The sequence below is a fragment of the Bombina bombina genome, chromosome 2 (genome assembly GCF_027579735.1).
Source record: "Bombina bombina isolate aBomBom1 chromosome 2, aBomBom1.pri, whole genome shotgun sequence".
Lineage (NCBI taxonomy): Eukaryota > Metazoa > Chordata > Amphibia > Anura > Bombinatoridae > Bombina > Bombina bombina.
Window position 1 is genome coordinate 1,119,352,788 of NC_069500.1, and position 144,179 is coordinate 1,119,496,966.

Consider the following 144,179-nt stretch of genomic DNA (forward strand, 5'->3'; position numbering starts at 1 on the left):
CAAAGTGAGCGTTAGACCCTTTCCTGACTGACTCTAAATACCAGCGGTAGCCCAAAACCAGCGTAAGGAGCCTCTAACGCTGGTTTTGACGGCTAACGCTAAACTCTAAATCTAGCCGAATGTTAACTGTGAAGATTGTTGTGGAAACTATGAACAGGTTTACAGAAGAGTTTGTGGTCTCTTATAAATAAAGAACAGCGTAGTTTGGAATTTTGACAAAAGTGGCATTATTGTTATTATTAATAAGTGTGCTACCAGCAAGAAGCACAGTGCTAGTTATCAGATTAATTTACATATTTGGTTTGAAAACATCATCTCAGTATATTGTGTGATACATCTAAGGAGGAAGTGTATTAAGTATACTAGAACATTTGTGTGTGTTCTCCCTTCAGGTTTCTGAGTTCTATCATCTAGCAAAGTTCTCTAATAATTATTTATATTAACTAAGGAGGCCAATCATTGCAAGATAGTTTATTTAAATGAACCCTGGGGGAAAGGTTAGATTGTATTTTGTAACACTAGATATTATCTAGTTATATAATCCAGTAAGACCTTTTGATGTAGATGGTTTTTAGAAGTATCATCAATGTGTAATATTTGTGTATGTCTCAAATGTTGTTCCATAAAATGTTAAATCTCCAAAAATGTGGGTTTGCCACCTACCTATGCTAAATGTACCACTTTTTTCTGCATCCTTTATATGGATTGCTTGGGAATCCCAATATCCTTGAAAATATTAATTTCTTTAGAGATATTATTGTGTGAAAACCTCAAACGATCAATAAAGCAAAAATGTATTTGGAAGGGTATTGATGCATTAAACTTGGAAATGCATAAGTTATGTATTTAAAAGGCTAAGGCCTAGATTACGAGTTTTGCATTAGGGTTAAAAAGCATTGTTAAGAGGTCCTAACACTGCTTTTTAACACCCACTGGTATTACGAGTCTTGAAGGTACAGGTGTACCGCTCACTTTTTTGTCCAGACTCGGAAATACCGCAAATCCACTTACGTCAATTGCATATCCTATATTTTCAATGGGACTTGCATAGCGCCAGTATTACGAGTCTGACCAAAAGTAAGCGGTAGACCCTCTCCTGTCAAGGCTGGTACCGCATTTTAAAGTCAGTAGTTAAGAGTTTTACACTACAACCCTGTAGCATAACACTCTTAACTAAAGTGCTAAAAAGTACACTAACACCCATAAACTACCTATTAACCCCTAAACCGAGCACCCCCACATCGCAAACACTAAAATAAAATTTTTAACCCCTAATCTGCAGAACCGGACATCGCCGCCACTATAATAAACATATTAACCCTTAAACTGCTGCACTCCCGCATCGCAAACACTAGTTAAATATTATTAACCCCTAATCTGCTGTCCCTAACATCGCCGCCACCTACCTACATTTATTAACCCCTAATCTGTTGCACCCAACGTTGCCGCCACTATATTAAATGTATTAACCACTAAACCTAAGTCTAACCCTAACCCTAACCCCCTCTAACTTAAATATAATATATAAATCTAAATAAAATTATTATCATTAACTAAATAATTCCTATTTAAAACTAAATACTTACCTATAAAATAAACCTTAAACTAGCTACAATATAACTAATAGTTACATTGTAGCTAGCTTAGGGTTTATTATTATTTTACAGGCAACTTTGTATTTATTTTAACTAGGTACAATAGTTATTAAATAGTTATTAACTATTTAATAACTACCTAGTTAAAATAAAGACAAATTTACCTGTAAAATAAAACCTAACCTAAATTACAATTACGCCTAACACTACACTATAATTAAATTACGCCTAGATTTAGAGTTCTGCGTTAGCCGTCAAAACCAGCGTTAGGGGCTCCTAACGCTGGTTTTGGCCGCCCGCTGGTATTTAGAGTCAGTCAGGAAAGGGTCTAACGCTCACTTTGCAGCCGCGACTTTTCCATACCGCAGATCCCCCTACGCCATTTGCGTATCCTATCTTTTCAATGGGATCTTTCTAACGTCGGTACACTACGTTACACTAACACCTAACACTACACTATAATTAAATTAATTACCTAAATTAAATACAATTAATTACAATTAAATAAAATTATCTAAAGTACGAAAACCCCCCACTAAATTACAGAAAATAATAAAGAAATTACAATATTTTTAAACAAATTACACCTACTCTAATCAGCCTAACAAAATAAAAAAGCCCCCCAAAATCCCTACCCTACACTAAATTACAAATAGCCCTTAAAAGGGCCTTTTGCGGGGCATTGCCCCAAAGTAATCAGCTCTTTTACCTGTAAAAAAAAGTAAAAATACCCCCCAAAATTAAAAACAACCACCCACACAACCAACCCTACTCTAAAACCCACCCAATCCCCCCTTAAAAAAACCTAATACTAACCCCTTGAAGATCACCTTACCGGGAGACGTCTTCACCCAACCGAGCAGAAGTGGTCCTCCAGGTGGGCAGAAGTCTTCATCCAGACGGCATCTTCTATCTTCATCCATCCGGCGCAGAGCGGGTCCATATTCAAGACATCCGACACGGAGCATCCTCTTCTGTCCATGGCCAACGACTAAATGAAGGTTCCTTTAAATGATGTCATCCAAGACGGCGTCCCTTCAATTCCGATTGGCTGATAGAATTCTATCAGCCAATCGGAATTAAGGTAGAAAAAATCCTATTGACTGATGCAATCAGCCAATAGGATTGAACTTCAATCCTATTGGCTGATCCAATCAGCCAATAGAATTGAGCTGGCATTCTATTGACTGTTCCAATCAGCCAATAAAATGCCAGTTCAATCCTATTGGCTGATTACATCAGCCAATAGGATTTTTTCTACCTTTATTCCGATTGGCTGATAGAATTCTATCAGCAAATCGGAATTGAAGGGACACCATCTTGGATGACGTCATTCAAAGGAACCTTCATTCAGTCGTCGGCTGTGGACAGAAGTGGATGCTCCGCGTAGGATGTCTTGAAGATGGACCCGCACCGGAAGGATGAAGATAGAAGATGCCCGTCTGGAGGACCACTTCTGCCCGGTTGAGTGAAGATGTCTCCTGGTAAGGTGATCTTCAAGGAGTTAGTGTTAGTTTTTTTTAAGGGGGTATTGGGTGGGTTTTAGAGTAGGGTTGGTTGTGTGGGTGGTGGGTTTTAATGTTGGGGGGGAGTTATACTTTTCTTTACAGGTAAAATTGCTGGTTACTTTGGGGCAATGTCCCGCAAAAGGCCCGTTAAGGGCTATTTGTAATTTAGTGTAGGTAGGACTTTTTTATTTTGGGGGGCTTTTTTATTTTGTTAGGGGGATTAGAGTAGGTGTAATTAGTTTAAGAATCTTGTAATTTGTTTATTATTTTCTGTAATTTATTGAGGTTTTTTTCCGTACTTTAGATAATTTTATTTAATTGTAATTGATTGTATTTAATTTAGGTAATTAACGCCTAGATTTAGAGTTCTACGGCCAAAGGGGTGCGTTAGCTACGCATGCTTTATCCCCCCGCACCTTTTAAATACCGCTGGTATTTAGAGTTTACAGAAGGGCTGCGTTAGGCTCCAAAAAGGGAGCATAGAGCATAATTTACCACCACTGCAACTCTAAATACCAGCGGTGCTTACGGATTAGGCCAGCTTCAAAAACATGCTTGTGCACGATTCCCCCATAGGAAACAATGGGGAAACACTTCCTAAGTCTGCACCTAACATGTACCCCGAGTCTAAACACCCCTAGCCTTACACTTATTAACCCCTAATCTGCTGCCCCCGCTATTGCTGACCCCTGCATATTATTATTAACCCCTAATCTGCCGCTCCTTACACCGCCGCAACCTACGTTATCCCTATGTACCCCTAATCTGCTGCCCCTAACACAGCCGACCCCTATATTATATTTATTAACCCCTAATCTGCTGTCCCCAACGTCGCCGCCACCTACCTACAATTATTAACCCCTAATCTGCCGAACGGACCTCACCGCTACTATAATAAAGTTATTAACCCCTAATCCGACTCACTCCCGCCTCAATAACCCTATAATAAATAGTATTAACCCCTAATCTGCCCTCCCTAACATCACCGACACCTAACTTCAAGTATTAACCCCTAATCTGCTGACCGGACCTCGCTGCTACTCTAATAAATTTATTAACCCATAAAGCTAAGTATAACCCTAACACTAACACCCCCCTAAGTTAAATATAATTTTTATCTAACAAAATAAATTATTTCTTATTAAAAAAAATATTCCTATTTAAAGCTAAATACTTACCTGTAAAATAAACCCTAATATAGCTACAATATAAATTATAATTATATTGTAGCTATTTTAGGATTCATATTTATTTTACAGGCAACTTTGTATTTATTTTAACCAGGTACAATAGCTATTAAATAGTTAAGAACTATTTAATAGCTACCTAGTTAAAATAATTACAAAATTAACTGTAAAATAAATCCTAACCTAAGTTACAATTAAACCTAACACTACACTATCAATAAATTAATTAAATTAAATACCTACAATTATCTACAATTAAACCTAACACTACACTATCAATAAATTAATTACATACAAATACCTACAAATAAATACAATTAAATAAACTTACTAAAGTACAAAAAATAAAAAAAGAACCAAGTTACAAAAAATAAAAAAATAATTTACAAACATTATGAAAATATTACAACAATTTTAAGCTAATTACACCTACTCTAAGCCCCCTATAAAATAAAATAACAAAGACCCCCAAAATAAAAAAATGCCCTACACTATTCTAAAATAAAAATTGAAAAGCTCTTAAAAGGGCCTTTTGCGGGGCATGCCCCAAAGAATTCTGCTCTTTTGCCTGAAAAAAAAACATACAATACCCCCCCTACATTACAACCCACCACCCACATACCCCTAATCTAACCCAAACCTTTCTTAAATAATCCGAACACTAAGCCCCTGAAGATCTTCCTACCTTATCTTCACCACACCGGGTATCACCGATCCATCCAGAAGAGGCTCCGAAGTCTTCATCCGATCCAGGGCTGAAGAGGTCCATCATCCGGCTGAAGTCTTGATCCAAGCGGGGGCTGAAGAGATCCATCATCCGGCTGAAGTCTTGATCCAAGCGGGGGCTGAAGAGGTCCATCATCCGGCTGAATTCTTCTATCAAGCCGCATAGAATCAGCCAATCGGAATTCGAGGGACGTCGTCGGCCAGGATGGATGTTCCGCGTCGGAGGGATGAAGATGGAGCTGGAAGAAAGAAGATTGAAGATGCCGCTTGATAGAAGACTTCAGCCGGATGATGGACCTCTTCAGCCCCCGCTTGGATCAAGACTTCAGTCGGATGATGGACCTCTTCAGCCCGATGATGGACCTCTTCAGCTCCTGCTTGGGCTTGGATGAAGACTTCGGAGCTTCTTCTGGACGGATCAGTGATACCCGGCGTGGTGAAGATAAGGTAGGGAGATCTTCAGGGGCTTAGTGTTAGGTTTATTTAAGAGGGGTTTGGGTTAGATTAGGGGTATGTGGGTGGTGGGTTGTAATGTTGGGGGGGGTATTGTATGTTTTTTTTTTTTTACAAGAAAAAGAGCAGAATTCTTTGGGGCATGCCCCCCCAAAAGGCCCTTTTAAGGGCTGGTAAGGTAAAAGAGCTTTTCAATTTTTATTTTAGAATAGGGTAGGGCATTTTTTATTTTGGGGTGCTTTGTTATTTTATTAGGGGGCTTAGAGTAGGTGTAATTAGCTTAAAATTGTTGTAATATTTTTATAATGTTTAGGTTAGGATTTGTTTTACAGGTAATTTTGTAATTATTTTACTTAGGTAGATATTATATAGTTATTAACTATTTAATAGCTATTGTACCTGGTTAAAATAAATACAAAGTTGCCTGTAAAATAAATATTAATCCTAAAATAGCTACAATATAATTATAATTTATATTGTAGCTATATTAGGGTTTATTTTACAGGTAAGTATTTAGCTTTAAATAGGAATAATTAATTTAATAAGAAATAATTTATTTCATTAGATTTAAATTATATTTAACTTAGGGGGGTGTTGGTGTTAGGGTTAGACTTAGCTTTAGGGGTTAATAAATTTATTAGAGTAGCGGTGATGTCCGGTCGGCAGATTAGGGGTTAATACTTGAAGTTAGGTGTCGGTGATGTTAGGGATGGCAGATTAGGGGTTAATACTATTTATTATAGGGTTATTGAGGCAGGAGTGAGGCAGATTAGGGGTTAATAACTTTATTATAGTAGCGGTGAGCTACGGTCGGCAGATTAGGGGTTAATAATTGTAGGTAGGTGGCAGCGACGTTGGGGGCGGCAGATTAGGGGTTCATAAATATAATATAGGGGTCAGCGGTGTTAGGGGCAGCAGATTAGGGGTACATAGGGATAATATAGGTTGCGGTGGTGTGCGGCCGGCAGATTAGGGTTAAAAAAAATTATTAGAGTGGCGATGATGGTGGGGGCCTCGGTTTAGGGGTACATAGGTAGTTTATGGGTGTTAGTGTACTTTAGAGCACATTAGTTAAGAGCTTTATGAACCGCGTTAGCCCAGAAAGCTCTTAACTCCTGGCTTTTCTCTGCGGCTGGAGTCTTGTTGTTAGATTTCTAACGCTCACTTCAGCCAAGACTCTAAATACCGACGTTAGAAAGATCCCATTGAAAAGATAGGATACGCAAATGGCGTAGGGGGATCTGCGGTATGGAAAAGTCGCGGCTGCAAAGTGAGCGTTAGACCCTTTCCTGACTGACTCTAAATACCAGCGGGCGGCCAAAACCAGCGTTAGGAGCCCCTAACGCTGGTTTTGACGGCTAACGCAGAACTCTAAATCTAGGCGTAATTTAATTATAGTGTAGTGTTAGGCGTAATTGTAATTTAGGTTAGGTTTTATTTTACAGGTAAATTTGTCTTTATTTTAACTAGGTAGTTATTAAATAGTTAATAACTATTTAATAACTATTGTACCTTGTTAAAATAAATACAAAGTTGCCTGTAAAATAAAAATAAACCCTAAGATAGCTACAATATAACTATTAGTTATATTGTAGCTAGCTTATGGTTTATTTTATAGGTAAGTATTTAGTTTTAAATAGGAATTATTTAGTTAATTGTAGTAACTTTATATAGTTAATTATATTTAAGTTAGGGGGTGTTAGGCGTTAGGGTTAGACTTTATTATAGTGGCGGCGACATTGGGGTGGCAGATTAGATGTTAATAAATGTAGGTAGGTGGCGGCGACATAGGGGGCCACAGATTAGGGGTTAATAAATAAAATGTAGGTGTTGGCGAAGTTGGGGGCGGCAGATTAGGGGTTCATAAGTATAATGTAGGTGGCGGTGGTGTCCGGAGCGGCAGATTAGGGGTTAATAATATAATGCAGGTGTCTGCGATGTTGGGGGTGGCAGATCAGGGGTTAATAAGTGTAATATTAGGGGTGTTTAGACTCGGAGTTCATGTTAGGGTGTTAGGTGTAGACATAAATGTATTTCCCCATAGGAATCAATGGGGCTGCGTTAGGAGCTTTACGCTGCTTTTTTGCAGGTGTTAGGCTTTTTCAGCCGGCTCTCCCCCATTGATTCCTATGGGGAAATCGTCCACGAGCACGTTTTACCAGCTCACCGCTAACGTAAGCAGCGCTGGTATCGAGGTGAGATGTGGAGCTAAATTTTGCTCTACGCTCACTTTTTTGCGGCTAATGCCGGGTTTGTAAAAACACGGAATACCAGCGCTGTCTGCAAGTGAGCGGTGAGCATAAACTGCTCGTTAGCACCGCACAACCTCTAATGCAAAACTCGTAATCTAGGCGCTACTTAATGTGCTTGAGAAAAATGTTAGTGATGTTTTATGATTACTAATGTTAGAAGGTAAGGGGCTATGATGATTAATTCTAATATAATGCCAAATGCCCTGTTAAATCTTTAGGTACTAGGCGATAAGCCTTCCCAGAGGGCAGTCTATTGAAAATTACTGAAAAAAAGAAATAAAATTATAAAAAAAAAAAAATTAAACCTAATCTAATATCCCTATAAAAATAACGCCCCCCCCCCCAAAATAAAAACACAACCTAATCTAAACTAAACTATCAATAGCCCTTAAAGGGCCTTTTGTAGGGCATTGCCCTAAGTTAAACAGCTCTTTTACCTAAAGAAATTACCAATTTCCCCTAACAGTAAAACCCCCCACCCAACCAACTTCCCAAAATAAAAAACCTAAGTTACCCATTGCCCCTAAAGGGGCATTTGTATGGGCATTACCCTTAAAAAGGCAATCAGCGCTTTTACAAACAGCTCTTTTACGCCTATAAAAAAATCCCTAATCTATAAAAAAAAAACACCCCACAAAAAAATTTATACTGAATATTGAATGCAAGGTACGCTATTTACGTACCTTGCATTCCTATTGGCTGAAATTTTGAAATCAGTCAATAGGATAAGAACTACTGAAATCCTATTGGTTGTTCAAATAGGGCAATAGGATTTCAGTAGCTCTCATCCTATTGACTGATTTCAAAATTTTAGCCAATAGGAATGCAAGGTACCCCAATATAAATAGGGTACCTTGCATTTAATCTTCAGTGTGCGGCGACCGCATGAAGAGGAACCTCCATGCCAGTCCTGCTCCATGCCGGCCGGTCCTGCTCCACAGTCATCTCTGCTCCGTAATCACCTCCACTCCACGCCGCCTTCGCTCAGGATGAAGATAGAAGATGTCTCCACGCTGGATGAAGGACCTTCACTGCCTGGAAAAAGACCTTCACCGCCGGACGTCAGGAATGGTGAGTAACTATTTCCCTATTTCGGGGTTAGACTTAGGTTATTTTTGTTTTTTGGGGTTTTATTTTTTTAGATTAGGGATTTTTTTTATGGGTGCAAAAGGGCTGTTTGTAAAAGAGCTGATTGCCCTTTTAAGTGCAATGCCCATACAAATGCCCCTTTAGGGTCAATGGGTAGCTTAGGTTTTTATAGACTTTTTTTATTTTGGGGAATTGGTTGGGTGGGGATTTTACTGTTAGCGGGTAATTGGTAATTTTTTTAGGTAAAAGAGCTGTTTAATTTAGGGCAATGTCCTACAAAAGACCCCTTTAAGGGCTATTGGTAGTCTAGTTTAGATTAGGGGTTGTTTTTATTTTGGGGGGGCTTTTTATTTTCATAGGGGTATTAGATTAGGTTTATTTTTTTATTTTTTATTATTTTGTGTGTTTTTTTCTGTAATTTTAGATTTTTTTATATTTTGTAATTATACTGTAGATTTATTTAATTTAAGCTTAGGTTTTTTTTATTGTAATTTAGTATTTTTTTATTTTATGTAATTGGGGTTAATTTAGTGGGTGTTAGGTTAGGGGGCTTTATAATTAAATTAGTTATTTGCGTTGTGGGGAGTTGGCGGTTTATGGTGATGTGGGTGGTTAGCAGTTTAGGAGTTAATAGGTTAATTAGGTTTATTGCGATGTGGGGGGTTGACGGTTTAGGGTTTAATAGGTTAATTAGGTTTATGGTGATGTGGGTGGTTGGCAGTTTAGGCGTTAATAGGTTTATTGCGAAGTGGGGGGTTGGCGGTTAATAATTATTATTTTAATTATGTTATTTGTGTTTTTTAATTTGCGGATTAGGGGTTAATTAGTTTATTATTTTGCGATGTGGGGGTTGGTGGTTTAGGTGTTTGTTAATATTATTTTTGCAGACGCTTATGTGTTTTTTTTTTGTTAATACTTCGTATGGGTGCTTAGGTGTTTTTTTGTTAATACTTCGTATGGCTACGCTGCATCCAGTTGGATTTGTTTGGCTTATGCGTTAGATTTTTTTATTATTTCATGTGGGCGGTTAGGTGTTTTTTTCTTAATCCTTCGTTTGGCTATGCTGCATCCAGTTGGATTTGTTTGGCTTATGCTGCATGTAGGTGGATTCTTTTGGCTGCACGCGCAGCCAACATTTTCGTGGATGCGTGCACAACTGACGACGGCAACGGACGCATTACAAATGCGATTATAGTATAGATAGGATTAATGTGATCAAGTCAGTATTTGTTTTTACTAGGCATAGTTTGCAAATCAATAATGTATGTGTTCCTTCAAAAGAATGAAACTTTGATATCCATTCTTGAGCTAAGAAAGCTGCTTTATCTCCAAGTTATGTAAACTTAAAGTGAGAAACACTGGTTGAGGTATTCAGATGTGTTAGTTGCTTCTGTTTGATAATAGGTACTGAGTTTTATTCACCTAGGAGATTATATCATTATTTGAAAATTAAATGAACATAACAATATTATTATAAAATTTGTGTCAAATCTATTTTCTGGGCAAAACAATGGAAGCTTAGAAAGTGAGCAAGAGAGAAAGAGAGAGCAAGATTTAAAGGGCAATAAAATAAGGGCATTCCAAACACTGAGACCTAGATTTGGAGTTTGGCGTTAGCCGTGAAAACCAGCGTTAGAGGCTCCTAACGCTGGTTTTAGGCTACCGCCGGTATTTGGAGTCACTCAAAATAGGGTCTAACGCTCACTTTTCATCCGCGACTTTTCCATACCGCAGATCCCCTTACGTCAATTGCGTATCCTATCTTTTCAATGGGATCTTTCTAACTCCGGTATTTAGAGTCGTTTCTGAAGTGAGCGTTAGACATCTAACGACAAAACTCCAGCAGCAGGAAAAAAGTCAGTAGTTAAGAGCTTTCTGGGCTAACGCCGGTTTATAAAGCTCTTAACTACTGTACTCTAAAGTACACTAACACCCATAAACTACCTATGTACCCCTAAACCGAGGTCCCCCCACATCGCCGACACTCGAATAATTTTTTTTAACCCCTAATCTGCCGACCGCCACCTACGTTATCCTTATGTACCCCTAATCTGCTGCCCCTAACACCGCCGACCCCTGTATTATATTTATTAACCCCTAACCTGCCCCCCACAACGTCGCCTCCACCTACCTACACTTATTAACCCCTAATCTGCCGACCGCAAAGCGCCGCCAGCTACATTATCCTTATGTACCCCTAATCTGCTGCCCCTAACACCGCCGACCCCTATATTATATTTATTAACCCCTAATCTGCCCCCCACAACGTCGCAGCCAGCTACCTACAATAATTAACCCCTAATCTGCCGACCGCAAAGCGCCGCCACCTACGTTATCCTTATATACCCCTAATCTGCTGCCCCTAACACCGCCGACCCCTATATTATATTTATTAACCCCTAATCTGCCCCCCACAACGTCGTAGCCAGCTACCTACAATAATTAACCCCTAATCTGCCGACCGCAAAGCGCCGCCACCTACGTTATCCTTATATACCCCTAATCTGCTGCCCCTAACACCGCCGACCCCTATATTATATTTATTAACCCCTAATCTGCCCCCCACAACGTCGCAGCCAGCTACCTACAATAATTAACCCCTAATCTGCGACCGCAAAGCGCCGCCACCTACGTTATCCTTATATACCCCTAATCTGCTGCCCCTAACACCGCCGACCCCTATATTATATTTATTAACCCCTAATCTGCCCCCCACAACGTCGCCTCCACCTGCCTACACTTATTAACCCCTAATCTGCCGACCGGAGCTCACAGCTATTCTAATAAATGTATTAACCCCTAAAGCTAAGTCTAACCCTAACACTAACAACCCCCTAACTTAAATATAATTTACATCTAACGAAATTAATTAACTCTTATTAAATAAATTATTCCTATTTAAAGATAAATACTTACCTGTAAAATAAATCCTAATATAGCTACAATATAAATTATAATTATATTATAGCTATTTTAGGATTTATATTTATTTTACAGGCAACTTTGTATTTATTTTAACCAGGTACAATAGCTATTAAATAGTTAAGAACTATTTAATAGCTAAAATAGTTAAAATAATTACAAATTTACCTGTAAAATAAATCCTAACCTAAGTTACAATTAACCTAACACTACACTATCAATAAATTAATTAAATAAACTACCTACAATTACCTACAATTAACCTAACACTACACTATCAATAAATTAATTAAATACAATTCCTACAAATAAATACAATTAAATAAACTAGCTAAAGTACAAAAAATAAAAAAGAACTAAGTTACAAAAAATAAAAAAATATTTACAAACATAAGAAAAATATTACAACAATTTTAAACTAATTACACCTACTCTAAGCCCCCTAATAAAATAACAAAGCCCACCCAAAATAAAAAAATGCCCTACCCTATTCTAAATTACTAAAGTTCAAAGCTCTTTTACCTTACCAGCCCTGAACAGGGCCCTTTGCGGGGCATGCCCCAAGAAATTCAGCTCTTTTGCCTGAAAAAAAAAACATACAATTCCCCCCCCCAACATTATAAATAATGTTATAAATAATAAAGTAGCGGCGGTTTACAGAGCGGCAGATTAGGGGTTAATAATAATATGCAGGGGTCAGCGATAGTGGGGGCGGCAGATTAGAGGTTAATAAGTGTAAGGTTAGGGGTGTTTAGACTCGGGGTACATGTTAGAGTGTTAAGTGCATACGTAGGAAGGGTTACCGCATAGCAAACAATGGGGCTGCGTTAGGAGCTGAACGCAGCTTTTTTGCAGGTGTTTGTTTTTTTTTCAGCTCAAACAGCTCCATTGTTTCCTATGGGGGAATCGTGCACGAGCACGTTTTTGAGGCTGGCCGCTTGCGTAAGCAACTCTGGTATCGAGAGTTGAAGCTGCGTTAAAAATGCTCTACGCTCCTTTTTTGGAGCCTAACGCAGCCATTCTGTGGACTCTCAATACCAGAGTTATTTTTATGGTGCGGCCAGAAAAAAGCCGGCGTTACCGACAAAACTCCAAATCTAGCCGGGTATGTATTAAGCACTTTTTCCTTTGTCTGTTTTTTAAATCCATTAGAAACACTTCATTTGAATGTTTTAAGCAGTTGGAATTATGCACATAATATAAAGGAATTTAAGGTTTTCCAACACTCAATAGTTAACCACAAGGAAAAACTTTTTCTTAGGCTTGTTATATTTTCATTTCGTTTTCCTTAGAGTTTGATTATTATCATTATTGTTGTTATTATTATTACTATAATTTATTTGTATAGCACCACAAAATTCTGTAGCGCTACAACAGAATTTGCTTGACTAATGTAAAAGGCACAAACGACAGTTACTTGATAACATATTGAAGAAATGGGCAATTAACAACTTCTTATCGTACTTCACAATATATTTCACATTATTTAACATCCAGGGGTCCATTAAATCCTTTAGAAAAACAAGTCAAATGATTAATTTACACAAATTCCCATAGACTTTAATGATAATTTATTGTTGAAACTCATTAGATACAATTCTAATGGATTGTGATTGAACCCCCAGAAATGTATTTGCACCCATAAGTAAATCATCTGATGGTCAAATTATAGTTATGTAAACATTTCATAGTTTACATCTGTAACATGAGCTCATTTTTAACTTTAAGTATTTAAAAAAAGCTAAGATTTTAAATTTAAAATGGGTCAACAAAATGGGTAGTTTTAATGAATTACACAAATCCAAAATACTTGTGGAAATTTATGTGAAAATGATTTCTGGTGAAGGTTCTCAATGCAAAGTATCTGATGAATTTACACAGTATGTTAACAAAAAAAATACAAACTATATAAAATCTGTGTTGTCATGTGTAAGAATTGCCATTAATATGAAAACCTACATGAAGCATTTTGAATGGTTCTTCTACAGAATTGGAATAAACCCTTTAGTTTGAAAATAAAATCTTCTTGAAATCAAAATTGAATACTTATCTTAAACCTCTTGAAAGCACCAAAGGCACCTGTGCCTCCAGCATTTCCCTTTGTCATGTGAATGCCTTCAGACATGCTCACAGTCAATCCAGAGCTGAAACCTGAAGTAACACACTGTGAAAAGGTTAGTACACAACAGATGAATAATGTATATATATGTGGGTTCAATGTTTGTGATGCTCCTATGGCATTTAGGTTTGACCTCCAGGCATTTTATATTAGTGCCAAATATTTTCTGGTAGATCAGAATATTCAGTCACTCCAGTAAATATGAGTTATATTGACAACTTACACAGAGATTCCGAGTTTTGCAGCAACAGGAGTGTGTTGCTAACAAGTCTTTTTTTCTTACCGCTCCCTTAAGACAACGCTGGTATTACGAGCTTTCTGCAAGCCGGCGTTAGCCTCAGAAAAGTGAGCGTTGAGCAAAATTTAGCTCCACATCTCACCTCAATACCAGCATTGCTTAAGTCAGCGGTAAGCTGGCTAAACGTGCTTGTGCACGATTTCCCCATAGGAAACAATGGGGCTGAGCTGGCTGAAAAAAAAACTAAAACCTGCAAAAAAGAAGAGTTCAGCTCCTAACGCAGCCCCATTGTTTCCTATGGGGAAATGAATTTTATGTCTACACCTAACACCCTAACATGAACCCTGAGTCTAAACATCCCTAATATTACACTTATTAACCCCTAATCTGCTGCCCCCGCTATTGCTGATACCTACATTATATTATTAACCCCTAATCTGCCACTCCAGACACTGCCGCCACCTACATTATACTTATGAACCCCTAATCTGCCCCCCCAACGTCGCTGCAACTATATTAAATGTATTAACCCCTAATCTGCCACCGCCAACGTCGCTGCCACTATTATAAATTTATTAACCCCTAAACCTAAGTCTAACCCTAACACCCCCCTAACTTAAATATAATTTAAATACATCTAAATAAATTTACTACAATTAAATAAATTATTCCTATTTAAAACTAAATACTTACCTGTAAAATAAACCCTAAGATAGCTACAATATAACTAATAGTTACATTGTAGCTAGCTTAGGGTTTATATTTATTTTACAGGCAAGTTTGTATTTATTTTAACTAGGTAGAATAGTTATTAAATAGTTATTAACTATTTAATAACTACCTAGCTAAAATAAGTACAAAAGTACCTGGAAAATAAACCCTAACCTAAGTTACAATTACACCTAACACTACACTATAGTAAAACTAATTACCTAAACTACCTACAATTAATTACAATTAAATTAAATAAACTAAATTACGGAAAAACCCCCCACTAAATTACAGAAAAAAAAAAAAGAATTACAAGAATTTTAAAGTAATTACACCTAATCTAATCCCCCTAATAAAATAAAAAAGCCCCCAAAATAATAAAATTCCCTACCCTATACTAAATTACAAATAGCCCTTAAAAGGGCCTTTTGCGGGGCATTGCCCCAAAGTAATTAGCTCTTTCACCTGTAAAAAAATACAATACTCCCCCAACATTAAAACCCACCACCCACACACCCAACCCTACTCTAAAACCCACCCAATCCCCCCTTAAAAAAACCTAACACTACCCCCTTGAAGATCACCCTACCTTGAGCCGTTTTCACCCAGCCGGGCACAAGTGGTTCTCCAGAGAGTCCGAAGTCTTCATCCTATCCGTCCAGAAGAAGACATCTAGACCGGCAGAAGGCTTCATCCAGGCGGCATCTTCTATCTTCATCCTTCCAGAGCAGAGCGGGTCCATCTTCAAGACATCCGACGCGGAGCATCCTCTTCATCCGACGGCCGATGACTGAATGACTGGTCCTTTAAGTGACATCATCCAAGATGGTGTCCCTTGAATTCTAATTGGCAGATAGAATCCTTTCAGCCAATCGGAATTAAGGTAGGAAAATCCGATTGGTTGATCCCATCAGCCAATAGGATTGAGCTCGCATTCTATTGGCTGTTCCAATCAGCCAATAGAATGCGAGGTCAATCCTATTGGCTGATTGCATCAGCCAATAGGATTCTTCCTACCTTAATTCCGATTAGCTGATAGGATTCTATCAGCCAATCGAAATTCAAGGGGCGCCATCTTGGATGACGTCACTTAAAGGACCAGTCATTCAGTCGTCGGCCGTCGGATGAAGAGGATGCTCCATGTTGGATGTCTTGAAGATGGACCCGCTCCGCTCCGGATGGAAGAAGATAGAATATGCCGCCTGGATGAAGCCTTCTGCCGGTCTGGATGTCCTCTTCTGGCCGGATAGGATAAAGACTTCGGACCCTCTGGAGGACCACTTGTGCCCGGCTGGGTGAAGATGGCTCAAGGTAGGGTGATCTTCAAAGGGGTAGTGTTAGGTTTTTTTAAGGGGGGATTGGGTGGATTTTAGAGTAGGGTTGGGTGTGTGGGTGGTGAATTTTTTTGTTGGGGGGATTGTATTTTTTTTGCAGGTGAAAAAGCTGATTACTTTGGGGCAATGCCCCGCAAAAGGCTCTTTTAAGGGCTATTTGTAATTTAGTATAGGGTAGGGAATTTTTTATTTTATTAGGGGGATTAGATTAGGTGTAATTAATTTAAAATTCTTGTAATTTTTTTTTTTTTCTGTAATTTAGTGGGGGGTTTTCTTCATAATTTAGTTTATTTAATTTAATTGTAATTAATTGTAGGTAGTTTAGGTAATTAGTTTAATTATAGTGTTGTGTTAGGTGTAATTGTAACTTAGGTTAGGGTTTATTTTACAGGTACTTTTGTACTTATTTTATCTAGGTAGTTATTAAATAGTTAATAACTATTTAATAACTATTATACCTAGTTAAAATAAATACAAACTTGCCTGTAAAATAAATATAAACCGTAAGATAGATACAAATATAACTATTAGTTATATTGTAGCTAGCTTAGGGTTTATTTTATAGCTAAGTATTCAGTTTTAAATAGGATTAATTTATTTAATTATAGTAAATTTATTTTGTTTAATTTAAATTATATTTAAGTTAGGGGGTTAGACTTGGGTTTAGGGGTTAATAAATTTAATATAGTAGCAGCGACGCTGGGGTCAGAAGATTTAGGGGTTAATAAAAATGAACTAGTGTTTACGAGGCGGGAGTGCGGCGGTTCAGAGGTTAATACATTTATTAAAGTGGCGGCGATGTCCGGTCGGCAGATTAGGGGTTAAACATTTTAGTTAATGTTTCCGGTGTGGGGGGGGGGGGGCTCGGTTTAGGGGTTAATAGGCAGTTTATGGGTGTTAGTGTACTTTTTAGCAGTTTAGTTAAGAGCTTTATGTTCCGGCGTTAGCCCATAAAACTCTTAAATACTGACTTTTAAATGCGGTAGGAGTCTTGACAGGAGAGGGTCTACCGCTCACTTCTTCCAAGACTCGTAATACCGGTGTTAGGCAAATCCCATCAAAAAGATAGGATACACAATTTACGTAAGGGGATTTGTAGTAGGCTCGAGTCGCGGAAGAAAAGTGAGCGGTGCACCTGTACCTGCCAGACTCGTAATAACAGTGGGCGTTAAAAAGCAGCGTTGGGATCTCTCAACCCTGCTTTTTAGCAGTTAGATTCCACTTATTCTGGCTTTTTATTTGTGGTTATACTCTGTGACTACTGTCAGCTGAAAAATCTTGAATGAAAAAACAATTACATAAAGTGCACAAATGGTGCAGGCTAGTTAAAAAAGAACCAGTTGCTTGTGAGGGTATTAGTTAGCATTCACTGAGATCAAAAATATGTCCTCAGTATTTGTTATGCTTTGCAAGTTTACTGACTCGGATAGCATCAACCCCTTAACTATTTATCGTTATTTCTTATTGTGAAATGTAACCCCGGCATAGTCATAATGATATATAATATTAAAAGTAACATTTTTATTAATACATTTATGAGATCTTAATACATTTTCAAGTCAGCTATTGAACGCACAGTAAAATATATTATTTTATAAAGTGTATAACTTATTAAAGTACGTATTTAATTTCACCTTCATCTGCCCTGATCCAATATTCATATGCTAAATCACTTCAAAGTGATGTAGACTTAAAAAGTATTTATACCTTTATTTTCACATCAAAAATTGAGACGTTTCGGCCCCTCTGGCCTTAATTATGCATATAAAATGACTTAGCCCATATTCGCACTATATAGGCTGATCAATTAACAATTAATTACAAACAGATTTGTCAAGAACATTTCATGTATCTCAGTTACTCCACCTTGTGGTACATTTATTTTAGTGCTTTAATCATTTTAACCCTTTACCCCCTATAAAAACAAAACTAATGAAAAACTAACCTAACAGTGAACTATATATAGAAATAAACTAAATATATTAAAACCTAAGAACTTCAGATCCAGAATAATATTGCAGAGGACTGTTTGGAGAAAGGGAAAGATCCATACAGATTCTAGATAAACACTGAAAAATCTATTTCTCTATTTAACCATCTTAGGTACATACTGTCCAACTGATGGATCCAGTAAGTTTCTTTCTGTTTTAGGATCTTCTCCCTGTCTCCAAAATCTCTCAATATCCCTACGTGGACAATAATTTGCCACCTCATTTGTGAAATTTCATTTATAGTTTACCTTATGAATATGGGCTAAGTAATTTTATATGCATGAATAAGGCCAGAGGGGCCGAAACGTCACAATTTTTGATGTGAAAATAAAGGTATAAATACTTTCTAAGTCTATCTGGTGCTGTGGACTTTTTGGATATTATACAGGTTTGAGGGGAGCAGTAATTCCTTACCACGTGCACCAGTAAAGCAATCATTACTAAAGGGTGCTGGGCTCACCTATTGATCTTTTAAAAGTGATGTAGGATAACTGTAAAAAGCTGACATGAAAATATCACATGAACATTTCTTCAGCTCACTAGAGTAACTGCTCTGTGAACAATTATAATTATGTAAGTTTAACAACAACAACAAAAAAAAAACAATAGCCAATCAGTATCAACAGTGCTGGGCTTTGCTTTGCTGTGATCTCATGAGATTTTTCTGAACTAATGTAAGATTTCATAGTAAACTTCCTTAAACTGAATAGGAAAATGACATGTCTGTGGCTGCACATGCCGGATACACACTCCCTTGCAAGTACAAGGAGTAGCCTATCCTGATTGGCTGCTTAAAGTATATTTACAATGGGGTATGAATACTTAAGACATTTTAAGGTAAAATATCTTCCTTTTTTTACATAGAGATGCTCAGGTGATATTTTCTTATCAGCTTTTTACAGCTATGCTGCATCATTTCCAAGTGATTTAACATGTGGGTATCATGTCCCTTTACGTGAGATAAATATCACACAGTGAAAAGCACTGATTACTATAATATAGACAAGTGATGAATACTGTCACTAGTAAACTGATATAAACACAAGCATACAAATTGTGTGTGTAATAAGTTAATAGCATTGCTTTTAACCACTATTAAAGGGACAGTCTACCATAAAATTGTTATTGTTTTAAAAGATAGATAATCCCTTTATTACCCATTCCCCAGATTTGCATAATCAACACTGTTATATTAATATACTTTTTACCTCTGTGATTACCTTGTATCTAGGAACCTTCTTCCAGCCCCCTGATCACATGACTGTGACTGTTTATTATCTATTGTCTTAAATTTAGCATTGTTTTGTGCTAAATCTTAAATAACCCCATGTGCCTGAACACAGTGTTATCTATATGGCCCACGTGTACTTTATGTCTCTTTGTGCTGAAAAAAGATTTAAAAAGCATGTGATAAGAGGCAGCCCTCAAAGGCTTAGAAATTAGCATATGAGCCTACCTATGTTTACTTTAAACTAAGAATATAAAAATTAAAAGTCCTATCTGAATAAAACATATTTAATTTATACTAGACTGTCCCTTTAAACCTTTCTAGTATATGTACTGCATCACAATTCAAAAGGATAAAATAAACATTGCCTTACTTACTGGTACAGAATGTTGTCATCTAGACCTTGATATAAAGCCTACACACATTCCCAATTTTAATGAGCAGCTGACAAATAGAATTTAACGTTTCACAAGCAAAAAAACAGAGAGATTCATGCTCAGCATTGTATGAGAGATTTTATAGAACCATATTTTGTTCAGATTATATGAATTCACCTGCCCACATAATGGCAAACTCCATAGTGGACCCCTTTCATAATATATTGAAGCATGAGATACATCTAATACAGTGAAGTCCGAGGCTGGTGAGGCACTTGCTATGATATGTGGTGCTCAAGACACTAGGTATGCTGTTCAAAAAAGGATTAAAAGAGAATAAATTACATAATCATACAATTACATTAGAAAGTTTGTAATTTTTATCAGAATCATGGAAGTTTAATACTTTAGCCCTGCTACTCAGCATGCTAAGTTATGTAAAGTTTGTAAACAGTGCTACTGTTAAAAAAAAAATAATGCTATTCATTGGTAAATTGTGGGTTAACAGTAGCACTGTTTACACACCCAGTTAGACATTCTTGGGGCACACAAGAGAATGGCTGGTGGGCATATTGGCTACAAAATATAAGAATAATGAAAGCCCAAAATGTATCAAAGCAAACCACATGTTCACAACGTTCACTTTTAATGCCCAAAACAGGCTCAAACTAGATCTCACATCTATGAAAAGGAATTGTGACTAAAAAAGGGCACAACTTAGTAGGTTTTTAAGATCCCTTGTGCAGGCTCACAACTGCATATATATTGTGTGGTGTGCTGCATAAGGGAGAGAGCCAAGTGTACCTTTAAAGCTGAAAAAAGGGAGAACACCAGAATCAAATAAATTTTTATTGAAAATGTATAGTAAAATGAAGCTATGAGTATACCTTAGTAAATACATGGCTTTGAGTAGTAATAGTGGCTCATTAGTTGTTAAAGATGGCATAAACTGGCAGGAAGACAGATCACTGTAATCACACTCAGAAGGAATTTCATCTCATCACATGGCAAAACACTTTATAGAAGATATTTCAGCATAGTCTTCTCTCAACAGCTGCTTATTCTAATATTGTTCTGCTTAGAATGAGCACTGCTAACAAATCTGGCAAGTTTCTGTGTTCAGTTAAAATTCCTGTTCAATTTTTATTTGCATACATGTTTAATCAAGCCATGCACACAACCCATCAGCATCTAGACTATATAAATCTTGTTTTCAATCTGCTCTCAGTTCTGAACTAATCAACTGCTTCTCACCTCAGTACTTAAACTAATCCAACTCTCTGGCATCTATTTATCAAGCCGTCAACCGCAAATACGCTGGAATTCTGCAGCGTATTTGTGGCGAGCCTGATTCCCCTTAGTTATCAAACCCAACAGACTGGCAAAAGTAGAATTTTGTGATGTAACATACGATCCGCCGGACTCAGTCCGACACAGATCGATGCTTACGTCATTACAGATGTTCCGAATGCAAATTTGGCACAATCTGACTACTTTAGCTAGTTATCAATTTTCTACCAGGTATACTCGCCACTATTCCGGCCCAGCGTACCTGGTTTTCAATCCGCCGCCCTGGAGGCGGCGGATGCCATAGGAATCAATGGGAGTCTGAAAGTAGCGAAAGCTTATGTTCGCTACTGCCTGATATCCCATTGATTCCTATGGGAACATTTACACCTAACACCCTAACATGTACCCTGAGTTTAAACACCCCTAACCTGCCGCCCCCTACACCGCCGCCACTTACATTATACTTATTAACCCCTAATCTGCCCCCCCTACACCACCGCCACCTACATTATATTTATTAACCACTAATCTGCCGCCCCTTACGCCGCCGCCACTATATTAAATTTATTAACCCCTAAACCTAAGTCTAACCCTAACACCCACTAACTTAAATATAATTTAAATAAATCTAAATAAATATTCCTATTATTAAATAAATTATTCCTATTAAAAACTAAATACTTACCTATAAAATAAACCCTAAGTTAGCTACAATATAACTAATAGTTACATTGTAGCTATATTAGGGTTTATTTTTATTTTACAGGCAATTTTGTATTTATTTTAACTAGGTACAATAGTTATTAAATAGTTATTAACTATTTAATAACTTCCTAGTTAAAATAAATACAAATATACCTGTAAAATAAAACCTATCCTAAGTTACAATTACACCTAACACTACACTATAATTAAATAAATTCCCTAAACTAAATACAATTAAATAAAATTATCTAAAGCACAAACCCCCCCCCACTAAATTACAGAAAATAATAAACAAATTACACGATTTTTAAACTAATTACACCTAATCTAATCCCCCTAACAAATTAAAAAAGCCCCCCAAAATAAAAAAACCTACCCTACACTAAATTACAAATATCCCTTAAAAGGGGCTTTTTGCGGGGCATTGCCCCAAAGTAATCAGCTCTTTTACCTCTAAAATAAATTTACAAACCCCCCAACATTAAAACCCACCACCCACACAACCAACCCTACTCTAAAACCCACCCAATACCCCCTTAAAAAAACCTAACACTAACCCCTTGAAGATCACCTTACCGTGAGAAATCTTCACCCAACTGGGCCGAAGTCCTCAACAAATCCAGCAGAGGTCTTCATCCAAGCCGGGCGAAGTGGTCCTCCAGACAGGCAGAAGTCTTCATCCAGATGGCATCTTCTATCTTCATCCATCCAGCGCGGAGTGGGTCCATCTTCAAGACATCTGACGCGGAGCATCCTCTTCTGACTACGTCTTCTTGTTGAATGAAGGTACCTTTAAGTGACGTCATCCAAGATGGTATCCCTTCAATTCCGATTGGCCAATAGGATTTAAGTTCAATCCTATTGGCTGATCCAATCAGCCAATAGGATTGAGCTTGCATTCTATTGGCTGATTGGAACAGCCAATAGAATGCAAGCTCAATCTTATTGGCTGATTGGATCAGCCAATAAGATTGAACTTCAATCATATTGGCTGATTGCATCAGCCAATAGGATTTCTTCTACCTTAATTCCGATTGGCTGATAGGATTGAGCTTGCATTCTATTGGCTGATTGGAACAGCCAATAGAATGCAAGCTCAATCTTATTGGCTGATTGGATCAGCCAATAAGATTGAACTTCAATCCTATTGGATGATTGCATCAGCCAATAGGATTTCTTCTACCTTAATTCCGATTGGCTGATAGAATTCTATCAGCCAATCGGAATTGAAGGGATGCCATCTTGGATGACGTCAGTTAAAGGTACCTTCATTCAACAAGAAGACATCGTCAGAAGAGGATGCTCCATGTTGGATGTCTTGAAGATGGACCCGCTCTGCGCCGGATGGATGAAGAAAGTAATCAGCTCTTTTACAGGTAAAAGAGCTGATTACTTTGGGGCAATGCCCCACAAAAGGCCCTTTTAAGGGCTATTTGTAATTTAATGTAGGGTAGGGCTTTTTTTTTATTTTGGGCAGGGCTTTTTTATTTTGTTAGGGGGATTAGATTAGGTGTAATTAGTTTAAAAATCTTGTAATTTCTTTATTATTTTCGGTAATGTAGTGTTTTTTTTTGTACTTTAGATAATTTTATTTAATTGTATTTAGTTTAGGGAATTTAATTATCGTGTAGTGTTAGGTGTAATTGTAACTTAGGTTAGGTTTTATTTTACAGGTATATTTTTATTTATTTTAACTAGGAAGTTATTAAATAGTTAATAACTATTTAATAACTATTGTACCTAGTTAAAATAAATACAAACTTGCCTGTAAAATAAAAATAAACCCTAAGCTTGCTACAATATAACTATTAGTTATATTGTAGCTAGCTTGGGGTTTATTTTATAGGTAAGTATTTAGTTTTAAATAGGAATAATTTATTTAATAATAGGAATATTTATTTAGATTTATTTAAATTATATTTAAGTTAGTGGGTGTTAGGGTTAGACTTAGGTTTAGGGGTTAATACATTTAATATAGTGGCGGCGGTGTAGGGGGTGGCAGATTAGGGGTTAATAAGCGTAATGTAGGTGGCAGTGGTGTAGAGGGGCAGATTATGGGTTAATAACTTTATGTAGGTTGCGGCGGTGTCGGGGCTGCAGATTAGGGGTTTAATAAGTATAATGTAGGTGGCGGCAGTGTAGGGGGGGGCAGATTAGGGGTTAGTAAATATAATGTAGGTGGCGGCAGTGTAGGGGGGGCAGATTAGGGGTTAATAAATATAATGTAGGTGGTGGCGGTGTAGTGGGTGGCAGATTAGGGGTTAATAAGTATAATGTAGGTTGCGGTGGGCTCCGAGAGCGTCGGTTTAGGGGTTAAACACTTTATTTAGTTGCGGCGAGGTCCGTGAGCAGCGGTTTAGGTGTTAATACATTTATTAGAGTTGTGGTGGGCTCCGGGAGCGGCGGTATAGTGGGTAAACAGTATAGTATAGTGTGGGTGTTTAGTGACAGGGTACCAATAAAGCTGGGAAAAAGCAGAAGAGCAGCGAGATAGATGACTGTTAGTTAACAACAGTCCGCTGCTCATCGCCCCATACTTGGTGCGCGGCTTTTTGACAGATTTTTTTGGTAATTTTGGAGAACGTATTCAGGTCTGTGGCAGCGATGTTAGGCAATCTTCGGCGAGCGTATTGGTGCCGTCGAATGCAAGTAAGTTGACGGCTTGATAAATAGATGCCTATGTCTCTCTTGCTTCAGTTCTCTTAGCTGCCAGAGATCACAGCCCACAATTTCGTCTCCCCTTTTCTCTTTCTACAAACACAGCACTTGACACAAACAGTATATTAAACAAGCCGTGACATAGCCACTTTCACTGAACAGTGTGTTTATAGACATATGTTGATTAGTCATAATACAAGATAAATATGGGTTTGTTTTTGTCAGCTAGCCTGGTAACATGTGTATGTTTTTTGAGGGGTTTTATTCTGAAGGAAATGCAAAAGAACATATTTAATATTTTTACTGTTTGATTAATTATTTGTGCATGGAATCATGAAAAGTTTTTATTCCCTTACACATGGAAATGCCTAATGCCTCTATTGACATAAATAGAAATGCTGATTAGAGTGACTAGACATTCACAGTGGCGTTGACAGTAGGGCAATAGACCCCCCCAGGCATAAAGGGACACTGAACCCAAATTTTATTTCGTGATTCAGATAGAGCATGCAATTTTAAACAACTTTCTAATTTACTCCTATTATCAATTTGTCTTCATTCTCTTGCTTTCTTTATTTGAAAAAGAAGACATCTAAGCTATTTTTTTTGGTTCAGCACCATGGAAAGCACTTGTTTATTGGTAGGTGAATTTACCCACCAATCAGCAAGAACATCACAGTGTGTTCATCAAAAATGGGCCGGAATCTAAACTTACATTCTTGAATTTCAAATAAAGATACCAAGAGAATGAAAAGAATTTGATAATAGGAGTAAATTAGAAAGTTGCTTAAAATTGCATGCTCTATCTGAATCACGATAGAAATTTTTTGGGTTCAGTGTCCCTTAATGGTTGGTCCTCCCAACTGTAATCATCCATCATATCCCCCCCCCCCCCACTCTGTTCTGTCCAGACCCCAAACACCACCTGGTCCCACCCACTTCATTTTCAGTGTAAGTATAGAGGAATACTTTCAGCTTATTTACTGTCTTTAGTCACAGTTTTATAAAGGGACACTAAACACTTATTATTGAGGTTATTCCCTGCCTCACTCTAGTCATGCCTGCTGCCATATTTTCTGCAGGGGGAAATGTTATGTAAAAGTAATTTAAACTGAAATTTAAGTTAGAAGACTACATGACTGCTACTGTATTCTTTCTTATTGGATAATTAGAATGACTTCCACATCTATAATTGAGTATATGGAAAAAATGCTACAAATCATTACAGAAAATAGGTTTATTCAGCAGCAACTATGTAACTATGTACCTTTAACATCAATAGTAGCAATGAAAGATAAAAAAAATTGTGACAAATCCTTCAGTCAGTCCTACATTTTGTACAACATATCAAAATACATAGATGAAAAATCGAATACATCTTTTGCAGTCTATTCCTGGGGCAATGTTCTTATTTCTTTAGTAACTGAAAAAAAGCTGTTGAGAAACTCATAGTCATTTATTTGAACTCATCATTGAAGTCATCAGTATAGTTTAATAGCCACCTTGAAAGGTTTTTGGACATTGCAATAAATCAAATCCAGATGTTTCCTTAGATATTTGATTAATAGTAATCTGTTTTCCCAGATACCACTTTGACAGGTGTATTCCTTTAGCCTGAAGAAAGAACAAGCTGTTTCAGTTTACTACAAAAAAGCAAGATCTGATCAAGATGTTCTTTTTTACAAACAATGTTTATACTTCAACTTTTGTCATGAAAGTACAAGGTAGAGTTTGCTGGTGACAGAAATCTATATATTTTCTAACTAAATCAAGAGTATTCTCTTGACAACAATAATGGAGGATTATCCAGCACTTAAGAGAAATTGAACAGACATGTAGCAGGATAAATCTTAATCAGCTCACTTTGATCATCTGAGCAAAATAAAACCATAGATCAAAATTATAGCCTAAAATATTGTTTGAAAAATACTTTACTTTTGGGATTTAGACAATGCTTTGGGATTAGACTTTACTACATCAAATCAAGAATTTAGTATTTTCTGACAGGTTTAATTTCTTTGAGGTTCTGGAGAAAAGTAAGGTTAATTCAGTATTTTTTCAGCTAGTCTCAAAAAATACGGTTTTCTCAGTCAATGAATAATCAAACCCCTTTGAAGTCCTTCTGTCTTACATAACTATACTCTTATATTATTAAGAAAAAAAGTTTGTCCTATAATACAAGAAAAAATGCAATACTATTTTATTTACACATTCAAAAAATACGTTGATTTCTAAAAACTATATTGCTAAACATTCCTGAAAAGTATGATTACAAAAGGCATAATTATTTAATTGAGTATTTTAGTCAACTAAATAAATGCTGAGGGAGGTGGAGCTAACCACAGAGTTGAGTGGACGCAACACAGCAGAGCTCTCCTGATATTTCAGAGAAAAAGTGCCCAAGAACATGCAGAAATACCTAAAATTTAACTAACCCCTTTATTATTTTAAGTCTAACCTGACAAAAACTACAGATCATCTGTTCCGGTAACCCACTAAGGCAATTTTGGATAGCTGGGAGCTGTGTCATGAAACCTACAACACTATAACAACCCAGGAGAGGTGATTTTGTGCAATGACCTAAAGAGGTGGAAACCAACCATCTATCCCCCTACCGAGATTAAAGTCCGCTATCACATTGCGGAGTCCAACACTGCATCTGAATCTTTCTTCCTTACGCTCATTCGGGGAGTTTCTGGACTCCATTTCGGAAGTCTGGAACCTGAGACAGCGCTTAGCTTTTCACGGACAAGCCACCAGAATCTTCTGAGTACATCTACATGGTATGTCTGTCAGTTATCCCTTACATTAATGACTAAATAAAACTATGCTTGAAGACAGTCATACTGCATATTAGAAACTTGACCTGAGCTCTTATTTGACACACACCTACCAGAGAGACTTATTACTACTGCCTACATTCTACCCGAGACTGGACAATATTCTCATCCAGGAGGCGACTCCCGAGAGAAATTACACTCATATAAAGATATCCTGCTGCCACAATAAAAAAACATGATCTGGGGCAATGCAGCAAATAAGGGAGTTAGTGGTTAATTACTTAAGGACCCGGTGCTCCTCATGCAACACAGCTGGCATTGGAAGACACTATTTTATTAGGCAGATAGAACATTTGCACCTCTTCAGCTGCAGCATACAGCCTGATGCGGCCTTGTCTCTAAAGCAATTACTATAGCCTTACAGTACAAGAGGCTAAGAGCCAGTTCATCTCTCAACTCCTCATACTAGAAAACAGGTCCTGCTTTTGGTCCCCCCATCTAAGAGCACTCATTTAATATAAAAATTGAGGTTCTTCAGTGTACCTAATCCCATAGTCTCCCTTACAATACACTTAAATAAAACTTAATCTCTACACTTATATTCTCAGAACCGACCATAGTGTTCATACATATTCAGTGACTGTGAACACAAATAACTCTCACTGATACTTGCTGAAGTGAACATCTAATCCCAGCTTCAGTCAATCTACCTTCACTTAGTGTTAAACCCTCCTCCTTCCTTTCCTTTCCCGTTTACCTTTGTACCCACGGATCATACCTCTACTCCTTTTACCCACTTTGCCTATAGGGGGGACTTCCTCAGAAGGGGGGGGGGCGACACACCTAAGAAACCCCAGTTTCAAATTGTCTGAAGGCTTCAAGGGGATAACCTGCAGGTCTCCTCACCTATGATTTAACATAGCTGAAATCTAAACCACGCTGACTGAACCAGTCCAACTTCACTTCTGGATGACTAGACGGGTTATGCAGTGCTAACCATAGGGTTAGGTGTGCCGGACATACTCTCCCCAGTTCCCTTGCTCATTAGGAAAGCTATAATCTATCACTGTAACATATATACCTACCTAAACATAAAGGGACTGTACTCTGTCTATCGAGATGGCTCATGCCATGAGGGAAAAACAAAACATCAAGAAAATCCAAAAAGAACTTTGGCAGATCACTTCAAAAGTAAAAATCACTATGACCCAGAGGTCTCAGATGAAGACTCCAGAGAAGTCACAACCTCTCTTAACGGACTGCACAAAGCTGACAACTCAAACTGAGAAAAATCTACCTTCTCACAATCATCTATACTTGACTCTATTAAGGCCTTATCCGACAAAATGGATATTTACTAAATATCTCTTAAGCAAGATCTCAAACAATCAGTCAGCAAACTCAAAAGAGACATCTCAGCTCTTGGAGAGTGTACAGAGACTTTGGAAAGGAAGCATGAAGATCTCAATGTAGATCGTGCAAATCTCCTATCTTACACACAGAATTTGCAAGGAAAAGATTTCAGACCTGGAATTCAAACTGGCGGACCTGGAGGACAGGTCACACCGTAACAATATAATGATTAGGGGTATACCTGAAGACATCGGCACTCCAGACCATCTTGGCCCCATAGGGCCCTCTGCCCTAGAAACACTGAATTGGATATTCCAAGGGATGTTATCATTAGACTGCATTACTATACTTTCAAAGAAAAAATCCTTAGACTCCTTCACCAACAAAAACTTGAAGGAGCCCTATCACACCATCCAAATATACCCAGACCTTTCTCCTCACACACTAGCTAAGAGACAAACATTCCAACAGTTTACTCAAGCCTTATGCCAACACAATATGAAGTATAGATGGGGATTTCCAGTGAAGATTTTCCTTCAATTGCTTGGATTACACCAGCCATCAGACGCTAACAACAAATCTTCTGAGAACCTCAAAACATTCAACACCTCTGCCCCTGAATGACAACCTCTCTCTAGAAGATCAGCCTTACAATCTAAAAGAAAAGACACGATGCACCCCAGAGAACATACCTGAACCCACACCCATCCCTGTTTTCTAACTACAGAACTTGATCACCATTCAGGATTACTTAGTGCCTTCACATGATTATATATCCTGAATCTGGGTATATATATGTGTATATATATATATATATATATATATATATATATATATGATCAAATGTATACTTTACATAAAAAAATTTGGTTCATGGGGGACTATGACTTTGACCTTAAATGTTTTAAGTTTATTATCATTTAAAGTTTTGTATCCTTATTGGTTATATTTCAATGTACTCCTTACATGAAAAGATAGATCTAGCTGAACCTAATATTGATTGTTTTTAGTTTCCAGTCAAACAAGGGTTCATATAGTTAGGCTCACTCACTTAGTTTCCGATTACAGATAGACACCTAGACCGGGGCGTCCACGCACACTAACAAAATTCATGAGGTAGATCCGAGTCCGGAAGTATCCTATAGTTGAGAATCATGGGTACAATCAGGACTCTAGACTAGAACTCTAGACTAAAACTTAAATGTTCCAGGCTCATTACCATTTTAAAGTTTGTGTTTATATGGTATATATTCCATTGTAAAGGGAAACAGGGATCGGTACAGCGCCAGAAGGCCAAGGGACAAATATACAAAACTGCCGATACGTTTAAAAATGTGGATTTATTACAATCAGATAAAATAATAAATTGTACAATAAGATAAAACCAAGTGGTGTAGTGGCAAAAATTGCCAAACAAGTATTAAAAGATATATAAAACCATAGGACGGTAAGTGGATTTAAAAAACTTTAAAATCAGAAATAACTTGGCATTCATGTAATCAACGTAGAAGTCTAGGGTACATAAAAAGGTTGGTAGCGCTGTCTGAGAATTCAATGGGTGTGATGTGGTGTGTTCGTGGAGTAGGTTATGGATCCATATATAGTGTACACTGTGGTGAAGTGTGGGAGGTGCGTGCAAAGTTGTGCAAAATTATGAGAATAACCCTTTTCAGAGTAGACCTGGATGTGGATGCTTGAAAGCTACCAGAGAACGAATACAATGTAGCAAAATACAACACAGTAAAAATGGTTACAGGTGGAATGTGACAGAGTGCAACACAGTGAAAATAATAAAACTGGATGTAAAATCACAAGTAAAAAATACCGAATGGGAACTAGGACTCCGACATAAAAACAAAAGATATCCAATCAAAAATACAAATATGATGAAAATTGAAAGTCAAATAAATAGTCAATGAAAAATCCAAAAATTGATGCTCAACAAAGAGGGGATGTAGAACAAAGTCAGTGCAAAAATCGGTGGAAAAAGACGAAAAAAGCAGGCAAAAAAAGGTTAATCCATTTGTTATCCAAATTGTGACCAATAGGTGATCCAAATATATCGCAGTGGTGATAAAAAATTAAAAAATTAAAGTCTAATCACAACAAAGCCAGGTGAAAAAAAGAAATATAAAAAAGAAATATAAAACAAAGTATAATGGGTGAGACAAGATAAATTCCAGGGATCCCAATGAACTTTAGGCAATCAGCGGCTCAATATTGTCGTCCCTAGTAGATTCCAGTATATTTGTCCCCTGTAGAATCCTCTAGTGACTCTGCAGTGCTCTGCAGACCCTCTCCTATCTGAGACATCTATGAGCTCTGACACAACAGCACAAGAAAATGAGGTAACAGTTGCTTTCAGGTGATTCACCTGAAAGCAACTGTTACCTCATTTTCTTGTGCTGTTGTGTCAGAGCTCATAGATTCATGTCTCCCTCAGCTAATACACAGGAAGACCCTTCACTGGCAGACTAACTTGAGAGAGGCTAAAAATGGGCCAAAATCCACTTTGAAAATCCACTTTCTGTAGAGAATTGTGTTGAGCAACGTCTCTGGTGACTGCCTTGTTCATGCGCCATTTGTGTTTTGAATGGCGACCATCAATAAAGCATTGAGGTAATGTCTCAGATAGGAGAGGGTCTGCAGAGCACTGCAGAGTCACTAGAGGATTCTACAGGGGACAAATATACTGGAATCTACTAGGGACGACAATATTGAGCCGCTGATTGCCTAAAGTTCATTGGGATCCCTGGAATTTATCTTGTCTCACCCATTATACTTTGTTTTATATTTCTTTTTTATACTTCTTTTTTTCACCTGGCTTTTTTGTGATTAGACTTTAATTTTTTAATTTTTTATCACCACTGCGATATATTTGGATCACCTATTGGTCACAATTTGGATAACAAATGGATTAACCTTTTTTTGCCTGCTTTTTTCGTCTTTTTCCACCGATTTTTGCACTGACTTTGTTCTCCATCCCCTCTTTGTTGAGCATCAATTTTTGGATTTTTCATTGACTATTTATTTGACTTTCAATTTTCATCATATTTGTATTTTTGATTGGATATCTTTTGTTTTTATGTCGGAGTCCTAGTTCCCATTCGGTATTTTTTACTTGTGATTTTACATCCAGTTTTATTATTTTCACTGTGTTGCACTCTGTCACATTCCACCTGTAACCATTTTTACTGTGTTGTATTTTGCTACATTGTATTCGTTCTCTGGTAGCTTTCAAGCATCCACATCCAGGTCTACTCTGAAAAGGGTTATTCTCATAATTTTGCACAACTTTGCACGCACCTCCCACACTTCACCACAGTGTACACTATATATGGATCCATAACCTACTCCACGAACACACCACATCACACCCATTGAATTCTCAGACAGCGCTACCAACCTTTTTATGTACCCTAGACTTCTACGTTAATTACATGAATGCCAAGTTATTTCTGATTTTAAAGTTTTTTAAATCCACTTACCGTCCTATGGTTTTATATATGTTTTAATACTTGTTTGGCAATTTTTGCCACTACACCACTTGGTTTTATCTTATTGTACAATTTATTATTTTATCTGATTGTAATAAATCCACATTTTTAAACGTATCGGCAGTTTTGTATATTTGTCCCTTGGCCTTCTGGCGCTGTACCGATCCCTGTTTCTCAGTAATACTTTTTTCTGGGGGAGGTTAGACCCCATTTTTTGGTCACAGCTTAGGGCACTCTTAGCGCTAGAATACCACCATTATTATCTATATTCCATTGTAACTCTAGTTTGAAACTTCAGGCTGATCTTGGATTAATGGTATAACCTAAATACACTTATATCACTGTCATTTCAATGTTAATGCAACTACTCTTGCATATTAGGTTAAATTGCTGTTTAAAAGTTCCATAAATTGTATTATCTCTAGTCCATTGTATCCATTGTAACTCTAGTTTGCAATTTCAGGCTCACCTTGGATTAATGGTATAACCTAAGATACACTTATCTCACTGTCATTTCAATGTTAAAGCAACTACTCTTGCATATTAGGTTTAATTATGGTTTAAAAGTTCCATATTTGTATTTTCTCTATTCTATTGTATATCATGCTTGAACCCCCAGACTTACCTTCTTCTTGACTTGACACTCCTACCACCATGCTTGACTGTAGGCAAGACACACTTGTTATTAATTGTTTACATAATTTTTCTTACTCATTTAGGTCCTGGTTACATTAAGATATTCAGGTCTAGAGGCTCCCTCATAACAACAAGGCTTAGGTTCCAAACTTACACCTGAAACAATCTATTACTAAAGAAAACCGGGCACAACCAAGACTATACATTTATCCCAAACTGTACTAAGCCCGCAATAACTCAAAGTTATATATACCAGCTCTTAATGCTACATCTTATCCTTAGGATTGAAACCTAGACTTATTTTTAATTAATACTTCTACCTGATCTACACCTATCTCACTAGGGATCTACTAATAATCAACATAGTCCACCACACCCGCTTAGTTTTCCATACTAACAAGGTTTAGAAAAATGAACTATCTATAAGACTTTTCAGACTAGCCTACCTAACCCTACTGGACATATTTGAGTCCCTCTAACTCAGTCCCTCTCTTCGGACAGGTAATCCTATATCCCATATCCTGACCCAACTAGTATGATACTCTATCCACTGCCCCATCCCAATTCACTTTTTTTTCCGCAACCCTAGCATACATTCCATTACCTTCTTCAATCAGAAGGCCTTGGGTATATATTTTTCCCTACCCATCTGATCATTCAAACCATAACTGGGGAGACATTTCCCCTCCAGTATCCCCCCATAAAATTTCCACATTTATCTCACCTTCTCTTAGATAACACCATCTCTGGGACTCATATAATATCATGCCCCACATCATTCCATAAATGCTTCTTAAATCACCAAACTGACCCCTTGTCTCTGTCATACCAACGCCACCTAGTCCACTCACTCCATACCATCATAGTGTACATAGTCTCATAGAGGCCATGCAACCATATTCACCACCTCTCCTATCCCCTCCCCTCAATCTAAAGCGGCTCTTGACTGCTGATATACCCCAATTTTAACTATCTATCAGTGGTTTCAATATATTTACTCACAATCTTTACCCTCCTACAAATAGGTGTATTTATTTGCTAATTATTCACTAAATCACCGTCTAACTAAAAGTCGGAGCCTCTCATTTCCAAAAAGCGTGAATCTCAAATACTGACACCGATATTATATTAAACTACTATTCACCAAGATCTACAATCTCTATCTATAAGTTAATATATATAAAAAATTAGGTAATACTTCTCACTTACTTGATTCCTGGTTCAGATTAGTAGCACTTACTGCTTATTTTAGCATATTAACTATGTTTATTGTAAACTTCATTCTAATCTGTGACATCATTATATGACTGTGATCTGATATTTTTGTTATTTTGTTATGTCATTATATACCTCAATAAAAACTTGTTTAAAAAACTAAAAAACTAAATAAATGCTCTTTTCATCTGCATTTCTATTCTATTTAGATATACTATACCTTAGGCAGATCCAGCAGGCCAAATATGTTCGGCCTTCTTAAGGGCCAGATTATGAGTGGAGCACTGACATTTGCATGCAAGCGATAAGGGGTTTTGCGTACATCAAGTTTTCTGTGTGTATAACAACCTGAAAGTAAACACGATTGCTTGAGAGCAATTCTAGTTAACGCTCGTCGTGCATATGTATTTACAGTATCCCACAAAAGTGAGTACACCCCTCACATTTTTGTAAATATTTTATTATATATTTTCATGTGACAACACTGAAGAAAATACATTTTGCTACAATGTAAAGTAGTGAGTGTACAGCCTGTATAACAGTGTAAATTTGCTGTCCCCTCAAAATAACTCAACACACAGCCATTAATGTCTAAACCGTTGACAACAAAAGTTAATACACCCCTAATTGGAAATGTTCAAATTGGGCCCAAAGTGTCAATATTTTGTGTGGCCACCATTATTTTCCAGCACTGCCTTAAACCTCTTGGGCACAGAGTTCACCAGAGCTTTACAGGTTGCCACTTGAATCCTTTTCCACTCCTCCATGATGACATCATGGAGCTGGTGGATGTTAGAGACCTTGCGCTCCCCCACCTTTTGTTTGAGAATGCCCCACAGATGCTCAATAGGGTTTAGGTCTGGAGACATGCTTATCCAGTTCATCACCTTTACCCTCAGCTTCTTTAGCAAGGCAGTGGTCATCTTGGAGGTGTGTTTGGGGTCCTTATCATGTTGGAATACTGCCCTGCAGCCCATTTTCCAAAGAGAGGGGATCATACTCTGCTTCAGTAGGTCACAGTATATGTTGGCATTTATGGTTCCCTCAATGAACTGTAGCTCTCCAGTGCCAGCAGCACTCATGCAGGCCCAGACCATGACACTCCCACCACCATGCTTGACTGTAGGCAAGACACACTTGTCTTTGTACTCCTCACCTGGTTGCCGCCACACACGCTTGACAACTTCTGAACCAAATAAGTTTATCTTGGTCTCATCAGACCACAAGACATGGTTCCAGTAATCCATGACCTTAGTCTGCTTGTCCTCAGCAAACTTTTTGTGGGCTTTCTTGTGCATCATCTTTAGAAGAGGCTTCCTTCTGTGATGACAGCCATGCAGACCAATTTTTTGCAGAGTGCGGCGTATGGTCTGACCACTGACAGGCTAACCCCCCACCCCTTCAACCTCTGCAACAATGCTGTCAGCACTCATATGTCTATTTCCCAAAGACAACCTCTGGATATGACGCTGAGCATGTGCACTCAACTTCTTTGGTCGACCATGGCGAGGCCTGTTCTGAGTGGAACCTGTCTTGTGAAACCGCTGTATGGTCTTGCCCACCGTGCTGCAGCTCAGTTTCAGGGTCTTGGCAATCTTCTTATAGCCTAGGACATCTTTATGTAGAGCAACATTTTTTTTCAGATTCTCAGAGAGTTCTTTGCCATGTGGTGACATGTTTAACTTCCAGTTACCAGTATGAGAGAGTGTGAGAGTGATAATACCAACTTTAACACACCTGCTCCCCATTCACACCTACGACCTTGTAACACTAATGAGTCACATGACACCGGGGAGGGAAAATGGATAATTGAGCCCAATTTGGACATTTCCACTTAGGGGTTACTCACTTTTGTTGCCAACAGTTTAGACATTAATGACTGTGTTGAGTTATTTTAAGGGGGCAGCAAATTTACACTGTTATACAGGCTGTACACTCACTACTTTGCATTGTAACAAAGTGTCATTTCTTCAGTGTTGTCACATGAAAAGATATAATAAAATATTTACAAAAATGTGAGGGGTGTACTCACTTTTGTGGGATACTGTATATGTGTATATATGTATTTACAGACATATATACACATATAAACACATAACTACATATGTACACATATTTTGACATATATAGAAGAGTATTGGGGCCCTTTGCAGTTAAGTAGATAAAAACATGAAAAAATATATTTGTGCAATATTTATTTTAAAAAAGGTTTTAACTATTTATTTACACATTTTAATGTTCTACATATAGCAGAATACGTTGTATGAATATTCCTATATATATATATATATATATATATATATATATACAAGGTAAAGGAAGGCACTCACTGGTCTTTTCATCAAGTGTTTATTATCAAGTGTGACGTTTCGGGGACACACTCCCCTTCCTATATATGTCTGTAAATACATATATACACATATACAGTATCCCACTTGATGAAAAGACCAGTGAGTGCTTTCCTTTACCTCGCATATTTACCTGCTGGCACCCTGGCATGAAAGAACTTTGTTAGTGAGAGTGCTCTCTACACATTATATATATATATATATATATATAAACTGTATATATCTATATATATATATATATATATATATATAGGTATAGATATATTGCACCAAAATACCATCAGCTATATGTAGAAATAATTATTTATGAATAAATAGAACATATTCTGCTATGTGAAGAACAATGTAATATGATATATTCATATTTTCAAGTCGAGTTAGCGTACATGAGAATATGCAATTTGGTTTGCTCGCAAGTAGGGTCCACTTTTTTTTCTCCATTAATTTCTGCTCGTCGGGTTAGCACGCAAGCGAAAACAGTTCACTTTTAAATTATAATATGAGGGCAATCCGACACATGCAAAAAGCTCACTTCGCAGTTAACGCTCGAGCGGGAGCATTAAAAAGCACTCAACTAGCAATCTATCCCTTTTATTTAATTTTAAAGAGACAATTAACAAAACATGACACTCATAGAACTTAAGTAGTAGGAATTCCATATTGAAATATAGCCAAACTTGTGGCTTATAGCTTGAGCCTTTATCAAGAAATCTGGACAGAAATAAATAACTTTATTTAAAATTTGGTATTGATGCATATTTGTTTTTAATATGACATAAAAAATGAATCTTTTTATAAGTAAATTAAGTTCAAGGATTTGAAGTGAAATTCATTCAGTGGGCTGTTTAATATTAGTTCATCCTAAAAATTATATAGAGTCAAAGGGCTCCGTGAACTTAGCAGCATAAATTGCTTTTGAGCCTTTGCGGGCAGGTTCGCACCTGCTTCCCGCAATATAAGAAGCAGTGGTTCTTACACACTCACTCGGGTTTATTGACAGGTCCTTCTCTCATGTGACTGGTCACATGAGAGAAGAGGGCAGCATTACACACTCATGCTTCCCGTTCATTGCAAAGCCGTGTGGACAGGTTCTCAAGTTAAAAACCTTGTCCCCAAAGTGCTTAGTACAATGGGGCCAAAAAGGTTGGGTTGGGCAGCACACAGAAAAAATACTTTCTTTTGTAGTATGCCAGTAAATCTGAAAATGATAGAATAATCATGTGCTTACTTAGTTATACGTCAGATATATGAGGTATATATAGTGTGTTTCTGGAAACAATTTTTCTTGTTTTTTTTTCCTTTGGACAATAATGATTGATGATCCTGAATTTTGTCACAGTTATTAAATGTGAAATGAATTATGTACTAATATATTGTAGGCTTAAAGGGAATGTCAATTTAACATGACATCCTTATGGCATTCTATACACTTGTAAAAACTGGCATCAGTTTAATTCATTAAATTTTTAAAATCAATTTATTTTCTTAAATGTTGACCTTGTTACTGCACCCCTGATAAGCGCAGCTCTCCCATCCGCCATACTGTCTAATTAATTGATGACGATTCTTCAAACAACTAATCCTTGTTTCCCCCTCCCCGGGGCGTTGTTTGAAGAATCGACATCTGTCAATAAATTAGACCGTATGGCAGACGGGAGAGCTGTGCTTATCAATATAAAAACATTCATGAATTAAACTGATGCTAATTTTTACAAGTCTATACAATGTCGTAAGGATGTCATGTTAACTTGACATTCACTTTAATGAAAATGTTTAGCCACAGTTTAAGTGGATGAAGAAAACTTTTAGTCTGTATTGTAGCTATAGAAATAAAAGTAATTGGCACGAGAACAGCTAAAGAAAACATTATTTTTTTGTAATTAAAATACCATAATGCTTTTCATTTCAGCACATTGTGTTCATTTTTTGGGAGGGGTCAGACTTTAAGCTTCAAATTTCCATTAAAATACAGCTGAAAATATTTGTTTTTTTTCCGACTTTTATATTTTTTAGTAGGAAATCTGACATTTAAGTACACTGTGGGGCCGATTAATTATAGTGCGAGTGGATATGATTCGCTGTAGAGGATCATGTCCACCGCACATCGATAAATGCAGAGAGCCTACACTGTCGGCATTTATCATTGCACAAGCATTTCTCGTGAAATGCTTATGCAATGCTGCCCCCTGCACATTTGCGGCCAATCGGCCACTAGTAGGGGGTGTCAATAAACCCGATCGTATCTGATCAGGCTGATTGCTGTCCACCGCCTCAGAGGTGGCAGACAAGTTAAGAAGCAGCGGTCTTACGACCGTTCCTTCTTAACTTTTGCTTCAGGTGGATCTAAAGCGGAGTGGATCGGAAGCAGCATCCGCTGCTTCATAAATCGACCCCTATATGTCAAAAAGAATGTGTAGATCTGATCATTACACCTGTATGAGCTTTTTGAACATCCCTTTCCAAAACCATAGACATTAATATGGAGTTGGCCCCCACTTTGCGACTATAACAGCTGCTACTCTTCTAGGAAGGCTTTCCATACATTTGTGAAATCAGGCACTGATGTTGGACAAGAAGGTCTTGTTCGCATTTGGTGATCCAAGTCATACAAAAGGTGCTTAATGGGGTTGAGGCCACTCAAGTTTCGTCACGCCAAACTTGTCAAACCATCTCTTCATGGACCTCACTTTGTGCACAGGGTTACAGCTATGCTGGAATAGGAAACGGCCTCCCCAAACTGTTGCTACAAGGTTTTCAACCAGGCTGCCAGACAGTGAAGCTTAATTCATCACTCCAGAGAACATGTTGATATATAGTATCGAATGCAAATTCCTATAGTAGGAGGTTTTCAGAGGGCATAAATATAAATGGTTGTGTTATAACAACAACAAAACATTGCTTAAAATGTAATGGATGTGTATGAAACTTCGGTTTCAATTTTTGTGTTCTCCTTTAAATAATTTAGTTATTTATATGTGTGAATCAAAAAGATAGCAATAATGGAAAAATTTCCAATTATGTGCAATCAAGTGTATACAATATAATTGTTATAACATCAATAACTGTGAAAAATAAAAAATTAAAATTAAAATTAAAAATTGAATAAGAATTAAAGATGAAAATTATAATAAAGAAACAAGGAAGTTGTGTTTTAAAAGTTGCAAGAAGAATCTAAAAAAGATGTAAAGAAGAGCGCCTCATAGTGCAGATTATCCAAAATAAATTTTCAGTGGATACAAAGTTGCTAACAAGTGACTACTCACAAAGGTGTGTGCACTAATAAAGTACAATATGTGCAGGCTAGGCTTTGGAGTCTCCAGCTGACTGGTTGGGGCAATGTCTCCCTCAGATTTCAGTAGACTGGATACTGGGTATTCTAGCCTTTAAAATATAAAGGACACAGAACTTCTCCTAGTGCAGGTTAAACTTTTAACAGAATGATTCCAAGCAAATATACAAAATGGGTACTCACATTTCAGTTTGGACAATGAAATCGTGCAAACAAGGCAAGCTGGATTTTACAGACACCAGCTGTCTGAATCAGGTCTCCCTGGATTGTTCTTTCAAATGGTTTGAATAAGTGGTGTAAAGTGCTCCAAAGTGAAAAAGTAGTTAAAAGGCAGAATACTTAAAATCACACTTTTATTTTAAAACATATAAAACATGCAACGCGTTTCTCAGCTGATGACGCCTGCCTTGTTTGCATGATTTCATTGTGCAAACTGGAATGTGAGTAGCCATTTTGTATATTTTCTTGGAATCATTCTGTTAAAAGTTTAACCTGCACTAGGAGAAGTGTTATATTTTTAAAGGCTACAATACCCAGTCTACTGAAATCTGAGGGAGACCTTGCCCGAATCAGTCAGCTGGAGACTGCAAAGCCCAGCCTGTGCATGTTGCACTTTGTTAGTGCACACATCCTTGTGAGTAGTCACTTGTTAGCACCTTTGTATTCACTGAAAATTTATTTTGGATAAACTGCACTATGAGGTGCTCTTCTTTATATCTTTTTTAGATGTTAATATATAGTAGTCCATCCTCTGTTTTATTAATAAACTGTTCCATTTCCGATAAGATAAAGAGAGCCAAAGGCATTAAACAAGGATGTCCACTTTCCCCTCTCCTATTTAATATTTCTATAGAACCATTAGCAATAACACTCAGAAAAGATCTGGAAGGTATCCAAACAGGTAAAACTAGAAGTTTGAAAGTTTTGGTTTAAGGAGAATTACTGGTTGAATAAATTCTTAGATAGGCAAATAAGATTTAAACCTATGGATATAAGTTTTCCTCACCATAAATCTTACCCAAAGGAGAAAAATAATTTGATTAATTCAGCGATCTTGATAGGCAGGAATATGATCTTAAGCTCATGGAAATCCAAATATAGCCCAAGATTGAAATAATTCAAGAAGAGAGTCTTATTCCAGATAAACATAGAACAATATAAGCCAAATATTATACAAGAGACAGCAGTTAAAAGTTTTTTTTTTTTTTTAAATGGCTCAAGGAAATAGTGGCATACCCACTAAGCATTCAGAAACAAATAACTGTCACATTTAAAAGATCAGATTATTTTTATATGTCAGTATTAACAGGGGAATCTCCTGATTATTGGTTAGATTAGAGATGTGCATAGGATATATTACACTACAGATAGGATTTAAGATGGGAGTGGCATTGGAGGGAGGGATGGAGGAATTCTTTATCCCTTTTTTTGTTTTTCTCTTCTTGTTCTGTTCTCTCCTGTTCAATGATGTTGCCCATATTTAAATGAGGATTGTGTAAATCTGCTGTCCTCGCACAGTTCTTGTACTGATGTTGCTACCAGAGGCAGCTTGAAACTCTATAGAGTTTAATGCAACAGATGAAAGGAGATGTTTACATTCTTCAGCACTTGCCGGCACTGTTCTGGTAATGGCTTGGCAGTTGTTACTCCTAGACACTTCCCTTTCACAATAATAGCACTTACAGTTGACCAGTTTGACAAACTGACTAGTTGCATAGGGGACACTGCCACATTTAAAGTCACAAGCTCTTCAGTACGACCCATTTTACTGCCAATGTTTGTCTAAGGAGATTTCATGGCTATATGCTGTTTTTTTGCACCTGTTAGCAATGGATGTGGATTAAACATGTTAACTCAAGGATTGGTAGGGGTGTACTCATACTTCAAGCCATATGGTGTATGTCCGTAGGAAGCATATCAAAGAATATGAAGTCCTTTTAAAACTGTGATGACAGAAGTCATCTAAACAGCTGAAGGAAAAGTGATTATATATTATAAATATAAGGTACAAGACAAGCATCTGTAGAGTTTTTTCACTAAGCTTGATTAAAATATAGTTCCTGTAGAATAATTTGTAAGCACAAAGAGAATTATCTGTGAAAGAAAAAAAAAATTTACTAGAAGGAACAAAACAATCTAAAAATTCAAAGTTAAGGTCTTAATTTATCATACAAAAATCATTACTATTAGATATAGTAAATCATAAAAATAAATTATTTTTTTTCTCTGACAGCTTGTTATAAAATCAGAAAATCTATTCGCCAAATCATTTGTTCTTGAGCACAGAATAGATTCAATAATGTGTTGTACACTTCAGTATAATTGGGTTTGTTAGCATAGAAACAAGCTATTAAGGTGGATTATTGTAAATGCTGGCCAAATTATTTTTCGTCCTTATAAATATTTTTAATTGATGGTATGGTTGGCTCAGTGGTCTTTAAATGTGTGATTTGGCCATTAGTATGACAAAATATTTGAAAGCATAGCAATCAGGATTGCTAATACATGCACGTTATCTGATCTTGACTAATAATATCAGTAATAACTTCTATAATACCCTGGTCATGTTTTTGCCACAACACAATGTAAATAACTGTTTGTAATGGGCATTCCTGAGTAATTCCTGATATGAACACTGATCATTTGAAAATGGCACATAATGACTATGGGGCCTATCTATCAAGCTCTGAAAGGAGCTTGACGGCCCGTGTTTCTGGCGAGTCTTCTTCGATCGTACTTTGCCGCTGCTCAATAACCCTGTCCGCCTACTCTGAGCAGGTGGACAGGAATCGCAACAATTCAACCTGATCAAGTACGATCGGGTTGATTAACAACTCCCTGCTGGCGGCCCATTGGCCGCGAGTCTGCAGGGGGTGGTGTTGCACCAGCAGCTCTTGTGAGCTGCTGGTGCAATGTTAAATGCGGAGAGCGTATTGCTCTCCACATTCAGCGATGTCTTGTGGACCTGATCCGCACTGTCCTATCAGGTCCGCAAGATATTTCTTAAATATGCCTCTATGACTTGTTTACATTATTTATTAAAGGTTTGTTTGCCACAATTTAGTGAGTTGCACATAGAGCATTGTATAAATTCCTCACCTGAAAAGAATAGTCTACTTGGAGGTAGAGACATGGTTAACTGGGGTGAAGTGGAGTTGGCTACAAAATTGTTTATATTCTTCTAAGGAGCTGCAAAAAGGACAGTGGACAGAGTTTCCAAGTAGCAAAAATTTTGCAATATGCATGCTGTTGGGAGCACTGGTATATTCATACCAGTTATACAAAATATGGCTATAGTACAATACATTGTGGAGTTTCTTAAAGTTTGCAAAATAATTCTCCAAAAATACCAGTTTTTAGGTCTGTTTAGCACAGTTAGCAAATTACCAACTTATGCAATGAAGCCTCAAAAGACTTACTTCCATTGAGCCATAATTTGGTTTGTGTGCACTCACAAACCGATAAATATGCTGTAGGAAGCAATATTGTTCACTGATTATTCCAACGGCTCGTTATACCTCAATTTCAGCAACCAGATTCCAGCTGTCGAAAACATTTTCATTTCCCATAGAAAGTATCAGAAGCCGTTAATCTATAATTAATACCAGGTTTCCAATGACTTCGCAAACCATTAATACACTATAGGAGGCTGCCGATATATTAACAAAAATTACACCCAGCTCAACTAGGTGTAAAAGAGGAAAAAGGAGCTTTTTGAGACCTATTTCCCAAAAATAAACCTAACACATCAAAATCCCTCTATTCACCATCCCCTCACATTGCAAAGTACCTATTTAAACTATTAACTCCTAAACCACCATCCCACACTATGCAATCTTCATATTTAAACTATTAACTCTTAAATTGCCATCCCCCCACAATGCAAAGTACCTATTTAACATATTAACTCCTAATCTGCCATCCCCCTACAATGCAAAGTATTAATCTAATCACTAAACCCCCTAACCTAACACCTAACACCTGATTTGAACAGTCAATAGCATTTAAGAAGCTCTCATCATATTGACTGATTTGAATATTTCAGCCAATAGGAATGCAAAGTACCCCAAATATAAAACGCGTACCTTACATTCAAGCTTCAGTGTGCGGCGGACAATCGCATGAAGAGGAGCCTCCATGTCGGATGACTGTGCCATGGCCAAAAACCACTTTGTGCAGTGGAAGACCACTCTGCATCTCTGCAAAGAAGATAAAAGATGCCCCCACGATGGATAAAGATGTTGCCGCCTGGATGAAAACTTGTCGCAGCCTGGAGGAAGATGGATGTCCGGACTTCAGGAATAATGAGTACATTTTTTGGGGTTAGTGTTAGGTTTTTTTATTTTTGGAATGATTTTTTTTTTAGATTAGGAATTTTTTTAATGGGCAGCAAAAGAGCTGATTGCTCCTTTAAGGGCAATGCCCATACAAATGCCCCTTTTGGGGCAATGGGTATCTTAGGTGTTTTAGACTTTCTTTTATTTTGGGGTTTGCGTGGGTGGGGAGTTTACTGTTAGGGGTTAATTTGTATTTCTTTTTAGGTAAAAGAGCTGATTGCTTCAGGGCAATGCCCTACAAAAGGCCCTTTTAAGGGCTATTGGTAGTTTCTTATTAGATTAGGGGAGTTTTTATTTTGGGGTGGCTTTTTAGTTTTTTTTAGGAGTATTAGATTAGGTTTCAGTTTTATTATTTTGGATAATTTCCTTTCTGCTAGATTACGAATCTTGCATTAGGGTTTAAAAGCAGTGTTGAGAGGTCCCAATGCTGTTTTTTAACACCCGCTGGTATTAGGAGTCTGGCAGGTACAGGTGTACCGCTCCCTTTTCCTCCGTGACTCGAGCATACCGCAAATCCCCTTACGTCAATTGCGTATCCTATCTTTTCAATGGGATTTGCCTAATGCTGGTATTATGAGTCTTGGAAGAAGTGAGCGGTAGACCCTCTCCTGTCAAGACTCCTACCACATTTAAAAGTCAGTAGTTAAGAGTTTTATGGGCTAACGCGTAACATAAAACTCTTAACTAAAGTGCTAAAAAGTACACTAACACCCATAAACTACTAATTAACCCCTAAACCGAGCTCCCCCAAATAAAATTGCTACAATTAAATAAATTAATCCTATTTAAAACTAAATACTTACCTATAAAATAAACCCATATGCCTAGATTTAGAGTTTGGCGTTAGCCGTCAAAACCAGCATATATAGGGCTTCTAACGCTTGTTTTTACCGCCCTCCGGTATTTAGAGTTTAGTTACCGACACTCAAAAATCTCCCAACGCACACATCTCTACCGACAGCTCAGACCCAGTAGTTAACATCTACCGACAAAATAAACATCCACGAATCACAAAACAAATATTACACAAAGTACACTTACACTCATACAAACACTACACTATATTTATTTTTCAGATTTAATATTTTTTCTTCAAAATAGAAAGGATCAAAGTTGCGAGATCTCGGGTGTTAGAAAAAAAACAACACAAATCCATTTTGCCATTGACTTACATTGACAGACGGGAAAACACACTCATATAGCTTCATATAACTAATAATATTATGACAAACATACACTCATCGATGCATACAAACAATATACACCACATTACATACCCAAAAAAGTTATTTATTACAAAATGAACACGATTTAGCTACTTTTTCACACAAGCTCATGAAGTCACTCCCTTTACGCTCAAAACCAGTCTTGGATTTTATTTGCACACAAATTTTGAGCCTCCATTGACTTCTATGGGGAAGACGTGCTCGTGCACGTGACAGACAGATTTCCATAACGCACGCAAAAAGCGTAGACCAAAAAACTCCAAATACCAGTGCTAGAAATCAGGAAAAAAAAATGCTTTTCTGCGTTAGACCCAGCTATGACAAATAGATCAAGAAATGCCTATTTCCCTATGGTGGACTTATGGATTTTACTTATTGAATCTTCACAACAGCATTAAATTGTTTGATACTTTTACATTACATCAACTACAAATCAACATCACTAGTAACAAACATATTTTTAAAAATAAAAAAAAATTAAACGGACACAAAAATAATTAAAACATTTCAGGATTCACAAACAGTAGACAATGGGAAACACCTCTCATTTACCTTTATTATTACATTTCATTTCATGATCCTTCATGGATGCACATACATTACTTTTATCATTCACTCATACATGTGCATTCAAATGATGGGGGAAAACACATTACATTCTCTCTAGGAATCACAAAACAGAACATATGGATTTTACTGTACTTTTAACATCATGATTCGATCACAATAAACCATTAGGAATTACGTACAAGAATAACATCATTACAACAGATTACAGCTGTCACTTTATGGGAAGGAACAACAATGCCAGACCGCTATATAGAAGTCAGCATATGTGGGACACAATCACAACATATACGTATATGTACATAACACGCATCACGCAACCACAAAGCACACATTTATATTTTATTCAGCACACAATAACAATGTAGTACAATACAACAACACAATGAGGATTTCAGAACTACATAGGCAGGTTAATAATATGATGACATCATTAGAAGATTCAACCATACACATTACAGATTCACGACTGTACCGCCCCTTTCAGAAATTTACCACTCAATACTACAATACTACATATACGTAAACAACAGTTTTGAACAGCATTATTAGGGCGATTTGAATGGGACAATTAATAAATACAGGGAGTGCAGAATTATTAGGCAAGTTGTATTTTTGAGGATTAATTTTATTATTGAACAACAACCATGTTCTCAATGAACCCAAAAAACTCATTAATATCAAAGCTGAATAGTTTTGGAAGTAGTTTTTAGTTTGTTTTTAGTTATAGCTATTTTAGGGGGATATCTGTGTGTGCAGGTGACTATTACTGTGCATAATTATTAGGCAACTTAACAAAAAACAAATATATACCCATTTCAATTATTTATTTTTACCAGTGAAACCAATATAACATCTCAACATTCACAAATATACATTTCTGACATTCAAAAACAAAACAAAAACAAATCAGTGACAATATAGCCACCTTTCTTTGCAAGAACACTCAAAAGCCTGCCATCCATGGATTCTGTCAATGTTTTGATCTGTTCACCATCAACATTGCGTGCAGCAGCAACCACAGCCTCCCAGACACTGTTCAGAGAGGTGTACTGTTTTCCCTCCTTGTAAATCTCACATTTGATGATGGACCACAGGTTCTCAATGGGGTTAAAATCTACCTTTGGTAACTTCAGGGAATACGGTGTTACTGCTAAACACTGACCAAAGATTTCTTCAAACCTTAAGAAGTCTGAGGGAACCCAGATGAAAACAATATTTGGGCTATAAGAAGAAAGGAAAACAAAAAAAAGGATAACTACATCACCAGAACGGATCATCACCCCTGACCTCTGAATCAAAGAGAAGGTCAGGTGACTTATCAGAAGCACCAGGAACAAACAGTCTGTGAATCCCTCACAGTGAAGATAATCAGCGGTTGCAACCAGGACAGATTAAGGTACCTCTACACTAATTTGCACTACGTTTTTTAAAACACGCAAACTGAACTTTAAAGACATCAAGGTATTCATCTGTTAAATTAACCATTTCCATTAACCACGATTGCTTTGGCACCTAAATCAGAATATTGGCTGTTTTTTGCCTTTTTAACTATCCAGCACACCTGAGCCAATTATATGTCCAAGGAAAGTAACTGTGTAACTTTATAACTGAATTTGTTACTGAAGAACTGTAAAGCTATTAGGATTGATACATTTGTGCCTTTTAAATATTTAATTCACCATTTATCTTAGAAATTTGTTGCTTGCCATATGTTATCTATAGAATTAATTCCTTTATACCTGAAATTCTAGGATTATATGGTTCTAGTCTGTTTTTATAAGTGTTGTATAAGGGAGACGTCCCTTTATTAATTAGGAAAAGCATTTGCTGTTGTTTTTATGTGTTATAAGAATTTTTAAATAAAATAGATTGTATAAAACATAAATTAGATTGGTATCATCATTTCCTAGCTTTTTTTAGCGCTGCTAAATAAACCCCATTTTTTCTTCTTATCCACCATTTAGTTCTCTTTGAGGGAAGAACTTTTTTAGCAGCAGGAATCCACCTTTAGGCGCTCCTATCACACTACACTCAATGGGGTTCAGATCAGGTGAACAAGGAGGCCATGTCATTAGATTTTCTTCTTTTATACCCTTTCTTGCCAGCCACGCTGTGGAGTACTTGGACGCGTGTGATGGAGCATTGTCCTGCATGGAAATCATGTTTTTCTTGAAGGATGCAGACTTCTTCCTGTACCACTGCTTCAAGAAGGTGTCTTCCAGAAACTGGCAGTAGGACTGGGAGTTGAGCTTGACTCCATCCTCAACCCGAAAAGGCCCCACAAGCTCATCTTTGATGATACCAGCCCAAACCAGTACTCCACCTCCACCTTGCTGGCGTCTTAGTCGGACTGGAGCTCTCTGCCCTTTACCAATCCAGCCACGGGCCCATCCATCTGGCCCATCAAGACTCAGTCTCATTTCATCAGTCCATAAAACCTTAGAAAAATCAGTCTTGAGATATTTCTTGGCCCAGTCTTGACGTTTCAGCTTGTGTGTCTTGTTCAGTGGTGGTCGTCTTTCAGCCTTTCTTACCTTGGCCATGTCTCTGAGTATTGCACACCTTGTGCTTTTGGGCACTCCAGTGATGTTGCAGCTCTGAAATATGGCCAAACTGGTGGCAAGTGGCATCTTGGCAGCTGAACGCTTGACTTTTCTCAGTTCATGGGCAGTTATTTTGCGCCTTGGTTTTTCCACACGCTTCTTGCGACCCTGTTGACTATTTTGAATGAAACGCTTGATTGTTCGATGATCACGCTTCCGAAGCTTTGCAATTTTAAGAGTGCTGCATCCCTCTGCAAGATATCTCACTATTTTTGACTTTTCTGAGCCTGTCAAGTCCTTCTTTTGACCCATTTTGCCAAAGCAAAGGAAGTTGCCTAATAATTATGCACACCTGATATAGGGTGTTTATGTCATTAGACCACACCCCTTCTCATTACAGAGATGCACATCACCTAATATGCTTAATTGGTAGCAGGCTTTCGAGCCTATACAGCTTGGAGTAAGACAACATGCATAAAGAGGATGATGTGGTCAAAATACTCATTTGCCTAATAATTCTGCACACAGTGTATTGTCAGCTCGCAAATCACTTTTATATATAATACTACAGATGACAGCCGGAAGTTCTTCAGTATTAGTGCCATTTTAATGGGACGCATACAATATTGACAGCTCGGCAATCACTTATATATACACAATACTACAGATGGCAGACGGGAAGTTCTGAATTATTATTGCGATTTTAAAGGGACGCATACAATATTGACATCTCGGCAATCACTTATATATACAATACTACAGATGACAGCCGGAAGTTCAGAATTATTATGCCGATTTTAAAGGGACGCATACAATATTGATATCTTGGCAATCACTTATATATACAATACTACAGATGACAGCCGGAAGTTCTTCAGTAGTAGTGCGATTTTAATGGGACGCATACAATATTGACATCTCGGCAATCACTTATATACACAATACTACAGATGACAGCCGGAAGTTCTTCAGTATTAGTGAGATTTTAATGGGACGCCTACAATATTTACATCTCGGCAATCACTTATATATACAATACTACAGATGACAGACGGAAGTTCTTCAGTATTAGTGTGATTTTAATGGGACGCATACAATATTGACAGCTCGGCAATCACTTATATATACAATACTACAGATGACAGCTGGAAGTTCTTCAGTATTAGTGCCATTTTAATGGGACGCATACAATATTGACATCTCGGCAATCACTTATATATACACAATACTACAGATGGCAGATGGGAAGTTCTGAATTATTATTACGATTTTAAAGGGACGCATACAATATTGACATCTCGGCAATCACTTATATATACAATACTACAGATGACAGCCGGAAGTTCTTCAGTATTAGTGCGATTTTAATGGTACGCATACAATATTGACATCTCGGCAATCACTTATATATACAATACTACAGATGGCAGATGTTACTTTATCGTTTACAAACAATATTGCAGCAACATTGATCGATCACATTCGATGCACATTATACACAACTATGCACTTTCATTCATGTTAGCCTGGACGTGTGCTTTTTACTATAAGATCGCGTTTAATAAATATTGATTACGCATATGATCAAACATTACAAACATGCACTGTATGTGTGATATTTGATACTTTCACATTGAGATTCATTGGTGGAAAACAACATTTCAGCAAACACCTAAAAAAACGCCCACTATGAAAGCATTCGCGCCGCTCACATACAAACAAGTGAATACAATTAGCAATCATTTCAAACTCACTACCATTGGACTAATTGTACTATAAATCCCCCAAACAACATGGCCAAAGCATCCATGGTGATCAACATCATATAAATTTGCATACCCTGTTACTCCTTGCTCTGCTGTTTGGAAATATGGATGATGATGATATGGTAGACGCTGCTGGTGCTGCTATTGGTGAACTAGCTGTTGATAGAATCAGGCAGCCTCGGCGGCTCAGACTGAGACAAAGGGGTCGTCTGGTTCGAGGTCCTCGTGTCTACAGGGTGAGACCCACCTTGGAAAACATGAGCGACTTTGAGGTTTATGATAAGTATCGGCTCAATCGCGAACAGCTCATTGGCCTTTACGATCTTCTTAAACCTCATTTGGAGCCACGTATAAGAATAAGGACTGCTGTTCCCGGCATGAGTAAGATGCTAAGTTGTCTATACGTCCTGGCCTCCGGGAGTTTTCAATCAGGAGAAACGTACATGCATGGCCTGTCTCAAGGTACATTCTCTGTGGTGTTTGATAACTTTCTGGATGCCATGGTACGTATCAGTAAGCACTACATAGGATTCCCACAGAATGATGGTGATTGGAGGCGCCTGAAGCGGGAATTCTTTGATATTGCTGAATTGCCCAATGTCTTGGGAGCCATTGATTGTACCCACATTGCGCTGCGTGCTCCAATTGATGACTTGCCCTTCAGAAATCGCAAACATTTTCATAGCCTCAACGTGCAGTATGTTTGTGACGCACGGATGAGGATTATGCACGTGTGTGCGAATTTTGGAGGGGCTTGTCATGATGCCCGCATCCTCTCTCTGTCCACTCTGTGGCGGCAGTTTGAGGAAAGACAAATGCCCCCTGGTTATCTCGTTGGTGAGTATTTGTGCACAACATGGTTAATTAGTTAGACAATTGCCACTGTAGTCTTAAAATGTTAGCGTAATATTCAGCTATAGGATGCAATTTAACCATTTATATATCCGCAAATGTCTACTTTTAGTTCAATGCAGATATGTAGCATGTCTTACCTTAAATGCTCAGATAGAGAATGCAATGTAACCATTTAGTTGGTATTTTACACAAGGTCTGGTTTAGGCGAAATACGCATATGTAGCATGTCTCAGCTGAAATGGGAAGATAGAGAATAATATTGAACTAGATTATTCTTTTAAAAAATAAACATTTGTTAGTGGATTATCGTGTACACAAACTTTTTTTGGAATCGAAATACAATTTTGAGGATTCAGTTTGAATTATGTTCTGTTCATCATTTATAGGTGATTCTGGTTACATGAGCCGGCCTTGGCTTATTACTCCCTTACGTAGCCCTACTGATGTGGTTCAGGAGCGCTACAATAGGGCGCATAAGAGAACCAGGGCTGTGGTTGAAAGAATGTTCGGGCTCCTGAAAATGAGATTCAGGTGCCTTGACAGGTCGGGAGGAGCCCTCCAGTACAGCCCAAAGAAGGTGGCTAAGATCGTTATAGCCTGTAGTGTCCTGCATAATATTGCACAGCGGGCTGGGATGCTGCAGGCCGTCCAGGCGCCCTGAAACCTCCTCAGAGATGAGGAGGAGGATCCAGTTCTAGAGGGGCCATTCCGGGACGAGGGGCTCAATGTCAGAGCAGACATCATCAACCGCCACTTTAGACGGTAAATAATAGAAGTTAGATTGGAGTATTGTCAATAGATGTGAACTCTAGGGAAATTACAAGTAGAGAATTGTGCAAACATGTTAGGATTGTTCATCAAATGCTAAAAATGTGTTTCATTTATTAATATAGGTGATGATCTGGTCATTGGGTCCTGTATCGAGTCTTTGCCATCTGGTTTTTAAAGAGAACATCAGCTGGTAAGTATAAATGTATGGACTGTTGCTGGCATGAATTGTACACAAATACATCATATGGCATACATTTTCAAAACTAGTATTTAGTTTACACATTACTTAAAATGTAAATACTCAGAAAGGGATCCTCTAGCATAACTATCCTCTAGCATGACTATGGTTCAAAGTCACACATTAGAGGTTCGTTCTGCTCAATATGACTCATCTTCACACTTGATTGATAGAACATAACACAAGATGCTACACACGCTTATTAAGCTAGTGACAGAAATTGATTCAGAAATGGGGGGTGGGAGAAGGGTACAGAACTTATTCACACACTTGTAGTAATAATTTTTATAAAACTTTTTCTGCCATTAAGGAGATGACTTCATCTAAAGACTGAAAGGGAAGAATTCGAATACTGACAGTGAAGAATTCCCAGACTGACAGTGGAAAAAGCCAAGATTGAAATTGAAGAATACCAATGGGATCATGTCTGGCATTATCTTTCAAATCTGCTGACCTTGAAAACCATACAAAGACATGTTCACATGGTAAGTGCCAACTATTTGATGGAATAAGGCTGTGGAGGCATCCTATTGGAGATGCTTAGATTATTTTTTAATTTTTAGATGGTATTTCAGTCCTCTATTTTTGAAATGATGAATAAGACACCTATTGAAGATCAACTGTTTTCTCCAGAATTGACATTCAAAGACCATGCATTATCCAGGTTGGTTTACCAATGCATGCTAGTTGAGAATCACAGGAAGAATGTAGAATATTTGTAGCTTACATACATTAGCCATACTTTGTTCATAATTAGATATTTATGTATCACAATCAGACACTTAGATTATTTTTAAATTTTTAGATGGTATTTCAGTCCTCTATTTTTGAAATGATGAATAAGACACCTATTGAAGATCAACTGTTTTCTCCAGAATTGACTTTCAAAGACCATGCATTATCCAGGTTGGTTTACCAATGCATGCTAGTTGAGAATCACAGGAAGAATGTAGAATATTTGTAGCTTACATACATTAGCCATACTTTGTTCATAATTAGATATTTATGTATCACAATCAGACACTTAGATTATTTTTAACCCCTTAATAACAACTGACGTACCAGGTACGTCATGCATTAACAAGTAGTTAATGACAATGGACGTACCTGGTACGTCAGTTGTCTAGGAGAGTGCTGGAAGCGATCGCAATCGCTTCCAGCAGCTCTCAGGGTATTGCAGTGATGCCTCCATATGGAGGCATCCTGCAATACCTTTTTAGAAGACTCTGATGCAGAGAGGGCCACTCTGTGGCCCTCTCTGCACCGGTAGTTCGTTGGTGGGTGGGAGCGCAACAGGGAGGTGGGTGGGCGGCCCATCGCTACCCGGCATCCGGTTCCTAGAAGTGCAATGTGCACGCCAGGTGCCGGGAGCGTGCGGGGGCGTGCGTGCGCGTGTGCGCGCATTAGCTGGCCACTGACACCAATGAGGGAAGAGGGGGGGGAAATATTATTTTTTTTAAATCATATAAAAGGATCTGGGAGGGGGAGGGGGGTAGGGGTATTGTGGGGGGCTGCTACACTACAGAAAACTCCCCAAAAAAGCAAAAAAGCAAAAAATACTTTTGTTTTTGTGCAAATTGGGTACTGGCAGACAGCTGCCAGTACCCAAGATGGCCGCAATTAGATAGGGGAGAGGGTTAGAGAGCTGGGGGTGGATCATGGAGGTTGGGGCTAAGGCAGGAGTCCATCACAGCTAAAATATTTTATTTTTTTTATAAAAAAAAAAAAAACTCCTTTTATTTAGTACTGGCAGACTTTCTGCCAGTACTTAAGATGGCGGGGACATTTGTGGGGTGGGGGAGGGAAGAGAGCTGTTTGGGAGGGATCAGGGGGTGGGATGTGTCAGGTGGGAGGCTGATCTCTACCCTAAAGCTAAAATTAACCCTGCAAGCTCCCTACAACCTACCTAATTAACCCCTTCACTGCTGGGCATAATTTATGTGTGGTGCGCAGCAGCATTTAGCGGCCTTCTAATTACAAAAAAGCAATGCCAAAGCCATATAAGTCTGCTATTTCTGAACAAAGGGGATCCCAAAGAAGCTTTTACAACAATTTGTGCCATAATAGCACAAGCTGTTTGTAAATAATTTCAGTGAGAAACCTAAAATTGTGAAAAATGTAAAGTTTTTTTTTTATTTGCTCACATTTGGCGGTGAAATGGTGGAATAAAATATACCAAAATTTTTAAATTTTTAGATAGTATTTCAGTCCTCTATTTTTGAAATGATGAATAAGACACCTATTGAAGATCAACTGTTTTCTCCAGAATTGACTTTCAAAGACCATGCATTATCCAGGTTGGTTTACCAATGCATGCTAGTTGAGAATCACAGGAAGAATGTAGAATATTTGTAGCTTACATACATTAGCCATACTTTGTTCATAATTAGATATTTATGTATCACAATCAGACACTTAGATTATGTTTAACCCCTTAATAACAACTGACGTACCAGGTACGTCATGCATTAACAAGTAGTTAATGACAATGGACGTACCTGGTACGTCAGTTGTCTAGGAGAGTGCTGGAAGCGATCGCAATCGCTTCCAGCAGCTCTCAGGGTATTGCAGTGATGCCTCCATATGGAGGCATCCTGCAATACCTTTTTAGAAGACTCCGATGCAGAGAGGGCCACTCTGTGGCCCTCTCTGCACCGGTAGTTCGTTGGTGGGTGGGAGCGCAACAGGGAGGTGGGTGGGTGGGCGGCCCATCGCTACCCGGCATCCGGTTCCTAGAAGTGCAATGTGCACGCCGGATGCCGGGAGCGTGCGGGGGCGCGCGTGCGCGTGCGCGCGCATTAGCTGGCCACTGACACCAATGAGGGAAGAGGGGGGGGAAATATTTTTTTTTTTAAATCATATAAAAGGATCTGGGAGGGGGAGGGGGGTAGGGGTATTGTGGGGGGCTGCTACACTACAGAAAATTCCCCAAAAAAGCAAAAAAGCAAAAAAAAATTGGGCCAGTACCCAAGATGGCCGCAATTAGATAGGGGAGAGGGTTAGAGAGCTGGGGGGGGGGGGTCATGGAGGTTGGGGCTAAGGCAGGAGTCCATCACAGCTAAAATATTTTATTTTTTTTATTAAAAAAAAAAAAACTCCTTTTATTTAGTACTGGCAGACTTTATGCCAGTACTTAAGATGGCGGGGACATTTGTGGGGTGGGGGAGGGAAGAGAGCTGTTTGGGAGGGATCAGGGGGTGGGATGTGTCAGGTGGGAGGCTGATCTCTACCCTAAAGCTAAAATTAACCCTGCAAGCTCCCTACAACCTACCTAATTAACCCCTTCACTGCTGGGCATAATTTACGTGTGGTGCGCAGCAGCATTTAGCGGCCTTCTAATTACAAAAAAGCAATGCCAAAGCCATATAAGTCTGCTATTTCTGAACAAAGGGGATCCCAAAGAAGCTTTTACAACAATTTGTGCCATAATAGCACAAGCTGTTTGTAAATAATTTCAGTGAGAAACCTAAAATTGTGAAAAATGTAAAGTTTTTTTTTTATTTGCTCGCATTTGGCGGTGAAATGGTGGAATAAAATATACCAAAATGTGCCTAGATCAATACTTTGGGTTGTCTTCTAACAAAAAATATATACATGTCAAGGGATATTCAGGTATTCCTGACAGATATCAGGGTTCCAATGTAACTAGCGCTAATTTTGAAAAAAAGTGGTTTGGAAATAGCGAAGTGCTACTTGTATTTATGGCCCTATAACTTGCAAAAAAAGCTAAGAACATGTAAACATTGGGTATTTCTAAACTCAGGACAAAATTTAGAAACTATTTAGCATGGGTGTTTTTTGGTGATTGTAGATGTGTAACAGATTTTGGGGGTCAAAGTTAGAAAAAGTGTGTTTTTTTCCATTTTTTCCTCATATTTTATTATTTTTTTTAGTAAATTATAAGATATGATGAAAATAATGGTATCTTTAGAAAGTCCATTTAATGGCGAGAAAAACGGTATATAATATGTGTGGGTACAGTAAATGAGTAAGAGGAAAATTACAGCTAAACACAAACACTGCAGAAATGTAAAAATAGCCATTGTCATTAAGGGTAAGAAAAATTAAAAATGGTCCGGTCATTAAGGGGTTAAATTTTTAGATGGTATTTCAGTCCTCTATTTTTTGAAATGATGAATAAGACACCTATTGAAGATCAACTGTTTTCTCCAGAATTGACTTTCAAAGACCATGCATTATCCAGGTTGGTTTACCAATGCATGCTAGTTGAGAATCACAGGAAGAGTGTAGAATATTTGTAGCTTACATACATTAGCCATACTTTGTTCATAATTAGATATTTATGTATCACAATCAGACAAAGGAATACATATTATAGTTGATATAGAGGTATTTGAATGGACATTAAATATTACATTTATGTTCAGCATACATATATGTTTTTTGGATTATTTAAATGTGATATACATTATTATGTATAATTAGAAATGCTGATATTTAAATGTAATTTTGATTACACAATATAATGGTGTATGTTTTTTGGTTTTTAATCCCAAAATTTAATTAATAAATATCTTGATAAAATGTTGCACAAAGTTAGAGCATAGACACAAGATGATTGTAAATGTATTTTATGAATATTTTACAACGTGTGTATTAACTTTGTAAAATATTTTTTATTTTTTACAGATTTTCATCTGATGATTTTTTTAAAAAAATGGTAATAATCAACATTTTATTATTAAATACCCTCTTTTGAACAGATTATAATAAATATCCATATAATCTGTCAATTAAAAACAATTTGACTCCCATGACTGGTAGTTGTCTATTTGACAAGCACATGCATAAGATCAAATTAGGCATCATGTATTGCATTAATTTTAGAAAATCCACTGATTCAGAGAATATTAAAGTCAACTATCTTTTTTTAATTAATTGGGGAGTGAAATCCATCGATGCTTTTATTGTGTAATTTTTAGATGTTAATTTGTAAAAATATTTTCGGATATGTAGTCAGAATTTACCATAACTTTCTTCTTTTCACTTTTAAGAAGGGAAAGTGGTTCACTTACATTAAAGTGACAGTGTTGTTGAATGTAAAATTTCTTTTATAAGATCTTGTATCTTCCTTAGGTATCTAAAAACATTATTTTTCTAAATTTATATTTTTAAAATTTAAAAATGGTAGGTCAGTTAACTTCATATTTTGCACAAGCTAGTTATTGGATGCCATGTTAATTGATTTTATGTTCTAGTGGAGTCATTTAAAGGGTCATTTAACTATAGTTATTAATATTATGTAATTTTTAAAATCTTACCTCTTGGGTTAGACATCACATATCTATATATAATTTTCATTCCCCTTTAGTTTATTTCGACAATGTTAAATCAACATTCCGAATGTTTTGGTCCTTAAAGGGACATTCACAAAATATATTGTGTATTGAATTTTAAACAATCATAAAAGAATTTTTACATATTTCTAATGTACTATTGAATTACATTCAGTCTTTAAATATACTTAGAAAAAGATACATCAATGCACATATCTTAGACAATTACATAAGGCATCTATGTGCAACCAACAATCAGCATCAAAATAGCCTATGTAGATATGTATTTAATCCAAGAATATATATAATTAAAATCTAATGATCAAATAACAAAACATATTAAGTTGTTCCAATATTATAATCTTCTCCAAAATGCATAAATAACATATATCTTAATGTCCCTCTAAGCTGAAGACTGCGAAATACATCCATTCCAATATCTATTTCATTCAGTATGTAAAACAATCCAGAAGTTAATCTAAATATGCTTTACTCATATGTTATACTAATTTTGCCAAAGGAAGGTGCCTAGGCTTATGATATTTCAAGCATTATTGCGAAATGTCTCCTTAAAGGGACATGAACTCAAAATATACTTAAAGGAAGACTGTTAAAAAATTAATTATTTATACATTATGAACGAGTATTCAATTTTAAGCAACTTTATAAATTGACTCATATTATCAATGTTCCTTGTGATGTTGCTATCATTACTTGAAAAATAAGGCATTAAATTGATAATTTATTTTCTTCAGTACTCTGGACCGAACTTTTTTTTGGGTGGATTAATTTATCCAACAATCATCAAGGACAACCCAGGTTTTTCGCCAAAAATTGTCCGTAATATAAAATATCATTTTTGATTTGCAAAGAAAGGTAACAAGATAATTATTAGCATTTGAGAATCGGATTAAATTATAAAGTTGCTTAACATCTCATGCTCAATCTGAATCACGAACCCTACATTTTTTGGGACAGTGTCCCTTTAAGAGATTTAAAGAGTGTATTTACTTCTCTTCTCTTATTATCTTGACATACTTTGCTTGAAAAGCATATCGAGATAGGCTCAGTAGATGAAGATTGGTGGATGCACAGAGATGCCTTATGTGATTGGCTCAACCATATGCATTTAAATCTCTTCTGTTGAGGATATCTAAATACAAAGATTAATTGAGTTGCATTTTAAAGTCTAAACATATTTGATCTCTACAGATCATTTGATACAATTGTTTGGTTGTAATGTCTATTTAAAAATAAAGACGCCATTGCACAATAACATATATGAGCAGTTCAGACAAATACAAGCTCGAGGTTTATTTACTAATAACAAACAAACCTGTAGTTTAACATCTATAAACAGATTATCCAAGTTACTGACATTATAACCTGAATTTGAACATTCAGAAATGATGCGTGGGAAACGTATCTTGAAACACCAGACTTGCATCTTTAAACATTAGAGTCTAATGTCACGCAATAGCACACAATCAATGTGCATTATAAATACATTTAATAGAGCAATGTCAATACTTCACAATAAGTCAACAAATTGATTTTATGAACAATAAAGACATACAATATTAAATGTGTATTAATCCAACGTATTTGTATTAAAGAAACAGACCGTTATTAAACCGAGAAATGTCTACAACATTTAATAATGTGACAGTATTAGATTTTAAAGAGAATTTAAACATTAATATTTAACGGATCACGGATATTAAATTTGTGTCACACATATCCGCCTGACAGGCCCATGAGTTACAAATAAGTCTACATGAAAAATGAAGTAACAGCACCACCAGGAGGTATGTGTATGGAAGTTGCTAAGATATGAAACATTAAGGAACGGCCAATCAGAGTTCATCACACAAAAACAACTTGAGTCAGGATGGTCTCACAGACATTCTAACAATATTTCAAACTTTTATCCAATCAGATGTACAGATAACTTGTCCTATGGTGCATCTCATGTTTACTTCACCATATAAAAGTCCATTACACGTTGCCATCTTTGTCAGTTCTCTAATGCCTGCAGGCGTACTGTATATATAATTTATATAAATCATATCAGAAAACCCAGCAGGCATGTCACCTCCCAGGTTTACCAAGCAGGAGAGCGCTGCACTGGTCCACGCCATCCAGGACTTTTATCCCCAGCTGTTTGGGAACAAGAGGAGGTCGACAGATGCGCCTGTTAAGAAGGCCCTCTGGGAGTCTATCACCAATGCGGTTCAATTGGTGTCTGGCGTCCAGAGGAGCCAGGATCAGATCATGCGGAGATTCAGAGATATGAGGTTGCGCTTGACAAACAAAGTCGACCTCATAAGGGAGTGGGTACAAGCCCGTAAAAGAGGGGGCCAAAGAAAGGCCCCGCTGAAACTCTACCTACTCCCTTATGAGGTGACTTTATGCGAGCTCCTCACTCTCCGGGTCCCCAAAAGATTTCGATCCTCTCCATCGTCGGCCTCCTCTTCTTCCCTCTCAGCTGCTGGATCTGAAAGTCCTGACCCGGGGGCCAGGGCAGCTGCTTCTCCGTCCGGTGGCCTGGGAGGAGCGGAAAGAGAATCTGAACCAGGTAACTATCCAACTTCATATAATATATTAATATTTGTTTAGATTTTTAAGAAATGTGTATATAGTCAGATACCAAAAGTTATATAGATCTCACAACATACGAAACATATGATGTTTAGATATCTGATTTTAGATTAGTGACACATGAAATAGGAATGATGTTTCTTGCGCTCTACAGAATATGCGTCACAGAGCGAAAATGGAATTGCGCATACACGTTAACATGGGTTTGCTGTAAGTGGCATTGCTTTACACATGTTGGTCAAATGACGGATGCATAATTCCGCTTGGAATCATTGCGCAATGAAAATTAGAATTGCGCATACACGTTAACATGGGCTTGCTGTAAGTGGCATTGCTTTACACATGTTGGTCAAATGACGGATGCGTAATTTCGAATTTAAGATATCCCATCTATTCTTGATATCTTCATTTTAATGTTAGATTCTTTGAATGTCCAATTTATATTCTTCCCCTGTGTATTGCTTAATCTTATTTGGATACATTTTGACAAAATTCACACACTTTTGCATATGTTTTGATTTTTAAAATATAGATTCAATTTTTGAAATTGATCACCTCATTTAAGGGACATGCCAACTAAATTTTACATTGAATGATTTTGAAACGTGATTTTATTGTTTTGTATAAACATTTTATGAGCTAAATTGGTTCAGTCTATTGTTTTAGTTCTTCTAAAAACATATTGATTTTGGTTTAGGTTAAACAATGCATTACTGGTATTATCCGGCTGTTTTTTTATGCATAAATTGGCATTTTTAAAAAAATTTAAATCATGTGTTCAGATAACAGTAGTACATAGTTTCAAAAAGTATACAATTACACATTTTGAGCTTCATGTCCCTTTAAGAGAGGATAATTAAATATTTTTTAGGATATCCTTAACTAACATATTAGATTGTAATTGCATGCTCCATCCCATTCATTACATCAACATATGGAGTAGAGAATTCATTAACAGCAACATTGTCAAATCAATATATTTTTATATTAAAGGGATACTGAGATAAAATTATTACTGTTGTCATTCAGATAGAGCATGCAATATTAATCAACATTTAAATATAATACTATAATCATATTTTAAATATTCTATTGATAAATGTATTTTAAAATCAAGAATGTACGTTTATCTGCAGCTCCATTTTGGTTGACCAACCTGGGTTTTTATTGATGATTGGTGGATACCTTCAACAAACAATATTTATTGAATCCAATATTGCTTATCGGCCTTTAAGATTAAAATGTAGCAAAATTAAAATTATAATAGGAGTCAATGTTAAATAATTTTGAACAGTTTGAACAGTGAAATCACTGATTGAAATAAATCATGTCAGTGTCCCTTTGATAAACAATAGATTCATTAATGCTTACATTCTTTGGATTAAACAATATTGATATATAATTCACATATTCACTGTTTGAGTTACTTTCTAGATATAAGCATACTCTAACAGCACCATGATTACATATTTGTACAAATCAATTTGGTTTGGTATTGTGATCAATATGTGTTGTGTCCTAAACAAGATTACTGTACATTGCACAAATGGCTCAATGTGCCACATGTCTTTGTTTATATTTGTCAACAGCTGTTATTCGAAATGTGGTTTGTGTGTATTCTTTTAAGAACATTTATCAATGGGTATATTTAGATATGCAATAGCATCGTATGAGATGAGTTTGATGTCTAATATAGTCCGAAATTAAACATTTGTTAAATACATCATTTTTTACAGAATCCCCTTGATTCAATCAAGCATTTTTTATTCTAATGACTGCTCTATTCTTCACATTTTCAAGTTGATTATTCTTATAAATCGATACAGATGTGATTTAGTGCTATCCCAAATGTGTTCACTAATATATATCTATATCATTCATAGAGAGAGTTGTTGTGGGGAGCCCAGAGGGATCCAGCACCGACACAGAGCTGCCTTTGCGGTCTTCTGGTAAGTCCATTTACTCATTTATATGTCATTGAAGGTGTATTGGTAATCAATATTATGAGCATGATTCTGATGAAGCATAACATTTGAAACAAACATATAATTTACTCCTCTGATTATATATCAATTTTATTTTAATATTGAAAGATTAAGAATTACAATTTTCTTAGTCTACACCTTTGTTATTCAGAAGATGTATAGCATATGTTTGTTTCCATGTTCAATTTTGACAACAATCATCAAGTGATACACACATGAGAAATCTTAAATGTTCAATGTACTATGCTTTTATGATTTTTAAATTAATACAAACAATAAATCGAAAATCTGAATCATTGAGAATAACAAATCTAATGTCATTTGTATGCTCCATCAAAATGATGTAAATCATAACTTTGGGTGTGTATATCTTTAATGCAACATTGATGTGTGTCTTTGAGCAACAGTAACATATGTTATAATATCTGATCTTAACGTGTACACAACATGTTATGTTATACAGAGATTGATTTAACATGTGGGATGGCGGAGGAAGAGGCTCCCTTGAAGTCTGATGGTATGTGAAATATATCTAACATGTATCCAACATGTTTCTTTATTGGAAATCATTTTATTGAAGACATTCAAAGTCTACAGCTTTTGCACTTTAAAAAGGAATATTATTTGTCTGTTCAAATACACTACTGCCCCCTTTCTATATCAGGCAGCATGAAAATATGGTTGGATTTTTTTTGTTTTTTTTTTATTTCTAATTCATGCCATCATGATGTCACATGCATATTCCAGGCCAAACCACAATAATAATTTTATAATTGTACAGACAGTCATTGCTATTCATCTGAGTGCCTATATGCATACCATATCCTCATGCCATCATTGTTTAGAAATTCAAACACACTTCTAATATATTGAAAACATAATCAAGTTGAAATGCGTTGATTTGATTTCATGATGTATGAGATGTTAATATATTTTTATTATTTATTTCAGATGGATCCTCCTGTTCTGGTCATCAGTTTTCCGCCCCTGCCCAATCCCCTGCCCAATCCCCTGCCCAGTCCCCTGCCCCTTCACAGACCACAGACCCTCCCGGCCCTTCCCATTTTTCCTATCCTGTCCCTCCCAAAAAACGCCCCTTCTTCCCCCTTCGCCGCTCTCCCCGTCTTTTGGCCCGTACAGCTACCCCAGCTGCCCAGCCCCCAACTCACCGCTCCCCAGCTGTACGGGCTACCCCAGAGCAGCAGCCCATCCCCCCCCAACCCAATCCAATCCCTCCCCCCTGTCTCAACCTTCATTGTCCTGGGTGTCGGATTGTCCTTCCCAGGCACAGCTGTAAGTATCATTCAAAATCAACATTATAAGATACTTAAAGGTACACTGAAGGCAAATTGTTTCTATTGTGATTCAAATAGAGCATGCAATGTTAATCAAATTTATAATTTACTACTCTTATCAATTATTCTTCATTCTCTTGCTATCTTTATTGAAACAAAGAAATGCCTCTAATTATTTTTAAATAAAACAAAATCTGGACATCATTTCTTTATTGTTGGATGAATGTATCCATCTATCAGCAGGGACAACTAAAGTTGATAACCAAAAATGGCCTGCCCTATAAACTTACATTCTTGCATTTAAAATATAGCTATAGAATTCTAACATTTAAAGAATAGGAGTAAATTAATAGATATTTTTAAATGTCATGCTCTATCTGAATCAGTAAATAAAATATTTTGGTTTAGTGTCCCTTTAATTTGATATCACTACATATACCAATCACCACTACTTGGATCCAACAATTTATGTACAAATGTTCATACATTATCTCTTGTATAACCCAGTGGGAATGTAATTTCTTCTGGTTGCTATGTTTACACAGCTTGTCCTCAACGCCAAAATGTTTAAGTATAGGTGTCCCTACCACAGTATAACTAAAATATTTAAATTGCTAATGTAAGTACAATGTAAATCCTTTTACAAGATTTTATACACTCAAGCTGTAAAAGTGGATCATCGAAAACCAATTAAAGGGGACAACATGTTTGAGTAAACTGTCCCTTTAATGGTTTAGGTCTGTCTGAATAACATATTTCATGTGTAAATTATCAATTTCAACAAATTGATTTAAAGAATGATTTGTCTTTATGATGACAATGTATCTTTGCTTATTTTTTATTCTTTTGTGTAATTATCATTAATATTTTATTTATTCTTTATTTTAGGCTGTGACTCAACATGGCTGACGCTAGAAGGTCTAGCATGCATAGAGCAGGCCGTGTTGAAGAATGCAGCTGTCCTGAGAGGGACGAACGACACCATGCAGGCCCAGCTACAGGTTCAGCATTTGAGTCTGCGTCAGATTATGCGATTCAATTCAATGCTTGAATCTCTAGCTGGACAGGCACAGGATGATGAAGGGGATGACCAGTAAGTGGAGGATCTGGAGATGCTCCAAGGGCGCAGATAAGAATCTTCCATCCACATGTTGATTTTGTTTTTTATGGTTGCCATTTGGCCTTTTTGTTATTCTTGTTGTGCCTGTTGCACTCTTTTACCTTGTCATATGGCTCCAATGGGGCTATGCTGGCCCTTGGCTACTCTCTTCATGGACTGTGATGCACTCTGTTACCTTGTCATATGGCTCCAATGGGGCTATGCTGGCCCTTGGCTACTCTCTTCATGGACTGTGATGCACTCTGTTACCTTGTCATATGGCTCCAATGGGGCTATGCTGGCCCTTGGCTACTCTCTTCATGGACTGTGATGCACTCTGTTACCTTGTCATATGGCTCCAATGGGGCTATGCTGGCCCTTGGCTACTCTCTTCATGGACTGTTATGCACTCTGTTACCTTGTCATATGGCTCCAATGGGGCTATGCTGGCCCTTGGCTACTCTCTTCATGGACTGTGATGCACTCTGTTACCTTGTCATATGGCTCCAATGGGGCTATGCTGGCCCTTGGCTACTCTCTTCATGGACTGTGATGCACTCTGTTACCTTGTCATATGGCTCCAATGGGGCTATGCTGGCCCTTTGGCCACTCTCTTCATGGACTGTGATGCACTCTGTTACCTTCTCATATGGCTCCAATGGGGCTATGCTGGCCCTTGGCTACTCTCTTCATGGACTGTGATGCACTCTGTTACCTTGTCATATGGCTCCAAAAGGGCTATACTGGCCCTTGGCTACTCTCTTCATGGACTGTGATGCACTCTGTTACCTTGTCATATGGCTCCAATGGGGCTATGCTGGCCCTTGGCAACTCTCTTCATGGGCTGTGATGCACTCTGTTACCTTGTCATATGGCTCCAATGGGGCTATGCTGGCCCTTGGCAACTCTCTTCATGGACTGTGATGCACTCTGTTACCTTGTCATACAAGGAGAAAAGGGATGACGATGGCACTACTGGAATTGTTGCCCTAATAATTATAATCAATCCCACATAGTAGGGGGAACCATAATCAATAACTAGAGGGCGGGTGCTGTACATATGTGGAGAGAGATATACGGAACAGATTCAGTACAGGACTGAACAAGCAATGTACATGGATAGCACTCAACAATTAGATAAGCTTCTGTCAATATTGGATACTGGATAGAAAGGATCCATGCAAGAACATTCTGTCTGCTCAGAGACGTTTAAAACTTAACTTTTATTTCAAAATAAAAACCAATTGAAATGATACACACAATTAAAAACACTGTAACAAGAAGGGCCCCCCAAGGTGAGAGAATAAGGTACTGCTCCAGGTAGCAGTGGGGCAAGAAAGTGTAGGTACTCGGTACAATATAGTAACCTCTTAACAATATAAACAATATTACCTGCCCACTGAGTGTGTGTATCTATTGGCAATATTCAAATCACACAGTGCCCAGATACTAGAACAAGGTATATATCTTGGTAATTGATATTGCAGATCTCCAACCATCTAAGTATGATCCTATTGATTGAATAGCACATCTGATGGGGTATAATAGTAGGGTACAATGGCTACACCCAAAAGGAGGTGGATTTAATATTATTAAAATCAATATATATGGTACCTCATAAATTGGGTTAGTATGTATTAATATATAAACCCTGGATAGAGGAGGTGCAGTAAAGATAAGACCAATCCCTTACCCTCGTACCTAAAGTAAGAATATAACTTATAGCTGTTATCTATGAAAGTCACCGCTAAGAGGTAGTTGTGTTATTCTGTAGGTGCAATACCATAGATAACTCAATAGGTATACTGTAGTTTTGGACGACAAACTACCCTCTCCCAATTAGTTTAGGGGGATAACTAGTAGTCAAAATTTTTTCTTATAGTAGAGATTTACCCGTGGCTATTAGCTGTACATATAGTTACTTGGAGGTGATGGTATATCACTGTGGGTATTACACCAGAGAAAGTTGAGTAGGTATATTATTAATATTTATATGCCCGTTTTTTCTATAGTGAATAGGCGATTTAAGAAACAATATATTTTATTTTAACTTAACAACAATCAGGTGTGTTTGGTGTGACTGTATTTATTAGAAAGTACAAATCCCACTCCCAATTGGTTTTGGGGGGATCATTAATATTCAGAAGATCCAGCTGTATTTGCACATGTGCAATTTAACTTCTATCTGGTGTTAACCATAAATACAATATCTATATATATATTGAGAGAGGAATGCAGTGTCAAATAAATCAATTTAACAGTCTGCCACAGTTGTCATGTGACTTTAGGAATCAGTGTAATTAAACACCGCCTAGTTCTCCCCACTCTAAAGTGCTACCACTGAGTATCTTCATGTATATTTCTCTTAATTATCTAAGATTGTATAGTTCAAAAATTGTAACCTATAGTTCCGTAAAATTATTTTGACTTGTTACTATTAGGTAGTCCCTCTAAATACAATTCAGTTCAGCTCCGGTATCTTTGGTACTTGCTATTTTGTAATATTTCCTGTCAATGACAGGACGGTATAATAGGTAATATTATCTTTAATCTTGTTTGGTAAAAATCTCGCAGCCATTACTCCTTTGGGAGTACCATTAGAAACTTTATTTGCTAATTATAAGGTGTAACCTTTACGCTCCCACACTGTCTAGTGTCTAAATAATTAATTACAATTTTTGAACTATACAATCTTAGATAATTAAGAGAAATATACATGAAGATACTCAGTGGTAGCACTTTAGAGTGGGGAGAACTAGGCGGTGTTTAATTACACTGATTCCTAAAGTCACATGACAACTGTGGCAGACTGTTAAATTGATTTATTTGACACTGCATTCCTCTCTCAATATATATATAGATATTGTATTTATGGTTAACACCAGATAGAAGTTAAATTGCACATGTGCAAATACAGCTGGATCTTCTGAATATTAATGATCCCCCCAAAACCAATTGGGAGTGGGATTTGTACTTTCTAATAAATACAGTCACACCAAACACACCTGATTGTTGTTAAGTTAAAATAAAATATATTGTTTCTTAAATCGCCTATTCACTATAGAAAAAACGGGCATATAAATATTAATAATATACCTACTCAACTTTCTCTGGTGTAATACCCACAGTGATATACCATCACCTCCAAGTAACTATATGTACAGCTAATAGCCACGGGTAAATCTCTACTATAAGAAAAATTTTTGACTACTAGTTATCCCCTAAACTAATTGGGAGAGGGTAGTTTGTCGTCCAAAACTACAGTATACCTATTGAGTTATCTATGGTATTGCACCTACAGAATAACACAACTACCTCTTAGCGGTGACTTTCATAGATAACAGCTATAAGTTATATTCTTACTTTAGGTACGAGGGTAAGGGATTGGTCTTATCTTTACTGCACCTCCTCTATCCAGGGTTTATATATTAATACATACTAACCCAATTTATGAGGTACCATATATATTGATTTTAATGATATTAAATCCACCTCCTTTTGGGTGTAGCCATTGTACCCTACTATTATACCCCATCAGATGTGCTATTCAATCAATAGGATCATACTTAGATGGTTGGAGATCTGCAATATCAATTACCAAGATATATACCTTGTTCTAGTATCTGGGCACTGTGTGATTTGAATATTGCCAATAGATACACACACTCAGTGGGCAGGTAATATTGTTTATATTGTTAAGAGGTTACTATATTGTACCGAGTACCTACACTTTCTTGCCCCACTGCTACCTGGAGCAGTACCTTATTCTCTCACCTTGGGGGGCCCTTCTTGTTACAGTGTTTTTAATTGTGTGTATCATTTCAATTGGTTTTTATTTTGAAATAAAAGTTAAGTTTTAAACGTCTCTAAGCAGACAGAATGTTCTTGCATGGATCCTTTCTATCCAGTATCCAATATTGACAGAAGCTTATCACTCTGTTACCTTGTCATATGGCTCCAATGGGGCTATGCTGGCTCATGGCTACTCTCTTCATGGACTGTGATACACTCTGTTACCTTGTCATATGGCTCCAATGGGGCTATGCTGGCCCTTGGCTACTCTCTTCATGGACTGTGATGCACTCTGTTACCTTGTCATATGGCTCCAATTTTCTGGATCTTTAAAAGATTATTTATAAACGTTGTTGATGTTTTCTGACATACTAATAAAAGATATGTCATTCCACGATTCTTTGTCCTCTTTATTCATGTCATTGATTGAAATCTCTAGTTTATCTGGTTAATCCTTAAAGGGACCTTAGCAAAAATAATGGTGTTTCCTGAATCATATATGTAATCCAATTGTAAATGACTTTAAGATTAACATCTCCAATGTAATTTTAATATTTGTCTTTATATATTTTTCGTAAAGCTTTTTCATTGCATGATTATGATTAGCATAGTAATTCTTTTATATATGTATATATAGATTGTTATTTTTGTATATATATATGTATATTGCAAATTTCACATCCATGTGTTTATTTATAAACTCTGCGTGAATTGATGCACCTTTAACAAATGATTGATACAATGATATAATCCCTGTAAAGTGTTCATTTTATTGAAATAGTATTCTCTCTGTGTATCCTCTTTTTTTTAAAAAAAATTCATGTCCCTTTAAGTGATGATGACCACAATTGTTAATGAATGGATTTCCATTTCTAAAGCATTTTTGTCCTTTTTACATGAACAAGGACATATAATCTTATTCATAAACAATCTTATTGTAATGTTGACAGCACATGTATTTCAATTTCAATTCTATCTTATTGTAGTAGTGTAACCAAATCAATATCTGTGTGTAATGTGCATATTTTAGATGAGGAATATGTTTTTCAAAATATTAGTAAAAAATACTTCTCCTCCCATATATGGCTATAGGTAGGCTGACCATATTTCAACTTGAATAAATGACACGTTTGATCAATACATGTGTCATTATTGTTATTTCAAAACAATCTAAACATATCTTAAAACATCAATGGCATATGTATTTCTCATGTGTATCTTTTAAATGTTAAAGATATACACCATAGCTATAGTTAAAGGGACAGTCAAGTCCGAAAAGATGATTCATGATTTAAATAGGGCATGCGAGTTTAACCAACTTCCTAATTAGCTTTTATTCAACATTTAGCTTTGTTCTCTTGTTATAGTTATTTGAAAGGTAAACAGAGGAGGTTCATATGCTAAGTTCTTCGACCTTGAAGACTGCCTCTAATGTTTTTAAAATATTGACTACTATAAGGCATTAGTTCACATGTTACATAAAGATAACATTGAGATCATGTACGTAAAGTGACCTAGGAGTGAGCATTGATTGGCTAAACTGCATGTCTGTCAAAAGAACCTAAATAATGGGGCAGTCATTAGAAGCTTAGATACAAGATAATAACAGAAGTAAAATGTATATTAATATATAACTGTGTTTGTTGTTCAAAAATGAGTAATGTGTAATAAAGGGATTAGCTATATTTTTGAAAATTCAATTTCTGGGGTTGACTGTCCCTTTAACATATAATATCTAACAGATCCCTATTTTACTAATGCATCTCCTAGCATTAATTTTCTTTTAAAGGGACAGGAAACAAAAAAATCCAAATATTTACATTTATTGTAACAATATATTTCAAATTGCAATCTCATACATAATCGTGTAACCAATATTGATTTAATTTGTACTTAAAACATGCTGCTTGCTAAATATTTTAGTTATAAATCCTCTTCTTCTAATGAAATATCTCCTTATTTTCGATAATGTATTATATTTTATAGATCACAGTATTTCGTTATCTATCGTGACATTCCTAGATAGCAATATAGACACATACTAGTTACTAAAATATAAATACGTTTCTTATTGATATGCCAAGCTATCAACTGAGTCCTTGTATTGGCTGCGGTTTTTCAGCGATCTCGGATGCGCCATGTTGCTTAAGACGTCACCTGCCAGGCTGTCCAATGATTCCTTGTATTGACTGACGTTTTTACGCGATCAAGGATGCGCCTTTTATTGGATGGCGTTTTTACGCGATCAAGGATGCGCCTTTTATTGGATTGCGTTCTTACGTGATCAAGGATGCGCCTTTTATTGGATGGCGTTTTTACGCGATCAAGGATGCGCCTTTTATTGGATTGCGTTCTTACGTGATCAAGGATGCGCCTTTTATTGGATTGCGTTCTTACGTGATCAAGGAAGCGCCATGTTAATTAAGACGTCACATGCAAAGGTGTAAAAAACGTCTGATTGTATTACGTAGTCCCGCAATATTTGTTTGTGCACGTTACACACGTTTGTGAATGAGAAGACAAGTTTAAAACCATGGCAAATATGGATTGTGTGCATCATGTTACATTGTTGACCCATAGCTGATAAAGTGCACCACATTCTCTTTTGCTGGATGTCTGGTTGAATAAACGAACTAAAGTAAAATGTTTTCATGCATAAGATATTTCGAGGCAAGTGCAAATCTCTATAGTCCATCTTGTTTAATATGTTTGTCAACAATATGTTGCTTTTTATGAAAAATGACTGTTGTGTTTAATGTTAAAGATATCGAATTCATAAATATGCGCTATTGTATTATAATAAAGTAATCAATATGCATTTATCTTTATCATATGATAAATATATGATGCCGACTTCTTCTAAATGTAATTTCGTCGTATATTTTATTAAAGGTTCATTAGACACTCACATTAAAAACCAAAATATTTTATTTTGTCTCTAGTTATATAGTCCATTGTTTACCAAATACACGTCTACTTTAGCTTCTGTTCAAATAAAATTGAAGTAATTTTCAGACTCCTCGCCAAGCCTCAAAGTTTCATGTGAGTACCATCTCCAGCTTTCTCCTGTTTGTGTAAAGGGTCTTTTCATATGTTAATGATGGGGTATTGTCTTGTTTTACGGTTGTAATGGGGTTTCCATCTATATTTTCAATAGAGATAACCCGATTTTCTTTGAAAGTGTTTAAAGCTTTTTAATATTGATATCAGTATATATCTTGTTGTTTCTAGTAGTGTCTATTACATGCAGTTCTGTTAAAAAGATTGTATACTGTCCCTTTAATGCAAATGTTGATTTTTGTATCATGTATGAGTTCCACATTGGTTAATCTCCAAATATATTATTGTTAGCATATTTTTTTTTTCACTCCTAAATGGACTTTAAACCATATTCATTGTTAAAACAAATGTCTTTCTATAAAAAACAAACACAATAATATCTCTTTAAGAAAATAGACTTTATTTAACACGTCAATATAAATCTTTTTTCAATATTTCTTGTTTGAACAAGTACATGTAGATATACCAACAATCACCAAATATTATATGTTAGCATATGTAATTTTGTTAAAGGGACAGTCTAGAAAACAAATAATGTTTTGCATTATTAAAAAAGACAATTTTGTAATATCAATGATATCAAAGGTTTCTGGACAATTAATCATTTTTCTGTGTTTATTTTGATTTCCTAGCTAAACCTATGAGGTTCGTGTGCTCATTTCTTAGAGCTTGAAGAGTGCATGTAATCAGAGTGCAATTTGACCACTAGAGGGCATTTTGAGAGCATTTGTATATATAAAACATTGAGCTCATACAGCATATTTACCATGTATTGATCATTGATTGTCTAAAATGTTGTTATGTCAGAACCACAAATAAGTGGTCATTTTTCATAGGCATAGATACAAGGGTAAGCACATAAGTCACACATATTTCTCCATGTTTTGTTGTTTCAAACTTGATAATGCGTAATACAGTGTTTTCTTTGTAATCAATAATGTTCTGACTGTCCCTTTAAGCTGTGTTATTGGCATTCAAACAGTAATATGCCATCATGGATAATTGTAATGGTAATTTTTTTTGCGATTCGGGAAACAGTTTGGACATCACATCACAGAAACCAATCAATATCATGAACAAGGATAGGTATGTGATGATGTGGTTTTCACACACTTATAACCCACACTCTGCAAACAATCTGCCTCCATGGACCCGGTCCCATAGAAGTAGATTATATACAGAGTGTGGTCCACAAGTGTATGAAAACCACATCATCACATACCTATCCATTACACATTAAATAAAAAATAAGTAAACATGAAAACAAATACTTACTTCCTCTTCCTTCCCCTCTTCCCACGGTGCTGAGGCTCTGGGAGGGGCAACTGCCGACTCCGACGAGTTCTCATTGGAGATGTTGTGGGAAGAGTGGAAGGAAGAGTACTGGGACGACCAAGGTGAGGAGGAGGAGATGGGCCGGCAGGAGGAGATGGACCGGCAGGAGAAGATGTACCTGCAGGAGAAGATGGACCGGCAGGAGAAGATGGACCGGCAGGAGAAGATGGACCGGCAGGAGCAGATGGTCCGGCAGGAGGCCCAGCAGATGGCTGTCCAGGAGCAGGAGGCCCAGCAGATGGCAGCCCAGGAGCAGGAGGCCCAGCAGATGGCGGCCCAGGAGCAGGAGGCCCAGGAGCAGGAGGCAGCCCAGGAGCAGGAGGCCCAGCAGGAGGCGGCCCAGGAGCAGGAGGCCCAGCAAGAGGCCCAGCAGGAGGCAGACCAGCAGGAGGCAGACCAGCAGAAGGCAGACCAGCATGCGCCTCCTGGAAGAAATTAAACATCTCTTGTTGGAGTCGAAAGGTTCTGTTTTGGCCTTCTTCTATTCGAGTAAGGAGGTGTATGATTTGGGTTTGGCCTTCAATGATTTGGTTTTGGCCTTCAATAATTCTATTTCTGCCTTCTATATTTTGGATCCGGGAGTTACGGATCTGGTCAATGTAGTCTAGTAGAACCCGCACCTCCGCTATTTCCTCTTGTTGTGCACGGCGGGGTGCCCGTGCACGGCAGCCTGCTGGTGCACAGCGGCCTGCTGGTGCACGGCGGCCTGCTGGTGCTTGAGGGGCCTCTTCCTCTGCTTCCGCGGCCTCTTCCTCTGCTTCCGGGGCCTCTTTGTCAAGGGGGGCCTCTTCGTCAAGGGGGGCCTCTTCGTCAAGGGGGGCCTCTTCCCTCCGAGGTGGAGATTCATCCCCACCACTCTCATCCCGGGGAAAAGGAGGAGCCTGTAGTTGCTGTGCTGCCTCCTCCCCAGACTCTGTATATTTGAAAAAGAAAGAAATGTATATATTAGCATATTTCCAAATAAAGCTTTAAATTACTTAGCTTACGATACAATTACAAAAGCAGCCTCATTAATCCACTTTGAAATCTAACAATCAATACGATTTCCGCATTTTCTAAACCGTTTTTGTGATATCGCTGGTCAATCTGAATGTTTTAGCGTTTGTTTTCAGTCTGTTTAAATGCACACCTAACCGATAGCCTAGATACTAATGTAACCGCAAAGTAATTGTGAATGCGTGTAAACAGCGTAATAGCATTAATCTTATCCTTAAAGGGACATGAAACCCAATGTTTTATCTTTCATGATTTAGAAGCATACAATTATAATCAACTTTCTAATTTACTTTTCTTATCTAATTTGCTTCATTCTCTGGATATTCTTTGCTGAAAAGCATATCTAGATATGCTTAGTAACTGCTGATTGTTAGCTGCACATAGCTGCCTCCTGTGATTGGTTCACCGTGTGCATGGCTATTTCTTTATTAAAGTATATCTAAAGAATAAAGCAAATTAGGTAATATAAGTAAATTGGAATGTTGTTTAAAATTGTATTCTCTACCTTAATCATGAAAGGAAATGTTTGCGCATAGTGTCCCTTGAAATACATTTGTATGTTAATTTATTCTTAAATGAGCTTACCGTCAGATGAGAATGGCAGGTTCCCGGTATCGATTCCTCCGATACCGACTATATCCACCTCGGAGATGCTGGGACGCAACATTTCCTCCCATCGGCAGTAATCGATTTCCAGTGCAGGGCCGCCACCGGTTCCTGCGGCATGTTGGGACTCCCGGCTTAACTTTTTCTTAAGATCCATCTTGTAGTCCCGGTAGCGATGTTTAATAGAGTCCATATCTCTATTCCGTCCACCCACTGCATTGACTGCATTCCTTATCTCCTACCAGAGATTCCTCTTCTCAGTCGGGGTGGTCTTCTGATGCTGCAGCCTCCTATACCTGGCCATATAGGCTTCTACGAGGGCCTCCTTCTCCTCCATAGAAAACCTCGCCTCCCTAGTCGCCTTGGCCTTCCCCTGTGACGATGCCCTCTGTTTCCCGGACTGTGAAGCCCTACTCTGTCCACCACTGGGCCCAGCCACTTGTTCATCTTGAACCAAGTGGCTGGGTCCACCCACCGCTTCCACCCCCGCTTCCTGCCCCCCTTCCTGCCCTGTTCCTCTCCCCCTCCCTCTCCTCCCCCCTCTACCTCTCCCCTGCCTGCCCTCCATCTCTTCCCTAAACTAAACCCCAAATAAGCAAACAAAAAGTGAGTGTGATCAAATGAAAGGGGGTCAAAATAAAGAACTAAAAAGACCAAAAAAGTGCTGAAAGTGTGAAAGGGATATAAATAAAAGAGGGTAAGGAGTATTTAAATAAACAAAATGAAGAAGACTAAAAGGAGGATATGTAAACTAAATGTAACTAGGGGATGGGGATGGGATGGGGATGGGGTATGGGATAAGAGTAAATGGGATAAAAGGGAATGGGACTACAGGGAATGGGGTATGGAGTGTAGTATGAGAGGGTATGGGGTATGGAGTGTATGTAGTGTTATTGATAAGTGTATGTATGTATTGAATGTGTTTGCGTGTAAATGTGTTAAGTGTACAGAAAAAGCACTCGCACACTCACCCAAACCAATTGTCGCTCACTAACTCACACTACCACTAACTGACTCTCTCACACTACCACTAACTCTCAATAACTCACACTACCACTAACTCTCTAACTCACACTACCACTAACTCTCTAACTCACACTACCACTAACTCTCTAACTCACACTACCACTAACTCTCAATAACTCACACTAGCACTAACTCTCTAACTCACACTACCACTAACTCTCTAACTCACACTACCACTAACTCTCTAACTCCCACTACCACTAACTCACTCACGATAACACTAACTAACTCACTCACGATAACACTAACACACTCACAATAATGCACAAAATCTCTAAGCTCCAATCTCCAAAAACCCACCAGCAACACAGTCAAAGAAGCCATGCTTGTGTGGTGCTTATATACCCTGTGTAAATGTTTAATGATGTACCAGTTTGCGTTGTAAATTGTGTTCAGGTGTGCTTTATTATTAATTAGTATTTGTGCAATGTGTATTCGGTGTGTGAATTTGCGCATGCTCATTTCGAGTTAGTATTTGTGGAATGTGTAGAATGCGATGATGTCATAGTGCTCGTTTTCTATAACATTGTCCCATAGTATTATGTTTAAATGTTAATTTGCGATGGTGTGGTATTAGTGAAGTGTTGTATATGTATGTTTGTCCTAATATATAGTAATATTGAATGCGAGTATTTTGCTAGTGTATGATTGTGATTTTTTTTTTCCTTGTTGTTATTTTCCGTATTTCCGCATCTTAAATGATATGCGTATTCACTGTATTTTATTTTATTAAATTTCCCCCCGCTTCTGAATGTGTAATGCTTATGTGCTTTGTTTAGTGATTGTTGTTGTGACATTTGCGGCGTGTTATTGTTGTACATTATGTGGGATACGTCATATGACCGAGCTGTGCATATTTCTCGCGAGATCGAGTGTTAGATGAAAAAAGCGTGTTTGTTTGTTTTTCCATTTATCTCTATGGGAGACTGTCTAACGCGGGCGGGATTCCGCGTGTGAAATACACGCGTTAGGAGTATCGTTAGAAGGTTGTTTATGAACTCTAAATACCCGCGTTAAAAAACTCTCTGCGTTAGAAATAAACCACGCGTAGCTAACTCACCCTATCTACCGCAAAACTCTAAATCTAGGCGTAAGCTAGCTACAATATAACTAATAGTTACATTGTATCTAGCTTAGGGTTTATATTTATTTTACAGGCAACTTTGTATTTATTTTAACTAGGTACAATAGTTATTAAATAGTTATTAACTATTTAATAACTACCTAGTTAAAATAAATACACATATACCTGTAAAATAAATCCTAACCTAAGTTACAATTACACCTAACACTACACTATCATTAAACTAATTACCTAAACTACCTACAATTAATTATAATTAAATTAAATAAACTAAAGTACGAAAAACAACAAACACTAAATTACAGAAAATAAAAAAAGAATTACAAATTCTTTTAAACTAATTACACCTACTCTAATCCCCCTAATAAAATAAAAAAGCCCCCCAAAATAATAAAATGCCATACCCTATACTAAATAACAAATAGCCCTTAACAGGGCCTTTTGCGGGGCATTGCCCCACAGTAATCAGCTCTTTCACCTGTAAAAAAAAAATACAATACCCCCCCAACATTAAAATCCACCACCCACACACCCAACCCTACTCTAAAACCCACCCAATCCCCCCTTAATAAAACCTAACATTACCCCTGAATATCTCCCTACCTTGAGCCGTCTTCACCCAGCCGAGCACAAGTGGACCTCCAGAGGGGCAGAAGTCTTAAGTGTAGTGTAAGGGTTACGATAGTAACCAATTTATTTTCAAGAAATTTCGGCATCGAGTGGAAGCGTTAACACAACGCTAACTTACACCTACACGAAAAGGGAGACTGCAAGCAATGAGCTAAATATTTTAATGGAAACCTGGTACTAAAATGGAGCCATAAATTACTTTTAGCATTTTTAACTGCTCAATGGAAACTAGCCCTAAATTAGTAAATACCATTTATGAAACAAAAAACTATTACATGTCATTATTCATTTATGAGGAGGGTGAAATCTGAAAATCAACTGAGTAATCTTTTCTGAAGTGGTGTAGAGAATTCTACTGATACTATTTATAATAAATGGAACTAAACAATAATGGATACAAAAAATATTAATTATATTTCTTCAAAACTATTGGTTGCTTTGTGAGCACTCATGTATATAGTCTGCAAGCTGGTGAATAATAACAACACAATGCATGCAATATAGTAGTAAAACGATTAGTTATACTTTTAATTTCTCTTGCTCCTACTGATTTCATTAATAAAAATACAAATTGAAATACAACCAAAAGAACTATCGTCTAGATTTAGAGTTTTGCGTTAGAAGGGGTGTGTTAGCTACGCGTGTATTTTTTCCCCCGCACCTTTTAAATACCGCTGGTATTTAGAGTTCACAGAAGGGCTGCGTTAGGCTCCAAAAAGGGAGCGTAGAGCATAATTTACCGCCACTGCAACTCTCAATACCAGCAGTGCTTAAAGGGACAGTATACACTCATTTTCATATAACTGCATGTAATAGACACTACTATAAAGAATAATATGCACAGATACTGATATAAAAATCCAGTATAAAACTGTTTAAAAACTTACTTAGAAGCTGTCACTTTGGCTCTGTTGAAAAGGTAGCTGGAGAGCCCACTGCAAGTGGCAAATAAGACACTCCCCCCTCCCCCTCCTTTTGCATATGAAAAGACCCTTTACACAAACAGGAGCAAGCTGGAGTAGGTAGTCGAGCGTATTCACATAAAACTTTGGGGCTTGGTTAGGAGTCTGAAAATCAGAGCAATGTTATTTAAAAATAAGCAAAACTATACATTAATTAAAAAAAAAACTTTATGGGCTATATAAATAGATTATCTACAAAACATTTATGCAAAGAAAAAATGAGTGTATAATGTCCCTTTAAGGACGTGGCCAGCTTAAAAAACATGCTCATGCACGATTCCCCCATAGGAAACAATAGGGCAGATTGAGCTGAAAAAAACCCTAACACCTGCAAAAAAGCAGCATTCAGCTCCTAACGCAGCCCCATTGTTTCCTATGGGGAAACACTTCCTATGTCTGCACCTAACACCCTAACATGTACCCCGAGTCTAAACACCCCTAACCTTACACTTATTAACCCCTAATCTGCCGCCCCCGCATATTATTTTTTAACCCCTAATCTGCCGCTCCGTACACCTCCGCAACCTACGTTATCCCTATGAACCCCTAATCTGCTGCCCCTAACCCCCCGCCGACCCCTATATTATATTTATTACACCCTAATCTGCCCCCCCCCCCAACGTCGCCGCTACCTACCTACAGTTATTAACCCCTAATCTGCCGACCGGACCTCACCGCTACTCTAAAAAATGTATTAACCCCTAAAGCTAAGTCTAACCCTAACACTAACACCCCCCTAAGTTAAATATAATTTTTATCTAACAAAATAAAATAAATCTTATTAAATAAATTATTCCTATTTAAAGCTAAATACTTACCTGTAAAATAAAGCCTAATATAGCTACAATATAAATAATAATTATATTGTAACTATTTTAGGATTAATATTTATTTTACAGGCAACTTTGTATTTGTTTTAAGCAGGTACAATAGCTATTAAATAGTTAATAACTATTTAATAGCTACCTAGTTAAAATAATTAACTAGACTATCAATAAATTAATTAAATAAACTACCTACAAATACCTACAATTATATCAACTAAACTAAATTACAAAAAAAACCTCTAAATTGCAAAAAAACCCCACTAAATTACAAAAAATAATAAAAGATTACAAGAATTTTAAACTAATTACACCTACTCTAAGCCCCCTAAAAAAATAACAAAGCCCCCCAAAATAAAAAAATGACCTACCCTATTCTAAAATAAAAATTGTAAAGCTCTTTTACCTTACCAGCCCTTAAAAGGGCCTTTTGCGGGGCATGCCCCAAAGAATTCTGCTCTTTTGCCTGTAAAAAAAAAACATACAATACCCCCCTAACATTACAACCCACCACCCACATACCCCTAATCTAACCCAAACCCCCCTTAAATAAACCTAACACTACCCCCCTGAAGATCTTCCTACCTTGAGTCGTCTTCACTCAGCCGAGCTGAATTCTTCATCCAATCCAGGCGATGTCTTCATCCAAGCGGGGGCTGAAGTGGTCCATCATCCGGCTGAAGTCTTCTATCAAGCGGCATCTTCAATCTTCTTTCTTCCGGCTACATCTTCAACCCGCCGATGAGGAACATCCTTCCTCCACGACGAAATCCCGACGAATGAAGGTTCCTTTAAGGGATCCAAGATGGCGTCCCTCGAATTCCGATTGGCTGATAGGATTCTATCAGCCAATCGGAATTAAGGTAGGAAAATTCTGATTAGCTGATTGAATCAGCCAATCAGATTCAAGTTCAATCCGATTGGCTGATTGGATCAGCCAATCAGATTGAGCTTGCATTCTATTGGCTGATCGGAACAGCCAATAGAATGCAAGCTCAATCTGATTGGCTGATTGGATCAGCCAATCAGATTGAACTAGAATCTGATTGGCTGATTCCATCAGCCAATCAGATTATTCCTACCTTAATTACGATTGGCTGATAGAATCCTATCAGCCAATCAGAATTTGAGGGACGCCATCTTGGATGACGTCCCTTAAAGGAACCTTCATTCGTCGGGAGTTTGTCGTGGAGGAAGGATGTTCCGCATCGGCGGGATGAAGATGGAGCCGGAAGAAAGAAGATTGAAAATGCCGCTTGATAGAAGACTTCAGCCAGATGGAAGACCTCTTCAGCCCCCGCTTGGATGAAGACTTCAGCCGGATGATGGACCTCTTCAGCCCCCGCTTGGATGAAGACATCGCCCGGATTGGATGAAGAATTCGGCTCGGCTGAGTGAAGACGACTCAAGGTAGGAAGATCTTCAGGGGGGTAGTGTTAGGTTTATTTAAGGGGGGTTTGGGTTAGAGTAGGGGTGTGTGGGTGGTGGGTTTTAATGTTGGGGGGGTTGTATTTTTTATTTTACAGGCAAAAGAGCTGTTTTCTTTGGGGCATGCCTCGCAAAAGGCCCTTTTAAGGGCTGGTAAGGTAATAGAGCTGGTATCTTTTAAATGTAGAATAGGGTAGGGAATTTTTTTATTTTGGGGGGCTTTGTTATTTTATTAGGGGGCTTAGAGTTGGTGTAATTAGCTTAAAATTGTTGTAATATTTTTATAATGTTGGTAAATTATTCTTTTATTTTTTGTAACTTAGTTCTTTTTTTATTTTTTGTACTTTAGTTAGTGTATTTATTTGTATTTATTTGTAGGTATTTGTATTTAATTTATTTAATGATAGTGTAGTGTTAGGTTTAATTGTAGCTTAGGTTAGGATTTATTTTACTGGTAATTTTGTATTTCTTTTAGCTAGGTAGTTATTAAATAGTTAATAACTATATAATAGCTATTGTACCTAGTTAAAATAAATGCAAAGTTGCCTGTAAAATAAATATTAATCCTAAAATAGCTACAATATAATTATTATTTATATTGTAGCTATATTAGGGTTTATTTTACAGGTAAGTATTTAGCTTTAAATAGGATTAATTTATTTAATAAGATTTATTTTATTTCGTTAGATAAAAATTATATTTAACTTAGGGGGGTGTTAGGGTTAGGGTTAGACTTAGCTTTAGGGGTTAATACATTTATTATAGTAGCGGGGAAGTCCGGTCGGCAGATTAGGGGTTAATAATTGTAGGTAGGTAGCAGCGACGTTGGGGGGGGGGGCAGATTAGGGGGTAATAAATATTATCAAAAGCAATCAAACAGATCACAGTTCCGATGCAAGGAAAGGCAGGGAGAGATATCAGTAATTAAAATGGTATATATTTATTAATGCTTACATTAAAAATGTTTCACAAGGCACAGCAAACAAAAAGGACTACGGCTGACGCGTTTCCTGCCTTAGCGGCAGTTCATCAGAGCACAAGATTCAGTGTTAGCAGCAGGTGTTTAATCAGGTATGGGTCTGAACATTAACCAATCATAGTAAGCAGATCGGGTGTAAAAGTTAACCCTATCATTACCCAAATTGACTATCTTACTTATGCGGTTAACACTGTAATAATCTCACAAACAGTACAACTTAAAACTAAAAACTAAAAACTAAAAACATGTAAACCTATAACATACTATAGCTTTCTGGAAACAATGTAAAGTATAACAATAGAAAAAAATATATATATCTTACTTTTTCTAATCTAATATTTTTTAGATTCTCGTTATACTCTATAGCTATAACACAGGTAGAACACACGACAGCTGATGCAACAATGTAGCTATAAAAGTATACAAAGTCAAATACAACTAGATGTAAATAAGCAAGTGCAGCAGCCGTCTCCTGTGTTCTAAACCCATAGATATCTAGTAAAAATACACGGTCATATACTCAGAAGAATTGTTCACTATGGGACTATTGTTGAGAAGGCAGTGTGAGATAGCTTACCACAAAATAAGGAATGCCCATATTCTCATATATATATTTCCTAATACAACAATTAGTAATCTCTCCTTAAAAGCATCATTATATCTTATAATGTTTTATAATGTCGAATTAAATTAGATGAAGATTGACCTGTCGGTAAAGCAGATTATATTGCAAAGAGTCACATCAGGGCACTAGCTAAAGTTACTGGATATTTACCTATCAATATACAATTTAATATCACTAATTTTATTAATACCCATAGGGCTTCCAGTTTTGAGGGTATATATCCAAAAAACGTCTTGCTTGGCGAGAGCTTTGTATCTATCCCCACCTCTTATGCCTAACTTAACCTGTTCAATACCTTGAAACTTGAACACACTGAATTTATCATTATGAGAAAAAAAGTGTTTTGCAACGGGAGTTTTAGGCTCCTCAGCCTCTAGGGACAAAAGATGCTCACGTATTCTCTCTTTGAGACTCCTAGAGGTGAGTCCTACATATTGAAAATTGCACTGTGTGCACGTAATGAGGTATATTACAAAATTTGAGCTGCAGTTTAATCTCTCACGTATTTTGTATGTTAGGCTGGTAGTGCTAGAGGAAAAAGTATCCCCAACTAGTGCATAATCACAGCTTTTACATGGTTTTACTCCACATTTGTAAAAACCTAACCTGCCAGGTAACCAGCTTACCGCTTTGCTATTGCTGTTATTCTTAGAACTGAAATTTTTAGCAACCATATCACCTATTGTTTCTGATCTACTGGAAATAAAATTACAATTTTTGCTTACTATTTTTAAATCCTCATCTCTCTCCAATAGGGGCAACCTTCTCCTAATGATATTGCAGATATCATTATATTGTCTGCTATATTTAGTTATAAAATTAATGCCATGCTGATTGCTCATTTTGTTGTTCCTATTTCTATTTTTATTATTATCAGCAAGCAGACTCTTTCTATCCATATCTGCAATCTTAAAGGACATATCCTGAAGATTTTTATAGTCATAGCCCCTATCTACCAAACGTAACGTAAGGTCATTAGCATGTCTCCAATAATCCTCCAGACTAGTACAATTGCGTTGTAACCTTATGTACTGACCTTTAGGTATGCCTCTTTTTAAGTGATTAGGGTGTAAAGAGTCAGCTCGCAAGATGGTGTTCCCTGATACTTTTTTTCTGAAAACCTCAGTAGTTAAGGCGAGATCAGTATGACCTATAAGTACATCTAGATAAGGTATGTTGTCTGAAGACGCACTGTAGGTAAAACCAAGGTTGCTAGAATTGTCATTAAGAGATTTAACAAAATTAGATAACTCATTATCAGTGCCTCCCCACACAATCAGAATGTCATCTATATATCTAGTATATAGTTTAATATGGTTACTATAGACATTTCCCTCACCAAAGATTTTCCAGATCTCAAAATCTGCAAGGAAAAGATTTGCATACGAGGGGGCAAATTTTGCCCCCATCGCTGTACCTCTTAGTTGTAAGAAAAACTCCCCATTGAAAACAAAATAGTTATGGTTAAGCAAAAATGTTATCGCCTGCAAGATAAAGTCCATCAATTTATTGTCATATCCAGAGTATCTCTCTAACATTCTTTTAATGGAACAGATACCTAACTCATGAGGGATGCAAGAATACAACGATATCGCATCAATCGTTGCAAATTTGTAACCCTCTTTCCACTGAAAATCCTGTATTTGTCTTAGTAGGTGTTTAGTGTCTCTAAGGAAACCTGGTAGAGACTGCACTATGGGCTGTAGTTGAGCATCAACCCATTCTCCCAACCTCTCCCCCAGGGAGCCAATAGCTGAAATAATTGGTCTCCCTGGGGGATTAGTGAGAGACTTGTGTATCTTTGGCAAATATTTAAAAATCGGTATCCTCGGATACTCAACATAAATATATTCCACTACTTTATCAGTAAGTATCGCATTTTCCAAAGCTAGATCTAATAGATGTCTCAATTCTCTTTGAAATTTAATTGTTGGATTAAATGTAAGCTTCCTATAGGTTAATGTGTCATCCAACTGTCTGTAAGCCTCACCAATATAATCTGCTTTATCCAAAACTACGATGGAGCCCCCTTTATCCGAGTCAACTATCACCAAATTAGGATTTTTAGTGAGTTTTTCCAAAGCACAGATTTCGTTCTTATTTAAATTCTTATGTTTCACATTACCATTGGCCTTACTACTCTCTGTTCTTTCTGATAACTCAATTAGATCTTGTTCCAAAATCGAATGAAATAATTCTATGACATCATTTCTAGCATGGACTGGATAAAAATTGCTAGGTACAGTTTTCCTCATAGACTGTTGTTTGTCACACCCAACTGTTAGATTACTACCATCCTGCAATGCACATAGGGACACGATATCACATAGTACCTCGAAGTTACATGTGTCACTCAAAACTTGTGTGTTCGAAGGTGCAATAGCAGGTTGGATAGTTTCCACAGCGCCTTTGAAATGTTTATTTAGAGTAATTTTGCGAATGAATTTATTTATATCTAATATCGTGTCAAACAAATTGAAATCACTAGTGGGAGAAAAGCCAAGTCCCTTAGACAGAACAGCAATTTCACTAGAGTCCAGTGCAATAGCTGATAGGTTGATTACTTGTTGTCTTTGTGACCCTTCCTCTTCCACTGGGTCCTGCGGCTCGGATACCTCGGTACAGCTGTTACAGTCTCTATGTTTTCTCCTGGAATTTTTGTCTTTTCTTTGTTTTTTCCTTTTTCCCTTGTATCGTCCATCATGGTTACCCCGTTTTTTGATCTAGTACCCCCCACAATTTCAGCCGTTGTGGACATTCTGATAGGTGTGGAGGTTGTGGGTAATTCCGGAGATGTAGCTCCTGCGGTGGCAGCCGATGTAGAGCTAATTTCACTGGGACCGGTAGTATTTTCAAAACTGGAAAAAGTGACCCTTTTCAGATTCTTGTTTTTATTACCATCATTATTGATGTCACCTTTGTGGTTCGACTTCTGTTTCTTCCTTTGTATCCTTCTCTCATTAACCCAGCTATACACCACTCCTAGATCGTAATCTTTAGTGTCTCTTTCATATTTTTTGAATTTGTTGTCAGATAATTCAATACTCAATTTATCCAGTACTTCATCCAGTTGGCTCTGATAATGAATCAACTTCTCATCATCTTTAAATATCTCCAATTGTTTGTCCAATAGATCTATTTCCAACAGGGTACAATCTCTCTGGTCTTTTTTAAATTTTACTAACTTCTCCATCAAAATTAAAGAGCAATCTGTCAGGGACTGATTCCAAGAGAGCATGAATTCAGGAAAGTCCTTATGAAAAGCTGGAAACTTCTTTAGTCTCAAGCCCCTTGGTATTTTCTTTTCATCCAGATAATGCTCTAAAAACTCTATGTCCCACCATAATTTCAATTCTTTGATGTGTATTTTTTCTTTATTAACAAACAATGTTCCCAGATCTAGTTTAGTTTCAACATTTGCTGTGCCTTTAAATAGTTTCTCCGATCTCTCCCTCCTCAATGTATCATTGATAGCAGCCATTTTAAATGTATTAATGACACTTTAGATGTTCACTTTAGAATATACACTGTAACAAATTTCCACTGGAGATAAAGAATAATAAACCAACAGACATCAACATGGATTTCGTGGAAAAATTTGTTTTGTAATCAGTGTCCATAATCAGCAGTATAATCAGTGTTTAGATGGTGTAAACATTCCACACAGGAACCCCACAGTTGCGGGTAACACCAAACCAATTTGTAAATACGTGTAACATCCAATAATAAAAACACAAAGGACTCACCACACTTTTCCGAAGCCCACCATAAGAATGGAAGTACCTGTATTTGCAGTCCAAATTCACAATCATGCAAGTAGCTTGAAATTTGCGTCGCAATTCTCTGTGAGTGGTGGGCTTTACCATGCTGCCTCTGTGACACACCTGTTTAGTGCAAGGTGTGAGACTGCTCCAAGCTCCGGCGCTGCTGGGGCTCTCCAAAAACCCGTAGGATTCAAATAGAATTATCAAAAGCAATCAAACAGATCACAGTTCCGATGCAAGGAAAGGCAGGGAGAGATATCGGTAATTAAAATGGTATATATTTATTAATGCTTACATTAAAAATGTTTCACAAGGCACAGCAAACAAAAAGGACTACGGCTGACGCGTTTCCTGCCTTAGCGGCAGTTCATCAGAGCACAAGATTCAGTGTTAGCAGCAGGTGTTTAATCAGGTATGGGTCTGAACCTTAACCAATCATAGTAAGCAGATCGGGTGTAAAAGTTAACCCTATCATTACCCAAATTGACTATCTTACTTATGCGGTTAACACTGTAATAATCTCACAAACAGTACAACTTAAAACTAAAAACTAAAAACTAAAAACATGTAAACCTATAACATACTATAGCTTTCTGGAAACAATGTAAAGTATAACAATAGAAAAAAATATATATATCTTACTTTTTCTAATCTAATATTTTTTAGATTCTCGTTATACTCTATAGCTATAACACAGGTAGAACACACGACAGCTGATGCAACAATGTAGCTATAAAAGTATACAAAGTCAAATACAACTAGATGTAAATAAGCAAGTGCAGCAGCCGTCTCCTGTGTTCTAAACCCATAGATATCTAGTAAAAATACACGGTCATATACTCAGAAGAATTGTTCACTATGGGACTATTGTTGAGAAGGCAGTGTGAGATAGCTTACCACAAAATAAGGAATGCCCATATTCTCATATATATATTTCCTAATACAACAATTAGTAATCTCTCCTTAAAAGCATCATTATATCTTATAATGTTTTATAATGTCGAATTAAATTAGATGAAGATTGACCTGTCGGTAAAGCAGATTATATTGCAAAGAGTCACATCAGGGCACTAGCTAAAGTTACTGGATATTTACCTATCAATATACAATTTAATATCACTAATTTTATTAATACCCATAGGGCTTCCAGTTTTGAGGGTATATATCCAAAAAACTTCTCGCTTGGCGAGAGCTTTGTATCTATCCCCACCTCTTATGCCTAACTTAACCTGTTCAATAACTTGAAACTTGAACACACTGAATTTATCATTATGAGAAAAAAAGTGTTTTGCAACGGGAGTTTTAGGCTCCTCAGCCTCTAGGGACAAAAGATGCTCACGTATTCTCTCTTTGAGACTCCTAGAGGTGAGTCCTACATATTGAAAATTGCACTGTGTGCACGTAATGAGGTATATTACAAAATTTGAGCTGCAGTTTAATCTCTCACGTATTTTGTATGTTAGGCTGGTAGTGCTAGAGGAAAAAGTATCCCCAACTAGTGCATAATCACAGCTTTTACATGGTTTTACTCCACATTTGTAAAAACCTAACCTGCCAGGTAACCAGCTTACCGCTTTGCTATTGCTGTTATTCTTAGAACTGAAATTTTTAGCAACCATATCACCTATTGTTTCTGATCTACTGGAAATAAAATTACAATTTTTGCTTACTATTTTTAAATCCTCATCTCTCTCCAATAGGGGCAACCTTCTCCTAATGATATTGCAGATATCATTATATTGTCTGCTATATTTAGTTATAAAATTAATGCCATGCTGATTGCTCATTTTGTTGTTCCTATTTCTATTTTTATTATTATCCAGTCCATGCTAGAAATGATGTCATAGAATTATTTCATTCGATTTTGGAACAAGATCTAATTGAGTTATCAGAAAGAACAGAGAGTAGTAAGGCCAATGGTAATGTGAAACATAAGAATTTAAATAAGAACGAAATCTGTGCTTTGGAAAAACTCACTAAAAATCCTAATTTGGTGATAGTTGACTCGGATAAAGGGGGCTCCATCGTAGTTTTGGATAAAGCAGATTATATTGGTGAGGCTTACAGACAGTTGGATGACACATTAACCTATAGGAAGCTTACATTTAATCCAACAATTAAATTTCAAAGAGAATTGAGACATCTATTAGATCTAGCTTTGGAAAATGCGATACTTACTGATAAAGTAGTGGAATATATTTATGTTGAGTATCCGAGGATACCGATTTTTAAATATTTGCCAAAGATACACAAGTCTCTCACTAATCCCCCAGGGAGACCAATTATTTCAGCTATTGGCTCCCTGGGGGAGAGGTTGGGAGAATGGGTTGATGCTCAACTACAGCCCATAGTGCAGTCTCTACCAGGTTTCCTTAGAGACACTAAACACCTACTAAGACAAATACAGGATTTTCAGTGGAAAGAGGGTTACAAATTTGCAACGATTGATGCGATATCGTTGTATTCTTGCATCCCTCATGAGTTAGGTATCTGTTCCATTAAAAAATGTTAGAGAGATACTCTGGATATGACAATAAATTGATGGACTTTATCTTGCAGGCGATAACATTTTTGCTTAACCATAACTATTTTGTTTTCAATGGGGAGTTTTTCTTACAACTAAGAGGTACAGCGATGGGGGCAAAATTTGCCCCCTCGTATGCAAATCTTTTCCTTGCAGATTTTGAGATCTGGAAAATCTTTGGTGAGGGAAATGTCTATAGTAACCATATTAAACTATATACTAGATATATAGATGACATTCTGATTGTGTGGGGAGGCACTGATAATGAGTTATCTAATTTTGTTAAATCTCTTAATGACAATTCTAGCAACCTTGGTATTACCTACAGTGCGTCTTCAGACAACATACCTTATCTAGATGTACTTATAGGTCATACTGATCTCGCCTTAACTACTGAGGTTTTCAGAAAAAAAGTATCAGGGAACACCATCTTGCGAGCTGACTCTTTACACCCTAATCACTTAAAAAGAGGCATACCTAAAGGTCAGTACATAAGGTTACGACGCAATTGTACTAGTCTGGAGGATTATTGGAGACATGCTAATGACCTTACGTTACGTTTGGTAGATAGGGGCTATGACTATAAAAATCTTCAGGATATGTCCTTTAAGATTGCAGATATGGATAGAAAGAGTCTGCTTGCTGATAATAATAAAAATAGAAATAGGAACAACAAAATGAGCAATCAGCATGGCATTAATTTTATAACTAAATATAGCAGACAATATAATGATATCTGCAATATCATTAGGAGAAGGTTGCCCCTATTGGAGAGAGATGAGGATTTAAAAATAGTAAGCAAAAATTGTAATTTTATTTCCAGTAGATCAGAAACAATAGGTGATATGGTTGCTAAAAATTTCAGTTCTAAGAATAACAGCAATAGCAAAGCGGTAAGCTGGTTACCTGGCAGGTTAGGTTTTTACAAATGTGGAGTAAAACCATGTAAAAGCTGTGATTATGCACTAGTTGGGGATACTTTTTCCTCTAGCACTACCAGCCTAACATACAAAATACGTGAGAGATTAAACTGCAGCTCAAATTTTGTAATATACCTCATTACGTGCACACAGTGCAATTTTCAATATGTAGGACTCACCTCTAGGAGTCTCAAAGAGAGAATACGTGAGCATCTTTTGTCCCTAGAGGCTGAGGAGCCTAAAACTCCCGTTGCAAAACACTTTTTTTCTCATAATGATAAATTCAGTGTGTTCAAGTTTCAAGGTATTGAACAGGTTAAGTTAGGCATAAGAGGTGGGGATAGATACAAAGCTCTCGCCAAGCGAGAAGTTTTTTGGATATATACCCTCAAAACTGGAAGCCCTATGGGTATTAATAAAATTAGTGATATTAAATTGTATATTGATAGGTAAATATCCAGTAACTTTAGCTAGTGCCCTGATGTGACTCTTTGCAATATAATCTGCTTTACCGGCAGGTCAATCTTCATCTAATTTAATTCGACATTATAAAACATTATAAGATATAATGATGCTTTTAAGGAGAGATTACTAATTGTTGTATTAGGAAATATATATATGAGAATATGGGCATTCCTTATTTTGTGGTAAGCTATCTCACACTGCCTTCTCAACAATAGTCCCATAGTGAACAATTCTTCTGAGTATATGACCGTGTATTTTTACTAGATATCTATGGGTTTAGAACACAGGAGACGGCTGCTGCACTTGCTTATTTACATCTAGTTGTATTTGACTTTGTATACTTTTATAGCTACATTGTTGCATCAGCTGTCGTGTGTTCTACCTGTGTTATATCTATAGAGTATAACGAGAATCTAAAAAATATTAGATTAGAAAAAGTAAGATATATATATTTTTTTCTATTGTTATACTTTACATTGTTTCCAGAAAGCTATAGTATGTTATAGGTTTACATGTTTTTAGTTTTTAGTTTTTAGTTTTAAGTTGTACTGTTTGTGAGATTATTACAGTGTTAACCGCATAAGTAAGATAGTCAATTTGGGTAATGATAGGGTTAACTTTTACACCCGATCTGCTTACTATGATTGGTTAAGGTTCAGACCCATACCTGATTAAACACCTGCTGCTAACACTGAATCTTGTGCTCTGATGAACTGCCGCTAAGGCAGGAAACGCGTCAGCCGTAGTCCTTTTTGTTTGCTGTGCCTTGTGAAACATTTTTAATGTAAGCATTAATAAATATATACCATTTTAATTACCGATATCTCTCCCTGCCTTTCCTTGCATCGGAACTGTGATCTGTTTGATTGCTTTTGATAATTCTATTTGAATCCTACGGGTTTTTGGAGAGCCCCAGCAGCGCCGGAGCTTGGAGCAGTCTCACACCTTGCACTAAACAGGTGTGTCACAGAGGCAGCACGGTAAAGCCCACCACTCACAGAGAATTGCGACGCAAATTTCAAGCTACTTGCATGATTGTGAATTTGGACTGCAAATACAGGTACTTCCATTCTTATGGTGGGCTTCGGAAAAGTGTGGTGAGTCCTTTGTGTTTTTATTATTGGATGTTACACGTATTTACAAATTGGTTTGGTGTTACCCGCAACTGTGGGGTTCCTGTGTGGAATGTTTACACCATCTAAACACTGTTTATACTGCTGATTATGGACACTGATTACAAAACAAATTTTTCCACGAAATCCATGTTGATGTCTGTTGGTAATAAATATTATGTAGGTGTCGGCGGTGTTAGGGGCAGCAGATTAGGGGTACATAGAGATAATGTAGGTGGTGGCGGTGTGCGATCAGCAGATTAGGGGTTAAAAAAAATTAATAGAGTGGCGGCGATGTGTGGGGACCTCGGTTTAGGGGTACATAGGTAGTTTATTGGTGTTAGTGTACTTTAGAGCACAGTACTTAGGAGCTTTATGAACCGGCGTTAGCCCATAAAGCTCTTAACTCCTAGCTTTTCTCTGCGGCTGGATCTTGTCGTTAGATTTCTAACGCTCACTTCAGCCAAGACTCTAAATACCGGCGTTAGAAAGATCCCATTGAAAAGATAGGATACGCAATTGGCGTACGGGGATCTGCGGTATGGAAAAGTCGCGGCTGGAAAGTAAGAGTTAGACCCTTTCCTGACTGACTCTAAATACCAGTGGGCGGTTAAAACCAGCGTTAGGACCCCTAATGCTGGTTTTGACGGCTAACGCAGAACTCTAAATCTAGGCGTTTGTTTCTATCATAAGAAAAGGCATTCTGCTTTAAAGAGCAGAGCACAAAGAAGCTTTGTAACATCATCGACTTGTTAACTTTCTTAAACCATGTTTTGGGTTGGAGATACAAATGGATCTTTTTAGATAAAGTTTCTGTTATTTCAAATGAAGCTAAAATAAATAGATTTTTGATAAATGACACAATAGCTATTTTGTTCATTTAATAAGATTCAGGTTATTCAACTGCTGTGTTTATTTAGTAGATTGTGATACCTTTTAATTGAGCAACAAAATCAAGTTTTTTTTATTATAAGCTTTCAAGGTATCTTCTTCAGCTGTAGATAATAGCTAAACTGTTGTGCTTAAAATACAACTACTGGCCTAGGTTGATCTTATTTCCAGATCATCCATTCTGTTATTCTATTTATCCCATATGCTTTTCTTGCCACTCACTTTTCTATCTCCAATTTCACTCCTTAATATATCATTATGTCTGTTCACATTTTCTTGTTCTTTTCTTAATTTATTTTTCGATTACCCCCTCAAACTCCTACCCTATCTCACTTCCTATTTTGACCATGTCAAAACTGAGAAATCTGTAGGGCTATTCAAAAAGGGGACATGGCTGTTACCCACAACCAAGATATACTCTAATATGGTGCTATGCACAGTCTACCACAACTAATGCCACCCACTGCCTATTTGACTCCAGGAATAAAGTAAAACAAATGTAAACATTATATTATTATTTATAATTCCCTTCTTAAAACTTGAGAACAATTTGGCAACAACTTTGAAAATTCACTGTTACTGGCAAAAGTGCCATGTCCCAGGACATTTAGTATATATCTAATTGCTAATGGAAATACATTCTCATTGGCTGAGGTATGTTTTAGCTGTTATTGATTACAATGTATTTCAAGGGACGCGTAAGTTCAAAATACTTTCATGATTTAGACAGTTTAAAATGTAAAAAATGTTCCAATTTACTTGTAATAAAATTTACCTTTTTTATCTTATTTTGAAATACAGTATATCTCTTTTCCATGAAAACATACTAAAGTAAGCTCAGGAGTGTGGAAGTGTCTTTGGATCTTTATTTTATATAATAACAGAATAAATATTGTTACAAACACAATTACCATATAGTACATAAAATATGTATGTCCTCGTGAGCTTACCTCTGTATGCTATTATTAGAGAAAGGATACCAAGTAAAGATGTAAATTTAATAACATAAATAGAAAAAAAACCATATAGAAAGGGGCACCACATAGCGTATCACAATGTCTTGATCTTCAGGAAATATAAATTAGACTGAGATATGCACAAAAACTTTCATTCATCAAAAAAAGATGACTATAAACAGAGAAATCCGAGCTGCCCAGCTAGCTCACTCCTGGTAAACAGGAATCACTTGTTTCACAGTCAAAATATAACTTTCACTTGTTTCCACTTGCAAACTGTATTAAAGGTTTTATACTACTTTATTGAAAAGAAAAGTAAATAATCCTTGGTCTAATAAAACAAATACAATCTGTATATCTGTTTTTTTACATTTTGCACATTGTCATTTTTAATATAGATTTTAAGTAGACACGTGCATTTGTCTTTTTTGTCCACAAAATGAATAGATGAATAGATATGGTACCAAAATAGGCAAGTAACAACATTTTTAAAGTTTATTAGTCGCGTTTGTTTTGTTTTCAGTTGCCACTTTCAGTGTCAAAAAGGGCAGAGAACACAGGAAAGGGGCAATGAACTGAGATCATTTGGCAAATCAGCCCATTCATTTGCAGTGATGTACAAGGGGTTAGACCATTCATATGTACATCTGCCCCTGTTTAATCATGACAGAGCATTACCACAATGATTGATGAGAGGGCCAGAAAGTCAGGCATTAAATACCAAACAAGCTTGTCCAGTCTTATTTTAACGTAACATAAGGAGGTGGCAGTCTTAGTTAACATCAGCTACCTTTTAGTCACTTAACTTCAGCTTCTAATGAGTGCAGTGATCTGTGCCTCTGTCAGCTTGCTGTGCTCTTTTTTGGTGAAAATGTTTCTCGCAGTGCAGTGTATTATATTTTTCACTCTGGAGATTTATAATTTTTCTTTACTAGTTTAGTGTTAAAGATTTTTAGCTTAAAGGGTCATAATACCCAAATGTTTAAACACTTGAAAGCGATGCAGTATAGCTGTAAAAAGCTGACTAGAAAATATAACCTGAACATCTCTATGTAAAAAATAGATATTTTACCTCAAAAGTTCCTCAGTAGCCACATCCCATTGTAAAGGACTTCTAAGCAACAAATCAGTATGTTTGTCCTGGGACAGCGGAAGGAGCGAGCTTACATGCACTCTCATCTTATTTCCCTATTCAGCTTAAGGAAGTTTACAATGAAATCTCATGAGAGTTAAGTCAAATCTCATGAGATCACAGTAAAAGAGTTCATGACCTCAGCACTGTTGATGCTGATTGGCAGCTGTTCATGTCTTCATTTTTTTTTTCCTGCAGCTGAGCAGCAGTTGAGTATAACTTTTTACACAGAACTTAACACCCCGTAATCTAAACTAAACTAGAATAGCCCGTAAAAAAGAAACTTTTGTAGGGCATTGACCTAAATTAAGCAGTAAAACCCCCCACCCACCAAACCCCCCAAAATAAAAAAACTAACACTATAAAAAACCAAGATACCCATTGCCCCTATAGGGGCATTTGTATGGAAATTGCCCTTAAAAGGGCAATCAGTTCTTTTGCAGCCCATGAAAATAAAAAAAATGCTAATCTAAAAGAAAAAGCCACCAAAAAAATAAAAAAAAGCCTAAGTCTAACCCTCAAAAAGGCCCCAAGCTGGACCGAAATGCATTAACAGATCCCTAAGGACTGAGGCTCGAGTTTTCCTATTGGTAAGCAAATCTCTATATGGTTACTTTATTTTAAGAGATTTTGCAAATTTTGTATATTTTCTTTTTTAGGAGATTCACAGTGGATTTGCACTAATTCTTTAAGGATATCACAGCTGCGCTGCCCCTCCTGACCCAGAAGACCCAGCTGCTCTGGAACCTAGTGCCCCTCCTGCACCTGTTGCTCATGCTTCATCAGCTCATGGCCATGCTGATCCTGGCCATGAACTGCCTCCCATCAATGATGAGGAGGCAGTTCATCAAATGTTACATCTGGCCAGGCAGTACCGGGATCATCACCATGAATTGCATGGGGCATTAAGATCATCTGTTGAGCAACAGGGGCAGATATTAGAGAGGGGCATTATAGTAGATAGGGAAAGATTAGATTTAGAGAGGGAAAGTTTGAGAATAGAATCAGCTAGAATAGATTTAGAGAGGGAAAGATTTGAATATGGATGGATGAGGGATAGTGCCAGATTAGAATTAGAGAGGGGCAGTTTTTTTTACGAAAGGCAGAGGGATTGTGATAGACTAAATTTTGATAAGGATAGATTAGAAGTAGATAGGGCTAGGGCAGCTGTAGAGCAGGGAGAATTCTAGCATTGGGAGATGGCAGACAAAGACAACCATATTTTTAATCGTCAGTTGTTTTTAACTTTTAGAAGAAGGTAAACAAGGGAGAGCTCTCTCCCCCTCTCTCGATCATCCAAAAAATGGAAAGATTAGGGTGTTTTAATTTGCTAATTTTATTAGGGTTTTTAATGTGCTCATTTTATTTTTATTTATTTTATTATCTCTGTCCTTATTTATTTTGTTAATTTGTTATTTTTCTTAAAAATATGGAATAAAGTATTTTGATTCTGAATAAATGTGTTTGTTTGTTTTTACTTTATTCACATATTACAAATGTTACAAATGATTGATGATCAAATTCAATGCCTATGTAAGATATTATTTACTCTGATTATTAAAGGTTCAATCTACTTCATGAGGCCTATTTATCAAGCCGTCAACTGTGCTGCATTAGCCGGCACCAATACGCTCGGCTGACATCGCTTAACATCCCTACTGCGGACCTGAATACGCTCTCCATATTTAACAAAAAAGCTGTCAAAAAGCTGCGCACCAAGTACGGGGTGATGAGCAGCAGACTGTTGTTAACTAACAGTCATCAATCTCTCTGCTATTCAGCTTTTTCACAGCTTTATTTGTATACTGTCACTAAGCACCGCCACTATACTAAACTGTTTAACCCCTATCCCGCTGCTCCCGGAGCCCACTGCCACTAAATAAATGTATTAACCCCTATTCAGCCACTCCCAGACCCCGCCGCAACTAAATAAATTTATTAACCCTTAAACAGCCGCTCCTGGAGCCCACTGCAACTCTAATAAATGTATTAACCCCTATCCCTCCGCTCCTGGAGCCTACCTATATTATGTTATTAACCCCTAATCTGCTGCCCCCTACACCGCCGCCACCTACATTATGTTATTAACCCCTATCCTGCCACTCCCGAAGCCAACCGCACCTAAATAAAGTTATAAACCCCTAAACCACCAGCCCCCCACATCGCCATAAACTTAATTAACGTATTAACCCCTAAACCTAACAACACGCTAACTTTATATTAAATATGAACTCATCCCTATCTTATAATAAATTTAAACTTACATTTAAAATTACATTAAACTATATTAAATTAATAATTAACTTACCCTAACTTTTATCCTAAAATTACAATTAACTATATTAAATTAATAATTAACTGACCCTAACTATTATAATAAAAATACATTAAACTATATTAAATTAATAATTAACCTACCCTAACTTTTATACTAAAATTACATTAAACTATATTAAATTACTAATTAATCTACCCTAACTTTTATACTAAAATAACATTAAACTACAAATTAAATTAACTATATTATATATTTAAACACCTAACCCTACTCAAATAATTAAAATCTACTCTAAAAAATTACTTAATTACTAAAACCTAACAACTAAGTTACAAAAAATAACAAACACTAAGTTACACAAAAAATAAACACTAAGTTACAATTAATAAAAAAGAAATTATCAAAGATTTAAACTAATTACACCTAATCTAAGGGCCCTATGAAAATAACCCCCCCAAAATAAAAAAAAATCCTAACCTACAATAAACTACAAATAGCCCTTAAAAGGGCCTTTTGCAGAGCATTGCCCCAAAGAAATCAGCTCTTTTACCTGTAAATAAAAAATTTAAATACCCCCCAACAGTAAAACCCACCACCCACACAACCAACCACACAAATAAAATCTAATCTAAAAAAAACCCTAATATTTCAATTGGCTGATAAAATTCTATCAGCCAATCGGAATTAAGGTTGAAAAAATCCTATTGGTTGTTGCAATCAACCAATAGGATTGAACTTCAATCCTATTGGCTGATCCAATCAGCCAATAGGATTGAGCTCGCATTCTATTGGCTGTTCCAATCAGCCAATAGAATGCCAGCTCAATCCTATTTGCTGATTGCAACAGTCCATAGGATTTTTTCAACCTTAATTCCGATTGGCTGATAGAATTCTATCAGCCAATCGGAATCTAAGGGACGCCATCTTGGATGATGACATTTAAAGAACCCTTCATTCCGAAGAAGCCGTCGATTGATGCTCCGCGTCGGATGTCTTGAAGATGGAGTCGCTCCGCGCCGGATGGATGAAGATAGAAAATGCCGTCTGGGTAAAGACTTCTGTGGGTTTGGAGGAAGACTTCGGCCGGCTTCTTGGAGGATGGATGCTGGATCTTCAAAACTGTAAGTGAATCTTCGGGGGTTAGAGTTAGGATTTCTTAAGGGTGTATTGGGTGGGTTTTATTTTTAGGTTAGGGCTTTGGGCAGCAATAGAGCTAAATGCCCTTTTAAGGGCAATGCCCATCCAAATGCCCTTTTTGAGGGCAATGGGGAGCTTAGGTTTTTTAGATTAGGATTTTATTTGGGGGGTTGGTTGTGTGGGTGGTGGGTTTTACTGTTGGGGGGTATTTGTATTTTTTTATTTACAGGTAAAAGAGCTAATTACTTTGGGGCAATGCCCCGCAAAAGGCCCTTTTAAGGGATATTTGTAGTTAATTGTAGGTTAGGTTTTTTTTTTATTTTGGGGGGGCTTTTTTATTTTCATAGGGCCCTTAGATTAGGTGTAATTAGTTTAAATATTTGATAATTTCTTTTTATTTTTTGTAACTTAGTGTCTACTTCTTGTGTAACTTAGTGTTTGTTATTTTTTGTAACTTAGTTGTTAATTTTTTGCAACTTAGTAATTTTTTAGTGTAGATTTTAATTATTTGAGTATGGTTAGGTGTTTAAATATATGATATAGTTAATTTAATGTGTAGTTTATTGTAATTTTAGTATAAAAGTTAGGGTAGGTTAATTATTAATTTAATATAGTTTATTGTAATTTAGTATAATAGGGTAGATTAAATTAATTAGTAGTTTAATATAGTTTAATTTAAACTTAAACTTAAATTTATTATAAGATAGGGATGAGTTAATACTTAATGTAAAGTTAGCGGGTTGTTAGCTTTAGAGGTTAATAGTTTAATTTAGTTTATGGTGATGTGGGGGGCTGGCGGTTTAGGGGTTAATAGGTTTAGGTAAGTGGTAGTGATGTGGGAGGCCAGGGGTTTAGGGGTTAATACATTTATTTAGTTGCAATGGGGTCCGGGAGTGGCGGGATAGGGGTTTATAACTTTATGTAGGTGGCGGGGGTGTCGGGGCAGCAGATTAGGGGTTAATAATTATAATGTAGGTGGCGGCGGTATAGGGGGAAGGCAGATTATGGGTTAGTAAGTATAATGTAGGTGACGGCGGTGTAGGGGGCGGCAGATTAGAGGTGTTTAGACTCAGGGAACATGTTAGGGTGTAAACTTAAATTTTATTCTCTCATAGGAATCAATGGGATATTGGGCAACAGCGAGCTTTCACTGTTTTCAGACTCCCATTGATTCCTATGGCATCCGCCGCCTGATAAATAAGGAGAATTAAGCTTGCCACAATTACGCTGCGGAATTCCAGCGTATTTGCAGTTGATGGCTTGATAAATAGGCCCCCATATATTTGTTTTAAAATTAATTTTAAATATATAATATTGCCATTTTGCATAAACAACTCAATTAGAATAAAGGTTACATGAATCAATAATTATAAATTAATGATTCATAATTAACATGTGATAGTCAAGTAATTTTAAATGTATTTAAATTGTGTAAATGTATTCATTCTCATATTTCATTATTATATGTGAACACCAACAACAACATTTTAAAATCAAATAGAGCATTTAATATTAATAACATAAAATAAATATATATATATATATAAATGTATATATATTTTTTTAAACATTTTTGAAAATTAATTGTTTTTTATAAAATGGAACTCAATAGTTTAAGAATAAAATGACATTTTATCAGTGGCCTGTCAGAATATGCTTATATAAAAGATAATCAAAGAGGTAAAAAATGATATCAATCTAACATTGTTGTTAAAGGGACAGTCTACACCAAAATTTTTCTTATTTAAAAAGACAGATAATCCCTTTATTACCCATTCCCCTGTTTTGCATGACCAACACAGTTATATTAATATACGTTTTACCTCTGTGATTACCTTGTATCTAAGCCTCTGCAGACAGCCTCCTTATCTAAGTGCTTTTGACAGACATGTAGTGTAGTCAATCAGTGAAGACTCCTAAATAACTCCATGGGAGTGATTACAATGTTATCTATATGACACACATGAACTAACACTGTCTAACTGTGAAAAACTTTCAAAATGCTTTGAGCTAAGAGGCAGTTTTCAACGGTTTAGAATCAGTTTGAGCCTAGCTAGGTTTAGCTTTTCAAAAATACCACCAAGGGAACAAAGCAAATTTGATGATAAAAGTAAATTGGAAAGTTGTTTAAAATGTTGACTTTACTGTCCCTTTAAAGGTAAAAAGGGGAATGTGTAATACAAAGAATTACAGATCTTTTCTTGAAAATAAATCTGGTGTTGAATGTCACTTTAAGCAAGGACAGGCCTGTGCTCAAGTACATATGGAAAAATCCTCATGAAATTTTGAAATAAAGACACATAGGCCTAGATTTGGAGTTCGGCGGTAAAAGGGCTGTTAACGCTCCGCGGGCTTTTTTCTGGCCGCACCATAAAATTAACTCTGGTATCGAGAGTTCAAACAAATGCTGCGTTAGGCTCCAAAAAAGGAGCGTAGAGCATTTTTACCGCAAATGCAACTCTCGATACCAGAGTTGCTTACGGACGCGGCCGGCCTCAAAAACGTGCTCGTGCACGATTCCCCCATAGGAAACAATGGGGCTGTTTGAGCTGAAAAAAAACCTAACACCTGCAAAAAAGCAGCGTTCAGCTCCTAACGCAGCCCCATTGTTTCCTATGGGGAAACACTTCCTACGTCTGCACCTAACACTCTAACATGTACCCCGAGTCTAAACACCCCTAGCCTTACACTTATTAACCCCTAATCTGCCGCCCCCGCTATCGCTGACCCCTGCATATTTTTTTAAACCCCTAATCTGCCGCTCCGTAAACCGCCGCCACCTACGTTATCCCTATGTACCCCTAATCTGCTGCCCTAACATCGCCGACCCCTATATTATATTTATTAACCCCTAATCTGCCCCCCACAACGTCGCCGACACCTGCCTACACTTATTAACCCCTAATCTGCCGAGCGGACCTGAGCGCTACTATAATAAATGTATTAACCCCTAATCCGCCTCACTAACCCTATCATAAATAGTATTAACCCCTAATCTGCCCTACCTAACATCGCCGACACCTAACTTCAATTATTAACCCCTAATCTGCCGACCGGAGCTCACCGCTATTCTAATAAATGTATTAACCCCTAAAGCTAAATCTAACCCTAACACTAACACCCCCCTAAGTTAAATATAATTTTTATCTAACGAAATAAATTAACTCTTATTAAATAAATTATTCCTATTTAAAGCTAAATACTTACCTGTAAAATAAATCATAATATAGCTACAATATAAATTATAATTATATTATAGCTATTTTAGGATTTATATTTATTTTACAGGTAACTTTGTATTTATTTTAACCAGGTACAATAGCTATTAAATAGTTAAGAACTATTTAATAGTTACCTAGTTAAAATAATAACAAATTTACCTGTAAAATATATCCTAACCTAAGTTATAATTAAACCTAACACTACCCTATCAATAAAATAATTAAATAAACTACCTACAATTACCTACAATTAACCTAACACTACACTATCAATAAATTAATTAAACACAATTCCTACAAATAAATACAATTAAATAAACTAGCTAAAGTACAAAAAATAAAAAAGAACTAAGTTACAGAAAATAAAAAAATATTTACAAACATAAGAAAAATATTACAACAATTTTAAACTAATTACACCTACTCTAAGCCCCCTAATAAAATAGCAAAGCCCCCCAAAATAAAAAATTCCCTACCCTATTCTAAATTAAAAAAGTTACAAGCTCTTTTACCTTACCAGCCCTGAACAGGGCCCTTTGCGGGGCATGCCCCAAGAATTTCAGCTCTTTTGCCTGTAAAAAAAAACATACAATACCCCCCCCCCCAACATTACAACCCACCACCCACATACCCCTAATCTAACCCAAACCCCCCTTAAATAAACCTAACACTAAGCCCCTGAAGATCTTCCTACCTTGTCTTCACCATCCAGGTATCATCGATCCGTCCTGGCTCCAAGATCTTCATCCATCCCAAGCGGGGGTTGGCGATCCATAATCCGGTCCAGAAGAGGCTCCACAGTCTTCCTCCTATCCGGCAAGAAGAGGACATCCGGACCGGCAAACATCTTCTCCAAGCGGCATCTTCGATCTTCTTCCATCCGGAGCGAAGCGGCAGGATCCTGAAGACATCCAGCGCAGAACATCCATCCGGACCGACGACTGAACGACGAATGACTGTTCCTTTAAGGGACGTCATCCAAGATGGCGTCCCTCGAATTCCGATTGGCTGATAGGATTCTATCAGCCAATCGGAATTAAGGTAGGAATTTTCTGATTGGCTGATGGAATCAGCCAATCAGAATCAAGTTCAATCCGATTGGCTGATCCAATCAGCCAATCAGATTGAGCTTGCATTCTATTGGCTGTTCCTACCTGTTCCGATTGGCTCAAATTCCTACCTTAATTCCGATTGGCTGATAGAATCCTATCAGCCAATCGGAATTCGAGGGACGCCATCTTGGATGACGTCCCTTAAAGGAACAGTCATTCGTCGTTCAGTCGTCGGTCCGGATGGATGTTCCGCGCTGGAGGTCTTCAGGATCCTGCCGCTTCGCTCCGGATGGAAGAAGATCGAAGATGCCGCTTGGAGAAGATGTTTGCCGGTCCGGATGTCCTCTTCTTGCCGGATAGGAGGAAGACTTTGGAGCCTCTTCTGGACCGGATTATGGATCGCCAACCCCCGCTTGGTTTGGATGAAGATCTTGGAGCCAGGACGGATTGGTGATACCTGGATGGTGAAGACAAGGTAGGAAGATCTTCAGGGGCTTAGTGTTAGGTTTATTTAAGGGGGGTTTGGGTTAGATTAGGGGTATGTGGGTGGTGGGTTGTAATGTTGGGGGGGGGGTATTGTATGTTTTTTTTTACAGGCAAAAGAGCTGAAATTCTTGGGGCATGCCCCGCAAAGGGCCCTGTTCAGGGCTGGTAAGGTAAAAGAGCTTGTAACTTTTTTAATTTAGAATAGGGTAGGGAATTTTTTATTTTGGGGGTCTTTGTTATTTTATTAGGGGGCTTAGAGTAGGTGTAATTAGTTTAAAATTGTTGTAATATTTTTCTTATGTTTGTAAATATTTTTTTATTTTTTGTAACTTAGTTCTTTTTTATTTTTTGTACTTTAGCTAGTTTATTTAATTGTATTTATTTGTAGGAATTGTGTTTAATTAATTTATTGATAGTGTAGTGTTAGGTTAATTGTAGGTAATTGTAGGTAGTTTATTTAATTATTTTATTGATAGGGTAGTGTTAGGTTTAATTATAACTTATGTTAGGATATATTTTACAGGTAAATTTGTTATTATTTTAACTAGGTAACTATTAAATAGTTCTTAACTATTTAATAGCTATTGTACCTGGTTAAAATAAATACAAAGTTACCTGTAAAATAAATATTAATCCTAAAATAGCTACAATGTAATTATAATTTATATTGTAGCTATATTATGATTTATTTTACAGGTAAGTATTTAGCTTTAAATAGGAATAATTTATTTAATAAGAGTTAATTAATTTCGTTAGATAAAAATTATATTTAACTTAGGGGGGTGTTAGTATTAGGGTTAGACTTAGCTTTAGGGGTTAATACATTTATTAGAATAGCGGTGAGCTCCGGTCGGCAGATTAGGGGTTAATAATTGAAGTTAGGTGTCGGCGATGTTAGGGAGGGCAGATTAGGGGTTAATACTATTTATGATAGGGTTAGTGAGGCGGATTAGGGGTTAATACATTTATTATAGTAGCGCTCAGGTCCGCTCGGCAGATTAGGGGTTAATAAGTGTAGGCAGGTGTCGGCGACGTTGAGGGGGGCAGATTAGGGGTTAATAAATATAATATAGGGGTCGGCGATGTTAGGGCAGCAGATTAGGGGTACATAGGGATAACGTAGGTGGCGGCGATTTGCGGTCAGAAGATTAGGGGTTAATTATTTTAAGTAGCTGGCGGCAACGTTGTGGGGGGCAAGTTAGGGGTTAATAAATGTAATACAGGGGTCGGCGGGGTTAGGGGCAGCAGATTAGGGGTACATAAGTATAACGTAGGTGGCGGTCGGCAGATTAGGGGTTAAAAATTTTAATCGAGTGGCGGCGATGTGGGGAGAGCTCGGTTTAGGGGTACATAGGTAGTTTATGGGTGTTAGTGTACTTTAGGGTACAGTAGTTAAGAGCTTTATGAACCGGCGTTAGCCAGAAAGCTCTTAACTCCTGCTATTTTCAGGCGGCTGGAATCTTGTCGTTAGAGCTCTAACGCTCACTTCAGAAACGACTCTAAATACCAGCGTTAGAAAGATCCCATTGAAAATATAGGCTACGCAAATGGTGTAGGGGGATCTGCGGTATGGAAAAGTCGCGGCTGAAAAGTGAGCGTTAGACCCTTTAATCACTGACTCCAAATACCAGCGGGCGGCCAAAACCAGCGTTAGGAGCCTCTAACGCTGGTTTTGACGGCTACCGCCGAACTCCAAATCTAGGCCATAGAAAATACATAACTCACAATCTCTCAGTTAAGATGAAAAACAATAATCGAAGTGTTAGTTAACATAACACATTTAAACAAATGGTACAAGCACAGGTACCTTGTCAAGGTACTTTCCAAAACCTGTGTCCCCCTAAAACGGCCACACAATGTAAGCTCTAAATCCAATAAAATGAAGAAGTAAAGGGTGCACATGTATTTCTCAATATTTATAAGAAAAGAGAGTGCAAAAGAGAGAGAGATTGTAAGAAAGAGAGAGAGAGATTGCGAGAGAGAGACAGAGACAGACAGACAGAGACAGACAGAGAGGGAGAGAAACACATGTATTCATTTCTAAACCTGTAGTGCATTGCTGCTACTTCAAAAAATGATAGCAATATACTGTTGTTTTTTTTCTTTATATATATTAGTTTAATGTGACAGTGAAACAATAAATTAATATTTATAAATGATTGTTTTAACTTTATAAAATAATAATTAATATAAAAAATGTGACGTGTTCTTTTTGTATTCTTAGTTGAAAATAAGCCTAAGAAGTTAATATCCAAATTTCTTAGACCTCGAAGACAGCCTGTAATCAGAAATAAATTAGACCACTAGAGGTCATTAGTTAATGTGTTTCATATAGATAACATTGAGCTCATGCACGTAAAGTTATCCTGAAGTTAACAGTGATTGGCTAAAATGCAGTCTGCCTAAAGAACTGAAATAAAGGGGCAGTTTTCAAAAGCCTAGATAGAAATTAAACACATATTAACATATTCTATTGCTATAGCTTTACAAATAAGAACAGAGTCCAGTGTACATCCCAAGAAAATGTATTTCAAGATATTTTATTAAACATGTGTTTCATCAACTTTACATTGAACAATAGCAACAATGGACAAAATTAATCACTTTCAATAAATGGCAATCCGATGATATACAATATAATTTGGTAAATATTGAAATGACAATATTTGCTCAAACATAATCAAAACATATATAATCTTTTGGATTAAAAATTATACTGTAAAGTAAATATATATATATAAAAAAAAAATACTGTATGTTGCACAGTCAACATTATTGCCCACAAACCATTTGAATATAGTCTGCTCGAGCTTGGACTCCCAGAGCACCATACTCCTGTATTGGATCTGTATGTTCACCATACTCATGGTTATCCAAGCTCTCCAGATCTATATCAGGGATTGTTAGGGCAATGTTATGCAACATACAGCAAATCAAAAAAATTAAGGAGACTTTGGAGGGGGCGTACTGAAGAACCCCACCAGAGATGTCCAAGCAGCGGAAACGGCTCTTCAATATGCCAAAGGTGCACTCAATCACCGATCTGGTGGCGATGTGTGCCTGGTTTTAGCGCACCTTTTCCACTCTGTTGGGGTTTTTGATGGGTGTGAACAGCCACGGAAGACACAAATATCTAGAATCACCTGCGTAAACAAAATAGATAATTGACATTGGCAATCAGAATGATTAAAATATATAGTATACATATGTTAGATTATCTAAGAGATATTTACCTATCAGTATCCCTCTGGCATTTGGCCCTCCTGGAACTGAAGGTAGATGACAGAATGAAGGAATCGTGGTTGCAGCCAGGGAGTCAGGAGCGTACGCTCATGATCCTCAACTTGGTGTCACAGATGACCTGGATATTAAGCTAGTGGTTGTGTTTCCTGTCCTGGTATGGCTCCTCTTTACCTCTGGGAGGCTGCACCAATACATGCATGCAGTCTATTATTATTATTATCGGTTATTTGTAGAGCGCCAACAGATTCCGCAGCGCTATTAACAAAGATGGAGTACAACAAAACAATTATAGGGATCAAATGGGTAGAGGGCCCTGCCAAGAGCTGCACTGTTGTAGTCAGCTCTTGAGTAGGTGATCAACAAACAGCTGGACTCTTAGGCTTACATGCTAAGGGGGTTCAGGGGATAGCAATAGAGGAGAGGAAATGGTATAAAGAAAGGTTAACGTAGGTTGTATGCATCCCTGAACAGTAGAGTCTTTAGGGAGCACTTCAAGTCTCTATATGAGGTGCGCAAAGTTCATATAGGTGTTCAGTAGGTGGATATTCCCAGGATCTTGTGAAGAAATAGGCAGCGCTCTTGGGAAGTGAGGGTGAGTGTCTGTAAATCAAAAAGAAAAAGAGAGGCGCCTCATGGGACAGTATCGTAGCAAACCAAATCAGATATACAATGAGACAGCCCGTATAGGGGTATACTCACAAGGGTGGTGGCATATGAGGATGCCTAGTAGAGTGGGACGGGACGACCAAGTCGCCCAACAGACGTGCACAGCGGTGCATGGAGACGTCAAGTCACGAGGTCCGTACAGCCAACCAGCGGCTAACAAGAATCACAGCTTCTGTGAATAATTCTTCTCCTAATTTTTTAGAGTCAGGCCCCAGACAATCCACATGGAAACAGAAAACAATCGCCAGTTATCTAGAACCTGTGGTCTCTCTAACTGCCCCCCCAAAAGGCAAAAGACCACACGGAAATGAGGGTGCAGAGGACGAAGCACAGCCCTCAAAGAGACACGATTACAGACCTTGAAAAAAGGCATTTATAACCTTTCATCTCATGCAATAACAAATGATGAGATACGGGTTCTTGGTAAAGGCCTATCCTATAGTCCTTCTACCAAACATAACATCTTCTCACTCTTCGTAGACCTAAATAAATTTACACAGAAATTATCTATGCAAAAGTTTTTTGCTGAGAAATTGCTTAGGGATAACACACAGAGGCCCATTTTAACTGATTCTATGGAAGCAAGACTCGGACAGCAAACTGTTGCTGTCTATGAGCCTGATAGCCTATTAGATCAATTATGTGATGGCTATATACATACATCTTTTAGAAACAAATCTAATTTTGTACCACATTTGACTAATAATGCACATATCGAAATATTTAGACAATTGGTCAGCGATGATTTTGAAAAAATTCCAAAAAAGATAAATATGAGACAAGAGAATATGTTTCCCAATGAAAAAAGAGCTATGTTAACTCTCAGAAACAACAAATCCCTCATCATTAGGCAGGCCGACAAAGGCGGCGGGGTGGTCCTACAAGATATAGAAGATTATCTTGTGGAAGCAAGAAAAATCTTACATAACACCTCCTACTACACAAAACTCAACTCGGATCCTACTGTGAAATATAGAGCTATTCTTAGAGATATTGTAGAAGGTGCTTTTAAGGAAGGGATACTTTATAAAAAGGAAAAGGACTACTTGGTCCCCAATGAGCCTAATCAGGCCTTTTACTATCACCTTCCTAAGATACATAAGGACAATAAATGTCCTCCAGGCCGTCCCATAATAGCAGGGATAGGCAGCCTTACGGACAATGTATCTTCTTATGTAGATTATTTTTTGCAGAGGTACGTATTAGGTCTCGAGTCATATATTCGAGACTCAACAGACCTCCTGAAAAAACTAGAGCCAATACAGATTTCTTCAGAAATGATATGGATAACATGCGATGTCCAAGCGCTGTATTCCAACATCCCCCATGAGCTAGGGCTGCTAGCAGTATCCCACTACTTAGAACTTGATATGTATCTCCCTGAAAACCAAAGAGTCTTTATTTTGGACTTGATCACTTTCATCCTGGAACACAATTACTTTGTGTTCCAGGACGAGTTCTTTTTACAGACAAGAGGTACTGCCATGGGTACCAGGTTCGCCCCGAGCTACGCTAACCTATTTATGGGTTACTTCGAACAACATTATATATACGAATCAGGCTTTGGGGCGAACCTGGTATTCTATGGCAGATTTATAGATGACCTCCTATTCATCTGGAGGGGCGATCAGTCCTCTGCAAATCTATTTATAGATCACCTTAATTCTAACAATAGAGGTATAAACTTCACGAGTGTCATCAAAGATAAATCTATTGTTTACTTAGATCTAAATCTTTGCTTTACTGATGGGAAGGTAACTAGTACCACCTTTTTTAAAACGGTAGACTGCAATAGCTTTTTGGACTTCAAGAGTTGCCACTACCACCCTTGGAAACAAAATGTGCCTTATGGGCAATTTAGAAGAGTCCGTCGCAACTGTAGCTCTATATCTGATTATGAGTCTCAAAGTCTCATTTTACGAGAACGTTTTATGGAGAAAAAACATAATTTATGCTTACCTGATAAATTCCTTTCTTCTGTTGTGTGATCAGTCCACGGGTCATCATTACTTCTGGGATATAACTCCTCCCCAACAGGAAATGCAAGAGGATTCACCCAGCAGAGCTGCATATAGCTCCTCCCCTCTACGTCAGTCCCAGTCATTCGACCAAGAATCAACGAGAAAGGAGTAACCAAGGGTGAAGTGGTGACTGGAGTATAATTTAAAAGATATTTACCTGCCTTAAAACAGGGCGGGCCGTGGACTGATCACACAACAGAAGAAAGGAATTTATCAGGTAAGCATAAATTATGTTTTCTTCTGTTATGTGTGATCAGTCCACGGGTCATCATTACTTCTGGGATACCAATACCAAAGCAAAAGTACACGGATGACGGGAGGGATAGGCAGGCTCATTATACAGAAGGAACCACTGCCTGAAGAACCTTTCTCCCAAAAATAGCCTCCGAAGAAGCAAAAGTGTCAAATTTGTAAAATTTGGAAAAAGTATGAAGCGAAGACCAAGTTGCAGCCTTGCAAATCTGTTCAACCGAGGCCTCATTCTTAAAGGCCCAAGTGGAAGCCACAGCTCTAGTGGAGTGAGCTGTAATTCTTTCAGGAGGCTGCTGTCCAGCAGTCTCATAGGCTAAACGTATTATGCTACGAAGCCAAAAAGAGAGAGAGGTAGCAGAAGCTTTTTGACCTATCCTCTGTCCAGAATAAACGACAAACAGGGAAGAAGTTTGGCGAAAATCTTTAGTTGCCTGCAAGTAGAACTTGAGGGCACGAACTACATCCAGATTGTGTAGAAGACGTTCTTTCTTTGAAGAAGGATTTGGACACAAGGATGGAACAACAATCTCTTGATTGATATTCCTGTTAGTGACTACCTTAGGTAAGAACCCAGGTTTAGTACGCAGAACTACCTTGTCTGAGTGAAAAATCAGATAAGGAGAATCACAATGTAAGGCTGATAACTCAGAGACTCTTCGAGCCGAGGAAATAGCCATTAAAAACAGAACTTTCCAAGATAACAATTTTATATCAATGGAATGAAGGGGTTCAAACGGAACACCCTGTAAAACGTTAAGAACTAAGTTTAAACTCCATGGCGGAGCAACAGCTTTAAACACAGGCTTGATCCTAGCTAAAGCCTGACAAAAGGTCTGGACGTCTGGATTTTCTGACAGACGCCTGTGTAACAAGATGGACAGAGCTGAAATCTGTCCCTTTAATGAACTAGCTGATAAACCCTTTTCTAAACCTTCTTGTAGAAAGGACAATATCCTAGCGATCCTAACCTTACTCCAGGAGTAACCTTTGGATTCGCACCAGTATAGGTATTTACGCCATATTTTATGGTAAATCCTTCTGGTAACAGGCTTCCTAGCCTGTATCAGGGTATCAATAACCGACTCAGAAAAACCACGTTTTGATAAAATCAAGCGTTCAATTTCCAAGCAGTCAGCTTCAGAGAAGTTAGATTTTGATGTTTGAATGGACCCTGTATCAGAAGGTCCTGTCTTAGAGGTAGAGACCAAGGCGGACAGGATGACATGTCCACTAGATCTGCAAACCAAGTCCTGCGTGGCCATGCAGGCGCTATTAGAATCACTGATGCTCTCTCCTGTTTGATTTTGGCAATCAATCGAGGAAGCAGCGGGAAGGGTGGAAACACATAAGCCATCCCGAAGTTCCAAGGTGCTGTCAAAGCATCTATCAGAACCGCTCCCGGATCCCTGGATCTGGACCCGTAGTGAGGAAGTTTGGCGTTCTGGCGAGACGCCATGAGATCTATCTCTGGTTTGCCCCAACGTCGAAGTATTTGGGCAAAGACCTCCGGATGAAGTTCCCACTCCCCCGGATGAAAAGTCTGGCGACTCAAGAAATCCGCCTCCCAGTTCTCCACTCCCGGGATGTGGATTGCTGACAGGTGGCAAGAGTGAGACTCTGCCCAGCGAATTATCTTTGATACTTCCATCATTGCTAGGGAGCTTCTTGTCCCTCCCTGATGGTTGATGTAAGCTACAGTCGTGATGTTGTCCGACTGAAACCTGATGAACCCCCGAGTTGTTAATTGGGGCCAAGCCAGAAGGGCATTGAGAACTGCTCTCAATTCCAGAATGTTTATTGGAAGGAGACTCTCCTCCTGATTCCATAGTCCCTGAGCCTTCAGAGAATTCCAGACAGCGCCCCAACCTAGTAGGCTGGCGTCTGTTGTTACAATTGTCCAGTCTGGCCTGCTGAATGGCATCCCCCTGGACAGGTGTGGCCGATAAAGCCACCATAGAAGAGAATTTCTGGTCTCTTGATTCAGATTCAGAGTAGGGGACAAATCTGAGTAATCCCCATTCCACTGACTTAGCATGCACAATTGCAGCGGTCTGAGGTGTAGGCGTGCAAAAGGTACTATGTCCATTGCCGCTACCATTAAGCCGATCACCTCCATGCATTGAGCTACTGACGGGTGTTGAATGGAATGAAGGACACGGCATGCATTTTGAAGCTTTGTTAACCTGTCTTCTGTCAGGTAAATCTTCATTTCTACAGAATCTATAAGAGTCCCCAAGAATGGAACTCTTGTGAGAGGAAAAAGAGAACTCTTCTTTTCGTTCACTTTCCATCCATGCGACCTTAGAAATGCCAGAACTAACTCTGTATGAGACTTGGCAGTTTGAAAGCTTGAAGCTTGTATTAGAATGTCGTCTAGGTACGGAGCTACCGAAATCCCTCGCGGTCTTAGTACCGCCAGAAGGGCACCCAGAACCTTTGTGAAGATTCTTGGAGCCGTAGCCAATCCGAATGGAAGAGCTACAAACTGGTAGTGCCTGTCTAAGAAGGCAAACCTTAGATACCGGTGATGATCTTTGTGAATCGGTATGTGAAGGTAAGCATCTTTTAAATCCACTGTGGTCATGTACTGACCCTTTTGGATCATGGGTAAGATTGTCCGAATAGTTTCCATTTTAAACGATGGAACTCTTAGGAATTTGTTTAGAATCTTTAAATCTAAGATTGGCCTGAAAGTTCCCTCTTTTTTGGGAACCACAAACAGGTTTGAGTAGAACCCTTGTCCTTGTTCCGACCGCGGAACCGGATGGATCACTCCCATTAATAACAGATCTTGTACACAGCGTAGAAACGCTTCTTTCTTTATCTGGTTTGTTGACAACCTTGACAGATGAAATCTCCCTCTTGGGGGAGATAATTTGAAGTCTAGAAGGTATCCCTGAGATATGATCTCTAGCGCCCAGGAATCCTGAACATCTCTTGCCCAGGCCTGGGCGAAGAGAGAAAGTCTGCCCCCCACTAGATCCGGTCCCGGATCGGGGGCTCTCGGTTCATGCTGTCTTTGGGGCAGCAGCAGGTTTCCTGGCCTGCTTGCTCTTGTTCCAGGACTGGTTAGGCTTCCAGCCTTGCCTGTAACGAGCAACAGCTCCCTCCTGTTTTGGTGCAGTGGAGGTTGATGCTGCTCCTGTTTTGAAATTCCGAAAGGGACGAAAATTAGACTGTCTAGCCTTAGCTTTGGCTTTGTCTTGAGGTAGGGCGTGGCCCTTACCTCCTGTAATGTCAGCGATAATTTCTTTCAAACCGGGCCCAAATAAAGACTGCCCCTTGAAAGGTATATTAAGTAATTTGGACTTAGAAGTAACATCAGCTGACCAGGATTTTAGCCACAGCGCCCTACGTGCCTGTATGGCGAATCCTGAGTTCTTAGCCGTAAGTTTGGTTAAATGTACTACGGCCTCCGAAATGAATGAATTAGCTAGTTTAAGGACTCTAAGCCTGTCCGTAATGTCGTCTAGCGTAGATGAACTAAGGTTCTCTTCCAGAGACTCAATCCAAAATGCTGCCGCAGCCGTAATCGGCGCGATACATGCAAGGGGTTGCAATATAAAACCTTGTTGAACAAACATTTTCTTAAGGTAACCCTCTAATTTTTTATCCATTGGATCTGAAAAAGCACAGCTATCCTCCACCGGGATAGTGGTACGCTTAGCTAAAGTAGAAACTGCTCCCTCCACCTTAGGGACCGTTTGCCATAAGTCCCGAGTGGTGGCGTCTATTGGAAACATCTTTCTAAATATTGGAGGGGGTGAGAACGGCACACCGGGTCTATCCCACTCCTTAGTAACAATTTCAGTTAGTCTCTTAGGTATAGGAAAAACGTCAGTACTCGCCGGTACCGCAAAGTATTTATCCAACCTACACAGTTTCTCTGGTATTGCAACGGTGTTACAATCATTGAGAGCTGCTAAGACCTCCCCTAGTAATACACGGAGGTTCTCCAATTTAAATTTAAAATTTGAAATATCTGAATCCAATCTGTTTGGATCAGAACCGTCACCCACAGAATGAAGCTCTCCGTCCTCATGCTCTGCAAGCTGTGACGCAGTATCAGACATGGCCCTAGTATTGTCAGCGCACTCTGTTCTCACCCCAGAGTGATCACGCTTGCCTCTTAGTTCTGGTAATTTAGACAAAACTTCAGTCATAACAGTAGCCATATCTTGTAATGTTATCTGTAATGGCCGCCCAGATGTACTAGGCGCCATAATATCACGCACCTCCCGGGCGGGAGATGCAGGTACTGCCGCGTGAGGCGAGTTAGTCGGCATAACTCTCCCCTCGCTGTTTGGTGAAATTTGTTCACATTGTACAGATTGACTTTTATTTAAAGTAGCATCAATACAGTTAGTACATAAATTTCTATTGGGCTCCACCTTGGCATTGGAACAAATGACACAGATATCTTCCTCTGAGTCAGACATGTTTAACACACTAGCAATAAACTTGCAACTTGGTTATAATCTTTTTTAGCAAAAACGTACTGTGCCTCAAAGAGGTACTAAACGATTAAATGACAGTTGAAATAATGAACTAAAAAACAGTTATAGCATCAAACTTTAAAACAACACAACTTTTAGCAAAGGTTTGTTCCCATTAGTAAAATAACAATAATTAAATTTGACATAAAAATTACAGAGCAACGTTTTTATTCACAGTCAATATAAAATTCTCACAGCTCTGCTGAGAGAATCTACCTCCCTCCAAAGAAGTTTGAAGACCCCTGAGATCTGTCAGAGATGAACCGGATCATGCAGGAAATATAAGAGTAACTGACTTGAATTTTTTGATGCGTAGCAAAGAGCGCCAAAAACGGCCCCTCCCCCTCACACACAGCAGTGAAGAGAAACGAAACTGTCACAATTAAAACCAAACAACTGCCAAGTGGAAAATAATGCCCAAATATTTATTCACTCAGTACCTCAGAAATGTAAACGATTCTACATTCCAGCAAAAACGTTTAACATGATAAATACTTATTAAAAGGATTAGTGACTTTTAACAGAGTAGTTCCGGTGAAATACCATCCCCAGAATACTGAAGTGTATACATACATGTCATTATAACGGTATGGCAGGATTTTCTCATCAATTCCATTCAGAAAATAAAAACTGCTACATACCTCAATGCAGATTCATCTGCCCGCTGTCCCCTGATCTGAAGCTTTTACCTCCCTCAGATGGCCGAGAACAGCAATATGATCTTAACTACTCCGGTTAAAATCATAGTAAAAAACTCTGGTAGATTCTTCCTCAAACTCTGCCAGAGAAGTAATAACACGCTCCGGTGCTATTGTAAAATAACAAACTTTTGATTGAAGTCATAAAAACTAAGTATAATCACCATAGTCCTCTCACACATCCTATCTAGTCGTTGGGTGCAAGAGAATGACTGGGACTGACGTAGAGGGGAGGAGCTATATGCAGCTCTGCTGGGTGAATCCTCTTGCATTTCCTGTTGGGGAGGAGTTATATCCCAGAAGTAATGATGACCCGTGGACTGATCACACATAACAGAAGAAACTACCCAACACACATCATTAACAATGGGTACAGTAGGGCCAAATCTGATGATAGAGAGAAATATTTCTTTACAACTACCACCCAAACAGAGAAGGCCGAGGTAATTAACAAAAGCCCTCTATTTATAACTCAGTACAATTCTAACCACCATTTAATAAAACAAATTATTGACAAACATTGGAAGATTCTGATGAAAGATCCCATTCTAGGAAAACAGTTGGACAAAAAACCAAAAGTAGTCTATAGAAAGGCTCCCACCTTAAAAACATTGTTGGCTCCTAGTAAAGTGGTGAAACATAAGACACCACCTACACGTAACCATCTATCAGTATGCCAACTACCATCAGGTTCTTTTAAATGTAGGTCAAATAGATGCAAGATGTGCACATTTGTGAACAACAAACAAAAAACTTTTAGATCTAGCATCACCCATAAATCATACACCATAACCGGGCATGTGTCTTGTGCATCCAATTATGTTGTTTATTTGTTGACATGCATTTGTGGAATGCAGTACGTGGGGCGCACTTGTAGGCGCCTTAGTACTAGGTGGGCTGAGCACCAACGTAATATGAAAAATAACTATAGACTTCACAGTGTCTCCAGACACTGTAACAATGCTCACAATGGTGACCTCAAATGCTTTTCCATCAATCCCATCGAACATATATCTAAATCTCACGTATATAATCGTTTTTTCAGACTTAGGCAGAGGGAGACCTATTGGATCCATGTACTAAAGAGTATGCACCCTGACAGCCTGAATCTATGTATTGATTTGGCCGCCTTTCAGTGACTGGCTTCTTTAGGTCTCCCTCCCCTCCATTGAGCCTTGGTCCTCGGGACCAGAATTGATAGGTTATGTGTATATCATCATGCTATCATTTACTATTGAGACAGATTTTTCAATAAATAGTCCTGTCAGGTGGATGTACACCTGTTATATGGGTGTATACTTGTTAATAAGGGCCCTATAAAGTCTCTCTTAATATATGAGCCACGACTATAGAACAGTATAACATAGGATATCAATTTTTATTATTTATTATTTTATATTTATATTTTTATATGTTATTATAGTCTATTAATTTTGGTTTGGTGGGAATACCATATCTCGCCTGGGATTTTACGATTATAATCTATATCTATTTAATATGTAAGTTCTCTATATTCTATATGTTTGTATGTTAGGCTCTAATGGTCTGATATACCTGTGAGACTAGGACATATGTTGAAGCCTGACAAGAAATCATTGTATAGGAATGCTTATTTGAAATCATGCTATCCTTCATTATCTGGTTGCATTGACACTATTATATATACATATATGAAGGGTTTTATTATTACCCAAAGTCGCTACACCCAAGATCAATGAGGTTGTCTAATATTGTGATTTATTGTGCACATATTTTACTTTTTATATCAGAGTTGTAATATATATATATTTTAATGTAAGACGAATTGCTACGATTTTTAATTTTAAACATATTTGAAAGCCGATGTGGCTTACGTCACACACACACCCCACCTATAGGATGAATGTGAATGGCCACCAACCAATCCGGGTTTGGCTTTCTGATTGGCCCCCTAGAGGGGTGTGTGAGTGATGTCAGCATTTGATAGGTCACTAAACACTACAAGTAGAGCAAGTTGTGAGACAGGCAGTATCAGCCTGATGAAACGACCCGTAGGTCGAGAAACGCGTTGCTGTTTTGCCATATGTTTTTAACTAACTCAATAAATACGAGTTTTTTTACCTATATCACTCCTTGCTCACCATTATTTTGACCTGCTATCCTGATTGGTTTGCTGATCTGCCGATCAGACTTTAAGCCCAGCATTGGTTACTCTCTGAACAGCTTGGACGTTCGATGCTGATTCTTGTTAGCCGCTGGTTGGCTGTACGGACCTCATGACTTGACGTCTCCACGCACCGCTGTGCACGTCTGTCGGGCGACTTGTAGTCCCGTCCCGCTCTACTAGGCATCCTCATATGCCACCACCCTTGTGAGTATACCCCTATACGGGCTGTCTCATTGTATATCTGATTTGGTTTGCTACGATACTGTCCCCTGAGGCGCCTCTCTTTTTCTTTTTGATTTAGGGAGCACTTGAAGCTTTTAAAACTAGAAGAGAGTCTTGTGGAGCGAGGCAGAGAGTTCCACAAGATGGGAGTCAGTCTGGAAAAGTCCTGTAAACGGGAGTGTGATGAGGTGACAAGAGAGGAGGAGAGTAGGAGGTCGTGAGCAGAGCGAAGGGGATGGGAGGGAGAGTATCTGGAGACAAGGTCTGAGATATAGGGGGAGCAGTGCAGTTGAGGGCTTGTATGTCAGAATGAGAATTTTGTGTTTGAGCCTAGAGGCAAGAGGAAGCCAGTGAAGAGATTGGCAGAGAGGTGCAGCAGATGAAGAGTGACGTGTAAGGAAGAGGAGTCTGGCAGAGGCATTCATTATGGATTGTAAAGGAGCTAGGCAGTAGGTAGGGAGACCAGAGAGGACAGAGTTGCAGTAATCGAGGCGGGAGAGAATGAGAGAGTGGATTAAAATCTTAGTTGTGTCTTGTGTAAGGAAGTGTCTAATTTTAGAAATGTTTTTAAGGTGGAAGCGGCAGGCTTTAGCCAATGACTGAATGTGAGGAGTGAAAGAAAGATCTGAGTCAAATGTGACCCCGAGACATCGGGCATGCAGGGTAGGGGTAATGATGGAGTTGTCGACAGTTATAGAGAGATTGGGGGTGGAGAGTTTAGAAGAAGGGGGGAAAATAAGGAGCTCAGTTTTGGAAAGATTTAGCTTGAGGTAGTGAGAGGACATCCAGTTGGAGATGTGAGAAAGACAGTTAGTGACACGGGTTAACAAGGAAGGAGAAAGGTCTGGTGCAGAGAAGTAAATTTGGGTGTCATCGGCATACAAATGATATTGTAAACCGTGGGACTTTATTAGGAAACCTAGTGATGACGTGTAGATTGAGAAGAGAAGGGGACCAAGGACAGAGCCTTGTGGTACTCCGACAGAAAGTGGTGACGGGGCAGAGGAGGCCTCAGAGAAGGCTACACTAAAGGTACGGTTTGACAGGTAGTTAGAGAGCCACGAGAGGGCTGTGTCACATATGCCGAAGGATTGGAGGGTTTGGAGCAAGAGAGGGTGGTCAACAGTGTCAAAGGCTGCGGACAGATCAAGGAGGATAAGCAGAGATAAGTGGCCTTTTGATTTTGCTGTAAGTAGGTCGTTGGTAACCTTAACAATTGCTGTCTCTGTGGAGTGATGGGGACGAAATCCAGATTGCAATGGGTCAAGGAGGGAGTTTATTGTAAGGAAATGGGATAGGCGTGCATAAGCTAGTTTTTCGAGAAGCTTTGATGCAAGAGGGAGAAGGGAAACAGGGTGGTAGTTGGATGGGGAGGTAGGATCAAGGGAAGGTTTTTTTGAGGATAGGTGTGACCAGTGCATGTTTCAGCGATGAGGGAAATATACCGGTGCTGAGGAGAAGGTTGAAAGTGTGTGTAAGTATAGGGGTAAGGGTGGCAGAGAGGGAGGGGAGTAGCTGTGAGGGGATAGGGTCAAGGGGACAGGTAGTGAGGTGAGAGCGCAGTATAAGTGCCGAAACTTCTCAGTAACAGGGAAGAATGAGCTAAGTTTAAGGTTATGTGGGTTGTGGTTGATTGAGAGCATTTGAGGGGGTGAGAGAATGGAATTATGTTGAGAGCTGATTTCATTTCTGATGGAGTCGATTTTGTTGAAGGGGTTGGCAAAGTCTTGAGCTTGACAGAGAAGTTGTATTAGGAGGTGGGGGAGGGCGGAGAAGAGTATTGAAAGTGGAGAACAAACGTTTTGGGTTTGAAGAAAGATTAAAGATAAGAGTAGAGAAGTAGTGTTGCTTATGGAAATTAAGGGCAGAATAGTAGGAGTTCAAGATAAATGTGTAATGTTGAAAATCAGCTGAACTACTAGATTATCTCCAGTGCCGCTCAGCAGTACGGGAACATATGCGTAGGTATTGTGTCACAGGAGTATGCCAGGGCTGAGGATGAGTGTTTGATTTCCGAGCTATGGTAAGAGGGGCGAGATTGTCAAGGACGCATGTAAGGGTGGAATTATAGTAGCAGATAGATTGGTCAGGGCATGAACAGGAGGAGAAGGATGAGAGGAGAGGTTTGAGTGAATTAGAAAGCTGTTGTTGATCTAATGACATAATGCTTCTGTGAAGTTTGGTGTGAGAAGCAGAAGGAGGGAGATTTGTAGGGAGGGATGATATGTTGCAAGTAAGGAGATGTGGTCAGAAAGAGGAAAGGGGGAGTTTGTGAAGTTTAAGAGGGTGCATCGATAGCTAAAGATCAGGTCAAGGGAGTGACCATCTTTGTGAGTGGTAGAATCAGTCCTTTGTGACAAACCGAAAGAGGAAGTGAGTAGCAGAAGTTGTTTTGCATAGGGTTGTCTGAGGAAAGGAAATAAGGTAGCTAGGCATCCAAGTGATCTAGAAATTGAGTTGAGGAGCCAGGAGGACGGTATATGACTGCAACACGTATAGAAAGAGGAGAGAATAAGCGAATCATGTGGGTTTCGAATGAGGAAAATGTGAGGGAAGAGATGGGATGTATTTGTGGAAAGGTGCAACGAGAGGAAAGTAAAATACCTACACCACCTCCTTGTCTATTACCAGACCTAGGAGTGTGGCTGAAGTGGAGACCCCCATGTGACAGAGCAGCAGTGGATGCTGTGTCTAGGGGGAGAGCCAGGTTTCTGTTAGGGCCAGAAGGTTGAGGGAGTGGGAGATAAAGAGTTCATGTATAGAAGTGAGTTTGTTGCAAACCGAGCAAGAGTTCCAAAGTGCACAAGTGAAAGGGGAAGTGGCTTTTGATGCAAGAGGAATGTGAGTAAGGTTGTCAGAGTTTTGTTTTTTGAGTCTCTGGGATGGTATACATGGATGTGCACAGCTATGCAGTTGTTGGGGACCAGGATTAGGGGAGATGTCACCAGCAGTTAGTAAAAGCAAGAGGGAGAGTGACATGAGATGAAATACAGATTTGCAGTATTGAGACTGCTTTTGAGACAAGGTGCAGGGGGGAGAGAGAGTGTTTAGAATAATAGCAAGTATTGATAAGGATTGAACATCACATGGCAATTAAATGAACATTAGAAATAAGAAATTGAATAACAGTACAACAGATGTAGGACTAAATTAACAACCTAAAATCATTTTCTCCATGTAAATATTCATGTACCAGAAGAGAGTTACAGGAGAGTAAAAAACACCAGAGTGCAGTGAATAGTTGCAGATTGACAGGGTCTCTATTCATGTACCAGAAGAGAGTTACAAGAGAGTAAATAACACCAGAGTGCAGTGAATAGTTGCAGATTGACAGGGTCTCTATTCACGTACAAGAAGAGATTTACAGGAGAGTAAAAAACACCAGAGTGCAGTGAATAGTTGCAGATTGACAGGGTCTCTATTCACGTACCAGAAGAGAGTTACAGGAGAGTAAAAAACACCAGAGTGCAGTGAATAGTTGCAGATTGACAGGGTCTCTATTCACGTACCAGAAGAGAGTTACAGGAGAGTAAAAAACACCAGAGTGCAGTGAATAGTTGCAGATTGACAGGGTCTCTATTCACGTACCAGAAGAGAGTTACAGGAGAGTAAAAAACACCAGAGTGCAGTGAATAGTTGCAGATTGACAGGGTCTCTAATCATGTACCAGAACAGAGTTACAGGAGAGTAAACAACACCAGAGTGCAGTGAATAGTTGCAGATTGACAGGGTCTCTATTCACGTACCAGAAGAGAGTTGCAGGAGAGTAAAAAACACCAGAGTGCAGTGAATAGTTGCAGATTGTCAGGGTCTCTATTCACGTACCAGAAGAGAGTTACAGGAGAATAAAAAACACCAGAGTGCAGTGAATAGTTGCAGATTGACAGGGTCTCTATTCACGTACCAGAAGAGAGTTACAGGAGAGTAAAAAACACCAGAGTGCAGTGAATAGTTGCAGCTTGACAGGGTCTCTATTCACGTACCAGAAGAGAGTTACAGGAGAGTAAAAAACACCAGAGTGCAGTGAATAGTTGCAGATTGACAGGGTCTCTATTCACGTACCAGAAGAGAGTTACAGGAGAGTAAAAAACACCAGAGTGCAGTGAATAGTTGCAGATTGACAGGGTCTCTATTCACGTACCAGAAGAGAGTTACAGGAGAGTAAAAAACACCAGAGTGCAGTGAATAGTTGCAGATTGACAATACCCTTGGTGATCCAGCCCTTAGATAGAACTGGAGCTTGACAGCATGCCACTCCTTAGGTGTATTTGGGAAGTGGACATGATCGACTAGGCGTTGGTGCAAAGCATTCAGGACAACCTTCAGATGACGTGAGAAGGTTGCCTGGCTCATACAAACGCCTAGAGCTGCCACAGCCTGGAATGATGCAATTGCCAAGAAATAGAGGACCAATAGCAATTTTACCATCCCAGGGATTGCCCTAGTTCTTTCAGTCAGTGGCTCGAGAGAGTCCTTGATTTCAACATAGAGCCTCTCAATAGAGACCCATCTAGTCAAAATCTATGAATCAGCTCTCGGTCACTGAGAGCATGAAGAGCAACCCTAGGCAGGAAAACCCTCGTTTTCTTTGTCGCACCGCAGCCATCAACACCCATCTTTTCCTGCGTCTCCTTAAAAATAGGACAAATTGTACAGCATTTAGGATGTCCATGCTCAAAATAATAATGAAATAAAGTGATTGAAGAGTCCCTTTTATAATGCCAAGTTCGACAGCTGTGAATGATTTCAGTAATTGAATAAATGATGCGCCACACATTACCAACAATACAGTATAATAAATGACTTGCACAATTTAATTATTCTCGCATCATTTTACAAGCAATTAATTGAATAATTTATTCATGATTTTCCAATTTTCGTTATTATTGCGTCATTTGACGAGCACAATGGTGTGTCAAAATGAATGTCTGCTTAGGTCATCCAGGTGAGTTTAGCAGCTGTAAGAAATGCAGGTGTATTGTTTGTGCAGTTAACTAACCGCTAGATTACGAGTTTTGCGTTATGAGTGAAAAAGCAGCGTTATGGGTTATAAAACTGCTTTTCACTACCACTGCTATTACAGTCTTGTCAAAAAAGCTGTACTGCACACTTTTTTGGCCGTAACGCAAATTAACTTACGCAATTTGCGTAAAGTCTCTTTTCAATGGGACTTCCATAGCGCTGATATTACAAGCTTTTTCTTTTTTGAGGCCAAAAAGTAAGCAGTACAGCCTATCCCGCAAGATTCGTAACGCAATCTAACGTCAGTAGTTATGAGTTTTACGCTACAAAGCTGTAGCATAAAACTCATTACTAAAGTGTTAAAAAGTACACTAACACCCATAAACTACCTATTAACCCCTAAACCGAGGCCTTCCCGCATCGCAAACACTAAAATAAAATTATTAACCCCTAATCTGTCGCTCCCGACATCGCCACCACTATAATAAACATATTAACCCCTAAACCGCCGCACTCCCGCATCGCAAACACTAGTTAAATATTATTAACCCCTAATCTGCCACCCCTAACATCGGCGCCACCTAACTACATTTATTAACCCCTAATCTGCCACCCCTAACATCGGCGCCACCTAACTACATTTATTAACCCCTAATCTGCCGCTCCGGACATCGCCGCCACTATACTAAATTTATTAACCCTTAAAACTAAGCCTAACCCTAACACCCCCTAACTTTAATATAATTAAAATAAATCTAAATAAAACTTGCTATTAATAACTAAATAATTCCTATTTAAAACTAAATACTTACCTATTGGTAGTTTAGTTTAGGCTAGGGTATTTTTTTATTTTTTTGGGGGGGGGCTTTTTTATTTTGATAGGGCTATTAGATTAGGTGTAATTAGTTTAAATATTTGATCATTTCTTTTTTTATTTTGTGTAATTTAGTTGTTTGTTTTTTTGTAATTTAGGTAATTGTATTTTATTTAGGTAATTTATTTAATTGTAGTGTAAGGTTAGGTGTTAGAGTAACTCATGTTAGGTTTTATTTTACAGGTACATTTGTATTTATTTCAGCTAGGTAGTTAATAAATAGTTAATAACTATTTATTAACTATTCTACCTAGTTAAAATAAATACTAATTTACCTGTAAAATAAAAATAAAACCTAAGCTAGCTACAATGTAACTATTACTTATATAGTAGCCAGCTTAGGGTTTATTTTACAGGTAAGTATTTAGTTTTAAATAGGAATTATTTTGATATTAATAGTAGGTTTTATTTAGATTTATTTTAATTATATTTAAGTTAGGGGGTGTTTGGGTTAGGGTTAGACTTAGGTTTAGGGGTTAAAAAATTTAGTGTAGTGGCGGCAATGTTGGTGGCGGCAGATATGGGGTTAATAAATTTAGGTAGGTGGCGGTGATGTTAGGGGCGGCAGATTAGGGGCTAATAATATTTAACTAGTGTTTGCAATGCGGGAGTGCGGCGGTTTAGGGGTTAATATGTTTATTATAGTGGTGGCAATATTCAGAGCGGAAGATTAGGGGTTAATAAGTATAATGTAGGTGTCAGCGATGTCGGGGGCACCAGATTAGGGTTTAATAAGTGTAAGATTAGGGGTGTTTAGACTTGGGGTTCATGCTAGGGTGTTTGGGATAAACATAAATTTTGTTTCCCCATAGTCATCAATGGGGCTGCGTTACGGAGCTTTACAATCCTTTTTTGCACATGTTAAACCTTTTTTCAGCCGGCTCTTCCCATTGTTGCCTATGGGGAAATCGTGCACGAGCACTTAAAACCAGGTCACCGCTGACTTAAGCAAAGCTGGTATTGGAGTGCGGTATTGGAGAGCTCAATTTTGCTCTACGCTCACTTCTTGCCTGTTAACGCTGTTTTTTTGTAAACCTGTAATGCCAGCGCTGTAGGTAAGTGAGCGGTGACAATAACGTGCAAGTTAGCTCCGCACCCCTCATAATGCAAAACTCGTAATCTAGCCGTAATTTAATTATGAAAATCACAAGTATTTAGCTAAAGTTTAAAGCATATTTCAAATTTTCTGTGTTTGGATGCCAGCATTGTGGAGGTTAAAAAGGTCAGTGATTACTTTGTTTTCTAGATAGCATTAAAGAACAATGTGATGTATTAACATTTGCAAACCTAAGTAACAAAAAGAATGCAATGTGGAACATTATGATATGAAATATTTTTTATATTCTTTATGTGATTCATAATGCCATTTTAAATTCATTTCAATGTATTTTGCAAGCGCAAAGTAAAACAGTGCTATAAACTTGAGCAAAATACATATAAATAACTTTAAAATGGCATTCTACTTCCAAAAAGCATAGCAGCAGAATTAAAACAGTGACAATATTGATTTTGAGAACTAATATGAGTGTCTGACCTTTTAAGCCTCCACGACGCTGCCATACAAACAGAAAATCAGAGTTCAGATTTCATCCCTATATAAATACGCATGTGTTGTGCATAAATAATTGATAGCATAATTTCTGTGCACTGTTTTCATTCTCTTGCTATCCTTTGTGTGAATTTGAATTTCTTTTTAAAATATTTTTAATTTTTGTGCACTGTTTTCATTCTCTTGCTATTCTTTGTTGGAATTTGATTTTCTTTTTAAAATCTTTTTAATTTATGTGCACTGTTTTCATTCTCTTGCTATCCTTTGTGTGAATTTGATTTTCTTTTTAAAATCTTTTTTATTTCTGTGCACTGTTTTTATTCTCTTGCTATCCTTTGTGCGAATTGATTTTCTTTTTAAAATCTTAATTTCTGTGCACTGTTTTCATTCTCTTGCTATCCTTTGTGTGAATTTGATTTTCTTTTTAATTTTTTTTTAATTTCTGTGAACTGTTTTCATTCTTTTGCTATCCTTAGTTAAATATTTTTGATGAACAGTGAATTACAGGAAGGGAATGCTATTTCCTAACTTTTTTTGTGTTGCTAACATTTTTTCAAAGCCTATATACAACAGTAATAAACATGGTGAAAAGAGTTATAAAAATATATATATATATATTTTCAATTTTTAAAAATATTTCTCTATATAGTGCACTAAATGTGTAGCAAGAATATTGATTAATTTATAAAAGTGTATACATATTTAATAATGTTTTAAATTGAGTTTTATTAGGTGATATGCTTCACTCTCTCGAAGCATCGAACATAAGATTTCAGTGTTTTCCGATTCCCACTGACTTCTACGGCATCTGCAACCTCAAAGGTGGCGGATTGAAAACTAGGTACGCTGCGTCGGATAAGACGCGAGCGTAACTATTCATTTTTTGATAACTTCTTGACAGCTTCTAATTGTGTTGAATAGGATGGCACAGAATTATGCTTAAATTCAATGGGTTTTCTATTTGCATCGATCTGCGTCAAATTGAGACCGTCGGATCGTATGTTATGTCATAAATTTCAAATTATTCCAATCTTAAAGTTTTGATAACTACGGCGCATCAATCTCGCGACAACTACGACGTGGAATTAAAGTGCATTTTCAGTTGACGCTTTGATAAATAGGCCTCACTGTCACTTTATTGGACATTTGGACTATACACATATTAGGTCTTATTAGGTTATATTTCCTTCAGTTCTAATTGAGATTTGCATTATTGATCTGAGCTATGTTTTTAACAGTTTTTATCTTTTAAGTTGTTTCTAAGCATAATAAATGTAACTATTTATATCCATATTTATGTTTTTTTGCCTGAAATCATACTTTATTATTAGTTATTTGCAGAGCACCAACAGATTCCCAGCGCTATAAATACTTTAGCCTGTAGGCGCTCCTATTATTTATGAATAATCCTCAAATAGGTGCTCACCGTTCCTGAAGTCCGACAGAGAAGGTCTTCTTCCAGGCGGTGAAGGTCTCCTTCCAGGCGGCGACATCTTCTTCCAGCGCGGGGACCTCTTCAATCCAGGGCGACGGCGGCACAAAGCAGAGGTGACCACGGAACAATGCCAGCAACCATGCAGCCATCCAGCATGGAGGATCCTCTTCATATGATCGTTGCCGCACACTGAGGATTGAATGCAAGGTACCCGTTTTATACTTGGGGTACCACTACCTTGCATTCCTATTGGCTGAGATTTCCAAATCAGCCAATAAGATGAGAGCTACTGAAATCCTAATGGCTGATTTGAAATGTTAGGGGGGGGACTTTTTTTAATGTAAAAGAGCTGTTTAACTTAGGGCAATGCCCTTCAAAAGGCCCCTTTAAGGACTATTGATTGCTTAGTTTAGATTAGGGGGTGTTTTTATTTGGGGAGCTTTTTATTTTTATAGAGGTATTAGATTAGGTTTTTTTATTTTTGATAATTTCGTTTATTTTTTCTGTAATTTTAGACATTTTTATTTTTTGTAATTTTAGATTTATTTTAATTTAATTTTAACTTAGTATTTTATTATTTTATGCTATTGTGGTTAATTTAGGGGGTGTTAGGTTAGGGGGCTTAGTGATTAAATTAGTGATTTACATTGTGGGGTGTTGGTGGATTAGGGTTTAATAGGTTAATTAGGTTTATTGCGTTGTGGGGGTTTGGCGGTTTAGGGGTTAATAGGTTAATTAGGTTTATAGCATTGTGGTGGATGGCAGTTTAGGGGTTAATCACTTTATTAGGCAGTTTGTGATGTGGGGGGGATGGCGGATTAGGGGTTAATACATTTATTATTTTGATTGCGATGTGGGTGAATGTCGGATTAGGGGTTAATAGTTCAATTAGGTATATTGCGTTGTGGGGGGTTGGCGGTTTAGGGGTTAATAGGTTAATTAGATATTTTGTGATGTGAGGGTTGGTGGATTAGGGGTTAATAGATTTTATTTAGTTATTGCGGTGGGGGATGGTGGTTGACAGGTAGATATTGCACATGCGTTAGTTGTTTGTTAAGACTTCCAGGGAGTTACCGTGCTTACATATTCAGAGCAAGCTTTGCTGCGGTGAAAGTGGAGTAAAATTTCTCAATTTTCACATGTTAGTCCTTGCGCTGAATATGTGATACCAATTTGTGACGCGGTTCTATGTTAGTTTATGGGAGTAAAATTAGTGGGGGCAACGGGTGAAATATGCATGCTGCATTTATATGCGGCGCCGTATATGTGATTGCAATACCGGACTAAAAACTGGCATCAACAGCTTTTTCCCCTACATGAAACAATATTTTTTGTAATTGCAGTGGGGGCATTGTGGCTACCAGTCAGTTTGCAACAGACTCTGTACAGAACCATACTAGTTAAGTAGAATACATTTTCTTTTTGTTATAACATATATAACAACAATAATTAATAACAATCATTCTTAGTGGCTGACTATATTGCACATCTGATGTTTATACTGTCATTAGTATGCTATCAGTATTACATATATTGTAGTATAGTGTACCCCGCATCTAATTGAAACCATGTTTGTTTTTGCAGTGGGGGCAGTGTGGCTACCTGGCAGTTTGCTACAGGCTCGGTACAGCACCACAGTAGTTATGTAGCATACCTTTTCCTTTGGCTGTAAAATATATAACAACAAGTCAACAATAATTAATAAAAATAATTTCTCAGTGACTGAATGTATTGCACACGGTGCATGTCTGTTGCCTGTACTGTCACTAGTATTCCATCAGTGTTACATATAAGGTGCACCCTCATCTAATTGAAACCATATTTGTTATTGCAGGGGGGCACCAACCAAAATAACCTGGTAGCTAATAATATTATTCTGTCTTAAAACTTTAAGTTGATCAGAGTGTACTATGTTTCTGTCTGCAGCCACCACCATCCTCCATCAGCACCACCACCAGTAGTTCCAGCACCGTCACTACCAGTGCAGAGTCTGTGCCTGCTTCTACTTGTCTAATGAGCGTAAGTGGGACAAGCACTGTTGCCTCTGTTTCACAGAGTCAGATAATTTTCAAGGCCAATGTCTGCTCCTCTGGCTCAAGCATCTAGAGGAGCAACAGCAGTTGTGGCAGCAGTAGGGTAATCTTTAGCATCCACTCTAGTATGCATTCCCATGTCCACCAGAAGTAGGAGATATGCAGGGTCCACTGATACCATGACTAGTAGCAGCAGCAGTATGAGCAGCAGTAAGGGCTGTGTAAGCCCATACGTAAAATAAGAGGTCAGTGAGTGAATGCAAGGTGGATGTGATAACATTGTTTGGCTCCAAGCCTAGTAGTAGGATTGAGAGAGGGCAGCCTCTGTGTACACATTAGCTCTTTAGACAGTCTACTCCCAAAACTACTTGCACCATTAACTGCTTATTGTCACTCAAAGGTGTGGGACCACTGTGTTAGCTTTCAAGATGGCTGCTTTGCTAAGAGCAAATTTTGTGGCAAAGAAGTTAGTTGTGGGAAAGTGTTTAGTCATCTGTTCAGTGAAGGAAGAAGGCAGGGCCAGCAGCAGCAACAGTGCAACAATCTTACCACAGCAGGCAATGAATTGTGCTAGGAGCATCACTACCAGCAATAGTTAGAACAAGGGACACAAAATGAATGGCAGTCAGCTGAGTCAGGTACCACTTTCACCATCACAGTGACTTTTTCAGCCCCCCTAGGGGATTTTGGAGGTTTTCCCTTTAGGGGGATATCCAGTCAGCTTTCAAGAAAAAAAAAACATCTGATAGGTCAGCTGCAGCTATCGGTAGTACGTCCATCACCCTGCTGGAAGTGAAGATTTCAATGTAGTTAATAGAAGCAGTTGTTCCCTACTACCACTTCCCTTCATGCAGTACTTTCAGCAGAATTGCAGGAGGGTTGGAGAATGTTGTTGGACATTCAGTGCACTTTATCACCAACTTATGGTGTTCCCCTAGTGGCCATCATTCCTTCCTCTTCCTGATGGCTTACTGGTGGCAGCCCAGGGCATGTGATGGGGATAAGGGCAGTGCTATTGCTAGTGGTGGTGCAGCAGTGGGCAGCTCTGGTCAGAGCAGGAGCAGGTTGGTAGATCAGCAGAGCTACCAATCATTCCTCCTCCATGCCAAGGTGTCGGATGAGCAGAATACCATTGACAATATATTGCAGGCTTTTAGGATGATGGTGGCACATTGGGTAGGAAAGGGAGCATGCACCAAGGTGGAAATTGGATTTGTTGTTGACAGAGCACACTGTATGGCAAAGGTTCTTCATGAGGGTGACTTAAACTCACATCCTCCACCTAGTGGTAAAGGCTGATAACTTTGAAGGCAACTCTAAATTATCAACTTTACTTGAACAGTGCAGAAGGATTGCAGGCCACTTTCACCACCGTGTTAAAGCCAGTCAGTTCCTTAGGCAGCAGCATGAGATGGCAGGGTTTCCCAAGCACCATCTTTAGCAATTCATAACTACAAGGTGGAACTCAACTTCTGATATGCTGGAACGTATCTTGGAGCATCAAAGGGCTATCAATGCTATGGCTGCTGATAAATACATTGGCATTGGTAGTTCATTTATAAAATAAAGAAGATGTGCTATGCAGCAAACCACATTCAGTTGGATATAAGAGAAAATGTATATTTATATTTTAAAAGGATTGTTTCCTCATTTGAGTACAAAATATAACATAACAATAAAAACAATTTATGTCACAAATTAAAAAAACAATATTAAGTAAACTTAAAATTCAAATTAAACTAAATAAAATACATACACCTAGATTACGAGTTTTGCTTTCTTGTTTTAAAAACAAAATTGTAATTTTAGCGTTAAAACAGCAACGCAGTCATTACAAGTCTTGTTGGGATAACTGTACCGCAAGCCTTTTAGCCTGTAACGCAACGTCAGTCCCGCACTCGAAAAAATGACATTTTTGCATGGGATTTCCATAGCGCTGCCATAAGTTTTGCAGTGAGGCTAAAAAGCTTGCGTTATAGCCTATACCGACATGATCCGTTTCGCAATCTGAGACCAGTAGTTATGAGTTTTACACAATAAAACTGTTACCCAAAACTCATAACTACACTGTTACAAAGTACACTAACACCCATAAACTACATATTAACCCCTAAACCGAGAGCCTCCCGCATCACAAACACTATTTTAAAGTTATTAACCCCTATTCCCCCGCACCCCAACATCGTCCACACTTTAATAAACATATTAACCCCTATTTCGCCGCTCTTCGACATCGCCGCCACAAAATAAAGTTATTAACCCTTAAACCTTTGACCTCCCACATCACTACCACTAAATAAACCTGTTAACCCCTAAACAACCAGCCCCCCACATCACAAAAAACTAAATTAAACTATTAATCCCTAAACCTAACAACCCCCTAACTTTAAATTAAAATTACAAGATCCCTATCTTAAAATTAATAAAAACTTACCTGGGAAATTAAAAAAAACTAAATTTAAACAATAAATTAAACTAACGTTACTATTATACTAAAATTAAAATAACAAAAAATTAAAATAATTAAATTACACATTAAAAAAAACTAACCCTACTAAAAAAATTAAATCTACAATTACAACAAATAAAAAATACTAAATTTCAAAAAATAAAAAAATACTTACGTACAAAAAAATAACAAACACTAAATTGCGAGAGAAAAAGCGAAATTATCCAAAATAAAACAAATTACACCTAATCTAATAGCCCTATCAAAATAAAAAGCCCCCCCAGCAAAATAAAAAAAAACCTAGCCTACAATAAACTACCAATAGACCTTAAAAGTGCCTTTTATAGGGCATTGCCCTAAAGAAATCAGCTCTTTTTCCTGTAAAAAATATAATACAAAGCCCCCCCAACCAACCCCTCAAAATAAAAAACCTAACTCTAAAAAAAACCTAAGCTACCCATTGCCCTGAAAAGGGCATTTGTATGGGCATTGCCCTTAAAAGGACATTTAGCTCTTTTTCATTGCCCTTAAAAGGGCATTTAGCTCTTTTAAGAATGCCCAAAACCCTAATCTAAAAAAAAAAAACACCCAAAAAAAAGTTTAAAAAAACCTAACACTAACCCTCGACGATCCACTTACAGTTTTTGAAGTTCGGACATCCATCCTCATCCAGGCGGCGAAGTCTTCATCCAGGCAGCGAGGTCTTCATCCATCCAGGTGGCGTCTTCTATCTTAATCGAGGCGGCATCTTCTATTTTCATCCCGGCGGTCCGGGGCGACTCCATCCTGAAGACATGCGGCACGGAACATCCTCTTCATATGGTTGCTGCTGTATACTGAATTTTCAATGCAAGGGAGCCTTTTCAAAATGGCATCTCTTGCATTCCTATTGGCTGATTTGATTTTGGAAATTCAAATCAGCCAATAGTATGAGAGCTACTGAAATCCTATTGGCTGTTTTAAATCAGCCAATAGGATGAGAGCTACTGAAATTCTATTGGTTATTCAAATCAGGTTAGGTTTTTTTATTTTGGGGGGTTGGTTGGGTTTTACTGTTGGGGGTTCTTTGTATTTTTTTACAGACAGAGAAAAGAGCTGATTTCTTTAGGGCAATGCCCTACAAAAGGCCCTTTTAAGGGCTATAGGTAGTTTATTGTAGGCTAGGGATTTTTTTTATTTTAGGGGGGCTTTTTATTTTTATAGGGCTATTAGATTAGGTGTAATTGTGTTTTTTTTGGATAATTTCGTTTGTTATTGTTCGTAATTTAGTATTTTTTAATTTTTTGTAATTTAGTATTTTTTAATTTTTTTATAATTTAGTATTTTAAATTTTTGTAACTGTAGATTTAATTTTTTTAGTAGGGTTAGGTTTTTATTAGTAATTTATTAGTAATTTAATTTATTTAATTTATAGTTATTTTAATTTTAGTATAATAGTAATGTTAGTTTAATTTATAGTTTAAACTTAGTTTTTTTTTAATTTCCCAGGTAAGTTTTTATTTATTTTAAGATAGTTTTAGGGGTTAATACTTTAATTTAGTTTTTTTGCGATGTGGGGGCTGTTGGTTTAGGGGTTAATAGGTTTATTTAGTGGTAGTGATGTGGGAGGCCAGAGGTTTAGGGGTTAATAACTTTATTTAGTGACTGCAATGTCAGGGAGCGGCGGAATATTGGTTAATATTTTTATTGTTAATATTTTTATTATAGTGTGGGCAATGTTGGGGTGCGGGGCAATAGGAGTTAATAGCTTTATTATAATGGCGGCGATATCGGAAGCAGCAGATTAGCGGTTAATAGATTTATTTTGGTGGCAGCGATGTCGGGGGCGGAATATTAGGGTTTAATTAGTTTATGTAGGTGTCGGTGATGTCGGGGGTGGCAGATTAGGGGTGTTTAGACGTCAGGTTTATGTTAGGGTGTTAGGTTTAAAGTTAACTATTTTTTCATCATAGACATCAATGGGGTTGCATTACGGAGCTTTTCATTCCACGATCGCAGGTGTTAGGTTTTTTTCTAACACTTTCTCCCCATTGATGTCTATGGGGGAAGCGTGCACGAACACATCAAAGCAGCGCTTGTATTTTGTGAGGTATGGAGCTCATTGCAACCATGTCACACACACAAGAAAGTTTTTTCAAAACTCGTAATGGCAGCGCTATGGAGAATGAAATAACGCAACTTTTGTTGAGTTCATTTTGCACCCTCTATAGCGCAAAACTTGTAATCTAGGTGTATGTTATTTAGTTACAACCACCGGTGGTTTAATTTGAATTTTAAGTTTACTTAATATTGTTTTTTTAATTTGTGATATTAATTGTTTTCATTGTTGTGTTATATTTTGTATGCAAATGAGGAAACAATCATTTTAAAATATAAATATACATTTTCTCTTATATCCAACTGAATGTGGTTTGCTGCATAGCGCATCTTCTTTATTTTATATTTGTGCTGTGAACTAATGCGGCCGCCTTGTGTGATCCCAGAATAAGGGGAACATTGTTCTCTAAACTGATGATCTGCCAACTTAGAGGTACAAACTGATTTACATGGTGCTTGTGGTCCAAGAAAAAGGGGGCATGCTTTGTGAGAGAAAAGTGCAGCAGCAGGAGACAGATTTCATTTTTCATCTCCTATTAGTAACAACAGCAGCAGTAGCACAACACACCTGAAAGAGGAGCACAAGTGCCTCAGGCATGGTAAAGGCTTAGCTTTGCAAACTACCTTTTCCCCTCACCGCAGACTTTCTGAGCTCTTGGTATCACAATATGATTGTGTGGTCTGCTCTGGCAACAGTAGCTCAGGAGCTCCTCCCTTGTTCCCCAACCACTGTGCAAAGTGAGCAAATGTTTTCATTAACTGAACCTTCAGCACTCAAATTTAATAACAGCTCAAGGAGCAAATTACATTTCTCAGGTTTAAGATTCCAAAGCTCAGTTACCCTGGCCTTAGTGTTGACACTGATTCATTTTGAAATGTTTTCCTCTCCAGCTCCTGCCCTTCCTTCTCTGTGGTGGTTATTATCTGTTAATGTCAAATCCTCAGGGAACTGCTGGCCGCTGTTTCGGGCTCTAGGCATGATTTTCTCCTCCCTTGGTGGTGTATTTTTGAGTTTTATGTACTGTGAGGCCTATCCAGCTCTCACTAAGCCTGCTACCTGCTGTTGCTTCCTCTCCTGCTCCTGCCCTCCCTGCTCTGTGGTGGTCATCATCTGTCAATGCCAAATCCTCAGGGAACTATTGGTTGCTGTGTCCAATGGGCTCTAGGCATGTTTTTCTCCTACACCTCCCTTGGAGGTATATTTTTGAGGTTTATGTACTGTAAGGCCTACCTAGTTCAATAACTTTGCTGCCTGCTGCTGCCACTCATGCTCCTGCCCTTACTGCTCTGTTGTGGTCATTATCTGTCAATGCCAAGTCCTCAGGGAACCACTAGCCACTGTGTCCAAGGGGTTTAAGGCAAATTTTGTCTTCCACATCCTTGGAGGTGTGTTTTTGAGGTGTATGTACTAAGATGTCTACCTAGTTCACAAAGCCTGCTACCTGCTGTTGCTTCCTCTCCTGTTCTCCATGCTCTGTGGTGGTCATCATCTGTCAATGCCAAATCCTCAGGGAACTATTGGTTGCTATGCCCAAGGGGCTGTAGGCACGTCTTTCGTGTGTTATATTTTGTACGCAAATGAAGAAACAATCATTTTAAAATATAAATTTACATTTTCTCTTATATCCAACTGAATGTGGTTTGCTGCATAGTGTATCTTCTTTATTTTATATTTGTGCTGTGAACTAATGCTGGCCACCTTGTGTGATCCCAGAAAAAGGGGAAAATTGCTCTCTAAACTGATGATCTGTCAACTTAGAGGTACAAACTGATTTACAGGGTGCTTGTGGTCCAAGAAAAAGGGGGCATGCTTTGTGAGAGAAAAGTGCAGCAGCAGGAGACAGATTTCATTTTTCATCTCCTATTAGTAACAACAGCAGCAGTAGCACAACACACCTTAAAGAGGAGCACAAGTGCCTCAGACATGGAAAAGGCTTAGCTTTGCAAACTACCTTTTCCCCTCACCGCAGACTTTCTGAGCTATTGGTATCACAATATGATTGTGTGGTCTGCTCTGGTTTAAGATTCCAAAAGCTCAGTTATTCTGCTCTTCTTACTGCTGTAGCTGCCACGCTTGCTCATGCCATTCTTTCTCTATGGTCTTCATCATCCATCAATGCCAAATCCTCAGGGAACTGTTGACAGTTGTGTCCAAGGGGCTCTAGGCATGTATTTGTCCTCCTCCTTTGGAGATATATTTTTGAGGTTTATATACTATGAGATCTACCTAGTTCAGTAAATCTGCTGCCTGCTTCTGCCACTTCTGCCACTGTCCTACCTGCTCCATGGTGGTCATCATCCATCAATGACAAATCCTAAGGGAACTGCTGGCCGCTGTTGGCCACAAGGTCCAATGGACTCTAGGCATGTGTTTATCTTCTTCCTCCCTTGGAGGTGTATTTTTTAGATTTATTTACATTGAGTAACTTTGCTGTCTGCTGCTATCACTCCTGCTCCTGCCCTTCCTGCTCCCTTGGAGGTGTATTTTTTAGATTTATTTACATTGAGTAGCTTTGCTGTCTGCTGCTATCACTCCTGCTCCTGCCCTTCCTGCTCCCTTGGAGGTGTATTTTTTAATTGTATTTACTGTCAGTAACTCTGTTGCAGGTACCTACCCTTCTTGTTCTGTGGTGGGCATCATCATTTAAAGTAAAAATTGTACACCCTGACCCAGATATTGTACATAAGATGATAAAATGCCCAAGGCTGGCCAAGTTCTGACACAGAAATGGCTACACCTACTCACTACTGACGAGATAAACCTATCTCCGGAAACCATACTATTCCTGCAGATCCAGGTAGCACATACATCCAATCCACTATTCACATACAACACAATTCTGCAGGATAGCAAATTAATATTGACACAATGGCTACAAAATAAGCCACCAGCACTATTCCAACTTAAAAAGTCCCTACAGAAACAAATGCTATGCGAACAAAAAGATTCCCAAGGGGATATGACACATAGAGTGAAGCTCTTTTGTAAGAAATGAAAACCCTTTATACTTAGTGTTCCCATCAACACACTCAGACACAAATAATTTATCCATTTAAAGACTCGGTGTTACGGTTGCCTCCAGGCTGGCTGGAAGTTGGACCGTAGAAAAGGATGCTCCTAGCGCTCCCCAAAGGAGCAGCAGCACCGTAGACTCTATAACTGCTGCGTAGCCACCATAAGTAATGCAGACTCTATGAACCACCGCTGCTGAGCTGGTATCTCGCCGTCTGCTCTGCGCCCTGGCCCTATGACCAGGCTCCAGTAGGTGAACCTCTTCCTTCTGTAGCAATCCCTGTAGCTAAGGGAGTATGAAGAGCATAGCAATCCCTGTAGTGATTATAAGCTGTATCCTACAAACATGAGTCAAAGATTCAAGTTAGAGGGTCAACATAGGTCTGAAGTGCTGGAGCACACAGCCTGCTTTTATTGAGGTTACATGCAAAACAGGACACTCTCAGGGGGAGGCATAAAATCCCCCATCACACATTTGATATTAGATAGAGAGACACTCCCTTTGACAGGCCACAACATTTACTTCAGCAGATAACATTACACACAATAAAACAATGCAGTCCACCTTATCAATACTAGTCTGATTAGACAATGGGAAAGTTGATCACTAAACCTAATTAGAGCTAATCCCAGCAGACTTGTATTTAGAATGCTTCTTGAAGCTGAACAAAGTTATCTCTGTAGTTCTGACTGAAGGGTCTGTCACATAGCACTTAATGGCACACAATGAAACTGAACCAAGTGGGAGAAAGCCAGGGACAAGTCATTTCACAGGTCTGGGGACATAGTCTTAAAGGGGCATTGTTCACCAAAGTCACAATATGTCCCCAGACGGTTCTAAAAGGGCCATACACACCCAATAAAAGTTAATATGTTTTCAGGGGCACAATCTTCCAGGGGCCATAGTCATGTGGAAGGAGGCTGGCAAATAGGCTTCTCCAAAATCCAGGGAAGCAGGGCAATTTTCCATTTAAAGGGCCAGTTACAAATAGCAGTTTGTAACATATCTCCCCTTTTGGAGGGAGACTAACAAGGCACCTGACCTTCTGTCGGTCAGTGCCTAAGTTAGTCTCGCAACCCACCCACAAATAAACACTAGCAGCAAAGCAGCCCCCCACAACAAGTAGCACTGGCCTGTAGGTTCCAGGTTATAGGATGAAAGTGTAGCATCCTCTGCCTTCCTGGTGCAGCTGGGCAAATAGCTGATGGTACTTGGGGGGCAGAGGCCAGTGGCACTCTGCCCTGGTGCCAGCGCTTCTGCTGGGGTGAGGGGTTTGCAGGCCAGTCCTGTAACAAGGGGGTCTGTAGGGCAGAGGCCAGCAGCGCTCTGTCCTGATGCCAGCTCTTCTGCTGGGGGATTTGGGGCATAGTCCTGCCCGGTGGCAAAGGGAACGTGGGGGTCAGTGGGGGTTAACATCTCCACTGTTAACCCTGGGCCCAAGTTAGGAGTTAGCTGGGGAGGGGGAGATTGGCTTACCTCCTCCTCCTGATACTCCGGCGGCCGTTGGGAAGGGAGGTCGATGCTCTCCGCTTCCTGTGGAACATGCTGCGGCTGGGGAGAGAGACCGGTTGTCTCCTCTCCCTGGAAGGCACACTCCGGCTGGGGAGGGAGGTCGATGCTCTCCCCTCCCTGTAGCTGGGTCTGTCGCTGGGGATCTGGGCCGCCTGCCCAGCATCCCTGTAGGGCCGGTAGAGAGACTGCGGTCCCATCTCCACCTGCCTGCTGGGGGTCCTCCCAGGACCAGTCTATGAGGCCTGCTGCCTCTGGTATCTCTGGTTGGGGTTGGGGAAGGAGACCGATTGTCTCTTCCCTCTGCACAGTATACTGCCGCTGGGGAGGGAGGTCACTGCTCTCCTCTCCCTGTGGAACATGCTGCGGCTGGGGAGAGAGACCAGGTGTCCATACCCTCAAACTCCACAGTTGGCGCTCAAAGGCTCGTGCCGCTTTGTTCTCCGTATCCAATTCCCGGATGATGCGACTGACTACCTCCTGCGCAGGGTCTGGACCATATCGGACTAGCCTCCTCTTTACCTCTGGAACGAAATCTGCGCCCTCATAGCGACGGATCCGGTTGAGGTGCTCTTCACATGGTTCTGACCAGTATCTTGTCAGCTCCATGCTGCTGTAGGTAGGGACGCTGCGCAGTGGCTAGCGTTGCCCTCAATTACTCTCCTACAATACCAGTGCTGTTGTGGTGCTGCTCCTTGCGCTAGGACGCCAATCCCACCGCTGCCGCCAAATGTTACGGTTGCCTCCAGGCTGGCTGGAAGTTGGACCGTAGAAAAGGATGCTCCTAGCGCTCCCCAAAGGAGCAGCAGCACCGTAGACTCTATAACTGCTGCGTAGCCACCATAAGTAATGCAGACTCTATGAACCACCGCTGCTGGGCTGGTATCTCGCCGTCTGCTCTGCGCCCTGGCCCTATGACCAGGCTCCAGTAGGTGAACCTCTTCCTTCTGTAGCAATCCCTGTAGCTAAGGGAGTATGAAGAGCATAGCAATCCCTGTAGTGATTATAAGCTGTATCCTACAAACATGAGTCAAAGCTTCAAGTTAGAGGGTCAACATAGGTCTGAAGTGCTGGAGCACACAGCCTGCTTTTATTGAGGTTACATGTAAAACAGGACACTCTCAGGGGGAGGCATAAAATCCCCCATCACACATTTGATATTAGATAGAGAGACACTCCCTTTGACAGGCCACAACATTTACTTCAGCAGATAACATTACACACAATAAAACAATGCAGTCCACCTTATCAATACTAGTCTGATTAGACAATGGGAAAGTTGATCACTAAACCTAATTAGAGCTAATCCCAGCAGACTTGTATTTAGAATGCTTCTTGAAGCTGAACAAAGTTATCTCTGTAGTTCTGACTGAAGGGTCTGTCACATAGCACTTAATGGCACACAATGAAACTGAACCAAGTGGGAGAAAGCCAGGGACAAGTCATTTCACAGGTCTGGGGACATAGTCTTAAAGGGGCATTGTTCACCAAAGTCACAATATGTCCCCAGACAGTTCTTAAAGGGCCATACACACCCAATAAAAGTTAATATGTTTTTAGGGGCACAATCTTCCAGGGGCCATAGTCATGTGGAAGGCGGCTGGCAAAAAGGCTTCTCCAAAATCCAGGGAAGCAGGGCAATTTTCCATTTAAAGGGCCAGTTACAAATAGCAGTTTGTAACACTCGGAATACATACTAGAGGCACAATTGTGAGGAGAATGGCAGTTAAATACTGTGGAACCTGTTATCGCTCTACAAATACCTGATAATAATAATAATAACTTACCAATAGAAAGAACATAGAAAACCACCCACCCAAAAATCAGATGAGAGGGAGTAGGAGCGACACCTTGGGAGATGGAAACAACAGGCAATGAGACTGTTAGAACAAGGTACTGCTAGGCTAAGAATATAGATAAGAGACAAAAGTAATCACCTACAGTTACTGTGCTGGGAAGAGAGATTGTATCTTTAACAAAAAACGGATCCCCCATCAATGATACCTATCAGTATTAAGACTTCCTTCCAGTTACAAGCTCAAAGCTAGCTAGAGGGAAATGTAGAAACCCCATCAAATATAAAAACAGGAAGAGACATCTAAATTATGGATATAAACCCTCATGGATATAAACCCTCAAAGGAAAATCAACAAAATCAGCTGATCCAACTGTTATCACTCAAAGACAATAACACTTTTGATTAAAAAAGCAGTACAGAGTCACACAGGATTTGCTAACAGCACCGTTTGGGGAGATGCATGACCAGCACAGTAACACATAGCAAATAACTCTAGAATCAGTGCTAGGATGATATAGAGAGAGGAGGTTATGAAAATATAGAATGCTTAAGCCCAATGCTGACACTGTTAATGGTATTTTTATGTGTATGTTTCACCACATATTCTGCTTGTATATGGAACCAGTAATTTAATTTTTATATATGCCCTGCGTGGCATAAAAGCAGACAAAGTATAATATAAGTATGTAATCAGCATTGGAAATAAAAAAAAGTTTAAAACAAAAAAAGAAAAGTAAAAATTGTAGTGGACTGTTACCTGCAATGTCCAAGGGACTCTAGGTACATGTTGGTCCTCTTCACTTGTAGGTGTATTTTTGAGGTTTGTGTACCAGATGTCTACCTAGTTCAGTAACTCTGCTGCTTGGTTCTGCTCTTTCTGCTCTGTAGTGCTCATAATCCATCAATGTTAAATCATCAGGGAATTGCTGACTATTGTGTCCAAGGGACTCTAAACACATGCTTGGATGTTTATTTTTGAGGTTCATGTTTTGTAATTAGAGGCCTACCTACTAAATCTGCTACCTGTTGGTGCTGTCTCTCCTGCTCCTGCCCTTCTCTGCATTAGGTCTCCAAGGATAACTAACTTGTTATAGAGCAGGTCTGTGAGAAAGTGAGGAATGTGGGTACTTTAGAGATATGATTTTTTATTTTTTTTATTAAGATTGTACAGAAAGGTTGTAGTGGTGGGACACAGAAAGGTTAAAATGGGGGAGACAATAGGGTGGTGGGAAAAGGTAGTACTAGTGAATAATTGCTATTACTGTAATTACCAAATGCTTTTCCTAGCAGTGTAATTTTGTTGCTAAATGTTTTGTGGCTTCCCGTAGGCGTTACTGCATTTTCGAATTAAATTCTAATCCAAATATTTGGCTGAACTGAACACGGACGCAAACAAAATTCTGATGACCGTAATCGACTGAATATTCTGAACCAAATCTTCTTGACAAACCTAATTGTGTGCCCATGCATATGTCTAGTTTTTAGAGCGCCCCCTTATATAATCATTTTCTTGTTTTTTGTTAATAAGATAATGAGCTGGAAATGTATTTTAACTGTAGCTTGTTTCATGACCATGCCCCTTTAAAAGCTCCAATGCGGCAATAAACCCCCTGTGATATTTAAATTGCAACTAAAAGCATAAAGTAAGCATAATTGGTATAATAAAATATACATTAGGGGGGGCAGAGCCTGATGCCGAAGCAGCTGGACGTGTTTTGAGGGAGCTCCTCATTCTAGTTTGTAACTAAAGAGTCGATTCACCAACTTTATGGAAGTTGGTATATAATAATAGTATTAAGGTCAAGTAGGAGCCTGTCGATACACACTATCCTGACCTATACTCTCTGGCAAATGTTAATAGTCATAGAGAGGCATTCTTTGCAGTGTGGCTTAAGTGATCTGAATGGGAATTGGAGACTAGTGGAGTTCAGTCTAAAGTGTGCCACCTACAAGTACTTGTATTTCTGTAGCGAAATGGAGCACTTTTCACAGGCACTGCATACCCTGCTAACAAAATTTGAGGAGAATATGCTCCAAATTGTAGATCATCTACAGAGGGAAGTACTGTGAGATGGATATCAATCAGACTATACGGCCAATGCCCAGGCTACATTGCAGGCCTGGAACAACACAGAGTAAGAGAACGGCATACTAAGCTACCACTCATCAATCACACATTCAGAGATGTTGTTGCTTTGCGGAGGCAGAAACATGTACACCTAACCTGTGAGAGAGCGGACCGGGAGACCGCTCCAAACGCAGATAGATCCTTCAAGATGAGGTTGGTAGTGATGGGCTCTAGCTACCTGACCTCGTTTTTGCAATGGCCGACTCGACTTGTCCTCACGGTGGAGTTTGTTAAGTCTTTACACGGAGCAGTTTCCCTGAGGCAAGCGTTTTAAAGCATAGGAGTGGGGTAGGAGGCACTTTGTATTATTGGGTCGGCCACTTTGTCCCTTACTACATTGCCATATCAGGCTTACCCAATTCTTCCCTCTGTTGCCATCTCAATTTTGCATCTGGATCTCTCATTGACGATAATAGTGTCTGAAATTCTGGACCCTGGAAAGTATATGGGACATCTATTATGTTTCTAGTTGGACGTTTTATTTCTTTTATGATCTGAAGTCCAGTCCTTATAATATCTAGAAGACCCATTACCTGGACTAAAGTTTACCAACAACCTGTAGCCTTTATATGTTTTTCAATATGTTTGTTTTCTATGTTTGAGATATGAGTATATGTGTACTTAGCTATAAAGTTATGATTTCTCATTCAGACATATGTTTGACTATATCAGATTATGTTACATATAATTATCTGTAGTTTCTAGTCCTAATTTCAGGAATTTATGTATTTAGGCAGATCGTAAACTGTCTGTTTTTTTTATAGGTATGTGTTTAACCAAGATTTTGTGATCACACGTATATACCAGATTTATCCACTAGGTGGTAGTAAAACTATACTTTCAGTTATATACTTATCAATAACCTATAGCCTTTATATATTACTCAATATACAGTACTTGTTTTCTATGCTTGAGATAGGTCATATATGATGTTTTCTCCCTCATACTAGAGATTTCAGTGTTTTGGTTATTATACATGACTGCAGGAAGACTGGTTGCTATCTAATAATATAGGTTAACTTAGACCTTTAGCCTTTTATTTAACTAAATCTTTATGAATAGGTACTTGTTAACATAGTTGTTATTCTTGCCTCTAATTTGCTGCAGGTCTATGTGCAATTATATTCTCCACAGGAAAGAAATATAGGTTAACCTAGACCTTTAGCCTTTTATTTAACTGAGTCTTTCTGAACACGCAATTATTAATATAGTTGTTATTCCTACTTCTAGTTTGCTGCAGTTCCATATGTATTTATATTCTCCACAGGGAAGCTGTGGATGCGCACATAATATTTTTGTATTAGAGATGCCCCCATAGTATAAAGGATGCCCGTCTCAAAAGTTCCTTTCTAATTTTGGATCTGCCCCCCCCCCCACATTTATATCTGTTTACTGGATAAATAAAGGAACATAAATTCTAGTAAAATCTCCCCCAAACTCCAAGTATGTGACTTAATTTTAAGAAGCATATGTTTTCAGTATGCAATCTAGGTGCTACAGGACTTTTGACAGGTGCATAGAGTAATGACTTATAGGTTGATAATGCATAAATCATAGGGACAATACTAGTACTTTTATTCTAGTCCGCTAGATTATTATAGTTTATGTCCCTTAAAGAATATATAAGGTTAAACTCCTAGGTATTATGGGATTTTCTCAGTTAAATTTATGCTATTATATATTTTTTATAGCACCTGATATTTCTATACAGAAATCAATGTATCCTACTTATTCTATTTTTGAAATATTACCCATTACCCTATCATTCTGAACTTAAGTGGAAACTTATGCTCAATTATTTTAGATAGTTATTTTATGGTGTTGTATAGAAGGAGTGTGTTCATTTTAAATCTAGTTTGTTTAAATAACACTATTGTGATATATATATATATATATATATATATATATATATATATATATATATATATATATATATATATACATATATAAAAAAGAAAATCATTTGAGGTTTTAGTACTATGCTATTTTAAGTGTACCATTATAACTTGAGGTCCATTGGGATTTTGGGATTGGTTCGTTCCAGTTTTTGTGTACTTTAATGATGTATATTGTGGACATAGAATATGATGTAATAGTCAGGGCACCAGCAAAAGACTGCTTGTGTCATCTGCTAAACGTGAATTGTATTTTGTTATGTTTTGATATACCTCAATAAAACATTTAAAATATATATATACATTAAGGTACATAGCTTTTGATTTATGTGGCAATGAAGGTGTTTTGTTTGCTATAAGGCATAATGAAGATCTAGAATAAAATAAACGTGTAAGTTAAAGTGCCTAGGAAAAAAAATAAAAATTATTATAGTTGTACTATAGAGAAATAAAACAGCTCCTAACATGGCAGCAGTCACTCACATTATCTAATGTTGGGCTGGAGTTCTTATATTACAATAATGCTTAACACGATACGTTTTTTCACTCTGTACAGAATCTCATCCTGAATAGTCTACAGGGGATTTGGACAGTTTACAAATTTAAATCACAAAGATATTATACAAAATGCTAAAAAAGAAAGAACAATGTTTCCCAGGGGTGAAATTTAATAAACTATGCACAGTAAATGAAACTCTGAATATCTTTGTTTAAACCTGAGGTGTTTTAACAATGTGCTTTATTTTCGCCTTGTGATAACAAGCTAAGGACGTTATAAAATATGTACTGCAATGAGTTCATTATTGATGAAATAGCAGATATATAGAGTTTTGCATAAGAACATAGAAACCCTGGCACAATTTGGTAAAAACATAATTTATTTGGAAAAAACATAATTTATTTTAGTATATGTTAATGAAACTTCTAATCATACATAGGGGCTGATTTATCATTGCTTCAACTGATAATACGCTGGAATCCTGTGTCAAATTCAACACAAGTTTGATCCGTCGTAGTTAAAGCAATAACCTCGACAAATGTTGAAATGTATGACGTAATATACGCTCCCGCAATATCAATCCGACGCAGATTGATGCTTGTGTTATTCAATGGGAATACTGATCATCCGCCACCACATTCAACTCTATTTGACCCTCTTGCCAATTTATCAAACATTCAACAGATACGCTCACATCTATTCCAATGCAGCGTACCACCCTTGAGGCTGCGAATGCCATAGAAATCAATAGGAGTCTGAAAACACAGAAAGGTTATGTTCAATGCTGCAAGGCAATGGAGCATATTAGATAATAAAAGTAAATTAGGGAGATGTTATATTAATGCTCCAAATTTGGTGTGAAGTATTGCTGCAAATTTGGTGCACTAGTAGATATAGGGATAAAAATGAAAAAAGCATTACTACTTATGGATTATGTTACATCTTTGTCTCTCTTTACAAAACTAGGGGGACAATATTATTGCTCCAAATTTGGTGTGAAGTATTGCTCCAAATTTGGTGCACTGGTATATATAGGAATAAAAATGAAATACATACATTACATTATATAGCCAACTTCCTTTTTTTGGATAAATCTATTTGTACCATGTTTAACGCATGTAACAGAAGTCTCACTCTCCACTTCACCAAATTTGACACAATACTCAAACTCCTAAACAACCCACAAACTGGTAACGTTTGTCACAACTTCTTATTGGTAAATGCATAATCACGTGATTAATGAACTCAGCCAATCTGATTGAAATATACATTTTCTACTATCACTAACGAATCAAATTGCTCTAGCACCGGCCCTGTTGTAAGAAAAGGGGCTGAGTTTCTGTTGACACATGTAAATCATATTGCTATACAATACTGCATAACATGGACATTTACATTGCATCTTAAATGAAGGTGGCAATGTTACTTTGAATATAATCGCCAGCATCACCACCCACTGAGATCTATAATAAAACGCCTATCTGAGCCACTGCCTTCTGACACTGATTTGCAGTTTTGAATATTTCACAGGCAATCTTAATCCCGCAATTTAATATATCCCCACATTGCGGGAGATGGGAGATAGATGATAGATAGATAGATAGATAGATAGATAGATGATAGATAGATAGATAGATAGATAGATAGATAGATAGATAGATATATAGATAGATGATAGATAGATGATAGATAGATAGATAGATAGATAGATAGATAGAAAATGAGGTCACTGCCCTTGCAAGCTCAGTGGATTTAATTTGATTTGAGTTGTGGTTTCCGTAGCATTTATTCTATATAGTAAAATAAACATAAAGGAGTCATTTTAAATTATACATCTGGTATAACAAGTCAATGGAAACACATTAAGGGGACACCTATTTTAAAATAGACCGTCCTTTAATGGTACTTACACAGTGGTTTAATAGCATACATTTAATGATAAATGAAAAAATAAAGGGGCATATTTATCAAGCTCCGTACAGATCTTGGTGCCCCGTGTTTCTGACAAGCCTGAAGGCTCGCCGGAAACAGAGGTTAACAAGCAGCGGTCTAAAGACAGCTGCTCCATAACCTGTCCGTCTGCTCTGAGGCGGCGGACAGACATTGCCAGAAATCAACCCGATCGAATAAGATCAGGTTGATTGACACACCCTGCTAGCTGCCGATTGGCCGCAAATCTGCAGGGGGCGGCATTGCACAAGCAGTTCACCAGAACTGCTGGTGCAATGATAAATTCCGAGAGCGTATGCTGTTTGCATTTATCGATGTGCAGCGGACATGATCCACAATATCGGATCATGTCCGCTCGCACTATGATAATTAGGCCCCAAAGTATAAGCAGTTATGAAATGATACAGTGGTGCAGTATAAGATGGGAAAAAACTAAAACCAGTACTTCTGTTAGCTAGGCCTAACCACATTAAGCAGTGCCATAAAAGACCACATTGAGATGTGTTATAAAAATGCTTGGCGCTTCTACTTCAGTATAAAGGCAAACCAACTGTTAAAGAAGGAGCAAGAGAAGTCTACCCAGCACAATGTGATGAATTGCTGAAACTCCACCTTAAAGATGCTGGAGCAGCACATAATTAGAAATCTAAGACAGGGCACTGCAAGCCTGGCCCCAAGTCTTATTACAATTTTTACTTTGTAATTAGAGGATTTGTTTGCAGCCTTGAAACAAATTAACAGAGAGGGTAAGCTTGAAAATGTTTTGAATGCAATCAGACCTTGTCTGCTGCAAATATTTTTCAAAAGCCAAATTCCATTCACCACTTACCTTATTTAGAGAAGCCAATGCAGACTTGTTACTGGAATAAAGAAG